The sequence below is a fragment of the Sinohyriopsis cumingii genome, chromosome 8, assembly GCF_028554795.1.
Source record: "Sinohyriopsis cumingii isolate HCF-2022 chromosome 8, ASM2855479v2, whole genome shotgun sequence".
In the NCBI taxonomy this organism is placed as follows: Eukaryota; Metazoa; Mollusca; class Bivalvia; order Unionida; family Unionidae; genus Sinohyriopsis; species Sinohyriopsis cumingii.
Window position 1 is genome coordinate 95,700,543 of NC_142968.1, and position 137,051 is coordinate 95,837,593.

Sequence of the window (137,051 nt, forward strand, 5' to 3'; positions counted from 1 at the left end):
TTGTTTATAACCGAATAGTTTTTTTTTAATCACGTACTCGCTCGTTTCGTCATTAATAACCGATCCATCTAAGACTATTCTGCCCAGCTGAGATATTTTTCTCACCCTAGATACAGCTAAATACACCAAATTGGACCATTCTACGTTATCATCCACAATCCAAACCCTAATATCAGTTATAATTAATCCCTGCGAAGAATGTATCGTCATGGCATATCCTAGATTCCACGGCGATTTTTCTGCATTTATCATATCATTGACAAAATTAATATCAACAGCGACGATATCATTCAACACCAAATTCTTTTTACCTTGTCCTGGTATATCGACGTCGATATTTTGTAATCTTGTATCGATCGGCCTATAACATAATGGAACAGGCATCAGAGGAAATTTTTCTTGATGTATCTTGAATAATTTCTGCTGAAGAACATCTCTGATTATCTTTCTACTGGCAACTATCAAATCACTCGGTGTCCACTGTGATAAGAAATCTTTCATTGATGTTTCTTGAATTACATCTCTCATTACGTCACACTGGATTTTATTTGATTTTAATCGAATTAATTTCTTAAATTCACTCAATCTGCCATCGAGAGATCTATAATCGGTATCGACCTCTTCATAATAATCAACAAAATCTTTTAGCCACTCATGAGGTGATTCTCCATCAATAGGATTAGGTTGACCGTGATCTCCGCACATAATCACTGCGGTATTTTTCGTCGATAACCACTCTAAAAACATTTTCAATGTACCGGCGAATACTGTGCAAATTTCATCCCATATGATTTTTTTGTTTATGTATTTTTCTCCCATCCTGGACGGATTCCACGTGCCGCCGTTATACTTGAAATAACTATGATATGTGCACGAATTTACTCCTCGCTGTTTCATCTCCCGCGCTAATCGATGCGTCGGCGTTAACACGATCATATCGGAATTTTTGAATAATTCTATCATTCTTGTTGTTTTCCCTGATCCACCAGGCCCATTAATATATATTATTTTATGTCTCGCAGCGGGATTATACACAGATGGTGCTATAGAAGTTTCTGATATACTATCTGAGTGATATTTTTCTTCATCAATTACATTGGCGTCTTCACAATACCATAAAATATGCTCGTCCTTCACTCGCCATGTTCCCCATGATCCATCTCCTGTCAGTTTTTCTAACCCTGGCAGGTATTTTTTATCAATATAGAATGAATCTGTAGCTACTCTAACCGCGGCATCAGGAAATTTATTTATCATCGACAAAAGATTTATACTCGCATACGCCAACATCGAGGATCTTAAATGGACGTACTGCGTTGATTCTCCATCAAGATAATTAACAACGGTACCTAATTTCGTTCCATCAGCGATATAAACATCCTCTCGTGTACAAAATATTCCTCTATCAGCGGTATCAGCAATTATAAAATCTAATTCAGTCTCGTCCATAATCAATCTACAATTACGTCGCTGATGATAGTAGTGAAAGGGGTCACCCTACGGACAATGGGAATTAGCATTACAGGGACCCCTGGGTCACTCTACGGACAAGGGAAATTTAACATGGGGAAAAATCGTGGGTCACTCTACGGACAAGGGGAATTAACATGGAGAAAAATCGTGGGTCACTCTACGGACAAGGGGAATTTAACATGGCAATAAATCGTGGGTCACTCTACGGACAAGGGGAATTTAACATGGGATTTTTTTTTTAAAAATTTTTTTAAAAAAGGGGTAGGCAATTCAAAGACTATCTCTTTTCGAGAAATATGGCTGGCCCTGAAAAGGGCCTTTGGGTTTTTTCTTCTTCTTCTTTTAACTTCTTAACTTCTTCCACCATCCTCTTATTTTGTCCATCATTCCTTTCTTCTTTTTCTTTTCTGTTTCCGGCAACCAGTCCGGGTGGCCCATGGCCCGGAACTTCTCTTGGATTTTCATCCAGTTTGTGTTCAGTTTTTCGAATTCATCCCTTTTTTTTTTTCTATTTTCTTCTTCTTGTCTTTCCTTTAACCACTTTTCTTTGATCTTCTTGACCTCTTCGGTCAGCACATTCCTCATTAGTTCTTCAGCTTTCTTAAGTTTTTCTAACCCCCACTTCGCGAAACACCAATCTGTCCATTCTACAATGTCTTCTAGAAAGCACCTTGCACTCGTCACATGATCTATCGCTTCTTTTAACTTACCCACTTTGACATACGGTGGGTTAATTAAACCTCTGATTCTCTTCTCCTCATCCTGTATCATTTCTTTTACAATATTTACGGATAAGTGGAGGCTGGTTACTTGTCTTGAGACGAAGTCTTTTGTCACTCCATACCTCCATTCCTGTTCAACCCTTTCTACTACACTCAATCCATCTACCATCCAATACCAACTTCCCATAAGATTGTTATATAAAGCTGAAGCTGCTGGCATCTTCTTGTTTGCTTATTCCGTAGAATGGGTTCCAATGGCCAACACTGTTAGTTTTATACTCAAAGCGCGAACGTGAAGGAAAACATCCCCTAAAAACATAAAATGGATCTTACCTAGATCATGACCCAACAACGCGCGTACGTGAAGGAAAACATCCCCCCTACTTTCTCATTTCATATAATGAAACCCTAACTTTACTCTTCACATACGCTAAGAAACCCATAATCTACTATTCACACAAACATACCTGAGCTCTTACAAACACAAACACACAAACGCATACCCTCGCACTATCTTAAAAAAGAGTTAGTGTTTATATACACACTACTCTACCTACACACATTGGCAAATTGATCGTTATTTCTTTTCTAGAGTATTGGGTAGCCCTTAAAAGGGCTGTTTTGTTTGGAACTTCATGGGCACCTGGTTAATGGTGGCACCTTCCAGGCCTGGCGCCACATACGCATCTTATCCCCCAGTTACTTTTTACCTTTTGGGGGGAGAGAGCAGAGGCAGGATATGTTGCTTCAGAATCCCAATTTTCGCTCTCCGGGATTTTGAAATTTCTTCTCTCCTTTTCCTCCTCCTCTTCTTTGTTTCTTCTTTCCTCTTTATATCTTCTTTCTTCTTCTTCTTTGTTTCTTCTTTCCTCCTCTCTTATCCTTCCCTCCTCGACAATGGCTTCCGCGGCCAGTTCATTTAATATGCGCCTGGCATATTCCAGATGCACATGAAGCTCCAACAGTTTCTCAAGTCTCGTGTTCATTTTTTTGGTGTTGATCAATCAACAAGGGTAGCTGGACTGCCTAACGACTTTCAATTTATACTGAAAGCGCGGACGTGAAGGAAAACATCCCCTAATAACATAAAATTGATCTTACCTAGATCATGACCAAAAAACAACAACAACGCGCCGACCTAAAAGAAACACTCGCTCACTTTTTTATGCTACCCATCACTTCAATAGACTATCCACATACGCAAAGCAATCCAATCTAACCCCAAATATACACCTCAAACAGCCCAAAAAACTAACATCATTTTAATCTACTATCCACACCAACCTACTTTATCACTTACAAACACAAACACACCAACACATACCCTCACATTTTTTATAAAAGAGTTAGTGTTTATTTTCACACTACTCTACCTACTCACATTGGCAAATTAATAGTTATTTCTTTTCTAGAGTATTGGGTAGCCCTGAAAAGGGCTGTTTTTTTTGCTATGGCATTCTTTTTAGTTTCTAAGAATGCGATGTCCTCTGAGGATAGACTTTCTGGCGATAGGTCTGCTTCTTCGGAAAGAGAAGAAGAATTCTTTGGTGTCGATACGACAATCGACAAAGCCTCTGTCAGCTTCAGGTTGCTGCTGCTGCTGTTGCTGTTGTTGCTGCTGCTGTTGCTGCTGTTGCTGCTGTCTCTGAAGTCTGTACTTCTCTGTCCATTCTTCTTTCTCCTTGTTCATTTCTTCTCTGAAGAGCTCTTCTATCAGGTCTTCAGTGATTTTTAACATTCTCACATTCTCTATTTCTTCTGGCTTCGGTATCAGACTGTGTCTGACCCTATGCAAATTCACGTAGGCTTCGTTGAGCTTAGCTAGTTTGGAGCACATCTTCTTAGGAGGATGAGTCGACAATGGATGGCTAGACTGGGAACAACCCGGTTCTTAAAGTGAAAGCGCGGACGTGAAGGAAAACATCCCCACACGGTTTTCGAGCCACAACGTTCATGAGAGGGATAGTAAGAAATGAAAGAGCATCAATCCAACATTCTTCTAGCTAAACAAAAGACAAAGGCATTTTTTTCTAAACACAACATTTTTTATTCAAAAATCACTTAACACTAAACAACAACATTTTTAACAATAATATAACACTATAACATCAAACAATTTTTTTCAAATCACAAACATTTTTTTCTCAATTCTCAATCTACTTTGAACAGGGCTGACAACGTTGTGAATGAAATTGTGATTTCCACTGTTGGAAATCATTAGGCCATTGATGGACACTACGTTTCCTAGCTTGAGACAAAAGATAAGCATAATGGTCACAAAACCATCGATCTACTTTCACATCGTTTCTAGCAGAAGAACGAGGATCGAAATGAGTCACTAAATGTTCTAAGGAATAGCCCAGGCTGCGATGATGCAGAAAATACACACAGTATTGTCCACACACCAAGGAATCTGTGCCTTGTAATTTCACATTATTGAATCGGGTGGTTTGAGCATTTCTTCTCATAAAGTCGATGATATCGTCTTCCAAAGGGGGCAATCCGTACGAATCGAAATATTCCACACATCCTTCTTGAGGAAAGTAGACGACTACCCAGTGGGTTCCTGGGAGATGACTGTCGTCCGTGTTGATCACGTAAGCTTGATGGTCTTTAGGTTTGCGATGAGGGAGTTCATCTTTAGCACAGACGACGGGATTCCAAGAAGCCGTATACGAACTGTGGTTCAAAAGGTAATAAAGTTCCCAGGTATCCATTGTTTTGTGTTTTCTTCTTCACAGGTAATAATAAGTCGTCAATTCGATCCTGACTTTTTGCTTGAAAATGTCTGACGAATAAACGGTTATTCGTTCTGTTTCCTCACTCTGATTCAGGAGAGCTTCGATACGATGGATCTCTTGAGTGGTTAATGGTGGACAAGAATGTTCACGCAAGTCTTTATACCACTGGTGCAACACGTCTTTGTTCGAGATGAGACTCCAAGCTTCGTCCAGATACTCGTCCAATTTTTCTTCTTGACTTAACATTAGGCATTTATCGTGTTGAATTTGACTGGGATGATCGTTTTGACATCCATAGCAATTTTTCTTGATCAATTCCGTCATTTTATCGACCAAGTGTTTGGCAAAACAGGAGACTAAATGGGCTTCTTGTTCTGGCCATCTCGACTTCATTATGATTACTTCTTCTTCCACAGTCTCCTCACATTTCATGTCCAAAGTTTCTCCACTAGGTAAAGAGGGATAACAGTCTTCCATGACTTCTAGTAATCTAGAATGACTTCTCTCAAACTGTTGATTTCTATGGTATTGTCAAATTCTGCATACAGGATGACGTTCACCGTTACATCAGGGGGTGGGTTTGCAAACTGAATTTCCACACGAATCTGGCCTGATTTTATAGGGTGGAAATGTCCCTCGTCGCTGCCTTGGTCTGGAGTGAAATCGAAAGCCCACAAAGCATAGCCTCCTGCATAATCCTCGTACGTAATGCCGTGACTGGTGTTGGTTCCTAACTGTCCGGTGGCTTCGTACAGGGACAAGTACGATCTCAAGTAATTCTTCTCGGGCTCAAATTTAGGCTCGAAAGGTCGGGTACACAAGGTCTTGCCATCGCGACTGACTTCGATCTTGGACACGCCAAAGTGTCGAAAGTTGAAAGGATTTTTATCGACAGTTCCGTTGAAGGCTGTATTCTCGACGATACCAAGGATCAAACGTTTGGGTAGCTGTCCTTGGAACAGATGATCTTCAATCATGGATCGCTGTCCCCTAGGAATGGTGAAGGTTTTCACTTCCACTCGTCGGATCGGATACTTGGCGGTCGTTCTGCTCAACGTCTGACTGATGTCGTTACCTACTTTAGGTAACACTTCCACACGTCGCACGTAGAGTCTGGCTTCTTGGATGACAGTTTTGTAATCGTTAGTATTAGACAACAGATGGAAAGCGGCACTGCTGCGATTCAGTCTCAAGCGGACATCCACTCCGTTCAGCAAATATTTCTCTTGCAACCACATGTCCAAATGTAAACGATCCATCAGTTCTAAACTACGACTTAGTGCAATTTTCTTTCTTCGTTCTATAAATCCCGATAAATTTTGAGCATCCCCATCAATTGTAGTGCTGTCGAACTTTGCACCTAATGCGTCAGGCTTCCATACCACGCAAGCATCCAGATGAGTGTTTTTGGCTTCTTTTCCGTACGTCAAGAGATTTTCCAGGTACGCTCGGTAAGGGTAAGTATCCATGCTGCTGCTGACAAGTTTGTTGTTCAAGTACAAGTCCACTCCACTGAACAAGGAATGCATGAAATTGTTGACGGGAGCTACTCTGGACGTATCAATGAGAGGGTCACCGTCCACTTCGGTTACTTTGACTTTCAAGTACAAATAACTGCTATTCAGATCGATGTAATCTTCGGGCTGTCCTTTGATTTCAAACTCGATGGGAGCGGAATCGGTCAATGAGGAGACGGGATGAAATTCCACCCACTGGGATTCTTGCATCGTCATCATGGTAGGGGGCATGGCAAACAGATCCAGTTCCGTCTTGGAACAAGCGCAAGACTCTCGGTGCATCATTTTTTGTTGCTGTGTTTCAATAATCGAAAACGTCTAAGTCTCGAACGGTTCTTCTTTTCTTGGCCTTTCTAGCTTGAAGTCTGGTGAAAGGGTGTTTTCTGCGTCGTCTCTTTCTGCCTTGTCCTTGCTGAATGCTTGACTCGGTAGCGTGCAGGGCATTTATAGGTGTGTCTCGTCGGCCTAAAATGTCTTTGCCTGTTTGCAGCAAGACATTTTTGCCTGCCCTCATGAAGGCTTCTTTAGGGTTTTGTTTGTCGATGATGACATTTTGGAGAAATTCTTTGCCTTGCGTCAGTGCCGCATCTTTCAAGGCGTGCAATCCGCGTGTCACCATCGGTTTCAACACCGGGGCCACCGAACGAAAGGCCGATTTTAACATGTCTCCTAAACCGTGTCCTCGCTGTCGAGCCACCCCTTGGTACACTGGATACATGACTTACTTACGAATCGTGAGAAAACCGTTTTCGAAAATGGAGTTTCACCGTGACTTTTCCTTTGGTGAATGGAATATTTTGTCCCAAATCTCCTTTTATAGCAATGTTGACCGTGTCCAAATACGACTTGCTGACGGGTAAATAATGAGGATGGACAAATTCGCGGTGGACGTGGTAAGTGTTTCCACCTTCCTGGTCACTGGTCGTGGTACTATCCACTTTGAAAGGAATGACACGCAGTAATGGCACAGAGGTGTGTCCCACTACGTTGTATTCCACCACATCGGAGTACACAAACATCAAATTCAGTCCTTGGTTCAGTTCTACCGGTTTTCCAAAAGCTCTGTAAAAATCCATATTATTGTTGATCTTGGGGCTCCAATTGTTTGCGACCATTGTTGGATGTCCACCTAAAATTTCAAACAAACTACCATTGAACCTGAAGGACAACAGTTGAGTATCCTGAAATTTCATCAGTAAGCGACGAGCCACTTTATGGTACTCCATGGTGACACTTTTTTTGACTCTGTTCAGGGCTTTGCCAAAGGCGAACTCGAACCTGTCCGCAATAGTGTCCACCAAATGTTGGCCACTAAAATAAAACTCTGCCGGAATTTTCACGGTGTAGATAATGAAGGGTGGTTTGCTGGCTGGTTTTGTGTCCCCTGAAAACCCGATGTCATTCATGTAGTTTTGTAATTGTTCGTTCAGGATTTCCACCTCAAAATAGTTTTGCTTTTCGGTGATGTTTTGGATTTGTGTAGGGTGAATCATTTCTACTAAAGCCACTTCCCAATGGGCTTCGTGATCTAAGGGGATGGCTTGAGGTAATTTGGCCGTGTAACAGCACAACGTGTTGTTGGGAAACACCTCCATGGAACTGTCACTGGGTAAGGTTAAGTAAAATTGGTTTTCGTGACTCATAATTCCAGAGTTCTGTGGCTGTCCGAGGGGTTAGTGGATGTCAGAGGCGTGTCTCCGCCCAAAATGGGGTTCTGGTTGTGGTTGTTGGAGTGGTGACTGGCACTGGCACTGGACACAACGTTCCCGTTCGAGGAGAATTTCAGGGAGGGATTGGGAAGCAGGTAACCGATGCAACTGCTCAATAAAATGGTCCACAATTGTTTGTCTCCTTGTTGCAAACTCAAATTGGCGATGGCTGCCCCGATGACACAATACACCACGAAGATTTGACAGAAAAAGACGATTTGCGTTTTAGGCACACGTTCTCCACACCACACCCACAAGGGTTGTTTTTGTAAATCTTGCACAGAAGAACTAGGGGAAGAAGGAGTGGTCGACGTAGCTGCGTCTGCTGCTGTGTGAAAGGGCATGATGGTCACTTCTTCTTTTTATAGTCGATGACTTGCGAAGCGTCGATCCAAGAATCGAAACTGGGTGGATATCCTTTCCAACGTACTTTGACTTCTTTGACACGTCGTTTGCCCACTTTACGGGTTCTGCGTTCGAGAATGCTTTCGATGTCGTACACGTCGTCTTCTTTTTTGGTGACACGTTGTAACTCGGGCAAATAAAACGTTCCTTTGAGTACTTCTCCGTTCATGTCTTCCAATTTATAGACGGCAGGATGACGGCCATGTACTCGTCCAGTGACGCGAAACAATTCGGTCGTCCAGTTAGGTAAGTAACCTTTGTCGAAAGTGCGTTTGGTTTTGCCAATGCGCACCCAATCTCCTACGGTCAACTCTCCACTTTTCTTGGGGACAGCCCTCGTCGGGGACGTACCGAACAGGCGCTCAAACACCAGCACTTCGTTGTCGGGAGTCACGTCTTGCGGGGCACGTCCGATGCTTCGATGGTAAGATTGGTTGTACGCTTGCACCAGGTGTGGTAAGATGTCGATGTACTTCAGAGTGTGGTGATGCGTAAAATATTTCCACATGCGTTCTTTCAAAGTGCGTTGAAAACGTTCCACGATGCTGGCTTTGGTTTCGGGATTCTCGGTGGTAAAAAAATGAATGTCACGTTTCTTTAATTCTTTTTGGAAAGCTTGGTTCAGAAATTCGGTGCCTTTGTCCGTTTGCCATCGAAGAGGGCGACGACCGCTTTGTTTCAACACCCGTTGCAGGGCTCGCACTAACTCGCTGCTGGATTTGGAAGTCAAGGGCACGACCCAGGCAAATTTGGAAAAGACGTCGATGACACAAAACAAATATTTGTAACCACGATTGTAGCTGGCCAAATGAGAGACATCGGCTAAATCGGCTTGCCATTGATGATCGATGCCTTCCACTCGGGTGCGACTTCTGGCAAACTTGCGTCGAATGGGTTTGTGCAAAGTGTAGGTAGCTTGTTCTTGTAACCATCGTTGCACTTGAGGTAAACGGAGACTTTTCAGTCGCGTTTTGGCAGCACGATACAATTTTTGAACTCCTGCGTAACCTGCAGGATGCGAGGGATCGTAGTAAATGCTGGCTAAGACTTTTTCCATTTTTGTGTTGGTGTGTTAATAAGTCACCCACTCTTCGGTGATGCTACTTTGGGTGGGTCGAAAGGGTGGTTTGGAAACGGATTTACGTGTCCGATGGGCTACGGGAGTAGAAGTCGAAGGTAGTGGTGGTGGTGGAGGTGGCAATGGAATGGCTTTGGTTTTCTTTTCTTTTTTCGCTTCTGGTTTCCCTTCTTTCTTTTTCACTTCTGTCGAAGAAGGCGTGGACATCATCTTTTTAACCCAAGCTTTCATTTCTTCTCGTTGGGGTGTGGGGGACGGGGTCAACAAGGATCCTGCAATCTTACTCGAAATGGGAGCTGCTGACGGTGTTTGAAACACTTCGCGCGTCTCTTCTTCCTCAGGTCTTTGTGGGGTAGCATCTCTGGTGACGGTTGGGGATGACAGTAGTGGTGGTGGTGGTAATGATGGTGCTGGACTTTTCATCAAGGTCTTAAAATCTTTTAGAGTGGGTAAAGCTGTTTCGTCTAAAGCTTTCTGGTGAAAGAGTTGCAGTCTTTGCAAGAGTTGACCATACTTTTGCGATTTTTCTGTTTCGGACAAATCTTGACGATCCATCAAGGACTGCAATTCGTGTTGTAACTGGGACATCTCGCTCAAATTGGGATTGGGAGGTAAATGCGGGGTGCGTTGTTCTTGCCACCGATGGTATTCCATCCATCGTTTGTAAGGCACTAAAGCTAGTTTTCGTCCTTCCATGGGGTTGTCAGGGGTGAATTCTGAGATCTTGGGACTTCCGAAGGCCTTTTTATCTTGCTCCCATCAGTCCTCCCAACATGGTTCCCAAGACTCCTTTTAGTATGGGGCCTAACAAGAGAGGTAAAATGCCTCCACGTTGGACCAACATCTTCTTTTTTTGACGAATGGGAATTTTCTTTTGAACCATTTTCCGAAGAACGTGACGATGTTTGCCTAAGCATTGTTTCTGGTGTTTGGACAAAGGGATCGTGCCTTTCAAAACGTTCAAACAACATTCGCACACGGTATCGATGACCTCTTTGGAGGCCGTTTGAATGAGTTTTTTTCGTAGGGGTGGAGAAGCTTTGGACAGGACAGATAACATGTCCCCATGTTTGGCTAAACGTGGTGGCAGTCCTTTCCTTTTTTTTCCTTGGGGTTTTCTGGAGGGTGACATTTTTTGCTTGTGGGTTCCGGGACATTCACCGAACAGACACTAACGTCGATGACTTAACGCACACCCTTTTATCTTTTTTTGGGACTATCGCTTTGTCATAAAGGTGACAATGTTTTTCCGAAAATCGCCAAGGAATCCTCCCCTTTGTTGGCGCCTCTTTTTCTTGGAACGACTGTGTCTTTTTTTAGGGTAACGTCGATGCTTGGCTAAGCGCTTTGTCGGATGACGCGTCTGCCTTTGTCTCTTTCTTTTGTGGCTTCTTGGAGGTGACATCTTTTTTACAAGTTCACTGATACCCCGACTTGGTCACAGGCTCTTTTTATACTGGAACGCGTCGCCACTGATTGTCTTTACGTTTTATCAGTTTGAGGACAGGCATGACACGTCGTGCAGGGGTACGTAACGGACTAAATCGAGCCAGTTCTTGTTTGGACAAATCCAGTAAACTTTGTAACATGCCCGATCTTTCTTGGACTTTGATTTTGGGAGAAGGTACTTTGTGAGCAGCAGCCACTGCCGCTAAATTGGAAGGTCCTGCCACTGGGGAAGTTCTTTTGGGGGTCATCAACGGAGAAGTTCTTGGTGTAATCAACGTCTCCAAGTACTCTTCAGTTCCTGGTGACATCAACGGAGAAGTGGACAAACGTGAGGCTGCCGGAGACGCTGTGGCAGGTCGTGGCTTGCGAGTGTAAGGTTGCGTCCTGGCCGAAGTGCCTCTCTTGCGACTAGTTTTCTTCTTCTTCTGTGGACTTTTCTTTTTCTGGGGACTTTTTCTCTGTTTCTTTTTCTGGGGGCTTCTTTTCTTTTTCCGGGGTGATGGTGGTGGTGTCTGGTAAGAGGAGGGTCCTGCCACTGGAGAAGTTCTTCTTGGGGACTTGGTCTTTTTCTTTTTCTTCTTGGGGCTTCGTTGAACTTTTGTCTTAGGGATAACTTTGGGGGCATTAGGATCCCATCTTAAGAGTGAGCGAATGATGACCCCTCCTAGAGTACCGCTCCCTCCAGGTTTCAAAATGATTTGTTTTTTGGTTTGAGTGTCGATGCGGGGATCGGCCAGTTGGACCAAAGCGACTTTGTTTCTATCGAAAAAGCGTTGGGTTTGATGAGGAATCTGAATGATTCCTTGGAGTAATTGACGTGCCGTCACCGTGAACCATCGTAAGACTTCTTTGAGACTAGCTTCTAAGACACGAGCTCGTGTTTGTGGATCTTTTTCTCGGCTGATGCCATACAAGGCACGAATCAATTTGACGGGAAGATGCGACTGAAGGGACGTCATGTTCACACTGTGTGAGACAGACGAAAAAGGGTCTGAGGTTTTTATAGATTTTTTTCATGGGAGGAGTGAAATGAAGTCGAGGACGGAGACGTGTACAGGACAGGCCCTCCGTCTTGGCACCAGTGGTGAAACAAGTGGGTACGAAATCGCAAATCCTCGGGGGTCGTAGGTTTCAAATCGACGAGTAAATAGGCGTGTGGAGTTTGAGTGGCATCGTCGTACGCCTGAGTCAGCCAAGGCGTTCCTAACTGTTTGGCTAAGACTTGCACTTGCGATTTATCTCGAGGGCTTTTAAACAAGACCACGTAATGCGCATTGAGACTGATGGTGCGATGGGCTTTACTTTGTTGAAACAAATTTTGGGTGATGTAAACGACACTGGCATTACGGTGATGCCCTTTGCGCGTGAACCACAATTTAATTTCTTCTTCGTCTTCTCCTAACATGTCGTCGAAAATGACCAAATGGGTTAGACGGGAGTCAGAGACGATGCCATCGTCTTCTTTAGGAATGCCTTCCACAAACACGATGGAATCGCCTTGACTTTCTCGCAAGAGGTTGTACGCCGATTGCCACTCTTTGTAACACCACACGATCCGTTGAGGGGGCCGATCGATCAAATGATGTTTATGTTCGATCAAACGTTTGACGAATTCGGTTTTGCCAGAACCGCTAGGTCCAGCAATGAGCATGTTAAAGGGATGGCGAAGATACAAAGCCTCCCAACTGGCACGATCTAAGTGTTCGTCGATGACTTTGACAGTAGAGGAAGAGGGAGCAGAGACAGCAGAGGTAGCCATGGTGTGAGAAATGTCACTTGTGACACGAAAAACAAACAAGACAAGAGTTTATATACTTTTTCAGAACACGTTTATTGAATGTTTCAAATATGAACACGAAAGACAAAAATACATACAACCCAAATAGTGATGTACAGGAATATAAAACACAGCAAAGCGATCAAAGTGGAATATAAACAAGTGTCTGTACAACATGTTTTGGGTAACCAAGATGTCCTAGGGACAGTGTGTAATGTTCTTACAGTCTCTACATGAGGTATTGTCACACAAGTGTCCTCCCGGAATGACCTTTCAGGCATGTCCATGACAGTCCTGTCCTGAAGCGAGTGGTTGTTCTCGGTGACGGGTTCTTCTGGCACCGTCACTAACACGGGTTGAAAAGTAACTTTTTTCCTTGAACAACTCTTGTGCATACTGGGCCACTTCTTGGGTCCAAGCCTCAAAACCCCCCTTTTTCCAATCACGAACATCTGTCCAATGAGGGTGTAAGTCACAAGCTACACACACATCGTCATACACGTCTTGGGTCGCTAAAAGTTGACGAATCTTTTTTTCCTGTTGAGGTCGAGAAGTATCCAGATGAAAACGCAAGGCTTTGAGCAAAAGGAGTTTTTCGTGACCATTTAAGGCCATGGAGGTGGTAAGTACTGATCGTAAAGAGTCCACAAGGAATCGGCTGGTAAACGAAATCCCAGAAAACAAGTCACTAAGACACACACCACTTGTCGTCCCAAATTGAATGGATATAGTTCTTGTAATAATTGATGGTAATGATCCACGGTTTGAATATGGTCATTGAGTTCCTTCCACGGAATCTGTTGAATGATATGTGACATAATCCGTGGCATGACAACTTGATTTTATAGTGTCTTTGTTTCGGAAGCAATAAAGGTAATTTCTAACCAAACACGTTCGTTCTCCAGTAGGGAATTTAAATGTTACATACTGTAACTGAAACGTCAGAGTTTGTCTAGATGTTTCGTCTTTTTCTAAGCAGATTCCATGTAACAAATGTTGGTAATCCTTTAACTCGTCTTCCTCAATACGTTGCAGTAAGTGAATCTCCAAGTAACCAAAATTACGAACGTCTAGCCCATCATCATTCATATACTGAAAGTATTCAACAAGGTCTGACCAGTGAAAAAATTTCTGACGAATCAGTCCTCTTATACCCTTCAGGTACCAGTGGTTAAAGATCTGGTGACGTAACGGATGCAATTGTTCTTTACGTTTCACTTGTATTTTCACCAGCTCTCGGTAAATCCTTTCTCTCAACTCCACAGGCAAAGCACGAATGTTCTCTTGTAAAGTATCCATGAATAGGTCATTGAGTTCCTTCCACGGAATCTGTTGGATGACATGTGATATAAACCGTGGCATGGCAGCCTCTTTTTATATTCTCTTTTTTTCGGATGCAATAGACGTACTTTCTAGCCAGAGATCTTCGTTCTCCAGTAGGGAATCTAAATCTTGCATACTGTAACCGAAACGTCAGAGTTCGTTTAGGTGTTTCCTCTTCCTCTAAGTAGATTCCACGTAAAATATGTTGGTAATCCTTTAACTTGTCTTCCTCAATGCATTGCACTAGGTGAATCTCGAAGTAACCATAATCATGAACATGTCGATCATTAGCGACCTCAAAGTTTTGAACAATGTCTGACCATTGAAAGAATTTCTGACGAATCAGTTCTCTTATACCCTTCAGGTACCAGTGGTTAAAGATCTGGTGACGTATCGGATGCAATTGTTCTTTACGTTTCACTTGTATTTTGACCAGCTCTCGGTAAATCCTTTCTCTCAACTCCACAGGCAAAGCACGAATGTTCTCTTGTAAAGTATCCATGAATAGGTCATACTAAATCCTCTTTGGTCTGACACAAGAAATGTACTCTTTGCACAAACATGGTTTCACTTCAGTGTCGAATTTAAATCGTTGAGTCACTAATCTACACATTACAATTCGTTCAGAAGTTTCCTCTTTCACCAAGTTGACATTGTGTTTAAGATGTTGGTAATTTGTTAACTCTTCCTCTGGAATTCGATGCAGTACGTTTACAATGTAGTAGATAGAATCGTCAATACCAAACCATTCCTTTTTATAACCAGGAGGTCGTTGATCAATGTCTGTCCAATGGAACACTTTCAATTGAATCAGTCCTTGTATAGCCTTCAGGTACCAGTGGTTCAAACACCGGTGACGTAACGGATGCAATTGTTCTTTACGTTTCACTTGTATTTTGACCAGCTCTCGATAAATGCGTTCTCTCAACTCCACAGGCAAAGCACGAATGTTCTCTTGTAAAGTATCCATGAACAGATGATTATGGTAAAAAGTTTCTTCAATGTCTCGGTCCCACTAAGGGTAAGTAATGACAATTCGGTGACCATCGAGCATGTTCTACATAGGCCGAATCTTGCGGTTCCCAGTGGTGAAGTGACACACCGCAACTGAAGCACTTGACTTTATCTCCTTCGCCCAAGTAGAAAAATCCGGCTCTGGCTAATTCTTCGGGGGTCGGTCCTCCCAGATACTTTGGCCATTTTCCTTTGAACGATTGAAGACGATTTTCAAAGTCGCAGTATTCCGACAAACGCACAGGAAACGAATATTCGTCTTTCACAGGTTCGTTTCGATAAGGGTTGGGTGACATGAACAGGAGTTTGCTCAGGGCTGGATGACATCCGTAGGGGGGTAGACGTGAAGGTGAACATTCCCCTTTAAACCCGGTAAAATGTCTAAGAGGACGAGCGGCATCGCTTTCGCATCCCTCAGGTTTGACACGCACAGCATCACTTTCCATGACAGGGGCAGTGAAAACAAAGTTCCCATGATGCTTTACGGCATCACTCAGGTCACAACGTGCAGCATCGGTCCCATCGCAAGGCTCACAATCGCACTCGTCTGCAAACTCCGTTACGCAATTACAATGGTAACCACATGGACAATCGCAGTTTCCTTCCGGACATTTTCCGTCGCAATGCATGGGTCTTATCCATCCAGTATTAGTCACACTAGAGGAAGATACAACTTTTTTACAATCCCCAAACTGGAACGATGTCTTTTTCAAAGTATTCATCTTGTTCGCTCGGTCTTGGTAGTCACAATGAACTATCGATCTTGCCTAGGGTTCCTTTTTTATATACAGACCAATACCGACGTGACCGTACGGTAAGGTGAAATGATTGGGAAGTCGAACTCGCTTCTGGTACACGATTTGATAGACTTTTTCCAAGGGCCGACTGACGATGTGATGAGTGGGTAAACGTACAATCTTGTTCGGTTGGTGAGTGGTCACTTTAAAGTTTCCATCCTCTCCCGATTGCAAGGCTTCTTTCATTACCCCAAAGTTGACCACTCGACTGGTACGATAATTCAGAGTCAGTCCTTTCACTTTGCACGTCGTGTGCACTTCTCCTTGTTTGTCCCGGTATTGGTAGCCGTAATTTTTGGGACCGCCACTGACAAAACTTAGAATCTTGTCGTCGGGATGCTCGTCTGTCCAGGCTCCTAAACGGTCTCCTTCGATGCTAGGGTGATGTTGAATCGGGTGATGGATGTAGATGCAACTGTCCGTGTCAAAGTACAGGACGCGTTCTTCTAACAGTTCTAAAGCTTCGTACAATTTTAAGCGAGCATGGGCTGTCACGTAAGCCGCAATGATGACATTTCCAAAAGGGTCGTCTTGTACAAAGTCCAGATCTTCTTCGTAATTGACCAAGATCAAATTCTCTCGAACGACGTCCACGTGTTTCATGTATTTGGTTTTGTCGTGAATCATCTGGAAGTAGCGGGAAGGTTCTGTCAAATATTCCGTCTTGGGTAAACACGGTCGTTGTGCCATTTTACCCCACAAGCAATTTAACATCACTTTGGCAAACGATCGCCTGCCTTCGTTTTTCTCGATGTGGTCTAAAGTGATACCTTCTTGTTCGTAATATTTCTCTTTGAATTGTATTTGGTCTTCGGGAGTGTGACACCAGGAAGGATAGCCGCTAGCTTCTTGCTTCAGTTTCAAAAAGGCATCCACGTAGTCTGCGAAAATGCCTTTCTGCGTGGGGTCACCCTTGCGATACTGTTGTGTCTTGGGAAAGTGGCAAATTTCGTACACTTCTAACAGTTGGTATCCCATGTCCAGAGCTTTGAACAATTCCACGCTGACCCAGGTTCCCGTCAAGGCCCGTTCTTCCTGGCTGTGCTGACAAGGCTGGTCTTGGTTGCACGTTTCGGCACAAGTACGGCACAAGGGAAACATCAGTTTGCCTTGACAATGGTGAGGTAAGACGGGATGGTATAGGTTCGTGGGAGGCAAAACTTTGCACTTGATCAAGCCTTCGTATTGTCGAATGTTGACCAGGTCGATGTGTTCCGTCAACAATTGCGGGTGCCCTACAGGAAAGCGAGAATATTTGCACACGTAGGGATACAGCGAACACACGTCCAAGTATTTGATTTCTTCTCCTTTCTCTTCGTCGGCTTGGTACAGCAAACAGGTGGCATTGGTCCTTCCTCCGTACAAACTATCCCTCGGGTTCAGCGGGTCCATCAGCTTGTAACTTTCCACGAGACGTTTAAACTCGGGATCGGTTTTCATACGGTGATCGTACTCGTGTTCCCACATTTCCACCACTTGGTATCCTTCCTGTTCTAACTTTAGGCGTCGCTGACAAGTGTCCTGGTACAAGTCTTCCATGGTTCGTTGCAAAAACTGATTTTTAGTACCACGGTCAGGGTAACAGACGGGACATCCGTGAAATAAGCAACCGTTAAACTCGTACACGATCTTGGGCTTTTCTAAGTCCCAGCCATCGACCGAATACGTTCCGATGGTCTTTTCGCCCCCTCCGTTGCGGGCATGCTGAATCCACTTGTCTTCCTTGTCGCACAAGTAATGTAACCAACGTAGGGCTTTGACCGAGTATTGACGTTTGACAAAGTGGGTCGTTTGAGGACTGATGACAGCCACGGTGTTTTCAGGCATGAATCGTTGTCGATACACTAAGGAACACGCTTTGGCAATGGTGCAAGCTTCTTTCAAAGGATCGACCCCTCCGTGTTCCATGAACAGTTCTCGAAATTTTCCACAGCAACGCCGTAAAATGTCCACGTCGGAACGACAATACTTTAGCATTTCTTCCTGAAAGTCGAAAGGGTCCGAGGCGTGAGCCTGGTACCAAGCGTAGAAAGCTTCTCGTTGTTCGGTACGCATGTTGTCGGGGTCGTAATAGTGAGCCTCAGGTAAATGGGGTAGAACGGCATGTTGATTGGCTTCCGTATTGAAAAAGTGTGGAAAGTACCCTTTAGCCATTTCTGTCATTCCAAACGTTTTAGGCATTCGACTCAAAGGCATGGCCAAATAGCTCATCGAATCTTTAAACTGTACTTGTCCCACTTGCATGAAAATGATTTTGGCCCCGTTCAAAGTCACTTTAGGACGCTCGGTGCCTTGTTCCGTATAGTACCTCAAAAGAAACTGTCCATCGTATCCGGAAAAATTGTGAGCCATCACCGTGGCATGACGATGACAATCTCCGTAACGTTCGATGTCCTCTTGGCTCCACGTCTTGTCGACGGGGTCTAAGACCCATTGGGCAAAATCGGCTAACGTATTTGGTCCCCGAAAGATTTTTTCACGCCCTCCAGGAATCTTGCTGCAGTGAGGGCAATGACTGAAGATAGGTTCTTGAATGCACTTCTCGCACGCTCGATGAGCCACGCAGAAATTAGGGATGTGAATGCCAGTCTCTTGCATGCATTCGAAATCGAAAAAGATGAAATTGCCTTTCTTCTTGTGACCGTCCTCTTTCTCTGGTGGGGGTTGGTATTTTTGCACGTAACATTGGTGTTCCAAGTCCACGATGTGGTGACAAATGTGACATTTTTTCTTTCCTGAACATACGTGTGCCTTGGTATTATTGGTACGTATGACTTGTTCACACGTAGAGCACAATCTCAGCAGTTGACAAGCACATTTCTTCTGTGAACCTTGCGTCTTCAAATGTTGTTGGTAACATTTAGGGCTGACAAACGTGCGCAGACAAGTGGAACAAGGCACTGGTTCTTCGCTCAGACAGGGTGGAGAGGCCAAACATCCTGAGCATTTCCATCCACAATGTTTGTGTTGCTCTCGATTATTATAACCATAGTCACATTTCTCACAATAATAAACATATCTCAGGAATCCAGTGATACTGGTAATGGTATCGAAATGGTCATCGTGATGATAAAGGTGAATGTATTTTCCGTCCTTAAAGTCTTGGCCTCGAAACAACAGAGGTCCGCGCACTTCTTGAGGGTGCACTTTCAAGGTGTATCGTGGAGCTAGGGCATCTTGCAATTTTTGCATCTCTGGAATGCCACAGGGTGTGTCTTTGGGCAATCCGGCTTGTTGTAACAGGAGTTCTGCTTCATTTCGTTGTTTGGCTCGGTCGGAACGTTGAATAGTGTCCCAGGTTCTTTTCCATTCTACCGTGTCGTTCTTGTTGGCATAGGTTCGTCCCACCACGATGGCACGGGCTAAACACATCTGGTCATGAGGGTTGTTAATTCGGACGAGACTCGTTTTGGTGTTGCGAAGGTCGTCCACCAATAACATCTTTTTGCGTCCTGTCCCTTGAGGAGGAGAGACGTGGGTCATGTCCAGTGTGGCTTTACCATCGGTGATGTCAAACTGATCATTAGATTGTTGTACGTGTTGAATCTTGTCCATGACTTTGGAAGCAGTCAATTCTGCAGGGGTGCCAAACTCGATCCAAACAGGGGATTTCAAACCGTCGTGTTGTATGGAAAGTCTCAAGCGATCGTCTTCTTTGGGTTGACATTGCTGCTTGAGTGAAGTGAGCAAAGAATCCCACACCTCGGTGATGAACACTTCTGCTTTCTCTAACGGCACTTCAGCCTTGAAATCTTTAAACTTCACCGTGTATTTGTAAGCCGTGGTTCTAAATTTTCTAGAGGAGCGCTTTTCCGTCTCTCGAATGGAATAGTACTTTTCAGGGTTGACAAAGGGTGGTGAACTTGGTTTAGAGGTTTCAAATTCTGGTTCACTCATGTCCTCTTCAAAATCACTGGCATGAATTTGTGCCAAGATTTCAGCCCTGGTACGAGGCGATAGATCACGTTTCTGCCTCTTACTTTCTTCTTCTTTCTTCTCGAATGAATGGGATCGTTTCATCTTGAAAGCAAAAAGTCAAATGACTCAAGTTCAAACACCATAAACTACTTTATAGTCATAGCAGACCAGCGTATATAAAAGGGTGTGTGTCTTGTCCTTTCACTATTCATTTCACTCTCAAGCCGAGCACAACGATGGAAGAGACTGACCAGATGGAACGTTTCGTCAGAGCTTTGCGAGGGGTCATTAGAAAATTCTCTTCAGACCAGCCTACGGACTACTCTCCTTCCTTTAGAGATAAAAGTCAAGATACTTGCTATATCTGTCAGAACAAAGGGCATTGGTCTTCAGAGTGTCCAGACCGTCAAAAAAGAAAAAAAACAGGGGATAAAAAAGACAAAAGTCAAGATACCTGTTATTATTGTAAAGAAAAAGGACATTGGTCTCCAGATTGCCCAAAAAAGAAACAAGAGGAGTCAGAAGAAAAGAGGAATTCTTCAGAAGAAGAGAGGGATTGTTCAGAGGAAGAGAGGGATTCTTCTGACGAAGAAAGAAGACAGGTGAAGAAAAAGAAACAGGAGAAAAAAAGAAGAAGGGAAGAAAGTGAGGAGGAAGAAGAGGAAAAGAGTGTGACGGTGAAGAAATTCAAAAAACAGAGAGACTAAACAAGGAGAAAAGAAGAAATCAATGAACTTTTAATTAAAGTGTTGTGTTGTGAATTGTGAATTGGATTGTAAAAAATGGAGAAAAGAATAAATGAATGATATAAGGTAAGTGTCTTTGAGTTGTGATTTTAAAATAAGAAGCTACACTCACGCACTCATAGACAGACACGTACAATAAGGGTAAAATGGGTGGGGTTTATTTTTTTTTTTGAGTTATTGGCAAATTGAAATTGTATTTCTTTTCGAGAAATGTGGGTGGCCCTGAAAAGGGCCTTTTTCTTCATGGTGAAAGGGTGAGTTTAAGCAATCAACTTTAACTGCCTTATGCCTTTGCCACGGCCAAGGCCTACTTCTGGACTGCGTAATGTTGATGATGATGATAATGATTGGGTTGAAATCACTAAGGGTGGTACGGTAGGCTTAGTCACAGGGTTGACGTGTTTAGCTCGGGAAGGTCGTATTCTCTTCGGTCGTGATAAAGAAGTCTGATACATTTGTTTCAGACTTCTTAACTCCGCTAAAATGTCCAACAGTACCGTGACCGTTTGATTTTCACCCTCTTGTTTCTTTGCTGCTACTTCTTCTTGCTGTTGTTTTTTTCTTACCTCTTCTTCTTGTTGCTGTTGCTGTAGGAGAAAAGCCTGTTCCGCTTCCTTTTGTCGTTGTATAAATTTCTCCAATTCTTCTTTCTGTCTCTGTCTAAAATTCTCCACTTGCGGTAATGAAGAAGGTAACGAAGGTTCCGGAACAAATTCTTGCGAGGAGAGAAAATCCACAAAATCCCAATTCACCTCTTCTGAAAGTAAGTCCGAGTTCCCTTGGGCAGTCTCCCCTGCTGGTGCACCCCAATGGATCGTTTTCTGAGTTTCCGTCATGTTGAATCACTGTCGCATAGATTGACTGCACACAAGCGCTAGCGAATCTAAATAGACTACGTGACGTCACAGACTGGTCTCTTCGGATTGGATGCGAGCTGACTGAATTCTGTAACGCGTGTTCGGATTGGTAAATGAACTCAATCCGTTTCAATCCTTCCTCCGCCTATAAATAAGCGCCGTTCAATGCATTGATTCACCTGTTCTCGTCGCTTCAAGATGTGGACTACAGTTGAGTCATCCACCCTTGTGTCTTCCATGATGTTTCGGACAGACTTGCTCATGTATGTCCGATCGAAGTGGACCGTTGTCCACAGGACCAACACCAGCCTGTGGATACGTAGGATCTACGTCGAAAGACAAGGATGCCTGAAAAGAGTGCTGATGTACGGACCAACAGTAAGACGCAGCCTAAGGACAAGAAGAAGACCAATGCGGTGCCATTTATGTTAATGAATACATTAACATAAAAATCAAAGGCCCTTTTCAGGGCCAGCCATATTTCTCGAAAAGAGATAGTCTTTGAATTGCCTACCCCTTTTTTTAAAAAAATTTTTAAAAAAAATCCCATGTTAAATTCCCCTTGTCCGTAGAGTGACCCACGATTTATTGCCATGTTAAATTCCCCTTGTCCGTAGAGTGACCCACGATTTTCTCCATGTTAATTCCCCTTGTCCGTAGAGTGACCCACGATTTTTCGCCATGTTAAATTTCCATTGTCCGTAGAGTGACCCAGGGGTCCCTGTAATGCTAATTCCCATTGTCCGTAGGGTGACCCCTTTCACTACTGATGATCATATGCGCCACCCTGAGTGAATTTTCCAATAATTTTCCTACCTAAATCCTTCGCGTCATCATGTTTGGTGGGTAACCAGACATCAAATTGTTTCTGATATGAAATAATTGCTTCACTGACTGTCAACGACGTCAGCATAGCAGAATCTAGCATATATCTCAATAATACTATCGGGGTCCATCTTTGTTCTGATAAATGTCTTCCAAACCAAATATAAGATATTTTATGTAATCGCGCGGCGAATTCGAATGATGTAACCTTAGCGAATCCTGTTAGGGGAAAATCGGGTAATGGACCGTTAATCGATACCCGAGTCATTTCATCACAAGGATGGCCAAACTGAGTGAAATATTCGTTACATTGCCCCATTCCAAGAAAACTACCGGGATAACATGCTATCATGTCGAACGAAATCATATCGATAAAACCATATTCGGTATTCCATAACCCACCATGGCCGTATTCAACGCAGCTATCTTGAATATCTTCGAGGAAATCTTTTCTAGTTGGCTTCCATGAATTTTTCTCTCGTGCCGCATGAACAACAACAGACGGAATTGTAAAGCAGTTAACAAGTAATTCTTCATTTACTGAATATTTTTTCGCTATTTCAGTCATAGACTCATGTAATTTTTCACTTCGATACATATCACCGTTGGGCCTGACAAACTGATCGTATTGATTATCACTGGAAAATAACCAGACAGATACAGGATCTAATTTACTTATTTTATAAATAACATAAAATATATTTTCAGAATAAAATTTAATGTTACGTTGCCGAGGAAAAACAGTTACTGCGCTACTCCATGCATGTGAATTATGATCAATTATCTCGATAGGAGCACCCTTGGATTTATACACGGACGAGTATAGTATTTCACCTGATATCGTTTTCACCGTGATAGGAAATTTTAATTTTGCTGATAACGCAGCAACGTCGTTTATTGATGCACCATCAGCAACCGATTCCGCCCAATCATTTATTTTTTCTTTTCTTAGATCGTTTAATCCGTTACCGCGTTTTATGTTAGCAAAATGTTCTATAACACGCTCAGCCACACAATTAATTTTTGCTGACATTTTCATTTTACTAAGATTCTCAACAGCGGGTTTATTTAGCTTGTAAATACCATAAACAACAGCCGTTACAGGATAGGCTCGTACATAATACGGTTTATCTATTCCTGTGAGTAATCCTGGCTTCGAATTATTACTAACCGTGACTGATTTTTTTCCGTTAATCACAGGATCACGTTTATCGCGAGTAATCCATATGTCGTTTTCGTTATTTACAATGAACTTTATTCTAAATATGTATTTATCGCTGAGTAAATTAATTATTTTTTTGGTTCGTTCATCGTTCATTGTGTTATCAATATCAGCTGCTTTCCACGTCGACCATACATGAGCTGCTCCATCATCGTAAAATTCTTTCTTAGCCTGATCCAGCTCAGGAATAACATATTCTATTTCATCGAGATCGAATATCATTTTGTTATATTTTAGACAAATATCTAAATAATAATAACGATGAATAATTGTAAATGGCTCATGGTTGGTTCATTTATTTGTTGTGATAAATTATGCAGAAAAGAGTATTGTGGAATACATTTAGCTTACATGAAACGCGGTGGAGTTGGTCCTGCGAGATGCATCAGATGCAACATTGGAATTCGGGGAAAGACTAGAATTTGCTTGGAATGTGGTGGAAAAAGATACAGAGAGTTAAAAAGACACTACGATAAAAAATCACCCAACAGTGATATCGCTATCAGGTGTGAAGAAGATTATTTGAGTAGGTTCTCAGACAAATTATCTATTAGACAAATAGATACTATATAATGACCGATATATTTGTGAAGCATCCGATTATCGATAACTACGAAGCATCAGCTGATGGCACAGTTAGAAACTGCAGATTGAAAAAAACAGTCGGTACAATCGATAAATTTGGTTATCGTCGTTTTACCATTGGTAATAATAGAAACAAAATAAATTATCTTAATCATCGATTTGTATTTGAGTGTTTTCGCGGGCCCATCGAGCACGGCATGGTAATAGATCACATCGATGGAGATATATTGAATAACTCTGCAGAAAATTTACAGGTTATTACTCAATCAGAAAATCTGAGGAAAGGGAACGTTGGTTGTGGACGAAAAGTTTCCAGGGCGGTTAAATCAGTAAATATGGAGACGGATGAAGAAATATATTTTGAGAGTATGTCATTAGCTGCGAAATGTTTCGGTATTAATTCAGCCTCAGTACGTCTTGTTGCAGAAGGAATACAAAAATCAACCTTCTCATACAAATACGGATCATGGATTAAATTTTCCTACTTTCCGCTCGTATTAGATAAATAATATATTTATAAATATATGTATCAAGAAAATATTAATGAGATAATAAAATCAATTGAGGCGTTAAAAATAAAAAAAATACAATTATCAGATGATTTGGATTCTGATAGAATTATCGCTGATTTTGATACAATATTACAAAACAAACATGAGGGTAGATATACACTATCATCCGAATACAGACTCATCAAAAAAACACAATCAGCGATGTATAAATCTCTCATCAACATCGATGGAGCTAACCTGGCAGATTTTGCTCCATTGGCGCGTATTGTTGAAAGGATTCGATCATTGTTATCTGATGAATACGAATCAAAAAAGACAATAGATACACGCGCGACGCAATTGCGAAGACTGATAGATAGTGAAGGTCAGTAAAAAAATATTTTATTTTCTTCTTTTTTTCCTGCAAAAAATTTAAGTTATTGTGATAGATTGTGCGCAGGTAGGTGGAATTGGTTTGACGGTTGAAAAAGATGCAGAGAATTAAAAAGACATTACAATAACAATATCGCTATCAGGCGCGAGGAGGATTATTTGAGTAGATTCTCGGACAAACTATCATTTAGATAAATGGTATATTGTATAATGGCCGATATATTCATGAAACATCCAATCATTGATAGCTACGAAGCATCAGCTGATGGTACAGTCAGAAAAATGCAGATTGAAAAATAATGTCGGTAGTATTATCAATTCCGGTTATTTTATGTTTAGGGCCGGCGATAGACACTATCTCAATCATCGATTTATTTATGAGTGTTTTCATGGGCCGATTGAATATGATATGGTGATAGATCATATCGATGGGGATAAACTAAATAATTCTATAGAAAATCTACAAGCAGTAACACAGAGTGAAAATACCTTGAAGGGTGATGCAGGTGGACGAAGAATCCCTAAGGCAGTAAAATCAATAAATATAGCGACAGACGAAGAGATATATTTTCAATCAATGAATTTGGCCGCAAAGTATTTCGGTATTTATTCATCCTCAGTGCGATTTGTTGCAGAGGGGATATATAAATCATCATTTTCTTACAAATACGGATCGTGGATCAAATTCTCTTACTTTCCGCTTATATTAGATGAATAATTGTTTATGAAAATATTATTTTATTTTCTGTGAATATTTTTTTTTCTGTGAATTTTGATTATTTTGGATGATAAATAATTGGGTAAGATGCCCGATTCTCTAAATGGTTTCAATTAGAGATGATACAAGATTCAATAAAAACGCTAATTTTCGATTATTTTGCTTGCTTTTTGTTTGTTTTTTGAGTTAATTTTGTTTGTTTTTGGCTGATTTTGGTTGATTTTTACCTGATTTTGACGATTCTTGTATTTCTTCTAATTGAAACCATTTAGAGAATCGACCGAGTTGGGTAATTCATCCAGGGTAAAATAATAAAAAAAAACAACCAAAACAGTCAAAAAAACGACCAAAACAGTCAAAAAAACGACCAAAACAGTCAAATTTCACTGAAAAAAATAAAAATCTACAGATGAAAATAAATATTTATAGATGAAAAATATCTACATATGAAAAATATTTTTTATTTTTTATGATTTTATTAGTAAATTTATGCTTAACGTTTCTCCACGTGTATCTAACAAATGACCCGATTGATCAGTCAGAGAGAAATTTACGCGCTGTAATAATCGATTATGACACTTAAGATAAACAGGGTTGATCGGCTCCTGCACTAACAAGAATCCTGGTGGATCTTTAGGTGAAAATGAATACAAAACAAATCCTTGTTTCGCCTGATCAGAGACAGATGCATCAGCGATGTAGCTATTTTCGACAGTATCACAATTGAGATTGACCGCGATGGTGGTTGTTATATTGACTATCTCCGGTGAGAGATGCCTGCCGGTGCCATCCTCGGCATTGTCGCGCTTGAGAATGGATGGTGGTGGTAGTTTTTTTTCTCCATGCGGCGTGTAATTGGGAAAAATTTTCATCGATGATATCAGTGAGGGATTTTTTTAATTTATCCATGTTGTTGCCGGGTAATATATAATTTTCCAAATCAGCCTCGGTCATTTTATATTGTCTTAAGAAAATATCTTTATCTGTGCTCAGTCTTATCGCTCTAATAAGTATATTATTGATTTCCTCCATGAAGGATGTAAATGAATCCGCCTCTTCTATAATCTTAATAATTTTATCACATGAACTCGATACATCAAAGATACACTCTTGAAAATAAGTTTTTAGTAATTGTATTTTTTCATTATATTTTTCTTCTAAGTCATTAAACCAGCCAGTAACGGTATCTATTGGATAAAAATTATTATCAATCAACCAGGACATATCGCTGTGAACTTCCCCAATCCTGAAGAAAAAACGCATTTCAGTAATATTTCTATAAATAAAATTCACTAGGTAATGTTTTGGAAGCAACCCGTGTTCCGGGCCAAGAATAAAATTCTCTCTTCGTGGCTCTGGTGGTGGTGGTGGTGGTGTTGGTGGTTTGATCTCGGGCCAACCTAATACGGTTCTTATCGAACTCGCGTAGATATCTACCTGATAATCAGAGCTGATTTCGATAATCGATTTTGATGTTGGTTCGTGCACGATTATTTTTATTCCAGGATCGGCTCCTGTTATATTCTTTATTCTATGCACGAGCTCATCATTGATCTGATCGATCTGGTAACTACCCGCCGGCAATCCAACCACATTCCAATCGGGAGTACCATCGGGTCTGTTTTTATAAGCGAAAACGAGGGAATTATTTGAATATAATCTACCAAATGATTTTGATCTAATATTTGGCCAGCTATATGGCCAGCTATAATAAACACGTAACTGGGCTAGTGCTATCTCGTCGATGGAGATAGGAGTAGGGAAAACGATGCTAAATTCGGGCTTAGTTGAACTAGCCGATATCATCGTTGTTTTTGTCACCGTTGTGTTCGTCGCGATCTGTTGCAGCAACTCTGTCATTATTTATATTAATATCTTTAATCGTTTGATTGTAAATCTTAGATATCAGCGCGAATTCTACGTCGGAAATAGCGCCGTCATTAAGACTCTTTGACAATAATAAAGATAATCTAGAATACGCTGCCGTTGCTGTATTTAGTTTGTCTTTGTACGAGATTAATTTTGTGTTGGTACACGAAGATATTTTTTTTGTTATAATACCGAATACACCGGCGAGTGCGGTTGTTGTTGAAACAATTATTGTGATGACAAGTGGCGCTGTCATCGTTAACGCGGATAATATTATTCCGGTGCCGGTTATTACCGCGGAGACAGAATAAACAACAACATCAATTATAACTAATCTGCGCTGATATTTCTTTATTTTTACCTGATAGACGTCGATGATACTCTTCAGCGACATCTGCCATGCACGAGCTTGATTGTATCTATATTCCATATATCTATCATTAAAAACTAAATGAAGAAGGAATCTCAGCGAGAAACTCTATTATCCACCATATGGGCATCTCTGGTGGCAGTGGTTTATTAACGTCGGCGAACTCAAATTTAATTATCTCTTCAACATCTTTATCAAATAAAATATTTAACATACCGAGGAATCTATCTGCGTGATGTCGCCATTTATATTTTTCACAGGTGATTCTAAATCTGTCCGAGGAAAAATAATTTATTCTATACGCGCCAGTGACAGGTGCTGTGTATTTGATTGTATTTAATGTGCTTGTCCATTTTAGTACTCCTGATGCAATGGTAGGAGTTAGATTGATAAATAAATCTTTCATTGCTGGTGGCATCTTGTTAAAATCAATTTTACCCTCGATTGAGGTATTAATCACAGCGAGTTTTTTATTTATTTTATCAATATCATCTACGCTGGCCATTCGAAGCACTCGACCGACAATATAATCGATATCTCCGCGATTTCTCTCAGCGAAGTTTGTATTTTTTCTGATATCTTCTTTGATGGTATTAAAATCGACAACGTGAGTGTTGTATTCCTCTCGTTTGATTATATCACCTATCTTCACGTTGCTGGTCTTTAGTTTTCCATAATCATCCTGAAAAATAGCAACCTCACCAGGATCAGCCTCCGCCAGTGATAGAATATTGTTAACATCGTCCTTTGTGGCGTATTTCGATAAATCGCCCACATCAAATTTTTCTCGCTCTAGTATCTTTCTTATTGTTCTCGTTAACAGAGATCTACCATAGATGTCAACCATTATATTGTTGTCGTTGGTTCAATTTATTTGATGTATATTCATGAACAGCCTTATGATAAGTTTTTTTTTGATTTGGATATCGCCGATAAAATATTTATTGCTTCATCACCGCATATCGGAGGATCGTCTAGTGTTTGTATCGGTAACGTAGAATACCACGCTGTAACATTTATCTGATCTACATATTTCAAGAATTCTGCGGGCGGGGCTAATCCGTATGAGTCGGCGTAAACAGCCTCGCGCGGATTAATAGCGTATGCTACCCAATGAGTACCTGGTCTGGCGTTGTTATCGAGATTTATGATTCCCGTCTCGTGCTTATTCGGACGGGGCGGTAATTGATCTCGCATAAATACACCTCGCAAGAATTTTATTTTATGTTTTTTTGCAGCAGTAATTAGATCATAATTCGACATCGGCGTTATCTTCTCCACACCGCTGGTGTCCCTGGTAGAATTGGTCCCCGTCCGTAATACCATGGAGGAGTCCCCGGTAATCTGAGTCCTCGCCCTTTTTTTTCTGTATCTTCCACCGGTGACTTTTTTCGCCACCCATTCAGCTCCTTTTTTAGCGGCAGAACCAGCAGCACCTAATCCAACAGCCTTTGCTATAGCTGGAGCAGCGGCAGCGAGTAATGCAGGTATTGCGGCTAACAGTGGGAAAAATCCACCTACCTTGACCATATCCTTTAACGCAGCAGGAGATAGTGTGACCTGTGTTCCGGTATTGGATAATTTGTCTTTATTGAAATGTTTTTGTTGTGTTTTTGTCAAGGATAGTTTATTTGGACCACCTAGAATCTGATCGTGTTTTAACGTCAATTTTGTTCCGCATTTTTTTGCTAGCTCTGATTGGAGTTTCTTCATCTGACTCTGAGTCAGAGTCACACTAACGTGATCATAAGGCATTTATAAAATTTAGATTGAATCTAAATCACATTTTTTCTACAGGGGCGTCGATGATTCTCATTCTGCCTTCAATGCCCTCGAGAATCATTGTTCTATCACTGAGTATGACAGCGACGGCTCTGTATTGAGTAACATCATTGGGAGCAGCTAGATTGAGTGGACCGACTCTGGCCTTGAAATGAATATCAACGACAGATTGTTTTATCAGATCCATGTGCTCCAATGAAAAATAATAGATCGGATAAAAGTTTCTGAAATCTAGTTGAGATATTTGTAATCCGGTATCAATATTTTGATCTCTACCCATGTAACTCCACAAACGATGATAACCACGTGCTACTGATCCTTTTGCGTAATTTAACTGAATCTCTTCAATTGGCTCTTGATGTCCATTTACCCTCAGTGATACATTGCTAACATTAAAATGATCAAATATCATACGAGTTCGAGTTTGATCACCTACTCGACCAGCTTGCTGAAGAGCAATAAAGATATGTCTTGGTGCAGATACACCCTGTTGAGAAGCTATGTGCCAGGTAAAATTACCTTTGATGTTATTCTGGATACTATCTGTGTACGTCGTCAGCCACGACATGACAAATTTACCACCTTGATTCATAAACGACAGCAAATTTCTTTCTTCTTCTATCGATGGCGTAATCGAGGGCATCCATAGTGTTAGTTTTTCTAATACAACCTTGCCGGGATCACCAGCTCCTCTCCAGATAGCATCGTTACAATCGCCTTTTCGATAAAAAACAACCGCGTGTTTGGCTCCGAATATAACCTTTCTAAAGTCTCTACAAAAACCAAATATATGGGACAGCGGGATAGCACATGAAATTTTTTTATTATTACCCTCCAACATATCTATACGAGCTTTAAAACCAAGATTGTATGTGGCATTAGAGTTCATGACAACCGGACCCATATCGGCATTAGCAGCAACATCGCTGGTCTTCTTTGGTGTTCCTATTATGAGTGGATTAGGATCAGCAGCATCTGAATTATCTTTAGTAAACATCATACTAGGACCAGCTGATCTGGTGAAATCATCTGAGTATCTCGCTAAGCCTATGATCGTGGTTGCTACATCGACGTTGTCGTTAATTGATTCGATTTCTCTACCATCGATCATATAAGCGGCGCTCTTGAATAACGCCATAATACCGTTGTTGACTAATCCAACTTTGATAGCGTAATTAGTATCATCGTTTTTCACAATCCTACCAACAACCTCAATAAATGCCTCACACAGAAGAAAATATCTTGTTGTATCTTGTACTTGTATTTCTATTCTGCTAGGGCTATTTGGTGTTATCGCATCATACGAGTAATATTGATAATCTCGCACTGAGTCGTCTCTCTCTATTGGTTCATCTAATTTGAATGCCTCATTAGATGCGCGCGAGAACATGTCTTTTATAAAATATTTTTATCGTCTAAAACGAAGACGTCCTCCAAACGCACTTGTACTAAATTGTTGTGGTTGTTGTATTTGCTCTAACGCTTGTTGTGGTTGTTCTAACACCAACGATGCTAGTTTTTTATTAGCTGCATCGTTTATAATCTTGCTGACGTCACCGGGCATCTCAGCCGTGATGGGTAATCTGTCTTTGGGTTTCGGTTTTCCTTTTACCAATCGTAGTATTCTATCTTTAATGGCGTCATATGCTCTGCTGGTAGCATCACCAACGGTACCTATGACTTTATCGCGAACAACCCCTATTGCTTTCGACGATAACTGCTTGGCCAGCGGACCAACCTTGGGAGCTATTCGAGTGAAAAATTTAATTATTGAATCACCTATCCCCGATCCGTACTTGAGTTTGTACACGGGTAATCTCGAATTCATAATACGAGCCTGTATCACTCTCTGATGGCTTTTATGAACGATCATCTTTATTTTATAATCTGATTATTCAATCACTACGATAATCATCTACGAGTTCATCGACGAGATCGCGATAGATAGATACATCAATAACCTTTCCTTGAAATAATCTTCGACAGATATCCGCCGTCTCGTTTATTATTTCACGTGAATTATTTCCAGCTCGTTTTCCACCAACAAGAACCTCCAATCGAGATACATCGTTAACGACGCTATCGGAACAGATTGTATATCCTTTACCTGTCTTCGGAGCACCGATAAGTGATTGAAGCACATCAGTCTCTTCGGGTACATCCTGGAATTCCTCCTCTCGTGATTGTGGCCGTTCAGGTTGTACCGATGAGGGTTGTCTGTATCTGTATATATTTTTTCTGAATTCGATATATTCTTCATTGGATAGATCGATTTTGGCATCTTTTCCAGCGAAAAATACAGCAGGAATCCAATCGACCTCAGTGACTTTATCCTTATATTTTTTTTTGTAAATATCTATCTTTTTCGTCATATCCAAATGCAGCAATACGATATAATTTGTTCACATCGGCAATATCTTTCAAGGCAGCAGCGAGGAAAAATCCTCTAGGATTTACTCCTTGCATTGTTGATTGATCAACCGGAATATGCGTTTGTTGTTGTGCAGGTTGAGATACTGCATCAGTGAATTTTACATAATCTGGATCATTTGGATTTATTGATGTAGTTCTCTTGGATGCGCTATACAATAATGTTGGCCATCTTTCCTTTGTAAATTTAAATTCAGCAAATTTGGGATTTATGTATTTTTCTCGATTATCGTAATCCCTAGCTATGTTGATTAATTTGTTTGGGTCTTTGATATCCTGAAGAGTATCATCAGTAAATAATTCATGTGGTCCAGGTTTACGTGGTTGCACAGGTTGAGGTGTCACAGGCTGAGGTCTTCGAGTTAGTAATTCGGTTCTCTTTGTTTTATTGATGTAATTAACGTATTCACTATCAATCCTGTTGACGTTACGATACACATAGTATAATATTTTATACCATTTATCACGACCAGGGGCGATATTGACGTATTCGGGTTTCAATATGTTTTTCCGATCGTCAAATGATCTATATGCGAATTCAGCAAGGTCGTCAAGATTCGCTATTGCTCTTATTCTTGTTACCTCATCATCCCTGAATTTACCAGCGTGAGGAGTTTTCGTAACAGTCTGTTTCTCAGTTCTTTTCAGCAAAGGTATTGTTCCTTCTTTTATTGCTTCTTTCGCTACCTCAGGGTCCTTTATATCACCTATGAACGCTTTCTCGGTTGCTTTGGTTACTGGTTTGAATAATTCCTGCGTCGTCTCGGCAAATCCTTCCTTTGCTCTTTTAATCGCTTGTATTTTCTTTTTTACTTCTTTTTGCACAGGTAGATATTCCTCTATTGCCTTTAATCGCTCTCGTGCTATTTTCGCGCTACTTGATTCTCCAACATCCATATTATTTAATTTTCATTTTGTATCTTGAAATTAAAAATTAAAATGTAATTGATACAATATTTTACTTTATTTTGACAAAATAATCCTATAAAATTCATTTAAATACGACAGCAGCAGGGAGGGCATCTCAGTATAGTCTGTCGACGATAATAACCAAAACAAAAAAACAAAAAAAAAATCATGAACGTAATTAATACGCAGCTAAATCTTCGAGCAGGTGTTGTTCATTAGATTGCGGATCAATAACGACGAAACTATCTCAGGAAGCATCTATTCGGTAAATAAAATCTTTCTCTGGGTGATATTTTTCTGGTACTGTTTTTGGGCCGTCGTTTTGTCAAGGTCTGCTCACCCTCCCTGCTGCTGTGTGTGTGTGTGTGTGTGTGCGTGTGAGAGAGAGAGAGAGTCTATATCATAAACGTTGATTTTTGGTAGCTAATTAGTTTCAAACTTGGAAAGAGTATCTACTTTAAATTGTCGAAATTAAATCACGAATATTTTAACTTGCGCTTATTATTTTTATTTTCTTCTGCCTTGGAGTAGAATCAGTGTATACTTTATATAATTCTCCTCTCAATTCGACCAAACGATAAATACATAACCAACCTCTCCCTCTACCTGTTTCACTCGTATATCGTAACGGTATATAAGTTGTGTTCAATACAACTATGCAGTATGCAGAGTAATGTGACCATAAAACGATTCCACCAAACATTTGTGAGCTTGTCATATTCCGCAGCTTTATTTTGCTGTATTATGTACACTTAAACACCTGTCTCTCTCTCTCTCTCTCTCTCGATTTGCGTATTTCTAGCATTGCGGGTACTGTTAAGTTTTGTGCTTACGTTCAGAGGGGCTCGTATCGTTGTTTACAATTGACCTGTCATACATGTACTAAATAAAAACTAGTTATTATATAGTACATGTATGACAGGTCAATTGTTAGCAAACGCTACGAGCCACTTTACTTACGTCCTGGATTAAATTTACAGGTAACAAATATTCTTTAACACCGTTTCTGCATTTGGATAATTTCCTATGTTTCCCTATTGACACTTTTGCCTTTCACTCGGTACTTTATTGCAGTCATTAAAATAAAGATACCCAGAGATCGTCTGTCATATAAACAATTGTATATATTTTTGGTATACTTCACTACATTTTTGTATTTCCTCTTTTTCATGAAGCGTTTTATACACTCAGTGTGGGATATTCCGAGTGAATCCACCGTTTGACTGGTTATGTGCTCTAATATGAACTTATTTTTGCTCTTTAGAAGGGAAAATAATGTTTGGACAAGACTATTAAGAGGACAACGTAGCCGGTGTCCAAGATAGTTTTGTATAGCCTAGGAAAGTTTTGTATAGGGTGGAAATAATCGTTACGGCACATCAACCAGTAAATATTAATATTCAGAATGGATTCCTATGATGACGTTATGGTTTAATGAAGTGAAAGAGTCATTAAGGTGAACTATGTTAGAAAGAGTCTGATTTCTGTAAATTTGTCCGTTTACCTACCCTACCCCACCCTTCTTCAAAACCTCCATTCTATTCGCTTTCCTGAAGGCCTTCTCAGTTTGGTGTTCTCGCATACCTATTTGCTATGATTTATGTGCATACTCCACCGAATCCCAACTCGTAACTTCCGCGCCGACCATTACCATTAAGGAGTTATGGGTTATATAGTGAATCCCACTCCCTGGACGAGACTATAAGCAAAAGTTATAATTCCAGTCCCTTGGCTTCAGACAAGAGTTGCAGTTAATCAGGGTTTTCCTTCTATTTTCAGCTTGATGTATGTTTTTTTTATTTATATATATAACAGTTTAAGCACAATATTGCTAAAACTTGGCAGAACATTAGCTGGGTCTGAAACCAGTTTTACACAAGCAGCATAAACAATTTTATGGGATACTAGAAATTAGGGATAACAGGCCAAATTTAAAATTTCATATCAGGTTAATAAATATGGTATTTTTGAGAAGGTCAGAACATCAGAAATAACAACTTTTATGCAAGCAGCATAAACAATTTTATGGGATACTAGAAATTAGGGATAACCGGAAAATTTTAAATTTCATATCAGGTTAATAAATATAGTATTTTTGAGAAGGTCAGAACATCAGAAATAACAAATTAGAAAATGTGATCCTTTTCATGGTTTTTGCTTAGTCCTACAATGTAAGACATAGCACATTTTTATTTTGTTTTAGTGCTATGTCTTACAGTCCAAATAACAGACTTGTATAGCGTGTTCTGATGTCGGTTGACATCGGAACGAGTAGTCAGAGTTTCAGGAATATCTCACACATTTGGCAGCCTATATCAACACTCTTCCACTAACTTATGTGTATTTAATATACTTACTGTGCTGTCTTTATCCTGGCAGAATCAAAATATGGCACTAGCAAATGGACACATTTTCATGTTCTGTTGATATACATTTGAATTTGTTGCAATGCGGTGGTAGTCGAGGTATGCTGAAGTATGTTTAAGTAGGTTTATGTGGGCGATATGTTTCTTGAACAAAACAAAACATTGCTTACAGTTCCAATTGTTATAATATTTTTGTTGTTGTTATGTTAAAGAAAAATATTTCACTTAACCCAATTTCGGCATTTCCGGCTTTCATTGCTTTCCAGCCAACTGAAATGTAGGCCAACAAAACTTGAAAACAAAGTCCATTTCTTTTGTGAGAATTTGAATTTATTAGAAAAAAGACATCAGGGTAAGTAAAGTCTGACAAAAACATTATTACTATACTTTGTGGGAATGTGTTGTTTTTGGTTCCAGTTGTGTGTGATATTTCTGAAAATTTGACTTTCACTGCACTGTTAGTGGACATCAAAACATGCTACACAGCACCATTAGTTAGGCTGTAAGACACATTACCACCTAGAACAAAAATATCAGGTGATGTATCTTACATTGTAGGACTAGGTTTTTGCTCATATAGCAAGTGCAAACAACGTATTTTATTATCTGCATAAAAAAAATTCTCCAAAAAGTGATCATTTTTTTGTACAGCATATATATTGAATATAAACCCAGTAATGGAATGCTTTTTTGGGTTAATTAATGAAATAGTCATGAGAATATAACCAGACTGTTCTTGAAGTATAATTTACAAATAGACATGGTGTATAAAGAAAATTTTGGGGAAACGTGCCTCAGGTAATACAGAATTCGGATCTTTAATTACACAGAATGATGAGTTTATGTCCATTCTAAAAGCTTGTCTTTATTTATTCATGTTTTATTCATGTGAAAGTGAAAAACAAAAGGGATTGGTAACATCCACCTCCTTACTTTTCACACAAATCTATAGTGTAATAAGACAATCCAGGTATTTATTCCAAATCAAATGCCTACCTGTATGAGACATTTTTTAGACTAATTTATCCAAAAAATATTGATTTTATGAATACATAAACTATTTATTTATCTCTAATATTTCCTATGAAAATTTACTGTATATACTTTTTATTTATATTTATTGTTTTATTTTGTTATTGCTTTATTGCACATTTGGATTGTGCAAGTATTTTTTGTCATAACAATATGAGCTTCTTTCTAAAACACTATAAAATAATGATAAAATCACAGGCAAATGAACATGTTTATGCAGGGGGTATGGATGCTGTTACAGCCTGAGCTGCAAGTAGCCTTAAAAACTTTAGAATTTTGTTTTAATTATAGGGGAGGGGTCTTGTTCTTCTAACAGAAAACAATCGCATCTCGTGTGGAGACATAAGTATAAATTTGTATTAATCTTGACAACTACATTAATTTTATATTAAAAGGTATCAAGCAGGTCTGATGTTGTTTTGTGGCAGTAATAATAAAAACAATCTGCTTGGCTATGGGTAGCAGTAGCAATGATATTTATATTCAGCGAGTATATAGATGCTACCAAAGAAGTCTGACGTTTTATAAGTAAAGTACTTTACATTAAATCACCTTTTATATACTATAAATATACACCACTCCCTCGATAACTCGCACCCAGATAACTTGCAAACCCACTTATAACACATGGTCAGGCGTGGCTCCTATTTTTTTAAACCAGAAAATACCATAAAAATTTATCCCTATATGTTGAACTTGAAGAAAATCGCGATCAAAATTGGTAACGAAAACTTTGTTGTATCACTTGTTTTATCATCGAAAATGATAGGATATGGAAATTTTAATCAGCACTTTGAAATATCAAATTTAAAAGTAGGTCATAACATTGTTTACAGTTTCTTTCCAATCGACATTCCTAGTACACTGCAATTAATGATATTTAAGGAAATCTCATCAGTGAAAATGTCACTTATGCCAAGTGGAGGCAGTACTTTAATAATAAATGCAAATAAATAATTTTTTATCAATTGAAATTTGTGTTCTAGTTCTATCTTTTAGTTCTCTTTAAGTATAATCGTCATAAATGCAATGTGTCCTGTTGTAATTAGACGTAAAATGCATAAATCTACCATAATAGCTAAGTCCATGAGCATTTCTCTGAAAACTTAATTAAGTGCCGACCATGTTTTGATAAATGACTTCCGGAAGTATTTGTTGTATTATGGCACTGAATTAAAAGTTCAGAGGTCTCGCTCGGATTTTAAAACTAGGAGTCCTGGACTCCCATTTTGGTAGAAATAGGAGTCCCACCATCAAAAGTTGCAGTCCCTTCTTTCCTATGGAATCAACACGGACATGAGTGCATCTATTTTTAGATGGAGAGGTTTTCATAATGTAATCACTCACTTTAATATAGCTTCATTACAACAGTCCATTGACAGGATTTCAAATTTATGGTTTATTTATTTGTCAATGTCCTTGTAGTAATTTTAGGCAATGGTTAAATAGTATGTTTTTTCCTCGTATGTTTGCAAATACATGTCAAGTCAGAAAACAGCTTAGACCATAAAGCGCTTCTCGCTAATTCCACAATATAGCATTGTCCCATACATTTCTGACCTCCATAATTTGCATTTTAAAGTTAAATCTTTAATAAAATAATACCTTGGCTTTGCTTTCAATGATTTGTAAATTGTTCTGAAAATATTTGCCTGATGATTTATGAAAACAAACAATCTAATGAACTGGTACATCCCAGACTTAGCGAAGTCCACCATTATTTCCCGTTAGGTCTACTGGTTAACTTACAGTTTCAAACTAATTTTATGACTAAATAGTGTTCAAGAGGCAGTTAATATATATCCAGGTCACTGATTCTGGTCTTAAAACACATGCTTGTATGTTTTATCATCAAAGGATATCATGCAGGAAATTGATAGTTGCTACCTTACTCTGAAAAGGGTTAATGGTCAATCAGCTATCAAAACATACGCTTGTGAATGGGCAAGAGTTTGTTTGTCAATGTAGTTGATATCAAAACTAGGCCTAGCTACCGGTACTGTTGTATTGATGAATACATTTCGCTACAGTGCTAGAACTAACCAGGCTAAGGTGAGGGGCATTTAAAAAAAAGTATGGTAAGTCAATGTACCTCTTAAATAGCTCTTGTTCGTCCATCAGAGTGATACTGAATTTTGTCAATCCAAGTAAGGACTTACTCCAAACACTAAGCTAGGCATCACACACTTTCTTACACTTAGCTTCTCTCCCATCCGAACTGTCAATTCTGGCAGCTTTGGCACTCTTCTGAATCTCATTACAATCTACGTAAGTTTGCCATTTAACCCCAAAATACTTATCCAAATTTACAAATTGCATTTTGTCTAAGTCTCAACATGTCTTGATTCTCATGCACTACTCATCCCAATACATTCGGAAATGAACACAAAAACAAAAGCTAAAGTTGTTTATTTGATGTACTTTTACAAATGACCTCATGTACATCTCTGGGTCTTTCTGACTCTGAATTCAATCACTGTAAATATCAGTATATTTTCCATCCCGGCCGCCAGTCAAAGCCTTTGAACTTGCCGCCCAGCTATTGCATCATGTTCTTTTTGATGTACTCTTATAATGGCAACATGTATGTACATCAAGGGGTCTTTCAGTCACTGAATTCTGTCATTGTAAATATCAGCACAAAGCAGGTGGCTGAAGCAGGACTACTGGCAAGTCTTTGAATTTTGCCGCACACCTATTACATGCATATGGAGGACTCCCGCCTCAGTGAATTTCTGCGTCCCAGATCAAAAATTGGCTTCCAAATATGCGTAATTAAGCATTTCCGAGATCTCTGAAAGTTGGCCTCCTTTGTATTACCATGTTAATTATGTCTTTTGAATCAAATAAAGGAGGTGGAATAAAAGAAAAGTTAAAAGGCATGAAAATCCTGCAAACTTAAGATCTAGTGGCCCTGGTCATATGTCCGGTGAACTCACTTCATTTGATCAGTCAAACACTTATAAATGTTATTGTGTATGTAACATAAACTAACTTAAATTAACCAACTCTTTCATAACTGTGATCAAAGACAACAAGGCAGCCAAGCGAAATGAATATTTCATAAAATAAAGAGCCTGATTTCACAGATATGGATCATTGTGGGCAAGTGGGGTTCCAGAGAATTCTTGAACTGGCACCTAGAGATATATTCAAGGATGATAAGAAGTTTGATTATTACATGAAATCACGATATCAGTATTGTACTCACTGAAAAATACAAAAATTGAGTTTCGATGTAGACGATTGTCTCACGAAATAAATGCCATGTGTTTTTGAAAAAAGGAATCTTGTTTGGTAGTGTATCAACAGTTAGTCTAGTTCCCAACTCTGGGGACTCCCGATTTGGCAGGATAATATTAAACACCACTATGAGAACCAGACTCATCAAGAAAACGAAAAGCAGTGATGTAATACACAGATTTTTTCTCGTATACATGATGGTTGTTAAAACCAGTTGGAATGATCTTTCATATGTTGGACATTTTGAAAATGAATTTTTTTTAAACAGAATAATGAACAACTTCGTTAGAAAAAGCACGTTATTAAAAATTATTATGAATGTGATTGTAAAATGAGGATTCATTCAATAAACAGCCCAGTTCTCTATGCTGCTTCCATCCCCAGTTTTCTCGATGTTAAAGCAATTTTTTTTTCTTCAATTTTTGCAGGTCCCTCGGTAACTCGCACCTCGCTTATAGTGCGGTCTGTGCTTGTGAACCCCGTTGTGCGTGAATTATCGAGTGAGAGGTGTATGTATATTTAATGTATTGATAATGTGATTTCGTGTTGTCACAGATTTTGTTGTACTTTATTGATAAAACATCAGACTTCTGTGGTTGCTAACTCTACCAGCTGCTCAAGGGAGAGAACTGACATGCATTTCTATTTAAAGATGAGTAAGAGAGTATTTATAATACAGCTGTATTCCTATGAAATGAAGATAAGTACCCTAAAGTTCTTGACTCATTCTGTATTTGGATATATAAATGAAACCTTTCCCGCATGAAACCCTCCCTGATTCACATTTTGTTGGTTTTTCAGGAAAATTATCTCTGAGCCGTATCAAATTCTTACGAATAAATTATAGTTTCAAACAAAAGCCAAACAGTTTCCTTTGTGTAGATTATGACGTAATATTTTCCTGCTTTTCATGAAATTATCCAATCAAAGTTAAAGGAATGGGAGCTCCGGAATGAGGGGTACCCTCTCTGTACAAAAATAGTAAGATGGTGGCACTTGGCCTGACTCAAGTGCCACCTAGCTATGTTGTTATTTCTAAGAAATACTGAAATATACTCAAAAACTGAAATAAACAAATATTTCATTTTTTCAGTGTATATATCAGTATAGACACAGAAATTCTCATATGTATTTGTTTATTAATAATAAAAAGTAAAAGAAAAACTGATTTAAGTGATTTTGGTACAGATTGTTTACATTTTAGCTATTTGCAGCAAAATTCATGTAATGACATCACTTGATGGTACGTGATTGGACATGTATGCTAAACAGTGAATTGTTCCAAGATTAAAATATTAGATAGTATATGCAAGAGTGAGACTATGAGCAAGAATATAACAAGCAGTAATATGTAATCATAGTTTTCAGTATATCTCTTTATCTCTATCATATATATACCAAAACTTCCAAGCATGTATGCAGTGGATCAACACTTCCAACTTGTACACGGTTTACCAAAACTTCCAACATGTATGCAGTGTTTCAACACTTCCAACTTGTACACGGTTTACCAAAACTTCCAAACTTGTATACGGTTTACCAAAACTTCCAAACATGTATGCAGTGTGTCAACATTTCCAACTTGTACATGATTAACCAAAACTTCCAAACTTGTACATGATTAACCAAAACTTCCAAACTTGTACATGATCAACCAAAACTTCCAAACTTGTACATGATTAACCAAAACTTCCAAACTTGTACATGATCAACCAAAACTTCCAAACTTGTACATGATTAACCAAAACTTCCAAACTTGTACACAGTTTACAGTAACTCAAATGATACCATCTAAAAGGTATGATTTGAAACTCCATCATTTCCCATATCTACCCATCAGGCTTGTTGCTGACGGCTGTTATAAAATAATGCCATACTTCACTCGACTTTCATTTGTTTCATTTGTTTTATGTCTTATTATAACATGATTCTGTTTGTAAAATGTGTCTTGGTTGATTATAATGGAGTTTTAGTAAAACATCAGTTGCATGTCACTGTATGCATTTAGTAACTCAGATTCCCTGCCGTGATTCTTATTTACAGCTCTTTGACAACCTACAAGACAGTAGAACCCATTGTTGACCTACAAGACAGTAGAACCCATTGTTGATTGTCCATGGAAGCACATTATTTACTGAAATCTACATCACATCCCTGCATAACTGCTAACCCTATGCATGCTGCTATTTCATTTTGTTTGCAGTGCCATTAAATTCCTGCATTGTTTCTGTTCCATTATGCTCTGGCATCTTTTAGGATGGAAGATCATGTGCTGCAATCTACCTATTATCTCTGCAGAACCACTTACACTCTGCATGTTACATTATGGCATTATTGCCTGAGTTTCCTATGTTTGCTGCATTAGTGAGGATGGTCAAGTCCTATGTTGGTTATTAAAATCAGCAATTATTTCCAGGGATACTGGTAATACAATGCCGTTCTTGATACCATGTAATATGAGGATAATGGTGGCTAGTGCAGGTTCATGCACTGCTTACCAGATTACAAAAATTGTCAGAGATACATGGTCAACTGACAACATAGGGAGTCTGCACTATCATGATGTAGTAGCAGGGAGGGCATAAGTGACAATACTAATTTTTGGCATTATGGTTAGCTTAACATGATTATGGGATGGCATAAGTGACAATAATAATTTTTGGCATTATGGTGAGCTTAACATGGTTATGGGATGGCATAAGTGACAATACTAATATTTGGCAGTATGGTGAGCTTAACAGGGTTATGGGATGGCATAAGTGACAATACTAATTTTTGGCATTATGGTTAGCTTAACATGGTTATGGGAGGGCATAAGTGACAATACTAATTTTTGGCATTATGGTTAGCTTAACATGGTTATGGGAGGGCATAAGTGACAATACTAATATTTGGCATTATGGTGACCTTAACATAGTTATGGGAGGGCATAAGTGACAATAATAATTTTTGGCATTATGGTGAGCTTAACATGGTTATGGGATGGCATAAGTGACAATACTAATATTTGGCACTATGGTTAGCTTAACATGGTTATGGGATGGCATAAGTGACAATACTAATATTTGGCATTATGGTTAGCTTAACATGGTTATGGGATGGCATAAGTGATAATACTAATATTTGGCATTATGGTTAGCTTAACAGGGTTATGGGAGGGCATAAGTGACAATACTAATTTTTGGCATTATGGTGAGCTTAACATGGTTATGGGAGGGCATAAGTGACAGTACTAATTTTTTTCATTATGGTTAGCTTTAACATGGTTATGGGATGGTGTAAGTAACAGTACTAATATTTGGCAGTATGGTGAGCTTAACAGGGTTATGGTAGGGCATAAGTGACAATACTAATTTTTTTCATTATGGTTAGCTTTAACATGGTTATGGGATGGTGTAAGTAACAGTACTAATATTTGGCAGTATGGTGAGCTTAACAGGGTTATGGTAGGGCATAAGTGACAATACTAATTTTTGGCAGTATGGTGAGCTTAACATGGTTATGGGATGGCATAAGATATAGTACTAATTTTTGGCATTATGGTTAGCTTAACATGGTTATGGGATGGCATAAGTGACTACTAATTTTTGACAATATGGTGAGCTTAACATGGTTATGGGATGGCATAAGATATAGTACTAATTTTTGGCATTATGGTTAGCTTAACATGGTTATGTGATGGCATAAGTGACTAGTAATTTTTGGCAGTATGGTGAGCTTAACATGGTTATGGGATGGCATAAGATATAGTACTAATTTTTGACAATATGGTGAGCTTAACATGGTTATGGGATGGCATAAGATGCTGTCATAATTTTGGCAGTGCAGTCAGCTTGAAATGGTCATTGGATGGCATAAATCACTAAGTCACAAGCAGGAATAAATATTTTCAGATTTTTTTTTATCAGTTAATAACTTATTCCTGTAATGAGTTAATCTCTTTTATAATGCTCTCAATGGGTGTCATACAAGTGTACCATATTATAGGTGAGGTTCTCAATGGGGGTCATATAAGTGTACCATATTATAGGTGAGGCTCTAAATAGGATCATATAATAGTACCATAGTGTAGGTGAGGCTTTCAATCGGGGTCATACAAGTGTACCATATTATAGGTGAGGCTCTCAATGGGGGTCATACAAGTGTACCATATTATAGGTGAGGCTCTCAATGGGGTCATACAAATGTACCATATTATAGGTGAGGCTCTGAATGGGGACATACAGATATACTATATTATAGGTGAGGCTTAGATGGACACGTATGGCTGTTAAAAATAATCTATGTAGCATACAAAACCAGGTGATTTTAGTGGATTACTTTATGTGAAATAACATAATTATAATGGGTTATTGTCTCTAATAAGCTTAGACAGATGAACCTATACAGTAGCAGTAATTTAAAAACTAAACTCTTGAAAAATAATGAGATCCATTAGGATACATTACTCTATCTAATAAGCAACTCCCTTTTAAGTCCACCTTTTCAGACACAAAAGAAGTATATTTCGGCTATTTTGTCCCCCTTGCAAGAGGGAGACCCTGTACTTGTTTATAAGAGGGGCAGTGCTATGCTACTTACAGCGAGGGACCACTATATGTAACTTTATGTTTCAGATATCTTGCTAGTATGTGTCACCGAAGATGATGGGTATCAGATGAAAGAATGAAAAGAAAGCATCTAGTCACCATCGTGGTTGTAGTGTTCCTGTCATGGAATGCCATCATGTATTACACCTTAGTTAACAGAACCTCAGGAAAGGTACAATAGCTAACTCTTGACAAAAGCAATGAATATTTGGTGAAAATTTAAATGTGGAATTAATCTATCAATGAAGGTGGATAAACTGTATAGTAATCATGTCTGCAGTTTAGTTTTTGCAAGATAACTTGATGGAATCGTTATGGTTTGTAGCTTAATGAGGCATTAGAATGGTTTGGGTTTTAGCATTTGCAGTGATCATTTATTTAAGTTATGACCCTTGATTATGTATTTCCTTGCCATTTGAGTGCCTTTACCTTCTGAAGGATTGTTGGTTTCAACCAAATTAGTCATTCAGCTTTATATCGACAAGACCTTCATTAAATGATTTCACATGTTTCATAAGATCATTTACATAGTTATGCCAGCACCCACCGTAAAGTGGAACATGTTATATGATAATGTCATTTGGTCCATCTGTGTTACTAGTTTCATTTCTACACATGGACTCAACTTGTCCACCATCTGTTGTACCAAACTTTGTGCATGGTTTACACTAGGAGTAAGGAAGAATCCTGTTGATTTCAGGGTCAAAAGGTCAATGGTCATGGTCACTGCAATGGAAAGATGAAAAATGGTTTCTCACTCATCTACAATTAGCAAACTTTTTTGATGGCTTGTGCTTGGAGTATGGAAGAGCTTTATCAGCTTAGTGCTGAAAAGGTCAGGGGTTATGGTGTTGTGGATGGCATGCTTTTGGATTAAAGATGAGGCTTATTTAATTCAGGGTCAAAATGTCAATGGACAAGGTCACCATGACATACAGAATTAAAATGGTGTCTGGACAATAATATAGTTGTACATATTATACCTGGATGAAACTTTGTGGATGGCTTGCACTTGGGGTAATCAAGAAACTTGTTGATTTTTAGGGGTCAAAGGTCAGTGTCACAGTGACTGACAAAATAGAACTTCATCAATGGTTTGCACTAGGGGAAAGGAATCTTTTGATTTTCAGGTCAGCACCTTGAAGCAAGTAATTAGTTTGTGGATGACTCAGATATTAGATACGAACATATATTAATTTTGAGATCGAAAGGTCAAGACCATTGGCAGACAAGTAAAATGGGGTTTGCATAATGACATAGTTCAAGACCAAGCATGTGGACCAGAGTTTGTGGATTGTTTATATTTAAGGTATGGAAGTGTCCTATGTTGATTGTGAGGTTAAAATATAAAATGGCGCATTCATCCAGGCTCAGAATAATTAGTTTTGCAGAATAACTTGTTCAAGATTAGGCAAATGCAAATTCCTCCAGGGCATGGGCTAGATAAGCAATTTGTAAAGCCATACCCTATGATGTATCCAAGCAGATCAAGCCAAGATCGTGGGCAAGATCTGCCTTATGGGCCATAGGTTGCACATGCCTGTTCATCTAGATGTTCCTATATGTTCCTTGACTAAATGTTTTGATGGTAAGCAATTTGACTGGAAAAAAGAAACCTATAGTGTCAGGAGTCAAATGGTCAGAGTTCTTGGTCATGGTAACTCTGATAAGTAATTACTGTATTTGTGCACATTAAAACAAATTTAAGAAGACATACTTTGAACAAAAGTCAAGGTCATTGATACTTTTTGGTCAATAATTTCCAGATTCAGTTATATCCAACAGGGTCTGCATAGAGGACTATTAAACACAAGGTGGACTTATAATGTATTGTTCACAGTACCCTTTTATTTCATTAGCTCATCTGGCTGAGTGAGCTTATGGTATGCTCCAACATGTATGGTGTCTTGTGCATTGTCTGTTGTCTGTTTAATATTGTTATTTACATCTACACCTCATAAACTGCTCAAACTATTTGACTAAAATGTTTTGAAGAAATCATCCTGGCTCAAAGTTCAGATTTGTTCAGATGGTACTGGTCAGCCAGCAAGTATGGCCATCAATACTAAGAATTTTAAATAAAATCAAAATAACCTCTCTTCACAAACTGTTTATCAGAATTTGACCCAGTCTTTACAGAAAACATCCTGGCAGGAAGGTCTTTCAAATTGTTTAAATTGATGCCTTCCCACCATCAAATATGGGGCCTTGAGTGGCCGAGTGGTCTAAAGTACTCTCCGTTACGGATCACTGCCATCTCACCCCTGCCTGCGTGGGTTTGAGTCAAGGATTCAGCCAGTGTCGGTATGTGAGAAAGCTTGCCAGTAGCTTCTTGTGGGTCTTTGGTTCTTTCCGGGGTTTTTCCGGGTTCTTCTCCACCATTAATACTGGCTGCCATGTATAGCCTATTGTGTGCTGAAAAATGGCATTAAACACTACAACAACAACAACAACAACTATCAAATATGGCTGCCATTGCTAAAAGAAAGAAAGCCTTTTAAATGGCTTCTCATAAACCACTAAACAGAATTTGACTATATTTGATAGGAAGTATTCTGGCATGAAAGTCTTTGAAATTTGTTGAAATGATGCCAATCTAAATCTGAAATGGCAACCATTACTGATAATGTATGACATTTAAATGACTTCTTTTCAGAAACTATTTATAACCATTCATAATGAAAAGCATTCTGTCGTAAAGGGCTTTCATGTTTCTTACTTGATGCCAATCCACCTTCAGTTATGGCCACCAGAATCAAATGAAGAAAATTCTTAAAAACAGCTTTTCAAAAATTGCTGAACAGAATTTGAGCAGATTAACAGTAAATTTACTGGCATGAATATGTCTCTGTTTTATACACACTGCTCCAATGGCCAAGTGGTTAGACTATCTGCCTCGGATGCATAAGGTCATGGGTTCGATCTCCGAACAGTTCATACCAAAGACTTACAAAAATGGTAATAACAGCTGCCTTGCTTAGCATTCAGCATTAAGAGTTTAGTGTTAGGACTGGTCGGCCTGGTGTCAGGATAATGTGACTGGGTGAGACATCATGCTGCATGTCTGCAGCATGATGCCCCAGTACTAGACATCTCTATCAACTGCCACACTGCAGACATCATAGTGATATGACAGAAAAATTGTTAAAGCTACGTTAAAAATCCAAATCACATACACAGAGTTTTATATACACGATGTCAGTCAGTTACCAAGTATGGTCAGAATTACTAAAAGACACAAAATTTATAAGTTCTCTAATGGAAATCATCCTGAAATTAAATTGTTGTTGTCCTTCCATCATTAAGGATAAAGAATGAATTCTTGTGTAAAGGACTTTTTTTTATATGTTCATATAAACCAATCCACTATCGAATATGGCCACTAATACTGTTAATAAAAATATATTAATTACTTTTTTTTCTCTTCTACAATTGCAAAAGAGATTTAGACTGGATTTGACAAGATATCATGTTAGCATAGATGGCTTTCAAAAATGTACATATAATGCCAATCTGCCATTAACTATGAATGCTGTTACTAAAAGGAGAAAAACGTCTCAATATCTTGTTCAAAACAGCTCTCAGAATTGATCAGAACAAATTAACCAAACTTTTTCAGAAATCATTCTGGTAATATATGCTTCCAAATTTGTACAAATGGTGCCAGTTTGCCATGAAATATGGCCACAATTATTAAAATGGAAACTCCTATGATCAAATTTGTATAGAAAGCATTAATATGAAGTACTTTTAAGTTTACACAAATGATGCCAGTCTGTCTTCAAATATAGCAATTGTTACTAAAAATATAAAATCTTTTAAGAACTTCGTACAAAACTCCACCTCATAGACTTTGGCTAAATTTGACTGGCTTTCAGATTTATACAAAATAAGTTCTTCTGCCATTAGATACAGCTGCCATTAGTAAAAGTAGAAGAATGTAGAACGGACCATCAGGTACATTATGCAGCTGTAAATCAACATCCCTCTGCAACAGGTGTGTTTTGGCTACATAAACTGCTAGAAAGACGTAGGTATCTCCTTTGTGGGTGCTGGTGGTGGGTCTTTGGTGATGTTGTCATGTTCAGCATTACAACATTAGAGTTTGTGTTTTGTGTTTTATTTTATCTTTTAAAGTGGTATACATCCATGAATTTAATATACACTATAAAGCCCCTCAGTATACTGCAGCCATTCTTATACACTGTAAAGCCCCTAAGTATAATGCAGTCCTCATACACTATTATGTCCCTCATTGTACTATACACTATTAGGCCCTCAGTATACTGCAGCCCTTATACATTATTAGGCCCTTAGTATACTGCAGCTCTCATACACTATTAGGCCCTTATTATACTGCAGCACTTATCCACTATTAGGTCTTCAGTATACTGCAGCCTTTATACACTATTAGGCTCTTAGTATACTGCAGCCCTTATACACTATTAGGCCCTCAGTATACTGCAGCCCTTATGCACTATTAGGCCCTCATTGTACTACAGCCTTTTATATACACTATTAGGCCCTCAGTATACTGCATCCCTTATACATTATTAGGCCCTTATTCTACTGCAGCCCTTATATGCTATTAGGCACTTAGTATAATGCTGCCCTTATACACTATTAGGCCTTAGTGTACTGCAGCCCTTATTCACTATTAGGCCCTTATTATACTGCAGCCCTTCTTATACACTACAAAAACCCTCAGTGTACTGCAGCCCTTCTTATACACTACAAAAGCCCCTCAGTGTACTGCAGCCCATCTTATAATGTGGATATGACCATGGATCCTGTTGAATTTGGTTTTATCCATTTAATTTATTTCACTTAAGTCTGTATTTGGTTCATGTGAACCAGCTTTAATGTGATTTTAAGTTATTGAATATTAATTTGATATTGTGTATCACTATCAAGACAATCTTATAATAGAACATCCCTCGAAGTAAGACTCTCATTTATAATGTAGGTCTATTTTGTGGCATTATAAAGCATTGGCATTGTATCAAGACATGTAGTGAAAATAGGTACATTTGCGTTGGTGCAGCTTTCAGTCACATGACATGGCATTGCCATTGAGTAATGTTAATTCCTTAACATTATGTGAGAAATATAAGCTCCAGATTTGTGTTTATTTTAGGAATGTGTAACATGCTGCAATCAGTTTGTGATCTATAGCATTTCATATCAACTGAACACTTGTATAAATTTCTCAATTTACAGCTTGGTAGTGGAATGGATGTAAAAGTGAAACTGAATGAACTTCAAGAGGTGATACAGACCCAACTTCAGGAAAATGATTATATCCTCAAAAACCTTCAGAAACTCAAGGATCAGGCTGGTAATAATCCATGAATCCTGTTTTTTTGTCTCAGGCTGGTAAATAATCCATAAATCCTGTTTTTGTCTCAGGCTGGTAAATAATCCATGAATCCTGTTTTTTGTCTCAGGCTGGTAAATAATCCATGAATCCTGTTTTTTGTCTCAGGCTGGTACATAATCCTTGAATCCTTTTTGTGTGCCTCAGGCTGGTAAATAATCCATGAATCCTGTTTTTTGTCTCAGGCTGGTAAATAATCCATGAATCCTGTTTTTTGTCTCAGGCTTGTAAATAATCCATGAATCCTGTTTTTTGTCTCAGGCTAGTAAATAATCCATGAATCCTGTTTTTTTTTGTCTCAGGCTGGTAAATAATCCATGAATCCTGTTTTTTGTCTCAGGCTGGTAAATAATCCATGAATCCTTTTTTTGTCTCAGGCTGGTAAATAATCAGTGAATCCTGTTTTTGTCTCAGGCTGGTAAATAATCCATGAATCCTGTTTTTTGTCTCAGGCTGGTACATAATCCATGAATCCTGTTTTTTGTCTCAGGCTGGTAAATAATCCATGAATCCTGTGTTTTGTCTCAGGCTGGTAAAAAATCCATGAATCCTGTTTTTTGTCTCAAGCTGGTAAATAATCCATGAATCCTGTTGTTTGTCTCCTCGTGCATCAGGACATAATGAGATACATGTATCAGTTTTCGACAGTGTTAACACCAGCTTAATTGTCATTAGTGTTGATTCTTTATGTTATAGTTACCTTGAATGTATATTTGATAAATTCATGAGTCAGCTTATTTACAGTTACACTTGACATTACTGTTTAAATTATTATTTCCTGCCTTTTTTCTTAAAGCTGGTGACATGGAATATGCTTTTCTTGCTGTCCCTTGCTTCTTCATTTTCATAACTTTCAAACCATTTGTCAGGAATCTTCCTGGCATGAAGCCTTTTAAATTGATATAAATGATGCCAGTCTGCCTTCAAACATATTCACCTTTTTAAAATTAGATAAAAACTTGATTTCATGTTAGATTTTGCTTGGCAGAATTTTGATGATATTTTCTGGCATTAAAGAATTTCAGATTTATTCAGATGATGTTAATTTGCCATTATAATATGGCTGCAATTTCTAAAGAATTAGAAAATCTTTTGAGTGACTGAACCACTGAACAGATTTTGAAAACTTTGACAGAAAGCATTGTTGCATGTATGGCATGTAAGTTTGTACAGATTATACAATTTGCTATCAGATAGGCTTTTGCTACTAATACTAAAACAATCTTTTAATAACATCTTCTAAAACACTGCTTGACATAATATGATGAAATGGGATGGAAAACATCATAGCTTGAAGGTGATTCATACTTACAGAAATAATGAAGTCCATACCAAGTTCGATTTTAATATTGTTTATTTGTGCTTCAAGCATAGATTTAGGAACTTGTTAACTGTATAATCTTCAGTCACTTGAAATATATTCTTCTATGGAACCTATATTTTTGCAGTTAGAGGGCCACATTTTCCCCATTGAATTTAGAATTTTTTCACTTTTGGAAAAGGGATGAAGTTGGTTCTATTTGGAAAAATCATAGAAGCAACACTATATTAGACAAATGATTATGTAGATAATGATAAATGTATATAAACTAGAGAAAGCTTGAAATGACTGCTTTTATGACATATACAATTAACAAAATTGGAGGAAATTTGTGCAGTAAGCATCCTACTAGTCCCGATTTTTTGGCCAACTGCTCTTGCAATTAGGGAGGTGAGCAATCTCAGGCTCACTTGGTTCTCTTGCATTTGGCAAGTAGATGTCATGGAACTTCTTTAATATATCATTACATTTGCTTTATCTCACTTCATTAATGATAGAAGCATTATGTTTGGTCAAGAAATATGTTAGGTTGCCTTTGAGCTTAATGATCATGTTTCTTATACTGGATTAGGCTGTAAGCCTTTCAAAGCTTCAGTTTCTAATGGAAAAAATGTATAGCTTTATTTTAAGGTTTTTGCAATGATCTCGTCTTTTCAGAGAAAAGTAAAGAAGTTGTAGCCCAGATTAAAGCTGACTCCAGCCCAGTCCATGGTGAGATTGGAAATCTTAGCAAAACCCATTTGCAAGGGACCCAAGGAGATATAGATGGTGTTGTCATTCCTATTTTAATGATTGCATGTGATAGAACAGAAGTTAGTCGTAGCTTGGATCAAGTCCTGAAGTAAATATTTTGAATATTGTTACCTATATAATAATATCTTAGTCACTGACAATTTGCTGAAGAGACTTTTTGCTGAAATTCAGTCAGACCTTTGGTATACACTTTGTTGTATAACTACATCCAACATTGACACATTTTCAGCAAAGATTTGAGCAAAAGTTATCTTTCACACGTCAGCAAATGTTATCTTTCACACATCAGCAAATGTTCAGATTTGGTTCAGCAACAGTGCAGTAATTGTTAGAATAAATAAGATGCAGACAATTTTCAGAAATATTCAGTACATGCTGATTAGTAAGTCCTAATTATTCAGTTCATGTAGGACTGTGGAGATCTGGTTTTAATCAGATTGGCATTTTACAGATCTTGAAAAGGGTAACTGTCTTACCAAATCTTCATTCTATTTGCATTCCATACACATTCTATTTGCATTCCATGTACATTCTATTTGCATTCCATGTAAATTCTATTTGCATTCCATGTAAATTCTACTTGCATTCCTTATACATTCTATTTGCATTCCATACACATTCTGTTTGCATTTCATGTACATTCTATTTGCATTTCATATATATCCTGTTTGCATTCCATATACATTCTATTTGCATTCCATACACATTCTATTTGCATTCCATATATATCCTGTTTGCATTCCATACACATTCTATTTGCATTCCATACACATTCTATTTGCATTGCATATACATTCTATTTGCATTCCATATATATCCTGTTTGCATTCCATACACATTCTATTTGCATTCCATACACATTCTATTTGCATTGCATCTACATTCTATTTGCATTCCATATACATTCTGTTTGCATTCTATATATATCCTGTTTGCATTTCCTATACATTCTATTTGCATTCCATATACATTCTATTTGCATTCCATACACATTTTATTTGCATTCCATATACATTCTGTTTGCATTCCATATATATCCTGTTTGCATTCCCTATACATTCTATTTGCATTCCATATATATCCTGTTTGCATTCCCTATACATTTTATTTGCATTCCTTATACATTCTATTTGCATTCCATACACATTTTATTTGCATTCCATATACATTCTATTTGCATTCCTTATACATTCTGTTTGCATTCCATATACATTTTATTTGCATTCTATATACATTCTATTTGCATTCCATATACATTTTATTTGCATTCCTTATACATTCTATTTGCATTCCATATACATTCTATTTGCATTCCATATACATTTTATTTGCATTCCATATACATTCTATTTGCATTCCATATACATTTTATTTGCATTCCTTATACGTTCTATTTGCATTCCATATATATCCTGTTTGCATTCCGTACACATTCTATTTGCATTCCATACACATTCTATTTGCATTGCATATACATTCTATTTGCATTCCATATACATTCTGTTTGCATTCCATATATATCCTATTTGCATTCCCTATACATTCTATTTGTATTCCCCTCCACCATTAATACTGGCCGCCATGTATAGCCTATCTTGTGCTGAAAAATGGCGTTAAGCCCTACAACAACAACAACAACAACTATTTGCATTCCATATACATTCTATTTGCATTCCATATACATTCTATTTGCATTCCTTATACATTCTGTTTGCATTCCATATACATTTTATTTGCATTCCATATACATTCTATTTGCATTCCATATACATTTTATTTGCATTCCATATACATTCTATTTGCATTCCATATACATTCTATTTGCATTCCATATACATTCTATTTGCATTCCATATACATTTTATTTGCATTCCATATACATTCTGTTTGCATTCCATATACATTTTATTTGCATTCCTTATACATTCTATTTGCATTCCATATACATTTTATTTGCATTCCATATACATTTTATTTGCATTCCATATACATTCTATTTGCATTCCATATACATTTTATTTGCATTCCTTATACATTCTATTTGCATTCCATATACATTCTATTTGCATTCCATATTCCATATACATTCTATTTGCATTCCATATACATTTTATTTGCATTCCATATACATTCTATTTGCATTCCTTATACATTCTATTTGCATTCCATATACATTCTATTTGCATTCCATATACATTCTATTTGCATTCCATACACATTCTATTTGCATTCCATATACATTCTATTTGCATTCCATATACATTTTATTTGCATTCCTTATACATTCTATTTGCATTCCATATACATATTATTTGCATTCCATATACATTCTATTTGCATTCCATATACATTTTATTTGCATTCCATATACATTTTATTTGCATTCCTTATACATTCTATTTGCATTCCATATACATTTTATTTGCATTCCATATACATTCTATTTGCATTCCATATACATTTTATTTGCATTCCTTATACATTCTATTTGCATTCCATATATATCCTGTTTGCATTCCATACACATTCTATTTGCATTCCATATATATCCTGTTTGCATTCCATAAAAAATTCTATTTGCATTCCATACACATTCTTTTTGCATTCCATATACATTCTGTTTGCATTCCATATATACCCTGTTTGCATTTCATATACATTCTATTTGTATTCCATATACATTCTATTTGCATTCCATATACATTCTGCTTGCATTCCTGTGCTGCTCCTGTGACCTTGCGGTTAGAGTGTCCACCTCGGATGCGAGAGGTCATGGGTTCAATCCCCGGCCGAGTCATACCAAAGACTTATAAAAATGGTACTATAACAGCTGCCTTGATTGCTGCTCAGCATTAAGAGGTTAGTGTTAGGACTTGTTGGCCTGGTGTTAGGATAATCTGACTAGGTGGGAAATCATGTTACATGTCTGCGGCATGATGCCCTAGTGCTAGACATCACTATAAACTGCCACACTACAGACATCATAGCGATATGACTGAAAAATTGTTAAAGCTATGTTAAAAATTCAAATCACATACACACACACTATTTGCATTCCATATACATTCAGTTTGCATTCCATGTAAATTCTATTTGGGGGCCCCGAGTGGCTGAGTGGTCTAAAGCACTCTTCGTTATGGATCACTGTCATTTCACCTCTGTCTGCGGCAGTTCGAGTCTAGGATCCAGCCAATGTGGGTATGTGAGAAAGCTTGCCAGTAGCTTCTCATGGGTCGTTGGTTCTTTCCGGGGTTTTTCCAGGTTCTTACTCCACCATTAATACTGGCCGCCATGTATTGCCTATCGTGTGCTGAAAAATGGCGTTAAACCCCACAACAACAACAACAACAACAATAAATTCTATTTGCATTCCTTATATATCTTACTTGCATTCCATATACTTTCTGTTTGCATTCCATATATATCTTACTTGCATTCCATGCACATTCTATTTGCATTCCATTTACTTTCTATTTGCATGCCATAAACATTCTGTTGCATTCCATTTGCATTCCCTATACATTCTGTTTGAATTCCCTATACATTCCATTTGCATTCCTATACATTCTGTTTGAATTCCCTATACATTCCATTTGCATTCCCTATACATTCTGTTTGAATTCCCTATACATTCCATTTGCATTCCCTATACATTCTGTTTGAATTCCCTGTACATTCTATTTGCATTCCATATACATTCTGTTTGCATTCCATATGCATTCTGTTTGCATTCCATACACATTCTATTTGCATTCCATTTACTTTCTATTTGCATGCCATAAACATTCTGTTGCATTCCATTTGAATTCCCTATACATTCTATTTGCATTCCCTATACATTCTGTTTGCATGCCATAAACATTCTGTTGCATTCCATATACATTCTGTTTGCATTCCGTACACATTCTATTTGCATTCCATTTACTCTCTATTTGTAATCCCTATACATTCTGTTTGAATTCTCTATGCATTCTATTTGCATTCCATATACATTCTATTTGCATTCCATATATATGAGCATTTGATGTGTCTTAAAGTATGACACTCTACTCCAATTGTCCTGGTACTAAACAAACTTGTTGTATTGCAGTATTGTATAATATCAGACCAAACCAAAACCAATCATGTATCCTTATCCCATCATCATTGCAGTGCTGTATAATACCACAACAAACTAAAACCAGTCGTGTATCCTGTTATCATTGCAGTGCTATATAATATGACACTGGGCTAATCCAATAATGTATCCTTTCATCGTTGCAATGCACTTAAAACCAAGACCAATAGTGTATCATTTCATCTATGCAGTGTTGTATAACACCATGCCAAACCAAGACCAATTGTATATCATTTTAACACTGCAGTGTTATATAACACCACACCAAACCAGGACCAATTGTATATCATTTTATCACTACAGTGTTGTTTAACACCACACCGAACCAAGACCAATTGTATATCATTTCATCACTGCAGTATTGTATAACTCCACACCAAACCAAAACCAGTTGTGCATCATCTCATCTCTACAATGCTGTATAATTTCACATAAAACCAAGAACAATTGTATATCATTTCATCACTGCAGTGTTGTAAAACATTACACCAAACCAAGACCAATTGTATATCATTTTATCACTGCAGTATTGTATAACACCACACCAAACCAAGACCAGTTGTATATCATTTCATCACTGCAGTGTTGATTAACACCACATCAACTAAGACCAATTGAGTATCATCTCATCACTACGATGCTGTATAATTTCACATAAAACCAAGACCAATTGTATATCATTTCATCACTGCAGTGTTGTAAAACATTACACCAAACCAAGACCAATTTTATATCATTTTATCACTGCATTATTGTATAACACCACACCAAACCAAAACCAATTGTGTATCATCTCATCACTACAATGCTGTATAATATCACACCAAACCAAGACCAGTTGTGTATCGTCTCATCACTGCAGTATTGTATAACATTACACCAAAACCAAGACCAATTGTGTGTCATCTCATCACTGCAGTGTTGTATAACACCACACCAAACCAAGACCAATTGTATATCATTTCATCACTGCAGTGTTGTATAACATTACACCAAACCAAGACCACTTATGTGTCATCTCATCACTGCAGTGTTGTGTAACACCACACCAAACCAAGACCACTTGTGTGTCATCTCATCACTGCAATGCAGTATAATATCTCACGAAACCAAGACCACTTATGTGTCATCTCATCACTGCAGTGTTGTATAACACCACACCAAACCAAGACCAATTGTATATCATTTCATCACTGCAGTGTTGTATAATATCACACCAAACCGAGACCGCTTATGTGTCATCTAATCACTGCAGTGTTGTATAACACCACACCAAACCAAGACCAATTGTGTATCATCTCATCACTGCAGTGTTGTATAACACCACATCAACTAAGACCAATTGAGACCATCACTACAATGCTGTATAATTTCACATATAAAACCAAGACCAATTGTATATCATTTCATCACTGCAGTGTTGTATTACACCACACCAAACCAAGACCAATTGTGTATCATCTCATCACAGCAGTGTTGTATAACACCACACTAAACCAAGACCAATTGTGTATCATCTCATTGCACTATTGTATAGCACCACACTAACCAACACAAATTGTGTATCATCTCATCACTGCAGTGTTGTATAACACCACACCTGATCAAATCAATCATATATCATCTCATTGTTTTTCATTTATATTCTGGGATATGTATTCAGATTTTGCATTTTGCTTTCATCCATCATTTTTATTTCTTTTCACTTGAATAGGGAATGCTTTTGTGGACATTAGGTCTTAAGTGTTAGATATTCTTATTGTGAAGAACTATAGCTTTTTATATCTTGTCTTATTAAAAGCATGCTTTAATGTCATGTATTTCATTAAAAGGCAATCATACTCAAGGGTCATATACAACATGATTGTCATGGACTGTCCAATAATGAGGGTTTTCTGTATCATGTAATTCATTGTAAGACAGTCTCATTATATGGTGATATACTTAGTAACTCACATGGTCAGTATTATAATTGTGGAGTACTTTATCATTTATTTCATGATTTTCACAGACTTCTATAGTGGGGGAGTTCTGTATGACATACTTCATTGTAAGGCAGTCGGACTATATGGATCATGTGATAATGAAGGAGTACTGTGTCATCTATTGCATTTTAAATGTGTTGCTGTAAGGCAGTATGATGCATGGGTGCCATAAACAGTATTATAATCTAGGAGTACTCTATAAAACAATTATATTAAGTGTACAAATATAAAGGTAGAGTATATGTCAGCAGTGTTGATTATTTTTTCATTACATCAGTGGCTGTTGTTTTTTATGTCTGGTTTAACATGAACAGTGTCATGGCTTGCAAAGGATGAAAACTCATAAGACTGTAAGGAATGTAATCCTGGAATATCTGACATATGAAAGGGCTTCAGACTGTGGAGATTTAGTGGTAGCCTGAAAATAATCTTTTTTCAAATCCATGAATGAAATACATTTGTGTTTCATTCCGTTTTTGAATATCATTCTGTTTCTTGCATTTGCGTTCTCCATTTTCTCATAAATGCACTTATCAGTTTGTTTGTTTCTTATTCTCTTTTTCATTTCTTTCATTCGCATTGATTCTGCACTCTGTTGGCAACCATTTGGCATTCCATTTCATTTCACTGGTAAAATTACCCATGTCAGGGTCTATGTTTCCTCTTTTTAATAATATTCATTTAAGTTTTGCTACATCTAATCAATTTTTAATTATTCTTTTAAATTCTGTGACACATGTTTTACATGCATCTGAAGTGCATGACTATCAGAATTAATCTCAGGTAAATTGCAATGAAATCGGTAGTTTTAAGAAATGAACATGAAATTGTTAAACGTTGTCTTATAGATAGGTAAGTTAGAATGCCAGTGGACTAACTGAAATTATGTACACCATGGATTTGAGTTTTGTGATTACAGAATGCAGGTTGCCATGTGCTTTTGAAATGTTGCACAGTTATTCCTAGATCAGTTTTGGCTAAACCTAAAAAAAACTTTCATATATATGTTGGGGTTATTGAAATAAGTCTCAGAAATGTTGTCTATGATCGTGAGTTCTGAAGAATGCTAAAAAAAATGAGCACATCATTATAATTTGCTCTGGGGTGTGTGATTATTTATATTGGAGGTATTTAGTCCATGGGATGAAAGGGACTAGAGAAACAAATTAGCTAATGGAGATTTGATGCCTAGCAAAACTTTAAACCAACACTAAAATACCTTTTTATTTCAAATGTTCCTAGATACCGGCCTGATCCAAAGCATTTTCCAGTCATTGTTAGTCAAGACTGTGGCCATAAGGAGACAGCCCAGACCATTAAAACTTATGTTGATAAATACAAAATCGAGCACATACAGGTAACAGGAGTCAAAGCATTTGACATTATTTAAATAATTACGATTTTCTAAAAATTGTATTTATTGTATATGTAAAACAGTATGCAAGATTAAGATGATGTTGTTTTGTCATCTGGCAGCCATCATAAACATAATATATTTTTGTATTATATGAGTGTTGTTAAGTATTAAGGTTTACATTTTATATGGTTCCTGCCCGTAACAAATAGAAATACGAACAATGTAGGTTTCATTTTTTACTGGCAGAAACTGGAGTAATCCTTTTTGTATCAGCATTAACCTTTTGTGTTATAGTTCTTGCAAGTCTCATGCAGAAATGGAAAATAAAGATAGCATTGTGTCAAATCTTTATCATCATACCACCATTAGCAGTGTGAGATTGTGACATTTTCACCAGTGGCAATAGCGTACAAATGTTAAAGGCTTTCACAAGTCAGATACAGTGTGATATGTCATCACGTGGAAAACATATTAAACCTGCTTTGAAGAAACTCAAGACAAGTTGGATATCTTGATAAAGATGAGCAATTAGGTCGCCATTGCAGGGGGGGTCAAATCCTTGACTAAAGAATAATTCCATTATCCTGGCTAGACTGTTGTGCCGCTCCAGTGACCTAGTGGTTAAAGTGTCTGCTTCGGATGTGGGAGGTCGTAGGTTCAATCCCAGGCCGAGTCATACCAAAGACTTACAAAAATGGTACTAACAGCTGCCTCGCTTGGCGCTCATTGTTAAGAGGTTAGTGGTAGGACTGATCGGCCTGGCATCAGGATAATGTGACTGGGTGGGAAATCATGCTACATGTCTGTGGCATGATGCCCATGTGCTAGACATCAGTATAAACTATCACACTGCTGACATCTTAGCGATATAAATGAAAAATTGTTAAAGCTATGTTAAAAATCCAAATCACACACTCACAGACTGTCATGTCCCATGTTGGCAAAAAACGTAGAGAAACCTGAAAGATTACAAGTAGGTAATTCGTCATGGTTTCAGATATGAAATGTTTATGGAGTAGAGGCCATTTTGCAAGGGAAACTGAAATAAAATAACTTCTGTTCTTTATAAACAAAGGAAACTATGAAATACAATAATTTCTTTTGTGTTCTTTATGAAAGAAAGCATGTCATGGCAGTTGCTTAGTTGGTTTTGTGGTTTGCTTAGCACTAGCAGCTTAATGTTTTCATTAACCTTCTAGTGCAATATTTCTGTAAGGATTCCAAGACTTTGTTCAGGGGGACCCTAAGTGGCCGAATGGTCTAAAGCGCTCTCCATTACGGATCACTGCCATCTCACCTCTGTCTGCGTGGGTTCAAGTCTCGGATTCAGCCAATGTGGGTATGTTAGAAAGCTTGGCAGTAGCTTCTCGTGGGTCGGTGGTTCTTTCCAGGGTTTTCCTGGGTTCTTCCTCCACCATTAATACTGGCCGCCATGTATAGCTTATTGTATGCTGAAAAATGGCGTTAAACCCTACAACAACAGCATAGTCTATCATGTGCTGAAAAATGGCATTAAACCCAACAACAACAACAACAACTTTGTATGTATTTGCAAATCACTTGTTGCTGTAAATGACATATCATGCAAACTGCTAGTGTAAATTCATGATTGTTGAATGCATGATTTAAATATTCACCATTCTTTCCTTGATCCATCCTTTCCTCGTTGCATTCTTCACTCGACTGTAAATTATAAATATTCATTCAGTGTCCTTTTGTTTCAGTCATTGATTGGTCCATTTACAATGAACCAGGGAGCCCCGAGTGTCCGAGTGGTCTAAAGCGCTCTCCGTCATGGATCACTGCCATCTCACCTCTGTCTGCATGGGTTCGAGTCTCGGACTCGGCCAGTGTGGATATGTGAGAAGCTTGCCAGTAGCTTCTCGTGGGTTGGTGGTTCTTTCCAGGGTTCTTCCTCCACCATTAATACTGGCTGCCATGTATAGCCTATCTTGTGCTGAAAAATGGCGTTAAACCCTATAACAACAACAACTACAATGAACCAAAATAGAAGTGTCTGGTCATTACTACATTGAAATCAATTTAGAGTTAATTTTGACCTGGATAGCTTACAGACTCAACTATTGTTTACAATCTCCTCTATCAAAAACACAAATAATTTAGTACTGATGTCATGGACTCTGGCAAATGAAAAAAAAGTTGGTATGAAAGATGCTATGTTTAAAATATCCTTCCATTATTTTTATTTTTTTTAAATGAGACAAGAGACAGTGTTTCTAGCATGTTAAATCTATGGAGTCAGCCTGATAATTTTTGTTTCAAAAAGTAAGGGGTGGTCATATTATCTCACAGAAGATATCCATAGTCAGTATTGCCAAAAATTTTAAAAGTGGACATACAACTTTAATACATTATAAAATCACTTTTTGCAACTACCCCTGAAATATATTTTGGCAATAATGTTATTTATTTTATAATACAGTAATAGTACTCTCCGATACTTATTTGAAAGTCCAAGTGTTGATCGTTACTGGAAGGTTTTGCCTTTAAAAAATGCTGGTAATAAATCTGAAAAATGTTATCTACCATACTAAATGCATTTAAAATTCTGTGAAATTTATTAACTGGATTCAAAATCATAAGCCATACAGAGAAAAGGGGATTTTATCCTTCAGCAGTGAGAGAGGTTCTTGTAAATATGTTAACTGGGAATCTTGTTTTTATGGTGAGATATCTTTATATGCACCTACATATATATGTCTGCAATATACTGGCTTAAGGTCATTCATGATGCTTTAGACCATTCCTCCCATTTAAAATGTATTAACTTAAGGTTGTTTATGACATTGTAGATCTTGCCTCCCATCAGAAATGTATTGTCTTGAGGTCATTCATGATAATTTACATCTTGCCTTCCATTTAAAATGTATTACCTTAAGCTTGTTCATGACATTTTACATCTTGCCTCCAATCTAAAATGTTTTGTCTTGAAGTCATTCGTGACAATTCTGAACCTGCCTCCCAACTGGCCCCGAGTGGCCGAGTGGTCTAAAGCGCTCTCTGTTACGGATCACTGCCATCTCACCTCTGTCTGCGGTGGTTCGAGTCTAGGATTCAGCCAATGTGGGTATGTGAGAAAGCTTGCCAGTAGCTTCTCGAGGGTCAGTGGTTCTTTCCGGGGTTTTCCCGTGTTCTTCTCCACCATTAATACTGGCCGCCATGTATAGCCTGTCGTGTGCTGAAGAATGGCGTTAAGCCCCAAAACAACAACAACAACAAAGCCTCCCAACTGAAATGTATTTTCTTGAGGTCATTCATGACATTATTTTAGATCTTGCCTCCCATTTGAAATGGATTTCCTTGAAGTCATTAATAACATTTTACATCTTGCCTTCCATCTAAAGTATGCATGAAAAATGACCAGGATTGAATAAATCATTCATCCAGCAACATGAGACAAGTTTTTAAGTTTTACTGGGTAACTAAAATTTTTATTCATTTTAAACTGTATTTTATGATACTAACATGCAAGCTTTAAAATTTTTGCATATTCATGAATACCTCATTTTGAAGCCAGTAAAAGATTTTACATTTTCCCTGCTCCTAAATGTAGTTAGAAATTTATATTCTTGTGCTTCAAAAGTAACTTAAGTTTACATATTTTATCTTTTTCAGCAACCAGATCTCTCTGATTTAAAATTGCCCTGGCCTCAGAAGAAGTTTATGGGCTATTATAAAATTGCTCGCCATTATAAATGGGCACTAAACCAAGTCTTCCATACCCTTAATTACTCAGCTGTGATAATTGTTGAAGGTATGTAACATGAAAGTTATAAATGTATAACACGTTTAGAATTTTTTTTTTTAAAAAAAGATTTTTGCTGAAGCATTTATAATCAAAAGAGGACCAAAGTTTCATGTTGATAAAGTTACTTCCCTAGAAATTTCAATTTGACTGAATCTGTTTATTTCATAAATGCATTCAGTTTTACATCTTGCTAATTTTGCTGCATATAACCAGTTTACATTCAATAAGTAGTGCCAAATTTGCTAAATTACCTTACTTGGTTCAAGATTGGCTAAATTATCTTACTTGGTGCAAGATTGGCTAAATTACCTTACTTGGTACTGAACTTGCTAAACTATCTTACTTGGTGCCATATTGGCTAAATTACCTTACTTGGTGCCAAACTTGCTAAACTGTCTTGCTTGGTGCCAAACTTGTTACATTACCTTACATGGTACCAAATTTGCTAAGTTACCTTAGTGCCAAACTTGCCAAATTACCTTACATGGTGCCAAACTTGCTAAACTATCTTGCTTGGTGCCAAACTTGTTAAATTACTGTACATGGTGTCAAACTTGCTAAATTACTTTAATTGGTACCAAACTTGCTAAGTTATCTTACTTGATACCAAGCTTGCTAAATTACCCTACTCTGCACCAGTTGCTGATAGTCAATGTATAGTTATATACATTTGGGGAAACAGGACACAAAATATTTAATGTATGTTTTTGAGGAGATATGCACATAAAAACCATCACAACCAGGCATGGGGTCGATTACAGGTACTCGGTTACAATTATGATTACAGGTTTGGCACTGATTATGATAATGGTTGCACTTTATTTGGAAACCATGATTACGGTTACAGGAAGATGATTATGATTGCTTTGTATTTGCTTGTTATCATTTTTTGTTCTGCGCACGTCATATATTGTATAACTGAAAAATAAACAATTTTAATTCGGTGTAAATGTTTATTGACAGTTATTTGTATACATATTAACATGTTAAATCAACACTGTTTACATTTAGTGACTTTTTGTCCATTGTAATCATTTGTAATAGTGATTACACTGCCAATGAAGGACAATTACAATTAGAGAGTTTCTGAAATCAATGGCTGTGATTACAGCTCGTACTGTAATCAGTTAGATTTGATTACTATTACATTTGTAATCAACCCATTACCTGATGATAACTGTTTACAGGTTTGACTGTAATTGAGTAGATCATACATTCGTACATACATACACTGAAGGGCAAAGAGAGCCACTTTATTGTTGAACCCCTTTTCTATTCACTACAGTACTACAAATTCAGTCAAGGTAAAAAAAATTATTATGAACAGTCTTTTGAATTTAGATGAGTTAGATATTTCTGCAGATTTGTTTCAATATTTGCTGCTACTTTCAGGGTTTTGAGTTCAGTGTTTTAATGGTCTCTGCATGTACTCCCACATTATATGATAATGCATTGGTATTAATGAAGAATTATAGATTTACAGGTATAGTTCATTTTTGCAAACAACCAGATGAAATACTTGTTTGAACTGTTTGAACTTTATGCCGTAGTGCCAGAGAAGTATACATTCATGACTCAAAAGGATGTTCGGAGCACACATAGTTAAGTTTTAAAAAAATTATTTTCATTTTGCGATAAGAACACACACTGTTCAATTCATTAAGAAGTTCTGATTCAGGTGTTTTGATATTGGTATATTATCATTGCTTACTGTATAGGTCGAGTTCAACTACAAACTTTACTGAGCATTGCATAATGCACTGGTAGATCTTGGTCTTTGCAGTTTGCTGGAAGTAATCAGTAAAACAAACACTATCGATCCTGATTTCCTGGTGCATTATGGGATATTACGGTCAGTTTTGTTTGCATTTGGACTCAACTTATAATCAAGTGTAAATGGTACATGCAAATGAAGATGTTTACCTGTTTCTGTCTTTCTTTCAGATGATTTAGATATTTCTCCAGATTTTTACGAGTATTTTGCTGCTACATTCAGGATTTTGAATTCCGACCCATCTTTATGGTGTGTCTCAGCCTGGAATGATAATGGCAAGAAAGGCAGTGTCAAGGAAGATCCAGGTTTGTTTTGCACTGTACAAATTGCTTGTATATGGTTTAAATGCTGGGCTGGAAAAATATTAAAGTTGTCCATTTGTCTAAAATATCTTAAACTTGTCATTGTGCCCAAAATCTATTTGTATGGTTCATACAACGTAAAACTATTCTTGATTTTATGGCGCTGTCTTGAAAAGATCCTTCCTTTTTTTGCAAAACTCCTTTAATTTTTCTAAGAGAATACAAAACTGCTTAAACTGAATAAACTATTTTCATTTTGTAAAAAAATAATATATTAATAAAAGAAAAATAGGTTAAAGGTGGATGGATCAAAATGGGACACTATGTAGGTAGCTTACTAGATGGAGTAGCATCCCTGTGCTATATTGGTGCACAAATTGTTTTTTTTCTTCTTCTTCTTATGTATATATTTATGCAAAGTAACTTAATGGGGAAAGTTCAGCTATCAAAAGAAAATGTATTCCTTGAAAGTTTTAGATGCCCTTGAAAAGTCCTTGACGAAAATATCACCAGAGTTATATGAACCATGCTTCATGTGATTGCACTTATATATATTTTGTCTTTATCTTAGAAAGACTTCTTGGTAAGGTTTAAAAAACAATTTACTTTTCCCACCAAAATATTCAGCTTGTCCTTAAGTGAGAAAAAAGATTTTTCCAGCCTTGAATACAGTCATATATTTATATTAGTTTTGAGCAGTTGATATTAGAAATTCATCTCTTGTTGCCAAGTAACAAAGTTGATGATTTAGTAACCAGATGGTAACAAATATACAACACTGGTGATTGATAGTCTTTGATTCTTTCAGAGATATGGATTATATGTTTTATTCTTACACAGGCAGAATAAGACGTGGAGATGAGATCTCTGTAAGAAATCATATTGCCGACATGTCACCTATGGCAGATTTTCTTTGCTAAATAAAGTTAGCAGAGGGTACAATTTTGTTCATTGCTACAGCTTGAGATTGTGAGCTGAATTCAAGAGAGATGTTAAAAGAATTTTACATGAAATTTATAGATATTTTGCATTGACAAGAAAAAATAATTGGATCCTTTCAGACTGTTTAGGTAAACGTGTTTTATGAGTTCTACAGTTACAGTTCTGTTTTGCATTACTTTTTTTCTCTCTCAGTTCCAAGATTTCAGATAAAGAGCAGATTTGAATGGAACACAAAACCACAATAAAATTCCCATCCATTCCAGGAACTTGACATTCCTACACTGGAAAAATCTCTACGGACCATCTTTAAAGAACATAACGTTCTTATGCAGACTTAGAATCTCTTCTGTTTAGCTTATAAAAAGGAATAATTTAGCTTATAAAAAAGGAATAGTTTAGCTTATAAAAAGGAATAATTTAGCTTATAAAAAGGAATAATTTAGCTTATAAAAAAGGAATAGTTTAGCTTATAAAAAGGAATAATTTAGCTTATGAAAAGGAATAATTTAGCTTTTAAAAAAGGAATAGTTTAGCTTATAAAAAGGAATAATTTAGCTTATAAAAAGGAATAATTTAGCTTATAAAAAGGAATAAAAAGGAATAATTTAGCTTATAAAAAGGAATAATTTAGCTTATAAAAAGGAATAATTTAGCTTAAAAAAACGGAATAATTTCATGGAATGCTTTATCTCACCTGCTGCACTGAGTCATATTCAAAATATCCAGCAAAGTCAATGAAGCATGAAAAGTAGTTCACTGTGATCTCCTTTTGCATGTGATGAGTGTCTTCACTGATTACAGACTCATCAAGTTGTATGACTGTCAGTGTTGTCTCAATCCTGTTTTAGGAGGGTGCTGCATCTTAGTTGCTAGGTGACACCTTGCTGTCATGAGGGATTACCCTATCTTAAACCACCTGAGGTTTATTAAAATGCATAAGATAATATTTTGCAAGTGCATCTCAAGTATCATCTGGGCACCATTTACTTGCTATTTTCACATGTAGTGTCATTATTGTCTTTAATGCATGATCAGATTGCATAAAAATGTCCACTCTTGTAAATGGAGTGCCCACAGGAAAAAGACGAGACCATGCTTCAAAATGCCTGATATGCATCCTGTGTTCTGCCTAGACTAGTGATCTGGGAGCAACACATAATTGTATAAATGCTTTAGTGTCATAGAAACTAAGCTAAATGCATAAACTTGATACTTCCACCAGCAATACTAGTAACATTTTAAGAAAAGTGATCTTGAATATTTGTTGCAGGCGAGATAGAAATATTATAACATCATCACAAAGTAAAAGACAACAAATTATTACAGTTGTTGAACTGATTTGTTGCACATGATGACTGCCAGTTTTCATGATCTAAAATTGAACATAGAAAACATCAGAGGTGCAAAAAACTAATGTCACCTTGTTTTCTCCATGTTTCATGGTTTTGCACATAATCTGCATTATGATGAATTCCTGGACTGACTGAAGACCACATTTGATCTGTTGACATACATTAAGATTGAATACCAAGATTTTTTTAAGCATCTATTTACAGTGTAATGAACCTCAATTACTTTGTTGCATACACCAAAAACGATATTGTACATACTTTGCATCCTCATGTATGGGGATTTTCTTAGTGTTAACCAGAAATTTGTTGTATTTGTGAAACCTGTGTCAAAGGTTAGACTAGTTAAATTCTACAACTTTGATGAAAACAATATTTGATATCTTTAAACCTTGACAACACAAAAGTACAAATAAATGAACTTCAGATTTGGTTAGAAGTATGATTTATAGCTGGTAGAAGTATGATTTATAGCTGGTAGAAGTATGATTTATAGTTGGTAGAAGTATGATTTATAGTTGGTTGAGGCAAATATAGATATTCACATACAGATTAATAATTTTTGCAATAATAATAAGATATTTGAAACCTATATTTAAAGACCTCCCCTTGGTCCAACAAAAAGTGTTTTCTCAAGACAGGTGGTCTCTCATAACGGGTCTGGGCAAAAAAAGCCAGTTTTCAAAGTCAACATTCAGCTCGTTTCAGAAGAAAAAAACTCATAATTTCTGCACTATTCAAATACTGTACATTTTATAATTTATTCATATTTTTTGCTAAATATTACATGCATTCAGTTCAGAGTTTTTTAAATAGAAATAAAATACATCAGTCATAAACATCATTCATTTGGGCAATCACACTAATTTAGAGTCAAAACACGAAACCTAAGCCATTTTTTATAGATAATAAATTGGTCATCACAAATAAACAAAATGATGCAACAGATGCACTTAGAGGATCATGATGGAGACCTGTGACCATTGCAGTTTCGGTAATGTGTGCAGTGTGAGGGAGTGAGGTGACAGTGATATAATCTCCCACCTCTATGGTCCCTTGGTTATCATTATCTAGGAGATGCTCGACCATGGTCTAATTACCTGGATTGAGCAAACAATAAAATAAAATATGAAATCAACTGAGTAACAGAGATCTGAGCAAAGATTTAGAATAGAACAACATGAGCCCCTGTATATGTAAAATATAGCAGTTTAATCAATTACAAAAACATATTGAAATTGATCATGACGTTTGATTGATACACTTTCTCTTAGATGGAGAATTAAAAAACGTATGTGAAATGCAACTTGCCATTCTGTTTTACCAATAAAAACAATGTCATCATAGAAATGAGTGAATGATCAAACTCAGATTACCGGCATGTCAGCATAACTTGTTTGTTACCAGTCCTTTCCAAATCACTTTCTCTCTCTCTCTGCCCAACCATTTTGTGTCCTCATCCTCAACTGTAACTTGGCTGTCTGCTGTCTTTTTCCACTATGTGGTGTACATATGGATATTTGTCAGGTTTTTCTTTTCTGGTGTCAAATAATATGCTCACTCTTGTTATGTCAGATACCGTCTTAACCTAACTCTACATAACTAAACTAATTGTATCAGTTTGCAACCTGATAGATACATAAAATCCTGTTATCTTACATTATAGTCTTTCTAGTGACTACTCACATTCCTAAATGGAACTATGATATAACTAGACCTATTTGGTAACTATTACATCCCACTGTGAGCTGTAAATTAGAAGCTCAACATTGTCAACAAACATTGATTTTCTTCAGTTAAGAGAATTCACAACTTAACTAGACCTGCCAACCCTTACAGTTTTGCTGTAAGTCTTACGAAAATGACCCGTAAATTACATATTTATGAAATAAAAGCCAAAACTATAGAAAAATGATTGTTGCTGAAAAATCCAGATAGTTCACCCGTGTTTGATTTTTGGATCCAGGTTTTATATTAGATATAGTGGAATTAGGGAACGAGACTAAGCTTACAGCAGTACCTCAGATGCTTTAAACTGCACATATTTTATTTCATGCCAAGCATCTGCATGATCAAACTGTTCGTTATAGTATTTTTTTAAATGGCATTCAGCAAGAGATGCATGTTGAAGACGAACAGGAAAATAAGCCTCAAAAGTGCTAATAGTCAACACAAAAGAATAAAAAGGAATATTCAGATTCTTACAAATAAAATCAGGAAGGGACACAATTATGTTATTGGACATCACATTGAGTATGTTTCATGACAGGAGATATGATTGCTGTCTTCATGTGAAATGGAAAAAAATTCCAAGAATTATGTCAAGTTGAGAGAAACAATAAGTCATTGAGTTGCATTGGGTTTTGAATGGAAGTTTATACAATTGTACCAGTGGTAAATAAGGTATATGTGTACTTTACAAACTTTTCAGTTGAACATAATGTTTACCATCGCTGCATGTTTCAATTGCTGAACTTTCAAATATGTTTTCCAGTTTTACAATAGAAGTTTATGATATTTTGTTACCTCTTACTGAAAACTAGTCAAAGTTATGGGAAAAATCAACTGCCTTGCTGAGGCAGTCTCATTAGGGTTAGCAGGTCTGTTTTACAGATGAAGTTGTGGACTTCATGTCTTTTTTTGACTACATTACTTGCTGAGTAACGATTCATCAACATAGACTAAAATTAATTCCATACATGCTACTTATCATTTAAGACAGAGAAATTATTCCCACAATTCATATCAGAGTAATGCATGAATTTCCTTTAATACATAATTTCTATTACTTATGAATGAAGTAATTTGAACAAATTCATATCAGTTCAAATTAATTCATATAATACATTATTTATATAACATTCAAAACAAATACATGCAAACCCTTATCTTCCAGACTCATGGAAAAATTTATGTCTGAATTTAAAACAAATTCAACAAATAATTACAGACTTATCTCAATTCACATATTGTATGCAATTGAGACATCTGAGCTTATACCAAATGCAATGTATTTTATGAAAGAAATGTGGAAAAATGAAAGGAATATATTAGAAGCTTCTCAATTTACAGAACTCCTGCACAGAACTGACTTTTTCCCTGGTCTGGGCTGGATGCTGAGGAGGGAACTGTGGTTAGAGTTGGGACCTAAATGGCCAGAAACGTAGGTTTTTGGCAACAGCTTATTTTTTAATTATTACTGCGATTCCTGATGCAAAGTAGCAAAAAATGATCAGGGAGGTGATGATTATTGCCCCCACTGATGGTAGCTAGGGTATCTTTATATGATCCTGAATATGTCTGTCTGTCCATCCCTGAAAGATCATTAGCACTGTTGTGTGAAAACTACTTAATGTAGACTAATACAATTTTGCAGGAATATTTATAAGCATATCTGATTATATTTTTATGCCATCAAAGCAGTTTTTCTGTTTCTCACAAACTATCTAACATTCTGACTGAGTTGTGAAAACCTTTGGATGAAAACATCCTTTCATCATAAATATCCTAAAGTTGAGTCAGATATCTTCATCCAATAAATTGTACTAAATTACATTTTGTAAAGGAAAAGTAATTTTAGTTTATCAGTCTGTTAAGAAAATTAAACAGTTTTGTACAGATATATGTGCATTACCATTGCAGCTCGCTATGGGTGTTGTAAAATCCATTAACAGACCAGGTCAGGACCAGACTGCCTTGTGTCTGTGCAAAACATAACAAAGTGTAATACCTTTTCAGTGGAGATTAGACTGGTTTGCATCGACATCACATTCACATGTGGAGATTAGACTGGTTTGGATTGACATCATCACGTTCACTGGGAGTCTGCTGCTCCTTGTTACTTCAAGAGTAAAAGTAATTTGGACAAGTTCTTACCTAATGAGTCACTTTTTTGGGAAGAATTAACTTCAACTAAATTAGTAGGAATCCGTCTTGCTTTCAGAGCTCAGATGCATTTTGCCATGATATAAAGACAGACACATACATAAATAAGAATATATATAAATGATTATAAACATGTTGCTGGAATCAACTAACCTTTTTGTATGGATCATTTTCAGATTTTGGGATGACTGGTTGAGACATCCGGATCAGAGGAAAGGCAGATCCTGTATACGACCAGAGATCTGTAGAACCAGCACATTTGGGAAACAGGGTGTTAGCAAGTAAGACTTCAACCCAAAAGGCACCAAAAACATTGTTGTATTGTTTCACTAGTATCATAAGTCAGAGATAAATAGGTGTCACTTCATGGTGGCCATGTAATAATTGTTTCTTAAAAGATACACATCATGTGATGATTTATAGGTGAGACATAGTTCCCAATATGGTCATATAGTGTTTTCTCACAGGACTAGGACTAATGACTGTTGAAGAATTATGCACTTGTACCAAGTAAAAATCTCCTCCCACTGAAGTGTACTTATGTAATGTAAAAAGTTTGTTGGGTTTTTATATATACCAAACTGATTCAGTTTCAAAATTAATAAGCTTTTATGTCACATGAACCTGGCAAAATAAAGAAAATACTCTGACCTGCATAATGGTGCCTTTGTTAAAAGCAGCTTGTCATTCCTGTTTCTGCACACACAAAAATGCTGTAGGTTTATAGCTGGTATCTTTCAATGTAATTGGCAAATTATTTTTTAAAAAGTCTGTATGTCAGAAATATTCTAAAAATGTCTCAGGTCCAAAATACCAGTGATTTCTTTGTGAATTTGGATTTGGAGTGACATACTACATTATTTCCTGTAATGACAAAATCTGAACTAGTTTGGTACTAACAATCACCATTACCATCACACCCTAGTTTGGTACTAACAATCACCATTACCATCACACCATACACAACTCACTTCCCCACCGACAGGGGCCTGTGTGGTCCAAAGTGCTCACCATCATGGATCACTGCCATCTCACCTCTGTTTATGTGGGTTCAAGTCTCGGATTCAGACAATGTAGGTATGTGAGAAAGCTTGCCAGTAGTCTCATGGGTCAGTGGTTCTTTTCGGGATATTCATGGGTTCTTCCTCCACCATTTATACTGGAAGCCATGTATAGCCTATATTGTGCTAATAAATGGTGTTAAACCCTACAACAGTCCCCACCAACATTACACCTTGTACACCTTCTCTCCCCCCAATTTTACTATGGTTTAATCCTAAACCTGTTATAATTGAACAATTTCTAGATGTTAATGATTTGAGTATTCTGTCTAAATTTAAAATCTTGGTTCAGAAAATGTTTTCTTGTCTGCTAGACCTGGTGACTGGCAGTTGGGTAAGTTCATGCAGTTTCTGTCTGTACAGACAATAAACAAGCATTAGTCTCTTTATTTTAACTTTACAGCAAACTGAACAACAAAATTTAGAGATATTTCAAGCCCAGAAAATAATATATTGCATGCACCATAAAAAGGTCTTAAAAAAAAAAAATTACCTCTCACATTTAGACCATTTTTGTTTCTCCAACACTTCAACATGAGTGTAATCAGACACATCAGTTTTACAGTGGCATTGGTGGAAGTTGTATTGACAACATTAAGTTTTTTTTGTTCAAGTTAGATTTTATGTTTTGTGTTGATGTTGTGTGTTCAAGCTTAGTGTTGAAATATTGTGTTGATCTCATGTGTTCAAGCTTAATGTTGATATTTGTTTGTTCAAACTTAGTGTTGAAGTTTTGTGTTGATTTTGTGTGTTCAAGCTTAGTGTTTAAGATTTGTGTTGATATATGTTTAATCAAGCTTTGTATTTAAGTTTTGTGTCAAAGTTTGTGTTGAAGTTTGTGCTGAAGTTTATTTTAGCTTGTGTTGAAGTTTGTGCCAGTGTTTGTGTTTTAGCTTGTGTTGAAGTTTGTGTTGAATTTGTGCCAGTGTTTGTGTTTTAGCTTGTGTTGAAGTTTTTGCAGGTCAGATACAGGAGAGGTACATAATTACACAATCATACACAGTAATTGCTAGTTTCTTGAAACACTTGGTCATGTTATGTTTTAGTTTTAATATTATTATCATTATTGTTTAGGGACCCCGAGTGGTCAAGTGGTCTAATGCACTCACTGTTACGGATCACTGCCATCTCACCTCTGTCATTATGGGTTTGAGTCTCAGATTCGGCCAATGTGGTTATGTTAGAAAGCTTCCCAGTAGCTTCTTGTGGGTCAGTGGTTCTTTCTGGGGGTTTTCTGGGTTCTTTCTCCACCATTTATACTGGCCATCGTTTATAGCCTATCTTGTGCTGAAAAATGGCATTAAACCTTACAACTACAACAACAATAAGAGCAGAAATTATTTATTTCATTTGGCCTTAACATCAATAGTGATCATGTTATTTCTGTAGATTAAGTATATATTTGTTTGTTATGCACAACAATTAGTTCATATTTCACATGTATGCAGAAATTCTTACTAATATCATTCCATCTTTCAGGGGTCTTTTCTATGAGAAGCATTTAAAATTTATCCAACTGAATGAAAAACCAGTGCCTTTTACTAAAATGGATTTATCCTATCTTAAAAAGGTGAGATATTTGTTTTGACCATTACATAGACGTGCTATCACTTATGTGAATCAGTTTGAAATCCAGAGCATGATTTAGAATAATAATGAAATGTACCGACTCTACATCGACTTTCAATTTCTGGTATTATTAAACTGTGTTTGTTTGCAGCTTTCCTTATGTCACTATTATGTGACATTTATTAGTGATATCTGATTTTGCCGATAGAATTGATGTTTCGTCTGTTTCGTCTGACCCAAATAGACATAGATACAACCTTTCCTGCCAGTAGCAGAGTGAATGACAATATTAAAGATTTTTTATTATCTTTTTTTTTATATTCGAGTTTTGTTTTGTAGTTTGTAACATACAGGGGCAGGTGCATCATTGCACATACAGTGGGTTCAATGGAACAATTGTTGTTATATTCATGGACATTCCTCTGATGGCAGTCCTGTTGTTTTGACAAATAGATAATTGTTCCTTTAGCAACCATGCATAGCACATACCTCCAGTATCAATGATGCAACCTTTGAAGGTGATCCCTTATGCTAGACAAATACCATTCTTATTCAATAGAAAGTTAGTTGATGACAAATTAGAACATTTCAAATGGGAACATAATATATTTGTGTGTTATATTTACAGGCAAATTTATCACCATCGTTTCTAATAACTGAAATTGTACTTGTGGTTTATCAATCTCTTGAATGCAATCAGAACTAATTTGATAAGATTAGGAAACTATTTGAATGGAAGAGGAACATACATACACACTTCCTTGCTGTTGATACATCAGTTTTTATCATACAATGTCGTAACATGTACACTATTATGTTGATGAAATATGAAGGCTAGGTTAGTTCATATTTACTGTATATGGTTGGACACTGTCCATTTCATTGTGAGAAAAATCGTTTCACAGTTATTAATTTTCTCATCAGTAAAGCTGAAAATTGCTAATATATATTTCTCTTTTGAAATAGTTTTGTGTCTGTGTGTCTATATATATATATATATATATATAGTCATATTTTAAAATTTCAAAATGATGCATTCGTATGATATATATACACATGCACATTCAGAATTTTGAAAACATGATTTCGTAATTTTTTAATCATATTGAAGCAATTAGAAAATTTTTCTTACAATGTTTTTTTTTTTATATAATCATACAATTTCAGTATATATCACTGATAATGTCTTCATTTTGTTCTTTTGTTTCTATTATTTTTTTAATTTTATTTGATTTAGATCTCTTAAGTATTTTGGATAGCTTTCCATCACTTTACACTCATTTTAAGCCTATATTTTAAGGATTTTGTAATTTTTCTTTGATCTTTTATTTCTGATGCATTTTGCAGAATTTTTAATTTTTTTTAATTATTTACAAGGTTTTTCTTCTTAAAGCATTTTTGTATAATTTTTTTTATATTCACAGTTTTAGAATTTGGTATGATTTAGCCTTTATTTTGCATGTGTGTGTTGTGTTTGCATGTTTGTCTGTTATTTATTGTTCCCTGAGAAAAACCTAGCTCTACCTCAAAACATTGGAAACTTTTGTTATCTTCCGTAGATGATTCTAAATTAATGTGTACACTAGCATGCCCATCTTATTCCATTGTTGTTATCTTCTGTACATGATTCCTATTGGTGTTATCTTCATACTTGCTTCTAAATTATTGATGTACACTAGTATGCCCATCTTATCCTGTTGTTGTTATCTTCTGTTCATGATTCCTGTTGGTGTTATCTTCATACTTGGTTCTAAATTATTGATGTACACTAGCATGCCCATCTTACCCTGTTGTTGTTATCTTCTGTACATGATTCTAAATTAATGATGGACACTAGCATGCCCATCTTATCCCATTGTTGTTATTTTCTGTACATGATTCTAAATTAATGTTGTACACTATCATGCCCATCTTATCCCATTGTTGCATTCCAGGATGTATATGATCCAATATTTACTAAGAAGATATATGAATTGCCAGATGTTACTGTCGATGATGTAGTTAGCAAGTCCAAGTTAAATCTGCCTGAGGTCAGAATCACCTATCAGACAAAAGATGAATTCATCAATATTGCCAGAAGGTTGGGAATCATGGACGATCTAAAGGTAAGCTTTTCACTTAGGTTTGAAAATGTTGCCATCTTATTATACAGATGACCATGGAAACTTGTACGTGACTTTTGTATTTAAGTCATTTATTTGAGCTGTTTTTATTAAAACTTCAGTCATTATATCCAGTATCATCCTTTCATGATGTGATGAATTCATCTCTTGCACTGGAAAAAATTGGACAAACAAAAGTAAACTACTGACAAGGGAATCACCATAGCCGGGCATCCAGTCCCAGGTATTCTCATCTGTAGCACCTGGTTGCCAACAATTCGTTGACTTTTATTCAAGGGTTCATAACCCTGAATCTCACTGCAAGCACCTGCTCTCAGAACCCCAGAAAAGATTGTGCCTTGTGGATCCGAGTTGGCACTTTAAGCTGATTCCAGTACAAACAAAGTAAGAAAAGCAGGCAAAAATATTGCACTAGATCTTTCATCAGTGGAGACAGTAAAGCTATGGTCGCTTTCTTGGCCATACTGAAGACAGTGCAGTGAGCTAAGGTACGAGACCAGAATGCACTAGTATCATTCACAAGTCTTACTTTCACTGGTGTAGGGATAACTGAATAATCTTGCTTTGTATGAATGTATCTAGAAAAGTAGATCACTGTGACCTACTTTTATCAAGATGAATATAATTGCTAAAAATGAAGACACTGTTGGAGTGTACAAGCAAAAGGGTCAGAAAAATTTGTGATGTACCATTAAAAACTCCACATAGAGACTGAAACATGAAAGGAAGCATGCTGACTTGCTTTTGCCAGCAAGGAGTATTTATCCTCTAGTTGATTGACTGTACAGTAAGTATTACATGCTTTCATTTTAATGATGGAAATAATGGTTAAAATTTTTTTATTTCATTTTTAATCACATGAGTAATGGCTTCAGTTTTCTGATATCAGTTTTAATTTAATTGCAGTAACAGTGGATGGTTTATTTTCTTCTTTACATATGCTATTTAAAGATTTAGGGATCAAGTTCTGTAAACTCATGAAATAATGCATTTAATAGTTTAAGTCTTTATTTGGGGGGGAGATTTAGCAGCATATACAGAATATTAGTCATGTTATATGGTAATTAAAATATTTAGAATTGTTAGAACATATTCAGAATTATGGATTTATAGATCTGCATCATAGCTATCAAAGAGTATTGTTGTAAGAGTAATTTCCTTTACCATTTCCAGTCTGCCTTTGTAGAGTAAGAGAACCTTGTATTTATAACTACAAGAGCTCAAATAAATATTCTATAATGTGTTTAAAATTGATGTCTGACATAGCACATATAAGATATATACCAATGCAAGGTCATGTTCTGAACATTTTTGAAAATCATTTTCCATTTATTTATATGCAGTAATCAGATTACTTCTTGCATTAGGAAGTTAATGATGGATTTCAGTGTTGTTGTGTTGAAGGGCATCAGATGATTTATTTCTCTTTGAAATATGACAGCAGTAATTTGTTAAAGTAATGAAACGGTCAGGAGAACATATTTTCACATTCTTATGTGTGCATGATCACGCTTCACATTTGAGTACATTCTCTGATCACAATAATGTTATGATGATCCTCCGCTACCATATGAATACAGCAATCACAAAAGGACCTATCTATATTTCATGTAAGGCTAAGGGGAGAAACTCTTCCCAACTCTTCTTTTTACGTCCCTTCATCACATTTAGGTGGCTGTGGTTGTTTACCAGCTTTTAGATTTTGCTCAGTATGGCATAGCCATATCTCATACCTCTGACACACTCTAAGTCATTATTAAGCATACAGTATCATTGTCATTATACTAGTAAGTGGAAAGGTATTTAATACATGTTGCAAACATTATTTTGTGAATCAAAAGAAATGCATCCAGTGCTGACAGTGACCATTAAATCAAGTCAGCTACTGTTGGAAGAAACATGTTTGCAAAGTTCCCACTTATGCTTTCTCCATGGACATTGTAAGAGTCACAGTTGCAGTGACTAATACAAGAAGTGATGACACAGTCACTGTCTTGTGTGAACTTCTTCCGCACATTTCTCTTATTTCTCCAGTGACGATTTGGAGCTTATGCGAGACAGTAGGCTGCCCAATGGGCATAAGTACCCCCATGTCTTGGTTTTAGGGCTTATATGTCCAGGTGCATGGGTTATTAATACATGCCAATTATTATACTTTTTGATGTAATCTTTACGCTTTTTTTCATCTAATTATGTCTTATACTGACCTGTATATAGATAATGGCTGTTTTGATACATGAAAAAAAAATTAAAAAATTAAAGTAATAAAATGTGTTTTTCATTTTATTTATTATCTCTTTAACAAAACTCATAAATTTGACAATAGTCTAGAAAAAAGACAATTACATAAGAATAGCATAATAGTTAATTTGTCCCTCCTAGACCTGCATGGAGTTTATTTTCTACTCTTACCAACAATATATGGCCTATTACCAAGAAACAGACCGGTTTCTTTAATTTGACACTTTGCCTCATAGATTCATTATTTTGATATGTATTAAACATTGATGATCCATTTTGCCACCAGGTTGAATAGTGACGTTCCACCTGCCAACAAATCAGTCCTGGCAGTTACTGAACTAGCCATCAATCCAACAACTGGGCTGACCATTCAGCTGAAAGCCAGGCTGTATGTCCAGATGAAAGCCAAGCTGACCAGTCAACACACCAGCATTTCATACTTGATGCTAGATTTGGCTTTGCTAGCAATTGTTGAACTGGCTCAAAAAGTAGATAGCAAAACTTGCATGGGGATCTGTAGCCCACATCGCCAAGGCAAATTAACTGGGTCATACATCACATGATTGGAAATGTCTTGACAGCTTTGGCTAACATGAATTTCATGAGACAATATGCCTGCTTTGTCACCCTAAAAACTGCATCATGCCTTGGCCCTTCAGTCATCCCCTTTTGGCATGCCATTGCTGTTTGGCAGAAAAGTTTAGGAAGTACATAAGCCGATATTACAAGAAAGTACCTCACTGCTTGGAAAGAGTTCGTCAATTGATATAGGCTGAATTATATCTACATCCAACTTAGGTATCAGTTTGCTCAGCAAATACCTAACCATGTCAGGGTTCAGAATGGAGACAACAAGATCAGTCAGATATTCACTAAAATTTTAAACACAACCAACACTTACATCAACATTCCTATACACACATCCTCACACAAGTTTCTTTCCTTTGGTGTCTGAAGAACTATTTACCAAATTGGCACTTTCCAATTTAGTCTTAATATCAGCCAACTGTCTTTCACCAAGATCATAAGCTGTGTTGTCTCTTCCGGTCATCCTCTTCAGCAGCAATGATGGTCAGTTGCAGAAATGAATTTTCTTCCCTTTGAGTAATTTAGGGTTTCTGATCAATTGAGACAAGTCACCGATAAATACAGCAGCTCAGATCAGACATGTTCCTAGCAGGCCCTTGGTATGGCTTTGTCATCTGTTAGGGTCAGACCCATCACACCAAGAGATCTGTCTACCCATTGATCTTATAGACGATTTGGGGCCACCCAGTGATAGATATGTTTTGACACGGTTGAATGACAAACTGTCCACCTTGATCAAGAGACAAGGACCATGGATGCACTCTCAGTCTGTTGAGATGGATTTGGGTTCTATGCCTACACCCAACCTGCTCAAACAGTCACAGTTACAGATGTTTCATCCATACCCAGAAAGGCTATTCCTTCACACCTGGTTCTTGTCAGGAGAGCCTTGTGAAGACAAACCTCTGCCATATTGAGACTCTCACAAGCTAGGAGGCCCTCCACTTTGAAGGTGTTTGGGAGGAAGTGCTATGTTTTCAGGGACTAATGAAGAAACAACAGTTTAACACCTTAGCCAGCACTGAAGCTACTATCATCCAAAATTGGTCCTTGATAGCTTTAGTTTCAGCTTGCAGGATGAGCAAGTTACATGCCCATTCATTGGACCATAGCTTTCTACAGCTCAGATCAGATGATTCCATGGTGATGATGTAACCAAGAACAGGCCACCATTAATTGGCAGTCAAAGAGTGATCATCTGTTCCCTCTCCTCCACTGATCAGTCAAGGGAGGCAGCAATGTAAGACACAGTCCATGCACTAAGCACTATGTAAAATACCTGGAAAGGTGCTGTTTGAATCTGGTTTATAAGGTGGTTGTATCTTGGACTATCACTAGACCAGTTTGAAGTCTGCACATCCTAATTGCTGGCATATGACAGCCCTTTCGTTGGCTTCTCTTGGTGACTTGGTAAGAAAAACTAATTTGCTTCTCTTACCTAGGTACTGTTGTCATGGCTTATGTCACTTTCAGTTGTGCTGATCTGAAATTAGGAGTGTGCTTTACCATCATACAGGGGAGAATCCTTACTCTTTTGAGGGTGACCATATCATACATTACTGTGATCAGGGACTGTATTCAAAGGAGGATGCAAATATTTTAGTAAATTATTTTTCTCCAAGAATATTTACTTGATCACATTACAAATGAATCCTCCCAAACTTTCCCACAAAGATAAGCATATTCATTTTGGTATTACTTAAGACAAAGCTAGTAAGCAATGATAGCCACCTAGCAGTGGTGAGCTGAGCTAGGGGGAAGGGTTGGGAAGAGTTTCTTCTCATTTCCCTTTTGGAATACCAATGGGCAAGGCAAAGGTTTTTGTCTTTCTGTGATTGCTAAAGGTATCAAAACTTCTTTCTAACGTTAATGTGATTGGGTACTGAAGAATATCTCTGTTATATCACGTGACTACAATCTCTCATACATGACCTTCTTTTGCATTCAGTGCACATAATTCCTTGATTTACATAATCACTTGAGCATTCTTTCACAATATTATAAAATGAGCATTAAATTTCAATTAATTACATCCTTAAATGGATACCACCAATGGGACAATGTTCACTGATTGGCTTAGCACAGGTACAGATTGTACAGTCTGGTTTTTATATCAAGCAAGGTGTTAACATAACTTTTTTAAATTTAAATTCATCATCATTCTACATCAATGAAAATTGCTTTTAGATCTAAGTTAAATCAAGGACTATGTTGTTAACTTGCTATCATTTCATTTAATCATGGTAGCAAGGTTGGACTTTTATTTTTTGACTTGTTCACATTTGTATCATTTTACAAGCTGTCTTCAGTACATAATTTGTATGCCTTGAATGGCCATTATTTTGACAGTCTCAACAACAATTATTTAAAAGCGAATTTGTGTTTAATTGTCACTGGTGTTTTCAGTGTAAAGTTGACATCATATGCTTAAGGTGAGAAAATTGTCATTGGGTGTTTTGCTGTTTTAATGTTGCATTAGTATTCACAGCATACAATGTTGACACATGCATCCTTACTTATTGTTTAGGAATGGGCTAAAATGAATCATTCAATATGCATTAGAGTTGGATAAGACAAGTCCACCTTTGGGTTGTGTATGATCCCAGATTCTGATCTTCAGGTGTAATTTTCCTATCCTACACTGATGCATATGAAGGACTGTGTTAAACTTGAATGTACTGGTGCCTTAGCATATCTTGTTTGTTTTTTTTAAATAATAAATATACTTTGGTATTAAAAGTTCAAATCACAGGTAAATATTCACATTTCTGGTAGTCCAATGCATATTATGGGATAAATCTGAAAAAGTTTCCTATTGGATACTCTGGTAATTCCCATATTGGATATTCTGGTAATCCTTACATTGGATATTCTAGTAATCCTTATCATTAAATTGGATATTCTAGTAATCCTCATATTGGATATTCTAGTAATCCTTATCATCAAATTGGATATTCTAGTAATCCTCATATTGGATATTCTAGTAATCCTTATATTGGATATTCTAGTCATCTTCATATTGGATATTCTAGTAATCCTTATATTGGATAGTCTAGTAATCCTCATATTGGATATTCTAGTAATCCTCATATTGGATATTCTAGTAATGCTTACAGTGGATATTCTAGTAATCCTTACATTGGATATTCTAGTAATCCTCATATTGGATATTCTAGTAATCTTCGTATTGGATATTCTAGTAATCCTTACATTGGATATTCTAGTAATCCTTATCATCAAATTGGATATTCTAGTCATCTTCATATTGGATAGTCTAGTAATCCTCATATTGGATATTCTAGTAATCCTCATATTGGATGTTCTGGTAATCCCCTTTTGGATATTTTAGTAATCCTCATATTGGATACTCTGGTTGTTGTTGTTGTTGTAGGGTTTAATACCATTTTTCAGCACGCGATAGGCTATACATGGCGGCCAGTATTAATGGTGGAGGAAGAAACCGGAAAATCCCCGGAAAGAACCACTGACCCTCGAGAAGCTACTGGCAAGCTTTCTCACATATCCACATTGGCTGAATCCGAGACTTGAACCCACGCAGACAGAGGTGGATACTCTGGTAATCCTCATATTGAATATTCTAGTAATCCTTACATTGGGTATTCTAGTAATCCTTATCATCAAATTGGATATTCTAGTAATCCTCATATTGGATATTTAGTCATCTTCATATTGGATATTCTAGTAATCCTCATTGGATATTCTTTTCATCTTCATTTTGGATATTCTAGTAATCAGTATATTGGATATTCTAGTAATCCTCATATTAGATATTCTAGTAATCCTTATATTGGATTTTCTAGCGATCTTTATATTGGATATTCTAGTGATCCTTACATTGGATATTCTAGTAATCCTTACATTGGATATACTAGTAATCCTTACATTGGATATTCTAGTAATCCTTACATTGGATATTCTAGTAATCCTTATCAAATTGGCTATTCTAGTCATCCTCATATTGGATATTCTAGTAATCCTTACATTGGATATTCTAGTAATCCTTATCAAATTGACTATTCTAGTCATCTTCATATTGGATATTCTAGTAATCCTCATATTGGATATTCTGGTAATCCTCCTGTTGGATATTCTGGAAATCCTCATATTGAATATTCTGGTAATCCTCATATTGGATAACTAAGGGGGGGCCCCAATAGGCCTAAAGCGCTTACCGTTACGGATCACTGCCATCTCACCTCTGTCTGCGTGGGTTCGAGTCCAAGGCTCGGATAGCATGGGTACATGGGAAAGCCTGCCAGTAGCTTCTTGTGGGCCGGTGGTTCTTCCCTGGGTTTTCCAGGGTTCTTCCTCCACCAGTTATACTGGCCGCCATGTATAGCCTATCTTGTGCTGAAAAATGGCGTTAAACCATAGAACAGTAACAGTAACAGGATAACTAAGTTAATGATTAAATCAAAAGCAAATTTCATGTAGAGAGGCTCTAATAGCTGTTTATTTTGCCTTATCATAATCTACTTACTATACTATGACATGACTCTTGGTCTTGCTTGCATTAGCAAATACTGAAACAGTGGTATCATATTTCTCAGCAGTGACAGCATTATAGCCATCAACAACTTTATGATAGCATTTTATGTTAATTGATATTCAGTGGGTTACCTTGTAAAGTTTGTATGCGAGTGATAGTCATTTACCTCATAAGGTTTGCATATGAGTGATATACAGTGGGTTACCTCATAAGGTTTGCATATGAGTGATATCCAGTGGGTTACCTCATAAGGTTTACATATGAGAAATATACAGTGGTTTACTTCATTGGGTTTGTATTTAAGCTGATGCTGCATTCTGCAGAAACCTATTTTTTTGAACATAACATTCTCTTTTTCAGGCTGGAGTACCCAGTTTTTTGAACACAACATTCTCTTTTTTAGGCTGGGGTAACCCAGTTTTTTGAACATAACTTTCTCTTTTTAGGTTGAGGTACCCAGTTTTTTTAACATAACATTGTCTTTTTCAGGCTGGGGTACCCAGAGCAGCATATAGAGGTGTTGTTAGTTTTATGTTCAATGGACAACGAGTACATGTCGCACCACCTGTATCATGGAAGGAGTATGATCCAACATGGAATTGATGAAAGCAACTTTAGTCATCTTCCAGATTTTGCATTCTTTAAAACATTACAGGAGTCTATTTTAAGATAACAAGACACTTTTGTATTTAATTTTACTGAAGTTTTTATTGCATCTTTTATTGTTGACAAATGTACATATTTAAATTTGAAATGAACTAGAATGACAAAGCAGGTCATAGATGAAAGTAAAAGGTACATGCATTGTAACTTTAGTATGTAGGTACAGTATGTGTCATGGTCTGTTACTATGAGAAATTCCCTTGGTAGAGGGGTACCTGTGATGCTGAAATTTCAGTCATGTGGTTAATTTGGGTCCACAGAGTCATATATAAAGTAAACACATTTTTTTAGGAATTGTATACAGCTGTAGATTATTATGATGTATGGTCCTGTGCGATATGATACACAATGCAATCTCTTTTAAGCAGCATCCCCCCTACACGCACACAGAATGGATCAATTTTTAAATTGGTTATTGACAGGTTATAGTTGTAAGAGGAGGTAAAAAATTATTGATAACTGGAAATAGAGTTGCAAATCAGTGGATGTGAGAGGTTACTCTTTATGGGAGGTGATAATATTCGAGATGCCATGGTATACATCAGCTGTTGAAATTATTGATGGGCATAATTATATAATTTTGGGGTCTCTTTGATACCTTGAAATCTGGATTGATTGCCTTGTCTAAAAGTAACATTATGTATGTAAAAAAAACTATTGCTTGTTTTCAATTTATATGACAGATTGTCCAACAGTAGCTACTGTATCTTGGATAACATGACATAAACCTTGGGTGGTTAATTTATCTTTTAATGTCAGACAAGGCCAATAATTTTTACTTTGCTAAAGAAAATTTAAGCAAGATAAAAATAGTGGGCATTATATTGAGAAGTAAAATATTTTTTTATTTTTATTCAAGCACAATTTGTTATATTTTAAGGATACATATGTGTATTGATGGATGGATGAATAGTAAGTACATATGTATGCATGCATTGCACATCAGCAAAGATAATAGCTATATGGTACCAATTAAAAGTAATGTTAAAAGAACATAAAAAATATATTTAAAAAATGCAAAAATATTTTTATGAGAAAAATGATAGGAGTACTTTAAGCCCAAACACTTTAGGAAATACAGGGTAATATGATGGTCGCTTGAGGGTAATATGACATGATAGGACAAGGATGTCTGAGGAAACTGAATTGTTTTCGAAATAGTACATGTTTGAAGGTCATTTATTTAAATTTCAGCTAATTTTACATGTGATTATAAATCAATGGTATAATAAAAGGAATTATTTGCATGGGCACTGAGTCATTTCCAATAGCCAGGGATATCTGTACCACAAGACTTGACATAATATGTAGGCAACATGTTTTTCTGCATCACAACCCCAATGTAAACTTTTATCCAGAGTAGTACAGAAATTATTTCCAACCATTGTGTACATTTATGTGGCCACAAAAGATTTGGCACATAATAGGAAAGCAGTTTATTGTATTCTCCAAGCTCTGTCTGAATTGGCAACAGCTTTACCTTGAAACAGTGTTTACAGAGTGAAACATTTTCTTGGGAAATTCCTGTTTCATTCAATTTAATAGTTAACAGTTTCCAAGTATTTTATACAGTTTAAATAATACATTAATTTTTATCAACTGTATTTTGTAAATATGTTTAATTTAATATATATTTTAATGAGGAAAGAGATGAAATTGTAGAGAAGGAATTACATTTATAGCTTTTCAATCCTATTGCTGAAAGCCATTAAATAAAGATATTCATTTTTCTGTGTATGTTATGAAATGAAGTTTTGAGTGCAAGTAATTAAACTTTCTTAGGCAAGTCAGTACAACCTAATTCCTTGGCTCATCTCCATGAAGTAGAAGAGTGCTATTGTCCAAGCATCAACGATGGTGTCAGGGTCCACACACATAAAAAGATATACATATGTACAGCTTCATCACTGCTTCTTAGCTATTCTTTCTTCATAGGTCCAGGATTTGAAGTAGGTCTCTGTGACACATATTTCATGCCTCACTGACTTGGTTTCAGTCTCAAGTACTGTTTTGACCAGAATCATCAAACTAGTTGTGTGCATCACTATTAATACCACACCCGTACAACAAAAGGTCACTGTGACCTACATTTCTTATTTTCCTTGCTTATTTTAAGTTTTTTAATTTAACTTTTGACCATGTGGGGTTTTATGTCTATAATTATTGTTATACCTAGAATCATGAAATTGATGAGGGAATGTGTCCTGCATGCTTATCAAACAGATAGTTCAGTTGTGACTCTTATTGTTTGCTTCTCTGATTTGGGTTTAGTTTTGTGTTTTATTTTTTAAGGTGCTCTATGCTTAAATCATCAAAATACATGATAGTATGTATCTCTGTTAGTACCATACCTTTTGAACAATGTATAAAATACTGGTATACCTAAAGTCAGGAAAACATGATGAGGATATACAGCTTGATGGGTACTACACCCTCATCACAAAAGTCATTTTGATTTATTGGACACTGTTGTTGTTTTTGAATTATGAAACATATAGATGGATTCATCATAGTTAGTAATACACCCTTACAACCAAAGAAGATCACTGTGACCTAATTTTGTTTTACTAATACTATATGTATTTTGCTCCTGACATTTAGACTGTTCCATGCTCTATTCATCCTAGCTCCCTTTCCAGCCATTGCAGGTAGAAGTAGGAGTAAATTCTTTTATTCAGTGGTAAACTTTTTCATATTTCATTGCTGTTCATTGTATATTGTGATAGATTGTCCTGAATAGGTTAACAGTATTTTGTACATGTGAATGAGAGTTGGAACTAGATTAGTGGACTGCATGAGGTTTCACTTGTAGTAGTTGATGAAGGTTACTACAGAGCATGAACTATGCTTATAATACTGTTCAAGCCTGCGACATTCAACCAGTAAAATCTGGATTTTTGGGTAATAGCTCCTGAAACAGACTTTAAGAATGATGATCTTTAAAAATAAATAATCTCTGGGTTTGTATCAACTCAATTTAGAACGTTGTCCTTTGAGATATAAAAGAATTTGTTCAGTGTCTTTTATGCCCTGTCATAGTGTGTGTGTGTGTTTGGTTTTGTAAAGATATATATATGAATAGTCAGTACAATAACAGCAATATAGTACCAATTTAAAAGTTCTAAAAATATTAAGTTGTAAAATTATAAAAATGTTAGAAAAGGGGTCAGCTTTTTTTGCATGATAAATAATGTTTACCATTTCTACTGAAGACTATTAAAAGCCATTATAAGGTTAGCTATAGGAGAATTTAACATGTTATGTTGAGGGATGATACAGTATCAATTATTTCCTGAGTACTTAAAAAAATGACAGTTTTGCAGCATTTCTTTTGAGTGTGAGTTTATTTTGTTAGCTGACAATTTTAGTTATTTAGATCTATGATGGAAAAATGTAAATTAATTACATTAAGTTTTCTATTTTCACAATATTACAGACATTTATTTGCACGTGTGTATATGTATTCCGGATGCATTTTTAAGTGTAAAGTGTTTATTTCATACATCTTTTATGGAAAATTTGTCGAGCCTGTAGGCAATTGAAATAATAACTTTTACTGATTGTGGAAGGTAGTGGCATGTTATATGTGCCCAAGAATTAATGACATGTTCTGTTTATAAAATACATTCATGTATCACTGCTTTACAATTATTTACGATGATATTTATATTATAAAAGTTAAAGTAATTCTGATGTTTGTGTGTTGCATATGTTCCATCATGAATTAAATCCTGATCTTAACCAGTACTCCTGAAAAAATTTTCTTATAAAACCAAGGCAGTAGCTTTTAAACAACGACTTGCCCCATGTATACATTTTCTCTAACAGCTTATTGATGGATAAAACTTGAATTGATAGTGATAGCTTTACCTGATGTGCAGCTACACTAGGTCAGAAGAGATGGGTTAAAGTAGGGTTGTTTTATTCTGAAACAAAGAAAATCTGAACATGATATGCATTGCCAGTGACATGGAAGGATGTTAGAATAAAATTTGGACAGTACCTCAGACACCAAGGAAATCTGAACGTACATATATCTACTGACATTGAGGGGCCCCGAGTGGCCGAGTGGTCTAAAGCACTCTCAGTTACGGATCACTGCGATCTCACCTCTGTCTGCGTGGGTTCGAGTCTAGGATTTGGCCAATGTGGGTATGTGAGAAAGCTTGCCAGTTGGGTTGGTGGTTCTTCCCTGGGGTTTTCTGGGTTCTTCCTCCACCATTAATACTGGCCACCATACATAGCCTATCGTGTGCTGAAAAATGGCATTAAACCCCACAACAACAACAACAACAACTGAGATTGAAGGATGTTAGGAATACAATTTTAAACAGAACCTCAGACACCTTAGGAAATCTGAACACTGACATTGAAGGATATTAGAATAAAATTTTAAAAAGAACCTCAGTCAGTATATTTCTTTAAAGAAACATAAACCAGTCCAACTGTTCCTTCATTGGTATTGCATCCTTAGAATAAGATAGGACATATACAATTTTGATTATTTTTAATATAACTTGGTTAACTATCCATTTCATTTACATACTTTAATGTTAGCAATCATAACATTTAATGAAACTTGTTGGGTTGAATTCACTAAAACTGATTTAAAGTGTATAAAAAATATTATTTTGGCTATGAGAGTGTAGCCACAGTTCTGTCCATTCAAAATGTAAATCATTTAGTTCCATATGTTTGCCTTAATGATTTTAGATTCTAGTCTCCAAACACAAGTGTTGCTCAGGAAAATTCCAAGTTAGATAAAAGTGTCTGTAGATTAATATTCTTATTACTGTTTTAATTTATGTTATAAAAGTAATGAAAGATGAAAGCAATGTAAATATAGTTGTGTGATATTGGTTGAGTAGAAGTGTGAATTAGTATTTAATCCATATATATATATATATATATATATATATATATATATATATATATATATATATATATATATATATATATATATATATTGAAACAAATCTGTCTAAGCATAGTGCAGCAAGTCATTGAAATTGACCAAGCATTTTCAGGATCTAGTGTTTATACGGTAAGAAGTAACGGGAAAAGAAGTAATACTCTTCAGTCATTCAGTTTAACTAGGTTCCATTTATTTTTGTCCATTCATGCAATAAATTGTTGGGATGATTTTCTTGGTAAAGGAAAAGCAGGTGAAATATTAAGAATGGACTACTACACTTTACGTGAATGATTACACATCTTGAATTGGAGGGGTAAGAAGGCTCAAATTCAAAGTTGCAATGAAATTAGTACCAGTCTGATATTTAAAGCACCCATGCTTAATCCAGTTGTAAAGCATGACTGATTTGTGGGATCTTTTTAATACCAGCAACATTTATAATGCTGAGAAATATGTATTTCATACATTTAGAAAAAAACTTATTAACAATGGAAATATATTTAAATACCATTTATTTGTATGAAAAATGTCATAAACTTGAAATAATGCATTGACACTGTTGCTGTAGCAATAGATTGCTTATGGTTTTTGTTCGTCTTTACTTCCCAAAGAACATATTATATCCATTTATTACTCGCTTAAACGTTATACAGTTTATTGAATTTAGGAAATGTCTGAAAAATGTGACATTGTTGAAGTTTAAGAAAATTTAGGGTCTGTGAACATTATTTATTCCATTATCTATATATGAGCAATCTCCATTTCTGAATCAAATATCTGATATTTCATAAATAAACAAAAATGTGTTCACTGCATTTTTAATTCTGTTATATTCACTGATATGTTGAGCAAACAGAACACAAGAATAAATATTTTTTGACTCAGCATTTTTAATAAATATAACTAGCTACTGAATAAAGAATGAGCAATTCAGTTTCGCTTTCTGAATGTCAATTGTATTGACAGCCATCTGAGGTGACAATTTTCTTGAATCATCTCAGGGTATATGTCATCAGGTCAGTCAGGACCATGTTTATAAGGACATTTAACTGAGCATTAACGTGAGTCATTTCATAAAAATGAGGTAGTGCATGAATCTGGTGCAAACGGTGATGTGATGCCATTTTCCCTAATGGTGCAAACGTTGATGTGATGCCATAATCCTTAAATGGTTCAAAGAGTGATGTGATGCCATAATCCTTATTTAAATGGTTCAAAGAGTAATGTGATGCCATTTTCCCTAATGGTGCAACATTGATGTGATGCCATAATCCTTAAACGGTGAAAAGAGTAATGTGATGCCGTATTTCTTAAATGGTGCAAACGTTGATGTGATGCCATGATCCTTAAATGGTGGAGAGAGTGATGTGATGCGATTTTCCTTAAATGGTACAAAGAGTAATGTGATGCTGTATTCCTTAAATGGTGCAAACGTTGATGTGATGCCATGATCTTTAAATGGTGGAGAGAGTGATGTGATGCCATTTTCCTTAAATGGTGCAGACATTGATGTGATGCCATAATCCTTAAATGGTGCAAACTGTGATGTGATGCAATTTTCTTTAAATGGTGCAAAAAGTGGTGTGATGCAATTTTCCTTAAATGAGACAGCACCTTCTACATACTATGTGCTTTGAGAACATGAAAGAGCCTTTCAAGTTTCCCATTTTTTTACCACCTTCTCAGTGGTATTGTGGTAGTTTAGAGAGTGAAACAAGAGTTGGACAGAACTGTTATAATTGAAAAGATGGGCTTGGTTTGCTGTCATCAGCTTTGTTTTGGTGCCTTAACTGTTAAGAGGTTTTGTTTGTTAATGGGCTTTAAGAAAACTGATAAAAACTAAAATAGTCTTAATACGTGTAGTGGAACTAAGCTTGCACATGCATGCAAAAGGTTGTCAGCATCTTGCTTAATATAGATCTTGGAATTCATACTAAGTGTTAGCAGTTAATAACTTTTGTAATCAACCTTACTACCACAGTAGACCTTAAGCCTGTTTGCTCAGAATTACATGTATTGTATATTAAAGAGATGTATACATTGTTCCTCAATATCTGACATGTTCTTTTGGTTTGTTTTTTTCTCAAATGATAAAATAGAAATTAAGTACCCAGAAATATACATTTGCTTCCAAAAACTTTGAAACCTACAAAATCTGGGTTATTCACAGTGTACAAGTCATAATATACCAGTAGTTTGTACATCGGAGTTAATTTGAGACATGTTGACCATTACCTTCAAGTTGCCATTCCTTTGCTTGAAATATTTGCCATGAACATGAGAGATTTAAGATAATTAGCTTATTTTGAATAACCTTTCATTTTTTTTAAGTAAAACAAAATATAGGTTTGGCAATTGATTTATAATGTTTGACTTTTCAGGTTACGAAATTTAATGTTTATTACCAGGAACTATATCCTCATGGAAGGAAGTGTACGGTCACTGGAGGCGGGGGTGGGGTGGGGCCTTAGGATTGTCAACAATGATTCTGTTTTATGTCCTGATTTTTGTGTTACATGTACTGTCAGTGAGAGGAGTTTGAGAGTGTCAAAAACGGTACTGTTTTATGTCACAACTCTTGAGTTATTGTCCATGGGGAGGAGGGAGAATTTGGGATTGTCAAAAATGATAATATTCTGATTAGAGTATATAAAAAAAAACATTAAAAAAAACAGGTGTTGGGATTTGCAATGTTGCTACATATAACTTGCTCTCGTTAAAATTTAGGGTTTTATTAATCTTTAAATACCTGTGATTTGATGATAAGTGTACAGATTGCAATATTGGTGATGCTGTAAATTGGAATATTATGATGTTATTAAATTTTCACATATTTTGTCATTACATTTTTAACATTAAATGTTCATGTTTTTTTCACTGCTGTCACATAGGGTATGAAAAGTTGCAGTTGAATTGTATTATGTGTTTATTCAGCTTTCATGTTAAATTTGCAACATCTTTGTGGTTAAATATTATTTTTTCACTTTCATTTCCTATATTATGAACTGTAATGAAGGAAAAAATGCCATATATGTTGAAATTTCAGCTGCTGTAGTTGTATAACTTTTGCAGTCAATTAAGAAGTCCCAAAAATTTAAAAGTTTTAAAAAATATCATGCTGGAGAAGATTTTTCAGATGTTCTTCAGGAAAACTTCTCCATTCATGAAAATTAGACTATTATACATTCATTTTTTTTTAAAGTACAGAAGTTTGAATGTGCTGATGTTTTTCCAAGTACAGTACAGAGGCAAGTTTATTCATGATTGTAGTCATTAGTGGTGGTTTGATGCCATTGATGACTGTAATCATTAGCAGTGGTTTGATACCATTGATGATTGTAGTCATTAGTGGTGGTTTGATACCATTGATGGTTGTAATCATTAGTGGTGGTTTGATATCATTGATGATTGGAATCATTAGTGGTGGTTTGATACCATTGATGATTGTAATCATTAGTGGTGGTTTGATATCATTGATGATTGTAATCATTAGTGGTGGTTTGATATCATGATGATTGTAATCATTAGTGGTGGTTTGATATCATTGATGATTGTAATCATTAGTGATGGTTTGATACCATTGATGATTGTAGTCATTAGTGGTGGTTTGATATCATTGTTGATTGTAATCAATGTAAGTGCATTGATACCATTCATTATTGTAATCAATAGTAGTGATTTAATAACAATGTTTTGGTATGACCCTCTGGTCTTAAACCAAGGAACAGAAAAGAGTAAAAAGCAACAAATTTGGTAAAATTCAACAAATAATTTGTTTCCCATGAATACAAAGTGAAAATGTAAAAGGAATTTATAGTAATGCAAATTAATTCCCAAATAGTCCTTAAAGATTTATCACAAGTCCAAATGTGTAAAGTTCCAACTGAATTCCAGTGGTATTCCAAATAAGTTTCAATATTGAATGTGTTGTTATGCCTGTAATCTTGAATATTCTAATATTCCAGTGGCCTGTAGTGTGGCCATGTGCTAACAGTTGTTTGATGTATCACAGTAATAATATAATCCAAAAATATTCCTATCTGAAATCATTAAAATTCGAAATTAATGTTCCAGTCCAAGAATATTGTAGATGAGCACTTTGTATTTCCATTGAATAATCATTCAAATAATTCCACCTAAATGAAATACTGAATACAACAACAAGATAACACTGATGATTGTAGTCATAAGTGGTGGTTTGATACCATTAATGATTATAATCATAGCAGTGGTTTGATACCAATGATTATAATCATTAGCAGTGGTTTTATACCATTGATGATTGTAATCATTAGTGGTAGTTTTATACCATTGATGGATTACAATTTTTATTCAGGCATTAGTACATCATAATACAGACTCGGTGTAAATGCAGGACAATAGTGGAATGAACCATAAACAAGATATAAACTGTCCAAAAACTGAAACTTTTCTTGTTGCCTCCCTGTATCTTTAAGACAACTTACAACATGGATACAAACTGTTTCCTAGTATGTGCTTATCTAATTTACTGCTACACGTCTTTTGAATTCAAATAAATTTAGTCTACAATGAGATAGTAACAAATCCTCCTTGAAAGGTTTATTCAAGTAATACTTTTTTTGTAGGTTTTGATTTATTCTGTTAATTATTTGTTCCATTATTGTCTCCATTAATGGTGCACATCATCATATCATCAGCTTAAATAAATGCACCCCTCCTGTTATATATATATATATATATATATATATATATATATATATATATATATATATATATATATATATATATATATATATATATACACACACACACATACACATACATAGAGAGAGAGAGAGGCAAGTTATGTTGATTGACTTAAATATATCTATAAATCCAGTAAAAAAAAGTTAAAACAGCACAGTTTTCGTCCTTTAACTGTATACCTTTACACAAGTAGATATCCAAGGATGGACTAATTCCAATATGAAAATAATTACATTGCAGGTGTCATGCAAACTTGGCCCCTTTTCAGTTCTATCACATATTGTGGTGGGGGAAATGACATCAGGATATTTAGTTTTGTTTAGTTGCCAGACGTTTCTATTTTGGCCTTGAGTGGTACTCATCAGCAACTAGGAGCTAATGTACATGTACCTAAATGAGCCCCCAGAGAGAATGAGATACTTTGTTTGCTGGGGTCTTAAATAGTCATCTTTCTTCCTTATTGTCATGTGCTGGGTGTGTTTAGTCAGCAGACTATCATACCAAACATGTTAGACATGATGTAGAAAACCATCACAATTACTGTTACTAATTACAATTTCTCAATAAACTTTCCACATAAATGGCAACATGCTTTCCTATAGATTGTTCTGATAGAGTGAAATGTTTTTACTTTGTAAAGACATTTTCTCAGTAGTAAATATGTTACTGTTTATTCAGAAAGTTTTTTTCCAAATAAAAGTTTTAAAAGATTTGAAACTTCATTCCATTTCTTGATAAACTCTTCATTCTGAAATGTTCTATTTTAAAACAAAATTAGGGTTTATTTACAGTGATATTTACATGATATCAGTTTGAAATGATCAATGTTGAACTTTATTTGTACAGTCAACCCTCTCAGTAGCAGTCAGTCAAGGAAAAAGGCAAAACTGGCCGTTGTACTCCAGTGACTGCCATACACAGATTCACCATATAAAATGTATTGTTGAACAAATGCCATGCACTGAATATCATTGTTATTATTATTATTATTATTAAACTTAAAAACATGGCTGATTGGATCATCCTTAGAGTTTTGAGAACTGAGTACACTTACCCCTTGCTCTGTAACCTTGACTGGCTCTAGTCAAATGTACCTATCTGAACTCACCCATGTGCACACCCCATTTGCAAACTTAAACTCCTCATCTGACACATGTACATGTATTCTCATTGTTCCCACTATTAAAATGAAGTCATACAGACATTCTTTTCCATACCAGGGCCAAGCTTTGTGGAACAGAGTGCTCATAAATCTTAGGCACAAGGACACTGTGATCTCACTTCATAGTGCTCTTAAAACTTGCCTATTTCAGCTACAAGAACATAGTATTATTATCATTTATGTTTTGTATGTACATTTTTGAAGGTTGTATAGCAACATCAAAGCAGGCAAGGCAGAGTGCTCAACAAAAATGTACAGACCTTCCCATAATAGTTTTTAGACTTTAAAATAAAGCATAGTCAGGAGTTATCTCCACTTGAATAGAAGCATTTGTGCTGAATCCCATCTATATCTCAGGTACTACAATAAGGAAAATGCATTCTCTGTCAGTTTGGTGTAACTGGGGCGAAGTTGGGAGGTTTTAACCATATTATGATTGGGTAGGTATTATTGAAGAAACTTTACATTGCTTGCTTTCTTCAGATGCACTACCTGATCATAATACCTAGGTAGAAAGGTAAGGAGGCCTCATTTCTAATCCTTTCAGCTGCATGAACCAACTTCAAATCTTGCAAAAATACATGGGTTCAATTAATGACAAAATAATGCCCAGATAATGGTTAATTATTAGGGAAAAATCCTACTGTGCCCTCCCACCCAAGCAAATTAAGCAAAAGTCGAGTGGCTGCATCAGTTTATAGGTGTGGAACCTGGAAAGATAGCCTGTTGTACTGCTGTTATATGTCCCACCCAATAAGACAGCCTTTTGTGATGCTGTTGTTATTGCCCTCCAACCGACTGATTGACCAATTTGCTTAGGGGACTTTCTCTTGAAACTGTTAATTTCTACTGCCCTTACCTCGTAAGTCATATGTGCAAGAAATTCATTTGATCCTGCGTTAGCTCTCTTCACATAGAGCAAATAATACATAAAAAAAAGTCTGAGCTGAAATATCTACCTTTCCTTCCTTTTATGGTAGAAATAAGCAAGATAAGAGAACTCACACTGGCTCAGTTCAGTTTATGTACCAAAAGACAAAAATGGTACTAGCAGCTGCCTCGCTTGGCACTCAGCATTAAGAGGGTAGTGTTAGGACTGGAGGCCTGGTGCCAGGATAATGTGACCAGGTGGGACATGATGCTACATGTCTGCAGTATGATGCCCAAGTGCTAGACATCACTATAAACTGCCACACTGCAGACATAAATATATGACTGCATGGAGAATTGTTAAAGCTGCATTAAAAATCCATATCACACTTGCATTTTAGGTACCACTTCGAAGCCCTTACAGAGTCTCATAGATATCCTAGTGGTGAAGAGTCTAATGATGGAAGAGGTTTCACAAGAATGGACCCCTTAAATGGGACCATGTTCTTAGCAATGAAAGTACAGGTTGTGATGATTGAAATTGAACTATCAAGATGAAACTGCACATAGGTTAGATCGACTATATCTTACCGATTCTGCCTGCTGTAGCTAGAATGACTAGGAAGCAGGTTTTATAAGAGAGGTTACAGGCTCAAATAGTGCTTTTTTATTCAGCTGCTTTTGAACTCATGGTAGATTCAATTTTGGACACAGGTCAGTCATGATAAGTTGAGGTTTGCCAGAAGGTGGAAGAGGTCTTTATTTTGACCTGTACCCATCCATGGTGATTAAAGGTTTTTGAGATTGTGGAACAGTGAGCTTTTGTGGTGATGGGTGCTACCCAGAGTATGGTAGATTTTAACATGGACTTGCCATGACATCTGAGAAAATCCCAAACAATGAGGCAGAGATCTGGGGATTTGGTCTCGTCTTGTTTTCTGATATAATTTACCCAAAATGCTCTTTCCATGTTTACAAGTTTCAGTTTTAGTCTTTAAGCATGTATAGGTAAAACCTATTATAACACAATTCATTATAATGCAATTCTGCTTATAATGTAATGGCAGCATGGCTCCCATTTTTTAATTTAAGGTGACCTATCTTTTTAGCATCCTAAATACATGGTCTCAGAAAAGCCAATTATTTGTATCCCTAGCAGATTTACTTAAAATTGATGGCACTGGGGGGGGGGGGTGTTTAAAAAAAGTTGTTAACACAATCTGCTTATATCATGATGTTATTCTTGGGGGCCTGAGCATCACGTTATAACGAGTTTTTACCTGTACATGTACGTAGTAATATTCTATCAAGTTTCCTGTTGAATACAACTTCATCACTGCACCTTAATAGTGTACATACCACATTTTGGTCACAGTAGAAGTGATACCATGTATTGCCATTCATTCATTAGACAAAACATCCTAACGTGTTATAAAAAGTCCAGAATGAATCTATGTTTAAAATCAAAATTGTCTTGTCTATGCTAGTTATTCCACCTTCAATAGGACTAATAACTGACTTACATGGTATATTGGTAATCAACTAGAATTGGGGTCTGAATGTAAAAACAAGGTGAGAATGTTATTCCTAGCAAGATAGGTACAAATACTATAGTCTGCATATTGTTTTCTAATGTATTATGTAATATCAGAATGCGTAAGTCTGATAAATGTATCACTGGAAGAAAATATTTTTAAATTAGCCCTATTAGCCCTATTTTTGATCATATAATGCAAAGAAATTAAATATAATTTTAATATTTTTATAATATCACACCAGATCTTGAATTATACCATAATAGCATGTTTTTATGGCCTGCCACAAATGTACAAGGGGCATATGGTATTATCCTGTTAAAATCCAACCAAACAGCCAAGCCAGCATCAACATTGGTTATTTTGTATTGTAATCAGTTTCTCTTGTGCTTTTGACTGTGTTCAGCTGACTCTTGGTAAAAGTTGGTAAATATCAACTATATTGAACACTTCAGTGACTTGGGCCATTTGGTTAAAATGAAGGAAGAGGTGGTGTGACGAGAAAATAATATGTGATGTCTCTTTAATAATCGTTATTGGAAATATTGCAATCAGATAATAAATACAAGGGCTAGATTCTACTTTACTTTATATTAATATGCGAAAGGAAGGATAATTACTGTATTGTCTCGGATATCCTTCTTCGATTTTTGTGACCTGGTCATAATTTGCCAAATGTCACAAACTTTTTGTGAAATTATCCTCCTTTATCCAAAACTCTGGTTACTCTAGTGTGTCCAAAATGCATGGATTCTATCCAATACCCACAACTACATGCTTTTATTTCCACACACTAATGACCTGTAATAGTCAGAGGTAAACATCTCAGATTAAAAGGAATTAAGTGAAGTAAGCAGAATTCTGTTTTGTTACAGTTTATTTTATAGCACACTCAGGCCAAACTTTTGTAGATTTTGTGTTTATATGATGCTTATGATAAACTTCTTTTTTCATAACTGAAGAAGCAAAACTGTTTTCCCTGATTGACATCTAATGATTTACAAAAGGGACATAACTTGCATCCCATCTGAAACTAGTTTCCTGCTATAAATAAATCTAAACTTGAGGGCAAGCTGACTAGAATGAGGTAGGGTTTAAGAAAAAGAGGTGAAACAAACTAATTAAGCACCATTATGTTTTTTAAAAATTATTTAATAATTCTGAATCTTTTAAAATAGAACACAATTCCTGATATGGCATGATTTGAAGACAAATGAAATAGATTTAAAATTTACCATATCTATTGTATACATATCACTATAGATATTACATTATTCTGAGCCCTGTTTATATTACAAAGGTAACCTTGATATGTACAACATTCATATAAAATAACAGAACATGAATGGACTAAAACTGGTTGATTTATGCTTGCTAACAACTCCATCCAGATATATACTGGAGATGCAGAATAAATTTCTTCACACTTACATGTCAATAGGTGAGAAGATGTTGGCAAGTTCCACATGTATGCACTGTACTTGCTCATAAGTAGTGTCAAACAACATAGACCCTTATCTGCAGTAGTATAAAAATCTGGCAGATCAGGGTCTATATTGCTGTTCTACTGCTTACTCATAACAAGCCAAATAAACCCAGATCTGCCAGTGCAGTATGCAGTGGCAGATCTGGTTCTATGCACTTTGCAGTTGAAATGGTACACAGCCTGGAATGCTGTGGTTTTTCATGTGTGTGTGGTCCATATATAAGGCACTGAGCATCATTTTGATAGTGAAACGCATATTGGTATAAATTTTCTGAGTTGAAAGTTTGCTTGGAAATCAATAATGAGATCTTTACGAGGGGAAATAAAACTTAAATTATTTCAATTTAAAAGCAATTTCAAATATCTGTTTTTCTTAAATACATTTAATTGATATTCCCAAAACCAAAACAGTAATATAAACAATGTGTTATGCTATATCAAAGACTACAGCATATGGTACTTACCAAACAGCCTTATTCAATTTTCAGACAGAAACATATCATGCTAGTTACAATAACATCTACTCTAACTGACACATGATTAGGACAATCAGCCATGACATAATTTCACTATACAATTTACAGTGAACAAAATTTATCTTGTGAATCAAAGGACATCAGCTGATACTGGACAGAAAAAGCTAGTCTCTTGACTGTCTGCTATATACAGGTTTCATCCCTGAGTGTCTGCAATATACAGGTTTCATCCTTGCCTGTCTGCTATATACAGGTTTCATTCTTTCCTTTTCATGTAACTCTCCACAGTCAGATATGTTCCCCCAGTGAAAAGAAAATATTCAAAATTTAAAATTACCCTGCAAATAGAGACAACTCCTTACCATCAGCAATCTACTGCATCTTGTATCTTACTGGTCTTACTATCATCTGACTAGTGGTTTTACCAGAATACCACAGTATTTTTTTCTTCTGATGGTATGTATTACTGCACTTTATCACTGTACCAGTACTTAAGTAGTTCCATCAGTAAGGAATCCATAGTAACCTTGTTACGAATTTAATATTAAGAGCATGTTTTCAATTTGTATCACAATATAATTAAAAAACTTGTTATTTATTTAAAAACAGTTGCCTCTGTCACAAGTTGATTCTGAATATCACAAATACAACTGCATTTATGATCCTTCAATCACATGTTTAACACTTGTCACCAATGCCAACTGGGATGTTGTTAAAGATATTTGGGCCCAACTTTACGAAAAGTATCAGATTTTCTTTTTACAATTATTTACATGCATATGTTAGTGTGTCAACTATATTTATTCCTTTGTATGACTGCAAATCATCCTAAGGTTTACAGGAGAGAAGTTCTTTTCTGTTTGAATTTTATGTAATTTCTTAATTCCACTTAACATTTTCTCATTTGTTGAGTATGTTTATTTTATGTTTACTGGCCCACTGATAAATATCTTCCCAGAGTGCTGGCACCTGACTCAAAGTTTATCTGCCTATTATATCAATAATGTAGGCAGTAAATTGTAGGCTTCAATGTAAACACTTCCAATTTGTATCAACACACTCTCCGCTGTCAGCACAATGTTTTTAATAGGTTTTCAGCTATAGTTTAAGCCTAATCATCCTATTTTAGTTGTTCGATCTCGACATATACAACAATTAATATATACTTAGCAAATTAGCCTACAGTAAGGTACGGACCATTTAACTTTCAGGGGTTGGTGGGTGGGTGTGCATTATTTTCTTTTGCAAAAGCATCAGGCCCCTGCCACAGAACATTAAAATGTTGGTCCTTAATAAAATTGCAATATACTATGGTAAGTATTGTGGTACATTCATAATAACCATGGTAGAAAATTTTTCATGGTACACAGCTCCACTTGATGGATGCTTTTTATATATTGGAATTTTGACAGATTTTTACTGAAATAATTTGTTTTAGTTACTGTAGGTTTTCTTGCAATCAAAAAGTTCAAACATACTAAAAATGACAACTTTTCAAAGTAGTGCAAAATTTGCAAAACAAAGTTTGACCATAAAAGTACCAACAGAGATGTTAAAATCTAAAAAGTTACATTCCAGTCACAAGTTTTAAATTACTTGTAGACTGTTTTGGAAAATAAACAGTAAAATAGAATAAAATAATGAATGGTCACCGGGTGTTGGTCCCACAAAGTAAATATGAAAAAAAATTATACTACAATAACTCTGTTTTTGGATTAAGTCATTATGCTTTTAAGTTACATCACAGATCTTATGTTCACCGCAAATTTAGCCCTGCTAATCTATGTGTTTAATGTTCTGCTTGAAACCCCTTAGGTTATCATTGACACATAGTTAGTAGGGCCAAAATTATCTTGAAATACATGTGGTTAATATTTATATTCTTACAAGAATTCCTGTGCTAGGCTAATGATGTTTGGTTGGGTGTGTGGGTTTTATGCCATTATCAGCACATACAGGCCACACTATCTGGTAATGGAAAAATCTGGGTAGACCCCAGTAAGAAACTAATACTTGGGAAGCTACTGGCAAGCTTTCTCACATACACTGGCCAATCCAAGAGTTGTTGGCATGCAGACATAGGTGCAATCTGTAATGGTGATCCTAGATCACTTGACTATCCAGGGCCCCTTTGACCAATGAAGCTGTCTCCATTTTGTTACCTGTTTTCTCTTTTGAACAATGAAAACAAATTTCATGACTAGATTGTTCAAATATCTGTAACCTGACCAAGAGACAAACATGGAATTACTGTCAGGGTTCCTGAAAATGGTGTCTGAGCTATTAGTGCAGGACACACATTTGTGTTATTGACAATCATACTTTTTAGGAGTCAGTTCCAAAATTTGTGTATTCTAAATGATTTATGAAAGACCTTATTAGGGGTTAGAGTCTATTTCCAACAGGACTAGGATCAATATTTGATCCTTAAGGCCACCTAAAATAAAACCCTTTTTCAATGGCAAATGTTAAACTGCTAAGTGAAACTTGTATCATTTGATAAAGTGGTTAATTGGAAAAATAATGCAAATAATATCCAAAAAAACAAACAACAACATGAACTGCATACCTAACTATGAGGCATAAAATAAGTCAAGAACACCTGCTTTCTGCTCCGATGCTATTCTTCCAAACACATTCACCCTTCCATTTCCCTTGTATGGCATCAGGCGATAAGACACAAAATTAAATTAACCCATTTAAAAAAAATGAAAATTAAGAACAAAAACCTGGGGCAAAGTCACATATTCAACAGACTGTATTTGGTAGATCTGTTGATTTAAGATTGACCTTAAATTTACCTTTGTATGTTAAAGTCACACAGTTTTTAAAAAAAAACAATTTACAGCAGCAGCAATGTTAATGCTTATGACTAATATTTATAGTCAGCTACAAGTACATCCCATTAACTTATAAAAAATACCATGTTCCCTTTGACAATTTGGTGGGAGATTAATACTACAAATCCAATTCTTACGGACATCAATTACGACAAATTTAAATTATTTTTTAACATAAATGCATATGCACCATGTACCATTACAAGCAAAAATTTTACTGTCAAAATTATAGATCCTGATCTGCAATCTCATATGTATGCTTTTTGTTCTCCTGAATGATCCCAATAAACTACATAGTCCAAAATCTGCCATCACTTAATGTATGCTTTTAATTTTCCTGAATATTCCCAACAAACTCAATAGACCAAAATCTGCCATCATATAATAGCCAGGACAACAAACCTTTGTACATGTATTTTTCAGTTTGATCTCACTTGTACACAAGTACATGTGGTAGCTAGAAATGTGTTCATTGAAATATGAATGCCCCACCAGTGCCTGCAGACTAGCCTAAACACAACATATAATCAGACAGAATGGATGGATCAACAATGGTAAAATCAGCCAAATAACACTTGTAGTGCTGAAGATAATGATTTCATATATTTAATACTGATTATCATTACTATATTTCACTAATATGGACAGTAAAACAAATAGACAAGTTACTGAAGTGATATGGAGCATTTAATCAATTTAAGTCTAAGAAAGTTAAACAACTAAAAATAATAATGTACCTACTGCTTCAGATACAGAAATGAAAAACAACAGTACAAACGTAACTGAATATAATAGAAACATGTGCGGGACACACGGAATGTACCTTCCTATATTAGTAATGATTAATAGAATTTAGTATTAAAAAAAACTAGATGAAATTTAAGCCTACAATTACTGCATGATTTGCCAAAAACCAGACACCCATTACTCAAATTTCTCTTCATAGTGCAAGTCCTAGGATTAAATTTGGAAAAAAAAAATCTTGCTGGTGTTTTTTTTAAGGGACCTAGAATGATGGTTCCAGGACCCTCATTACAATTCTGGTCACAAATCATCTTGTGGATATAATTGCTGAAGGAAATTTCTTATTTCAGACTGATCTACTAAATCTGCAGAAGAAAATCCAACCTAAAGCATGTTACTTCTTTGTGATAATATGCACGTGATAACTGCTTTTTCTTCCATTTTGTTAGACTGGTCACACCAAACAGTCTGGAGCTAACATATTAACAGCTAGTAACCAGTCAGCTTACTAGAATAACAATGGTGACATTTTACATGTTGGATTTTCTTCTGCTAAAATCAACAATTAAGTAATACATTTGAAATTTTCCTCAATAAACATATTCAAAACCTCATCTCTTTAAGATAGGTAATGACTATTTTTTAATCAGTTCAATTTTATAGAATTGATGAAACTTTGCTGGCAAAACATGTGGTCTTTCATGATAGTTTTACTATACTACACTGACCTAAATAAAAAAAAACAGATTTTACAGATATCTGGTCACGCCAATGTTTCTATTTAATTATTTACTTAATATTTAATTACCAGATTATTTAAATTTCTGTATTTTTGTTTGTATTGTTATCCAAACCTTTAAGAAAACTTCAATAAAATTGGAAATCATCTCTCGTGTGTTGATCATGCCTATCTTGTTCTCTATCCATACACAATGAATTAAAAATATACCAATCCAAGAATGGAAATACTACAAATTGTATATAGTGTTCTGTTGGAAATATTTTCCCTGAGTGTACTCGGTTAACTTAAGGAAAAGCGTTAAGAGTTCAAAAGTTATATTTGGAGTCTGTGATAGAGTACAATGAGAAAGTAGCCAGCACACAGAACACATGTGGGCAGTACAATGAGAAAGTAGCCAGCACACAGAACACACGTGGGGAGTACAATGAGAAAGTAGCCAGCACACAGAACACACGTGGGGAGTACAATGAGAAAGTAGCCAGCACACAGAACACACGTGGGGAGTAAAATGAGAAAGTAGCCAGCACAGAACACAGGTGGGGAGTACAATGAGAAAGTAGCCAGCACACAGAACACACGTGGGGAGTACAATAAGAAAGTAGCCAGCACACAGAACACACGTGGGGAGTACAATGAGAAAGTAGCCACCACACAGAACACATGTGGGAAGTACAATGAGAAAGTAGCCAGCACACAGAACACACGTGGGGCAGAGATTGGTCCATGAAGATGTGGCACTGATCTCCATGAACTGCAGTCAGATGTTTCCAACTGAGAAGTGCTGATGCCTGCAAGGAAAAACTACAAAACTGATGGGTTCAGCATCATCGTAAAGGAAGTCATATTTGAACGGATCCTACAAACTGCACTACAGTCAAAAACACTGAATTATTATTTCAAACATACATGATATAAATGGCTTCACATTTTGAACTTTTTGATTATATTACAAGTGTACACTTTTTCTGGCTTATAATATAATGCTCTGGAATGAAAAGCTAGGGAAAACATAATTGTAATGGCTATTCCACTAAAACATAATAGGTGCCACTGGAAGGCACTTATATCATCGGAGTAGTTGCCACTAGGTTCAATTCAGAATTTTGTAAGACTGGTCACAATCATTCGAGCAGCCCAAATACCATGGTAGGTATTTTTCAAAGGTGGCTTTCCTGGATACCTTGTATGTTTATATGGAACAACTCTGAATATATTAATGTATTGACAATTAAAAAGTTTTAGCAATCTCGAACTTTACCAGATTTAGTGAGTACACTGATTTAGTTAATATATTTGTTATGACTGAGGCAAGAAAGTGTGCATTAATGCACAGATATTGTGAATGCCATTGAACAACCAACAATGGTGCAATACAAATCTTCTTGATATAGGAACTGTTTAAAATACATCAATAAAATGAACTTAATTTACGAAATAAATATGTAACATATAACTTATGGAATGTTATGAATCACAATGGAAGGATAATTTTAAAAAATAGATTTGTTTATAAACATATCTCTCTGTACTGCAGACTAATTAAGTCCAAAACATTGAAAAATGTAGAAAGTACAAAAATTGATATAATGACATGAAACTAAAATCAACTTATCTACATACACATAGTCATGCATATTATATTTAAGTCATCTATCCCAAACTGATTTTTTTTCTAAATTGTGCAAACAATGCTTTTTGTCAAGACAGGTCTTTAAAAAAAAAAGAATCCCTTGAAGCGACTGATGCTCTATTGGGCAAAAAGAATTCTCTAGGAATTCGAGACAAGACCATTTCTTACTTTTAACTGGTGAGTGTTGACGTTATCCCTGATATTCTTTAGTGGGAGTAGTGATAACAAAATTTGTACGCTGTACAACTAGCACAATTTTCATTTAGAACTTGGTGAAAAGCCCATTTCATAGTCATCATACAGTAATAGTAGTAACAACAAGAATTTAAAGACAGTCATGCCAGCCATACTAGATGTATGACTATACCCATTTTAGTTTAGGACCAACTAGATATCGTAAGAAGTATATTGGTGAAAACTCCATATTGATATAGCCATCCATTTAGATGTAGAGATAACAATATTTTAAAAACGAAACCTTTGATTCAGCTTTCATTCAGGAAGAGTAGCAATACAAAGATTTTCAAGATGGCTGCTGTACTGGCCATAATTTGAGATCAACTGAACATCATGAAAAGTATTCCAGTGAAAACCTCATGTCAATATTGTTTTCTCCCTCAAGATGAGCTGTGATGATAAGATTTTTAAAATGGTTGCCATGGAGGCCAAATTGGGTATCAGGTCATTACCATTTTTATTCAGGACCAGCTAGACATCATAAAAAGTCTTTATGTGAAATGTTGATATGGCCATCCATTCAGAAGGAGTAGTGAAAATAAAATTTTCAAGATGGCTAATATAGTGGCCATACTGGACATCAGATTGGCACCATTTTCATTGAAGACGAGCATCATAATTAGTCTTTTAGTGAAATCCCGATGTGGATATGACCATCCATTCATAGCTGTTCCAATTAAACATACATGGGACCCAGGGAAGGCACTTTTAAAGTGGGTACTCACCCATAGATGCAGTTAAGAATTTTCTTATCATTTTAATAAGAACTCTGTGAAATCAATGTACACTGGCATATATTTATTTTTAAAACTACCTTCCCTGGGTACCATGTATGATTATGTGGAACAGCTCTCGGGAGAAGTAGTGATATGATTTTCAAGATGCCCACTGTAGCAGCCATATTGGATGTCTGAGTCATTTAGGACTAACTAGACCATTGGATAAATGTGTGTGTGAAGTTCCAAGGCAATCCTGCAAGTAGTTTATGAGGAATAGTGATAACAAATTTGTGCTAATGGAAAGACAGATGAGAGTTAAGAGACCATTCCATAAGCTCTTCTGGTCTATGACCAATGGAACTGAAAATTCAAAGCTGTGTAAAATGTCGCTTTGTGTGTAAATATAGTGGTTTTTGCTTATCTGTGCTAATGAAGATTTAAGGCTTTTAAGTTTAAATCCAACAATTTCAAAATTGTTTATAATAAAAAAATTATGGTAATGGTCTAAAAATTCATCTATTAATACAAATATGCTTTCCAAATTTTAATTTTCCTAAATCCTACTGAATGTTGAAGACTTTGAAGCTAAAAGATTAGTAGATCAATTGCCGAAATTGTCTGAAAATTTAATTTTTTATCTACTTAATACCATAATAAAATGCATAAAATTTTTACTAAGTTGAGTTGGTTTTGCACTACCATACTAAACAGATTTAGGAAATGCAGCTAGAATCATTAATATATGTACAGCAGCTAAAACAGATACCCCATTCTCTCACCAATCACTGCAGAAAAAGAATGATTCATACAAGTTGTGTTTTAGAAATAATATGATATGATATGGAATTGCTGATAAAAATATAAAATTACACTTTAAGATTCTTTCATATTAAACACAAACTTAGGAATTATAAACTGTAAACAGATTAGGAATAAAATATAACTATAATAAGTGATATTCCATTTAAACATACCCATGGAAGGCACTTTTTAAAAACTATATGCCGGGTACTCAGATTACACATAGAGTTCATCTGAAAACAATACAAAATTCTAAATTGCATCCATTGGTGATTATTCTACATTAAAAGTGCCTTCTTTGGGTCCATGTATATTATACTGGAACAGCCCTAATCCATAACAGATGAAAATTTTAAAAAACAATTTTTAAAAACCTAACCCCCCCAAAACCCTAGCAGGAAGATATATTTCCCCCCTACATAAAAGTGACTTTTCTATCTATACCTTCAAAATGTTCTTCCTTTATAAAATCCAAATTTACATAATGCAACTCATAACAAGAACATCTCACCCTCTTGGTTATATTTGACAAATAATCACAAAAAAGATTTTTCCTGTAATTAAATTTTTTGAAATTTAAAGACTCTAGCCAGGACAAGAGTTTGTACATTCTTAAAAAATCTTTCTTTGATGTAAAGAATTCGGTTGATGGTAAATCAGGATTAATAGCTCTGAGAGACTCTTTAGAGTGAATTTCAAATACCACTTGTTTCACATTTTTCAGGATTCTGTCAGATAGCATGGATTCCAAGGCATTCCATTCTGAATACTCTACATCAAACTTCAAGTAGTCTATTATGGCCTGTAAGAGAGTGAATAGCCACCTAAATTTGCAGATATAAAAACTGAACCATCAATGAAAAATAAAATTTCTTAAAAGGAATTGATGCTCTCCAAAGAGAATTTCCAGGAATCCGTAAGTCCATTTCATCTGTTCTTTTATTCTTCTGAACTGCTGAGCACTTATATCATCTCAGATATTCTTGAAATAATCCAAATGATTAAATTTGTAATACAGATATCTCCTGAATATATGTCTCTCTCTCTCTCTCTCTCTCTCTCTCTCTCTCTCTCTCTCTCTCTCTCTCTATATATATATATATATATATTCACATGGTATATGTAAGAGCAGTAGGAAATTCTATTTGTCATGGCTTTTTTACCTTGAACCTGATATGACAGATAGAAAGTCGCAGAACTTGTCTTAGACATTGCTATGAAGAAAAAAAATTATTAAGTTTGGTTCAGGATCCTCCATTGATTGACAGACTAGATCTCATAAAAAATCTTAATGAAACCCCATGTCTTTACTCCCATCTAATCAACCAAAGTAGCAATATCAAGATTTTCATGAAGTATAACAAGGCGAACATGTTGATGTCAGACTAGCACCATTTTCATACATAACCAACTACATATTAAAAGAAATACATGCAGTGAAATACACATTGACACGGTGACTCTCCATTCTGAATTAGTAGTAAAAACATGATTTTCAAGATGGCCACCATAACAGCCATATTAAAGGTCTATTTTTCACAATCTTAGGTTCAGATGGTTTTAACAGTAAATTTTTGGCCATATCATGATTTTCATAAAGACATCAAGGCAGCTGATGTGGGCTGGCCTGGGCAGGTATTGAACCTGTGACCCTTGGATTATGTGTCCAACACTCTACCAACTAAGCTACTGCAATACTTCACCTAGTGTCAACTAGATATCATAAGTAGTCTCATAAGAACCCCATGCTGATATGACTAATCTGTTCAACTGAAGTAATTAAATCAAGATTTTCAAGATCGCCACCATGGCAGTTGCATTGGAGGCCTCATTGTCATCATGTTCCTTGCACAGAAAGCCATTTTCAGAGGGGCACCACAATGGCAAAGAAACAGGGTGCAAGAATCAGACATGGGACCTAAAACAAAACCTGTCTTTTCTTTACATATGAAAATATTTTTATTTCATCGTAACTAACATCAATTTCTTATGAGCTTTCTAATCAGCTAAAACTTTAATGATCAGGGGGTGCACCAAATGTATGTTTTGCAGAGATTTTCAATGATGGCAATGGTTGAGGTCTGATCACAATGTTTATTAGGATTAACTACACATCACAAAAAAGTCATTAATAAGGAACCCCATGTTGATATTACCATTTGTTCAGAGGAAGCAAAACTAAGGACATTTTTAATATAGCTAACATGGTGACTATCTTGGCTGTCATATCAGTATCATTGTCATTAAGACAAACTAGACAACATGAGAAATCTTAAAGTGAAAACTCCATGTTGATATGGCCATCTTTCTGGAGATAGTGATAACAAGACTTCACATTGAGCAAAATACTCCAAATCCATCATAATTAGCAGAAGTATGACATTAACAGCATCATTCTCATCGGATATGTATAACTCTAACACTACACTTCCATTGTGTTTGAAACAATTTCTAGCATAAATGGTGATGATGTCAAAAGCTTGAAAATCTTGAGAGAATTCGTTCACCATCAAGTCAGTGAAGCCGCATGACCAACCGTAGCTGCCATTTCTCATACTCAAAATTTGTAAGTTCTTTGCGTTTACCTCACTATCAGAGCTTTTATCTAAGTTATTGAAGCTTTTATAGTTGTGATTCCTATCGTGCAAACTCGAGTAAGTACTGAACGAAATCTGCAACCTCAGTTTTGGAGTGAAGAATATGACCCAGTTACTTTAACAGCAGTTTATGACCAGAGCATAAACAGTGATCACGTGATCTGATGTAATGTTCATTCACACCAATGAATGTAATAGGGGGTTTTCCCCAAAGGTGGCACTATGAAAACCCGCTCAGAATGGCTGATGTTTACAGCTGGCACTGAAAGGCACTTTCAGGTGAATAGTGTAGAGGCGTCAAAAGGTGCTTCCATGCAAACTGGGTAGAGGCGTCCAATGGTGCTTCATTGAAAATGGAGTAGAGGCATCCAAAGGGGCCTGCATGAGGTAAAGAGTTGAATGATTGTGCAAATTGTTTTGCAACAATATACATCTATAACTTGGATTAAACAAAACACAAAGTGAAAAACACAAACAATAGTTTCTAAGTATTTATGGTAGCAAAGAAAATATAGACTGAAGAGTACAAACCTCTAGGTGACCTTCTGCCATAATGTGTGTCAGCAGTGATTTCAACTTCCATCCTTTACTGTTCACTTCTGACTTCCCTCCAAGACCCAATGGCTTAAACCGAATCAGCTTGGATCTGTTGTGTTCTTTAAGCTGAAGACTGCAGACAAAACATTTCAAGTAAATGTTATACATTCCATTGTGTAATTAATAGGTGTTATAACTGATACTACCATAATTAACCCAAATAATTGGACCCTCCTATTTTCTGGACAGTTTCCAAATTTGAAATAAATTGAAACAGTAAACAAAACATTCTAGACATCAGGCAATTTTTTTTTTAAGTTGATGAAAAAAAATTAAATTAAGAATGTTACCTACAGCATCTGTACTAAAAAATATCGTGATTGAGAAGTCAACTGTCAGGCTGTGAAAATGCTTTAATTACTGTAATTATCAAGAAAATACTTTAATTACTATAACTATAATGACAATACTTTAATTACTGTAATTATCATGAAAATACTTTAATTACTGTAATTATCATGAAAATACTGTAATAACTGTAATTATCATGAAAATGCTTTAATTATCATGAAAATGCTTTAATGACTGTAATTATCATGAAAAAAATACTTTAATTACTGTAAGTATCATGCAGATTACATGAAGGTATTGTCGACGGTCAGCAATAAAAAGTTGACATGCTTCATATCAAGCAGCTCACAAAACAAAGTGAGCCACAAGCTTGTTAAAGATAACAATAAAATACAAAATACCTTTTATGTCCAGACAGCGGGTGGGATTAATTAAGAAGTCAGTTTTAGAACCAATGGTCATAAGCATCACACTAAGCAAATATGGCTTATTTTAGTGTTACTTTTGGAAATTGTACAGATGGGAGGAAATACAACCATGCACATCAAGTCTGGAAAAACGTTTTCAGTACTGTAAATGTAAAGCATTAACATGATTTCTATTTACTGTAAAAAGAACCAGATTTACATTTATTTGTGATACAGTGGTCAACGTCTATTACATTGACGGGGGGGGGGAAGTCGAGTAAAAATCTCATGACCTGCCTGGCATGTTATAATCCTGGAACACAAAGAAAACAACATCAATTTTTATATACATTGTAAAAGAACAGTTGAGATAATATCTGTTACGGTGTCTCTGAAACTACCTTGGGTCAAAGGCCAGTACTGAACACTTGTAAACTGTAGACACTTCATCTTCAAACCTCCAATCATTTCCAATCCTGTTAAACAAGAAAATTTGAAAATATAAGAAAAGAAGAAAACACTTCTATCTTTTTAAGACACTAACCAAGTTAAAACTCATCATTTCCATGCAGTCCTCCAAAATTTAAATTGCATGTTGTTTGTTCTATGATTACTCCTAACAAGCTGCATAGACCAAATTCTGCCATTTCATAATGCATTTGCAGTACAAGTCTATGCAGTTTGCAGTTAGATCTAAAATTACACATGAGTACATATGCTGCATTTTGTGGATATCACTTTTCACAGATTTTTGTAGATTTCATGGTTGTAACAAATCACATATTTTAAATGATCTTACTTTGGAACAATAAAGTCCTTTCCCCAACTCATAAATTTAATTACAAGCAAATATAATTATTCCTGAAAACTACTCAAACTGATGCCCATAAAAGTAAATGAATTAACTATATTCATTATGCAAGGCCAAACAGGGGCCATAACTCTGAGAAATTTTAAGGGAAAAGGAAATAACAAAAAAAATGATCCAATTCTTTTTAACAGTAAGACTCAATACAAATTTTATTTAAATTCAGAAAGTCATTCCAAAGTAACTGTGACAAAATTAAGTTTATAAAGAACAGGATATATGGATAGACTCTGGCTCAATTAACCAATGCAGTTCAAAAACTTGAAGTGGTCTCATGTATTTTTGTAGCAAAAGCAAATAACAAAAATAAAGATTTAATAACAATATTAACAGCATCATCATCATCCACTGTTACATACAAACCCAAACCAGTTCCAGCATGAACAACTTTTATTTCAACCGTAACTTTAATGATCCTTAAAGGAATGACATCATTGGGTGTAGCCATAATGAGTACTTTCCCACAAGAAGCTGCTTATCTTCAATAAATTGGCTTTTGCTTTCACAATCTGGGTCAAACTAAGCAAAATTGTATTCCCTATTGTTTGTAATTTACAAAGAATGTTCATTGCATGCCCTCCTGGGACTGATATTGTCTCCGATAACACAATTCTAGTGCACACAATCAAATCTGATTTAATCATATCATATAACAAAGTGGTATCCCCAATAGTTAAAAACTGATTCACAAAATCAATTTTTCTTCCTATTTGTTTTATAGGAAATCCAATCCTAACACTCCTTCTGCTGTCAAGTCCATTGTTGCAATGATAACACAATGCTCATGACACTCTACCCTGAATAACAAGGTCAATTTTCCTTTAACCACTACTTCTAGTGGGTTTCCATCTGCATACAGACAACTTCAAATAACCTCAAGTAACTTTAGGTTGATATTCCTGTGCTATCTCTCACTGACACCCTTTGCTATCACTGTAACTGTAGCACTAGTGTCAATTAAAAACTTTACATCCACTTGTGTACAGATCCCCAAATGTGCAACCCACATTTTTCATTGCTGCCAGGCCAAGTTATATTCCAGGACCTGGAATCATGGTCCCATCCCTGGCCCTTTGGGGTGGGCTGCACCTAGTTTTCTGACTGTGAATGTTTGGACTTAATTTTATGGGCAGTCCCTTTTGAAATGCCTTATTTCTTCACACTAGTAACAAGAATTTTCCTTCTTTCCACTTATCCCTCCAAATGTTGCCTTCATATCCTTTAGTAAAGTCACAAGTTCCATAAAATTCTTAATTTCCTGGATCTCACTTGGGCCTGTATCAGATTTCATCATGTTTCATACATCCTGTCCCAAATCCTCTCAGCTTTATTAAAAGCTTTGAGTTTCAAACCAACTGAACTGCTTCATCAAGGGTTTTAGAAATACAATATACCTGTGAAGCAAGCTGGTATATTGCTTGTCCCAATTCTGGGAGTATTTCATGTTCCCTTCTAAGGTGGCCTTTTAGTTGTAAAATTTTGTTTGTTTTTTCCTTTCTTGTGAGTCCATGAGCCTGTTGTAATCTGGAGTTCCAAATCCCAGCATCTGTTGGGCCTTACCCCTGAGACTCAATGCCAAATAAAACTTATTCTTTTCTTTAGTCCATTTGCTTATCCCATTACATGTATTAAGATGCACTTGAAAGTTCAATGGTTGTGTGGTACCGTCATATGACTGGCATTACTAGTGGCCGTTTCATTTTAATTTGTTCCAAAAATTTACGAGAACATTTGAATTCAGAGGCACTATACCAACAATAACAAGGACAATGAATGAATGAAATATATCCAGATGTAAAAACTATTCCTTAATTACGGTTAATATTACTCATTCATTCACTTCCAATCAAACTAAAACATCTCTTTGTAACCTAAAACTCAAACACATACATTCGCACTAAGCAGCAACATAATACCAACGAAGGTTTACAAATGAACATCACACAAATGAGTGCAGGGCTGAGCAAATCCCATAGCCCGATGTCCGGGACTAGTCATTTTTGAAGTCCGACAAGTAAAATTTTCCAAGTCGCTAGTCCGGGACAAGTACTTTTTAAAAAAGTCGGGCTAGTCCTTATTTTCGTGCTTTAATCATTATATCTACCTTTATTTGGCCAATCATGCCCTCTGGGCATACTGAATACTTGATTCTACCCCTCTTCATGTATACATTTACATCCTGTTACCACTTGACTGCATATTGGGTTAAGCGACCAAATTATTGGCAAATCAAACACACGTCAAACAAAAGAAAGCCAGTATGATCAATTAGCAGTGTTGTAAGCGGTTTTGTTGCAATTAGTTTACTCAATCTAGAGCATAACGAGCAGCTCACTATGATTTTAATACAGCGAGTCAGTGTAATTAAATTAATGAAAGGTACTTTACCAACATCAGTGTTGGTTTCCTTTATGAACTGATTAAATGACAGTAATGATTCTTTAATTTATAACTGATTATACAGATGATTTACTTCCATGTGTGATATTGTGTTTGAAGCGAAACAATCATGCTAATTAATGAGCTGTTTCAGTTCGTATTTAAAAGAGAAAATTGATGTTGTGATCACTTTAGAAGTAGTTGTCAAGCAAGCTGATAGATATTCTGTGGATAAAATGACTTTGCTAAATTATTTTTGCAAGGAAGGTAATAACGGCGATTCGGTGAAGGTAAATTTATTTGAAAATGGAAGGATAAAACGTAAGATATATACTGAGTGCGCGGTATCTATTTCTGAGTGTGAACAAGGATTTAGTTCAATGAATTTAATCAAGACTTCTTTAAAGAATTCCTTAAACCAAAAGAGTTTACAAATGTTAATGAACATTTGTGCAAATGGACCAGAGCTTGAGAACTTTAACCCAGACACAGCTATCAACTGCTGGCTTAGCGCTGGTGCAGGTGGCAGACATATACATGGACATATTTTTAAATCCATCAGCTAAAACATATATACATGAACCTGAAGAAGCCAAATGTATAACAACCAATGTTTTTGAAAAATTAAATTCTTTTAAGAAATAATTATGTTGTATATTATTTTGTGTTTTTTTTCTATGGATTAAGTACATACGTCTCATCAAATCTCGGCAAGTGATTACCATTTTGGGACCAGTGAAAAGTAAGGTGGGACTAGTGAAGAGTAAGATGGGACTAGTGAAGAGAACGGTGGGACTAGTGAATTTTCTGAAACCACTTGTCCTGGACTAGTGGTTAAAAAAAAAAATTTGCTCAGCCCTGGAGTGAGAAGATTTGTTGATCCAAAATTGATAAAGATTTTAACATCATCTACTTTATAAAACAGTAGCAGAATATGACATGTACTTGTAATGGTACATCAATATGACATGTACAAGTAATGGTACATCAATATGGCATGTACAAGTAATGGTACATCAATATGGCATGTACAAGTAATGGTACATCAATATGGCATGTACAAGTAATGGTACATCAATATGACATGTACAAGTAATGGTACATCAATATGACATGTACAAGTAATGGTACATCAATATGACATGTACAAGTAATGGTACATCAATATGACATGTATAAGTAATGGTACATTAATATGACATGTATAAGTAATGTTACATCAATATGGCATGTACAAGTAATGGTACATCAATATGGCATGTACAAGTAATGGTACATCAATATGACATGTATAAGTAATGGTACATCAATATGACATGTACAAGTAATGGTACATCAATATGACATGTACAAGTAATGGTACATCAATATGACATGTACAAGTAATGGTACATCAATAAGACATGTACAAGTAATGGTACATCAATATGGCATGTACAAGTAATGGTACATCAATATGACATGTACAAGTAATGGTACATCAATATGACATGTATAAGTAATGGTACATCAATATGGCATGTACAAGTAATGGTACATCAATATGGCATGTACAAGTAATGTTACATCAATATGGCATGTACAAGTACATCAACCTGACATATACAATAGTACATCAATATGACATGTATAAGTAATGGTACATCAATATGGCATGTACAAGTAATGGTACATCAATATGACATGTACAAGTAATGGTACATCAATATGACATGTACAAGTAATGGTACATCAATATGACATGTACAAGTAATGGTACATCAATATGGCATGTACAAGTAATGGTACATCAATATGACATGTACAAGTAATGGTACATCAATATGACATGTATAAGTAATGGTACATCAATATGACATGTACAAGTAATGGTACATCAATATGACATGTACAAGTAATGGTACATCAATATGACATGTACAAGTAATGGTACATCAATATGACATGTACAAGTAATGGTACATCAATATGGCATGTACAAGTAATGTTACATCAATATGGCATGTACAAGTAATGGTACATCAATATGGCATGTACAAGTAATGGTACATCAATATGACATGTACAAGTAATGGTACATCAATATGGCATGTACAAGTAATGGTACATCAATATGACATGTACAAGTAATGGTACATCAATATGACATGTATAAGTAATGGTACATTAATATGACATGTATAAGTAATGTTACATCAATATGGCATGTACAAGTAATGGTACATCAATATGGCATGTACAAGTAATGTTACATCAATATGGCATGTACAAGTAATGTTACATCAATATGGCATGTACAAGTACATCAACCTGACATATACAATAGTACATCAACATGACAATCATAATGAAAATCAAAACATGTCAATATGATAAACTTAATGTAAATGAAAAAAATATAAGGCTCTAATTTGATAACAGCAAAATAAAAATAGCTGGAAAACATTAGGTATGCACACTCTAGTGAAGGACTGGGTTATCACATGCATGTAACTGAATGGTTATAAACCCAGTTTTTCAATGACTAGACTGAACAACAGAATTACAAAATTTGTCTTTTGTGTTCTGGACCATGGATGATTTAAGCACCTTTTTGGGTGGCTGGCTTGTTGATAAATGGTGACTTTCCCAAAATTGCACAATTTGGGCTAGGCATTTACCACCCTTTAGTCATTAGTTAGAATATCATGACTCCATATGATTATGGATGCAGCACATACAGTTCTGTTCTCTATATATCACCATAATGCTAGCAAAGTGGCATGTAAAGAACTATTAAGCCATGTACTACTGGCAACCATAATAATCACAATGAAATGGTTAACAATCCATATTTTTTCACAGTGGGAAAAATCAATGAGGGCTAACCTTTTTTTACATATGAGTTATGTTATTCACTTATGGATACAGTACTTTACGCATTATTGAGTTTTCAACACAATTGTAAGTTGTCAATACACATGCGTATTTCAGGTTACCATAATTACCGCAAATATTGAACACTGTATTTGTTGGGACACCATATATGAATTATTTTTAAAAAACTATGTGCAGTGTATGTTCTGGGACACATTGTTTTTTTCGAGTCATAAGTTGTGGGACATCTTTTAAATTATTAGAAAATTAAATGTTGGAAAATGTACTCCAACTGAAATTTTATTTTAAAAAAATACAAAATGTCTACTTGAAATAAATCTCTTTAATCCACTGCAGCAGCATCTCATCAAAACAACCCTTCTCCTGTACACATATGATCCATTCTTTCAGTGCAAAAATCTTTTTTTATTTAGCTTTCTTATATTGTGATTTTTTCATATAGAGGCAGCACATCGCTTGAAGCGGAAACTGCAATGAGTAAAGTTTTCAAATCTGCACCAGCCTAATTCTCACACATTTGGCCCCCATCTTATCATCAGCCCGTCCAAGAATGAGATCAAAGTACACCAGAATTTCATCCAAGTTAATGATCATATTGTTGGTGAAATCATTCACTTCTCTTCTAGCCTTCATGAATTCATCACATGATTTTTTCTCCTAATCTATTGGGCAATGCTGGGTTATTGATGTCCGTGCACTATATTGTGTCACTTTAAAATTTGTTCCATTATTTCAATTTATTTTCAAAATTTCCATGAATACCAGTGAAAAGGAACCAAAGTTTGTTTCACTATCTCATCCGTCTTTATATACCCAAAAAAAAATAAAAATGGGCACACTTAGAAGAATCCATAGTTGGCTTGCTTTGCAATAAAAATAACCTTTGTCTTTGATGTCCTGTTGGTAAGTTCAAAGAAGGAGTTTACAGCTCGCTGCCAGTTGTGCTTATTCACCACCTGGGGATCTATGTGCTTGTCATCTGTAGTAATAATTAATACAAAGGAGCAATGAAGTCTGCGGGTTAATAGTAATGACACTTTTGCAACCCATGCTGGCGAAAAGATTGTCACTTACACTCAAGTGAATGTGTTTTCAAATAATCATTTTTATTTGCGAGATACTGTCATAAAGTAGAAATGGATACAATTCAATCTTGATTATTTTGCACCTAACACTGTCATGCATGAATGACAGTTGTCTTCAAGATATCAGTTGATTATTTCCCTCTTGTTTGCGATTTTGTTGGATCCAGTTTTCAGTTGATAACAAACATATTCAAACCTTTGAGCACAACCAAACACAATTTGTTTATCAATGCTCATCAATGAACAACGTGACATGTGTTATCAGACATAAGCAATACACGCTACAGTATGGAAGCCGACGCTACACATACAAATTTTGTGGATATATTTTATTCTTCAGTGCTCATGTTGAAAAAAAAGGAATAAATGATAACAATACAAGGTTAGTGTCTTTTTTTTTATTATCAAATAAGTGTTTTGTTTATCTATTTTATTGCAATGTGCATGGGGGGAGCACAAATTTATTTCGTTTCTTAAGTCTTGGGACATATGACCTAGGTGAAAAAAGTTTCACCATAAATTCTGGGACAACAAAAAAAATTATTTTATCATATCCCAAAATATACAGCAAATATGGTAGTTTTGTCTTCAATTAATCAAAATATCAAATGTTTATTTTCTCTCAGTGTCAATCATACTCACTGACATCAGGTCACCTCTTACAAATTTCCCTTGTGTGTGAAATCAAATCTGTGTAGCCCTCCAACACCTATCTCTACATTCACTTAAGTCGACAATATTACCTTGGTAACAGGGATAACAAGATAAATGAGTAGTACTGTATAATGAAAATTATGACATTTTTTAAAAATTGGCGACAAAATATTAAGGTTGGCAATTTTGGGTTGACAACTTTATTAATGCCAGTGCCATCCCTGAAACTTCTTACTCTTCCCAAGCTACACCTATACTTAACACTAAGGTAGTAAAATGGACAAAAAATATTTCCGTAAAAAAATAACAGGAGTCGCTGTCCCATGTGACGCATACACTGTTCCTTATCACAGATTTAGTTTCTATGACATAGTACACCATTCTTTACGAGATTAGGTGTCTGCAACATAGGTGGTGCTCTAATGTTTCATATTTTGCATAGGACTAGAATTTTAAAGAAAATGAATTTCCCTGGTTATGCTGGCTATTTAAAAAAGACATTGTATATCTTAGATATTGTCCAAAGAACCTTTAATTCTCTTCATTCTGGTGTATGATTGATGGGTGTAACAGGGATTATATAGTATACAGCTTGGCCTTATTCCAGATGTGTACCTTTCAAAAAAGTGCTAGCTCCACTTAGTCATTTTCACTTCCAAACTTCAAAGGTAATTGTAAAATAAAAAGAGCCGATAACGTTTTTACATTTTATATATTTCGTAATTCATTAACTGCACTTTCAGATGCTAGTATTGTCTAGTCTGGCATAATTCATTTTCCCTTTTTTAATAGTTGCTAAGGATAGTGTACTTTAGACAAATTCATGCTGAGTTTTGGAGCACAAGGGAGCAGTCATTTTAGTTAGCAGTGTGCTTAGATCATTTACAATTATTTCCAAATCAAAATATCCAAAGAAATGTCAGCCACATTACATGAAAGCAGCATAGAGGTATGCCAACATTCTCTCCACTGTGCATGTTTTAAATGCAAACAACTTCACCTTATATATGTCACTCTCTCAAATGTACATAACAACTGGTGAGCACCCCCGTATTATACCATAAGAGTTTCCACACTGTGTTTGACTGTTGACAGTTACTGTGTTAACATCAATATAGATATGTTTTCCATTGCTTTCCATTATGACATAGTCTCGCTATAAAATGACACACTGTTGCTACAAAAAGACATGCTGTATCCCTTCCAAACCATAAGACACACTACTGATATCAAATTCCAGCCTGCGCCACTACCATATTTATTACACATCCATTTAAACTTACATGCTTGATTTGGCATCTCTATACAGTTGTTAAATCCATATTGTATCACACACCTGGAATAGAACTACTTAGCTGTCTTCTTTGATGTATGTACATATATATTTTTTAATCCATGAACTGAACTTTCATAAATCTCAATTTCTTACCTAATTTCATTCATACAATAAAGCTAAATATTTGGAAAGGGTAAAAGGGGAGGTATGTAATAAATACAAAACCACATTTGTGTTTTGATTTGTGTCAGTGAAAGAACATGATTTCTTTGACTTACGAATACAGTACTACACTTCATTTGCAAATACAAATGATCAAGATGGGTGTGTCAAAAGAAAATTGAGGCATGTTACAGGGATGTGCCAATCACAAGAAAAGAGTGTCTTCTTAAAATGTACCCTGATCTCATTTCTTTTACAGCCCTGACACCTCATAGAAACTAAACTGTATGGAAAAAATGTTAAAAGTAAGATAATAACTGTAAGGAAATTTAATGACCATACCCAAAAGAGTAGATTAAACATGGCTGTTTTAGTGCAAAGGGAGGTGAGAAGCACACATTCCATCCTCCATCATTCAAGCTTCCCAATCGACGATCATCTCGACAATGTACATCTTTGATTTCAAGGTAACTGAAAAATTCAGACATATAATTATCATTATTATTATTATTTTTCAGATATAATGCTACTTGACAGTAACACACTTTAATAACATTCACTCTTTAATATCATATATTGCTTGTTCCTTATGATCTATAGTAGAACAACACAAAATATCATTTTGTGCAATGTAACTGTAAACAAGAAATTTCCTAATTGTGCTAAATGGAATCAACAATCTTGTATGTATGAATGTGGGAACTGTTCTTGTGCTTCATATGATAAATGCCTGTCATAACTGAAACCTGCAAATGGGATAAAACAACAGTTAACATACCAAGTCCTACAATTCAACAAAATTACCCCTACTAATAATCATTACAAAGCCATTTGATCTTTGATTGATGATGTTGCTTTTGACACAAATATTGTTTTTGTGTCACACTTCCAGATTATAGCTATTTGCCATATATACTCACTCAGGTCAAGTCCAACTTTGAACACAACACAAACACGGATTTGTCAGTGTATGATCAGCAGATCAGGGTCTATGTCGTTTGTTCTACTTAACAAAATGTACCAACCCAGACCAGTGGTATATTATGCAATGGCCAATATGGATTTGTGCAGTTTTCATTTTGACTCATAAGCAAGTATTTACAGTATGTGTTTTCACTGATATTAGAGCACTGATATTCTTACATACACCAAAATCAGATATTTATAAATCCAGAAGTTCTGAACTCCATTTTACACTGTGCAGCTAAAAATATTTGGAAAGTGTAAAACGGGAGGTATGTAATAAATTCAAACTCACACTCAAGTTTTGTTCCAAGTCAGTGAAACGTGTGTGTGTGTGATTTGGATTTTTAACGCAGCTTTAACAATTTTTCAGTCATATTGCTACGCTGTCTGCAGTGTGACAGTTTATAGTGATCTCTAGCACTCAGGCATTATGCCACAGACGTGTAGCATGATGTTCCACCCAGTCACATTATCCTGACACCATGCCAACCAGTCCTAACACTAACCTCGTAATGCTGAGCACCAATCAAGGCAGCTATTAGTACCATTTTTGTAAGTCTTTGGTATCACTCAGCTGGGGCTCAAACCCACAACCTTCCACATCCGAGGCATACACTCAAACCACTATGATACCGGAGTGGTTCCATGTCAGTGAAAGAACAGGTCTCATACACAGTAGAAACTTACATCATGACCAATGGTCTTGACATATCCCAGTGTCTTACCAAACTGTCATTATGCAAAACATACTGCATGTAATTTTCTGCAGACTTCAATAAGAGACGGTGTATACACTATAATATTAACTAATAAATTTAAGTCTCATATATCCAGCAAACTTGTCAGCAAGATCTCCCTGACTTTAGGCTGGTGAAAACAATGCAATGTACAGATTACATTTAAGTTTCATGATTCCAGGTTTAACATTTTTCTTTTATAAAAAAGACACAAATCCTATGAACTAAATACAAAAGCTGAAGATAAGCCAGTAAAATGTCAAATGTATGTTACATTTACTTTCTTTTGTTGCATGTGTGTGGTACTACTTCAGCACCTGATAGTCTTATGCATGTACCAATTATACAGCCCTCCTTTGATAATTCACACACGATGTGGTCCAAAAACACAGACCTTGACATAAGCAAGAGCATGAGTTGTGCTAGGAAAGTTTTATGAAAAATGTAGAAGTTCAAAACTTCAAAATTGGGTTTAAAAAAGACTGACATGCTGCTGTAATGACCAATAAGGTCATCTACATACAAATACAAATGTGCCTACCAATTTCATTTCTCTACCTCAAAAGGTGTTTGCAAAATAGTGATAACTAGTTTTTTTTGTAAAACAAATTCAAAAAGTTGAAAAGTGTGTAAGAAGCAGAAAAATTGCTAAAATGACGTAAAATTCTAATCTGTCACTTGCATATGAATACCAAATTTCATCTACTGTATATACTGACATATAAGTCGGATCCAATGGCAAACTGCATACACTCAGATCTGCCAGTGTATAATCCACCATCAGACCCTGATCTATGTAATTTGTTAGGTGTAATTAGAAGAACAACAATATAGACCCTAATAAGCTAGTGTATTATATGACAGATCAGGGTCTATGCCATTTGCAGTAGTCCCTGACTTATAAGCAAGTATTTATTGTAACTGAAGTTGATTTTGTTTAATTGTAATTAAGTATTTGTTTTAAAAAAAAATCTTTTCAACAAAATGGAATCTTTTCATACATTTGCTAAAAAGTCTAATCAAGACATCCACTTATGAAAATGATAATGTATGTAAAATGGCTCTAAGTTTTAATAGTTTTTATGCTACTTTGCTAAAGTTGATTTGGGACAGATGTACGAATGGATAGCAGGAAAAGATTATGTCTGTTTGTTATCACAGTGAGAACACAATAATACAATTTTGTCTAATATGCATAGAATATGAGTCCTTGGGGTGACATAGTTATATGCCAATTATACAAATGTGGCATTTTATTTTAAACACAATAATATACCACATTCAGAATTTTTCAATTTTATCTTTTAAATAATTAACCGAAGTTTCCAGGAAATTTACTGAAAACTATAGGAGGGTCTGATTTCAAAATAAAGGTACCCTAAGATGCAATGGGTAGACTGGGAGAGGCAGATGGAGATATGGACAAGTACAAATCAGTATGTCCCATGCTATTGTTTTCTATAGGGGTATGTATATGTCTGGACTTGACAACTAGAATCCAGCTATATGGTTTAATGAAATTTAAGTTCACTTGATTTTGAACAAATTAATATATATATATATATATCTTAAGACTTAATCCTTAAAACCCAATGCTGAAAAATGCACTATTGGTTATTGAGGAACAGTATATATTCTTTTTTAAATTATGCAAGCTTTAATCAAATCTGGAAATCTTAATATCATTTTATTCTAGAAATATGATCAAATGATGCATTAATATACAAACCCTACTACACAATAAAAGATATCACCCTAATCATTCTTTACCTGAAGAAATTTTCCTCTATTTCTTCTGCAGTTTGCTCTGCTGTGAGGAAAACCGTCTGAACATAATTTATTGTTATGCCTGGAAGTTCTCTTTTCAATTTTGTTCCCTGAAAAAGAACCAAAGTTGGGTCTGCTATAGATTCTTAAATTTTAATTCCAAGGTATCACAATTTCCAGACATGAACCTCTGAATGTAACTTGCCTTTACTGTTTTAATAATGCCCCCAATACTAAATTAAATCAAAAGGCCCAAGTGAGCCTGACAATGCTCACCTGATTGTCATCTGCTTAATAGCAAAATGCATAAGAATTTGGCTAAATAAACTGTCATTAAAGTGCTTTCAGTACACATTTCTTCCAATGTAGTTGACTGCATGTTTTGAAATCAACTGTTTCAGGACTTCTTTTTCATATTTTCATCCATATATGATGGCACACCAACATCATTTATTCACTGTTTGAAGGTGTTATGCCAGGATGCATTATGTCAAAGTTAGTCAAATTCTACTGAATAGATTCACAGATATGTTATATTTATAGTAAGTGGCTATATTTGATGTCAGAACAGCATCATCTATATAAATTTGAAATGCAGGGATTTACAAATCAACTTTTTTTACTTAAAGGACAAGCTCAAATTTGGTTCTGGCAAGCTCAAGTCTCAAAGGTAATTGCCTTTGGGCAAGTCCAAAAAAATGAAAAAGAGAGAGAAAGGGGGAGCAGGAGAAAGAAGTCTTGTTCCATTTGTAATGCCTAATGTTCTACATGTTTTATACCCTGTGATCCTGCCACAGTACATATATCAGCAGCTTTACTTACAATTTACATGCACCACATCATTCTGCTACACGACTGGCCAGTTTTATTTTCCTTTATCATATGTGATTTCCATTTTGTTGTCAATGTCAAGGTCAGTCATGCATTTTCTCAAGCAAACATGATACTGTGAATATTTACTGTTTAAAGCAAGTTCTGACAAATAATGACCAAATGTTTATGTTTGAACTAATTTGTAACATTTTACTTGCAATATCCAGTGTTTTCATTTACCCTCATTTGTGCTTCAGAGATCCCCGAAGATCTCCAGTTTTAATACCAAAGATTTTTTAATACTCAATATGACTCCCAGTTTTGACAACAAGGAGATATTTGACTCAGTCTTGCAACCATAAGGGATACACTGATATTTGTACACATTTCAGGTCCAAACATAGCCTGAGGCAGTTTTTTAGCTCGCTGACTCTAAACAATTGGCTTGTCAAAGATTGTTTTGATGCTTGTTGCCAATTTCAAGGTGAGTATGTGTTACCAGTTAAAAATATAACTCCCAAGATTTCTCTGTCTGGTCAAAATGGAAATCAAAGGCACTTATTTCCAACAATTAACCATCTGGAGGATTTATTTCAAAGTATGACTGGTGTACCAAAAATGTAACAAACCATGCTTATGATCTGTTCATGTGACAATTACAGAAGACTGATACATAATTACTGCTTGGCAAACAATAAAAAAGATTCTCAATCACAGGAGTCAGCCTGTCAAATATTTTAATGTATGTAACTGATTTCAAGGTGTTTTTGATGATAATACAATAAGCTTGTTTACTGATTTGAGATTTTACTCTCACAATAAAAATTAAATGAACACAGTATAAAATATGTTTTAATATTGTGTTACACATCAGTAACTCTGCACACAATATACACTTGGTAAATATTATGCAAATAAAACATGATTTGCATGAGAAACCAATAAAAGTCATGGGTCAATTTACTCACATAACTGTTTTAAAGTGTTGAAAATGGGCCACACTGGCCTGATTTATGAATAGTTTCAAAATGTTTGTAAAGATATTAATTCAATGAAAAACTTTGTATCCTTTATTGTAAACATTTAAAATTTAGTTTGCTTCATAAGAGAAAAACAGATGAGATAGCTCATATCTAGTAAATATTTTGGCTACAAATTGATGAGGAACTAAACTTAAGAAGAGAAAATCAGTTGAAAATGAACAGCCTTTTACATTGTCTGCTATGTTTGCAAAAGTTAACAACTATTCAAATTTATTTCAATCAGTTCATTGTTTTTTTTTTTAAAAGCATTTCACATGGCCAAAATCAGCCTGGTGTCAGCACATATTTTGGCCCAAATAAGTTATGATCTGAATAAGCCAGGTTTTGCACCTTAGATGCCATCTCCAGACTTTGAGGCAAAAATAATTTATTGGTATAGAGTTTTAAAATGGAAGGCTGACACTATACTGGGTCAAGATTTTGGGTCTAATTATCATGAGTGCTGGAGGTAGTCTAGTCTTTTTTCAATATGTACTTCTCTCAAAGTGACATTATAAGTCATTCCCCAAAAAATGGTTAGAACTAAGATTTAAAAAATTATTAAAATATAAGATAATCATTTATTCTTAATCATAAGCTCATTTTCCTTCAAAATTTCAATTTTGACACATGAACTATATTTGCTTATTGAGTTAAGCTATCTTTAATATAATATGTATGTTGCATTAAGGAGGTTATGTCCTTGGTAATAATTTCTTAAACAGTTCATGTGATTGATTACATGTAGTAACTTATAACAGATTTCAATATTCCTAAGGCATCCATTATTGTGCATCTAACAGATTTCATCAAAAAGTGTTGGGGGCCCCCGAGTGGCCAAGTGGTCTAAAGCGTTCTCCGTTACGGATCACTGCCATCTCACCTCTGTCTGTGCTGGTTCGAGTCTCGGATTCAGCCAATGTGGTTATGTGAGAAAGCTTGCTAGTAGCTTCTCGAGGGTCAGTGGTTCTTTCTGGGGTTTTCCCAGGTTCTTCCTCTACCATTAATACTGGTCGCCATGTATAGCCTATTGTGTGCTGAAAAATGGCGTTAAACCCCACAACAACAAAAAAAATCAAAAAGTGTTGATATACTGTAGGAAAATGCATGTAAGTACCTAACGGGCATTGAGTATGACATTTTTGGGCATTATAGAGGTTTAAGGGGGGTGTGTGTGTGTGTGATTTGGATTTTTAACATAGCTTTAACAATTTTTCAGTCATATCACTATGATGTCTGCAGTGTGACAGTTTATAGTGATGTCTATACAAAAGAAGCAACAGCTATGAAAATTTACAGGAATTTGTTCCTAGAATAGGACAAAATTAACTTGTCCAGTGTTTGAGTAAATTATATTCCTAAGGCATTCATTATTATGTGTCTGGAGACAATATTACGCTGGTTAGATTCTTAAATGCAACATCGGAAAATCTGCATGAAGTACTGAATTGATATGCAGGTTTTGACTGTCATGAATTTTTGCTTAAATTAATCAATCTACACTATGTAAGTGTTGTAATGAAATTATTTTCCTTGTCTTTATTTGATATATGCCTTATTTTGAGCAAGTGTAAATATTCGTTATGTAGGTTAGATATTATTTGGCCACATATTTAATACTTGCATTTCTCTTTAAAAATATTCAGACTTATCCTGACTCTTAAGACAACTTTCGTTTCCATCAAGATTTGAAGTCAAACATTTTGTAATCTTTCAGAAAGTCTGTCTGACAACTTGCAATTATCGTCAAATCTGGGTCACATTCAGAATTGTAAAACAAACAGAAAAAAATTCAAATCATGTTTGATATGTCTGGTACACTGAAAAAATGTCACTTTGGAAAACAAGAGTATTTGACGCTATTATAGGAATTTAATTTTAGCAACCTAGGTGATACTTTGCATCTCTAATTGTATCTGTTTTCCCGGAATCACTGTATAAATCCCCAAATGACATCACCAGCTGCCATATTTGTGGTCTGCTGACAGATTTACTGTTGAGTTTATATGGTGTTTCAAAGTTGAAATAAATTTATTGAATCTCTAGATACTTTTACAAAAATTACATACATAAACTGAACGCAAATCAGGCTTTCTGTTAGTATCTGTATTTGTAATTTATAAGTTGAGTTTGCTTCAGTGTGACTTGTTAAAAATAGTAACTTTGGTGATCGCATTTAGGATAAACTGCCAGGTTCCCCATCGTCCAGGTATATCGTCTGCTAGTGAATCGGGAAGCATCTACAGAGCGTGACGCCTGGTCAAAATGTCGACGTACTTTAACACTGATTTTGTCAAATATATTTCTCGAGCCGTTTAAATAATGATCTTCCAAGAAATATTTATCACTGTAGAGCGAAATAATGTGAATAATCGCCAATTAAAGGTATGTGTAATCAAATAATCAGATGTGACACATACAGCTGAAACAGCCGGCACCAAATGCATATATGACCTGTATAACTTGTACACTACTTACTGGTGGACCACCTCGAAAACTCAATACAAAAATTATGGCCACACAACTTATGATTCCGATGAAATAAACCAATCTCCTTCGTCTTTGCCGGATGTAGCAAAAGTACATATTGAATTAATCATAACACCAGTTTGATGACATTACTGTTTCATTCTAGTGTAATTAATTAAATGCGTAAACAAAACTCTAAAGTTGTGCCCCAGCTAAAGCGGAAATAGATCCAACTAGTATAAAAAAACTCTAACTGCGAAACCGCTAGTCAATTTTGACTTGTGGGTCGCGATATCAAGTTATTTTAACTGGTCAAGAGTGACAATATAGTTGTATTTAAATGTATGCATTAATGAACTAATACATAAATACATGTACTCACTTTTAACGCGATAGCTATATTAACCCAGACCAGGCAATTTTGTTTTGTTGAAATTATTATTTTAGCCCAATAAAATGTGTAGATAGTGTTTAGGCCAAGGAGAGGTGATTATTATATAAATTTTGGATAATAGAGTACTGTAGAAGTTATGCGCAACGTACTTAATCATATATACGTATAAATTAAAGTATCTTTTAAGTTCATGTTCATCATTTTACCCTTATGTTATTACGGGTATTCAACGAGCCATAAACTGCTAGTGTTACTTTGATTCGCCTTATTATTAGAAGTAACTGACTCGGCTTTTATCCCTAGAACCCTTTCATTTTCAATGTTGAAAGACTAAATGTTTATTCCAAATAGCATATTAGAATTGTTGTAAGACTTTCCAATGTTTAATTATGAGCAATCTGCGATTGTTGCATATGAAAATTTTAGGAATGATGCATGATATGATCTTTAGTAAACCGAATGCTCTTAGCTGCCACTAACATGATACGAATGTTACACTCATGGAACATGAACTGTTTTCAGCTACATGTAACAGGACACGTACATTCATTCATGGAATGTTTTAACTACCAGTAACAGGACATATGTTACAAACATGAAATGTTTTCAACTACCTGCAACAGGGCACGTATGTTACAATTATTGAATGTTTTCAACTACCTGTAACAGGGCACGTACACTCATGGAAATTTATTTTTATATATGACATTTGCTACATGTAGCTTACACTACCAGAAATCTCCATCTAAATGTAAAGGATTGTTTCATATTTTATGCAAACGAACGAAACTAAGTCTCTTATCTTGCCACTCGGGTCATAAGGTCCAGACATCTGATATACTTCAGATACAATAACTACAGAGTGCATTCATCCTAGAATAAAATTACACCTACCGATGTGTAACACAAGGTTAGAAAATTGTACCCAAACAAGCGGCATAATCCGCAATCTGGAGAGGAGGCGAGGTTTGGGGTGAGAACGAGGAGTCGAATGTAAAATCATTACAATCAGTTGATCATCAAATTAATTGTGCAATAATTATCAGTTGTCGATCAACAAAACTTGCGGTCACTTAATGTATACTCACAAAATGTAAAGACAGACAACAAAATTAAAACGTTGTCATTTTTAAATTTGCTTTAACAGAAGCTAAAATTACAACTAAAAAAATCAGAAAATACAATATTTGTTATCTCATTATTTTCAAATTTTAGTATAAATTTAAAAAAACGATTTAATGAATGTTATTATGTATATTTAATTTGTGTCATTTTTCTTTTAAAATAAAAAAAAATATTTCATTAGATGCTATTGATAATTTAACATTGTATGTTGGACTTTACCTTGTCCAAAATCAATTTCATTTTCTACTCGTCCTGAATCACTGATTTATTTGTTATTTTTTATTCTGTAAAACAAAAATAATACATAGGTAAAATATTTTATGCGAGTATGGGTTAACTATTAGGATTATTATCTTTGCCTGACTCAAGGACATTTTGTTTCCCATGTTCTTTATTATTATTATTATTATTATTATTATTATCATTTTATCAAGTCAACATGAAGAATCTCGTGAAACGTTATTTTCCATTAGCTAATAGATTTTTTTTATATAGAAAATATTAATTGTGACCCGAGGTCAAGTAGAGGACTATATAATCTTGTTTTTCTAGAAATTAGTCATTCGCACTATAAGATCGTAAGGCAGAATCATTGATGTGTCCAGTATTTCATTTGGGCTGGAATTTATTTATTCAAAGTATTTTTTTCACTTGAAATGTAAAATAAATAAAAAATATCGTGCTTTAAAATAAAGAATTTAATTTATCGTGAAATCGCAAATAAGGGTATAATCTTGAATTGCATTAGTGTAATTCAACAAAGACTGTTGGCAAATCACCACTACCTGGGCCATCACTGGCACATCAACGCTTTTTAGCGTTGGGCTTAATTTGGATTTCCACTAAAATTGGTTCAGAATTTTAATCATTATGACATCTGTGTGTAATTCTAGGGTTATTTGGTATTTTATTCGCAATATCGTAAGTTCCATTATTTTTTTTTACATTTTCACTTTGTATCCTGGGAAATAAATTGTTTGTTGAATTTTACAAATTCTTGTTGTTTCTCACTCTTTTCTATTACTTATTTTAAGACCTCAGAGTCATAATAATTGCCATAATTGCCATAATTGCCATGTTTCCCCTTCATCGACCGTTACAAAAATCTTTTTGAGATGAACGGCCGAACTGTATCTTGCAGTTACAACAGACTTTTGATATTAATGAACAATTCAGGAACCAAATACATAAATAGTGTAGTTGCCTAATAACCAGTGGGCGTGGTTTAGCCATGCGTTAACATCGAGATTCTCATAATGCATAAAACAGAACACACACACACACACACACACACACACACACACACACACCACTTTTTTGCGATAACTGAATAAAATCAAAGAAAGAAATAATACATGATACAAATAAAATAACGAAATAAAAACTTCAAATACATTGCTATAGCCGTTTTTCCTTTTATGCTAATTTGATATAATTTAAACCCTAAACATAAAACGAAAGAAAACTCCATGTACTGAATGTTATAGGCCTCAGATAAATAGTTGCTAACTGCTATTCTACTACTAATACTACAGGGTGAACTCACAAAGTTTGCAGTAATTCTTTATTCTAGTTTTCAATTAGAAAAAATATTCAGCATTTTCAGAGCACTGACACTGAAATCTGTAGAAACTGCTGAAATAATGTAACTACAATTATCATGGTATTTGCCTTATATTTATTTCCCTGCAAGTAATTGTTCAATTATCCGACGATTTCTGGGATAAAATTTCATCTTCAGATAAGGGATTTTGAAAGAAACAGCGAGTTTAACAATGTTTTTGGAATTATAGAGAAGAAAATTCGCAATCCTGGACAGTAGTGAAGGGGGGCACCCTACGGACAATGGGAATTAGCATTACAGGGACCCCTGGGTCACTCTACGGACAAGGGAAATTTAACATGGAGAAAAATCGTGGGTCACTCTACGGACAAGGGGAATTAACATGGAGAAAATCGTGGGTCACTCTACGGACAAGGGGAATTTAACATGGCAATAAATCGTGGGTCACTCTACGGACAAGGGGAATTTAACATGGGATTTTTTTTTTAAAATTTTTTTAAAAAAGGGGTAGGCAATTCAAAGACTATCTCTTTTCGAGAAATATGGCTGGCCCTGAAAAGGGCCTTTGGGTTTTCTTCTTCTTCTAATTTCTTCTTTTCCTCCACCAACTTCTTATTTTATCTCCAACACTCTTTCTCTTCTTTTTTTTCTCCTTCTCTTCCTCTTCTTCTTCTTTCTTCCTCTTCTCATTTTCCTCTTCTTTTTCAATTTTTTCGTTCCATGTTCTTATTCTTATCTTTTCCTCTTCATCCTCCTTCTCCTCCTTGATCTCTTTCATGACACCACTAATCTTGTCCTTTGCTTTCCTTAAATTGTTAATTTCCATCTTTACACGATGGGGACTATAGGAATAATGGTCTTCAACCAGTCTTAATAGCATCTGTTCCATTATTCCTAAATTGTCTAAAACGTCTTGCAAGGTTTGTAATTTGTCTATTTGGTTTGACGCCATCTTCTTTGTATTCTTTGCAGAATGGTTTGAACGACGAATACTGTGGGTTCTTATACGAAAAGCGCGTACGTGAAGGAAAACATCCCCTAAAACATAAAATGGATCTTACCTAGATGATGACCGAACATCGCGCGTACGTGAAGGAAAACATCCCCCTACTTTCTCATTTCATATAATATAACCCTAACTATACTCTCCACATTTGCTAAGAAACCCATAATCTACTATTCACACCAACCTACTTCATCATTTACAAACACAAACTCACAAACACATACACTTCCACTATTAATAAAGAGTTAGTGTTTATTTTCACACTACTCTACCTACATACATTGGCAAATTAATAGTTATTTCTTTTCTAGAGTATTGGGTAGCCCTGAAAAGGGCTGTTTTGTTTGGAACTTCATGGGCACCTGGTTAATGGTGGCACCTTCCAGGCCTGGCGCCACATACACATCTTATCCCCCAGTTACTTTTTACCTTTTGGGGGGAGAGAGCAGAGGCAGGATATGTTGCTTCAGAATCCCAATTTTCACTCTCTGGGATTTTGAAATTTCTTCTCTCCTTTTCCTCCTCCTCTTCTTTGTTTCTTCTTTCCTCTTTATATCTTCTTTCTTCTTCTTCTTTGTTTCTTCTTTCCTCCTCTCTTATCCTTCCCTCCTCGACAATGGCTTCCGCGGCCAGTTCATTTAATATGCGCCTGGCATATTCCAGATGCACATGAAGCTCCAACAGTTTCTCAAGTCTCGTGTTCATTTTTGGTGTTGATCAATCAACAAGGGTAGCTGGACTGCCTAACGACTTTCAATTTATACTGAAAGCTCGGACGTGAAGGAAAACATCCCCCTAATAACATAAAATTCATCTTACCTAGATCATGAACCAAAAAACAACAACAACAACGCGCGGACCTAAAAGAAACACTCACTCACTTTTTATGCTACCCATTACTATTGTAAAATTTTTATAAATCACTTCAATAGACTATCCACATACGCAAAGCAATTCAATCTAACCCAAAATATATACCTCTAACAGCCAAAAAAACTAACATCATTTTAATCTACTATCCACACCAACCTATTTTACCACTTACAAACACAAACACACCAACACATACCCTCAAAATTTTTAAGAAAGAGTTAGTGTTTATTTTCACACTACTCTACCTACTCACATTGGCAAATTAATAGTTATTTCTTTTCTAGAGTATTGGGTAGCCCTGAAAAGGGCTGTTTTTTTGTTTTTGCTATGACATTCTTTTTTAGTTTCTAAGAATGCGATGTCCTCTGAGGATAGACTTTCTGGCGATAGGTCTGCTTCTTCGGAAAGAGAAGAAGAACTCTTTGGTGTCGATACGGCAATCGACAAAGCCTCTGTCAGCTTCAGGTTGCTGTTGCTGTTGCTGTTGTTGCTGCTGTTGCTGCTGTTTCTGAAGTCTGTACTTCTCTGTCCATTCTTCTTTCTCCCTGTTCATTTCTTCTCTGAAGAGCTCTTCTATCAGGTCTTCAGTGATTTTTAACATTCTCACATTCTCTATTTCTTCTGGCTTCGGTATCAGACTGTGTCTGACCCTATGCAAATTCACGTAGGCTTCGTTGAGCTTAGCTAGTTTGGAGCACATCTTCTTAGGAGGATGAGTCGACAATGGATGGCTAGACTGGGAACAACCCGGTTCTTAAAGTTAAAGCGCGGACGTGAAGGAAAACATCCCCCACACGGTTTTCGAGCCGCAACGTTCATGAGAGGGATAGTAAGAAATGAAAGAGCATCAATTCAACATTCTTATAGCTAAACAAACCACAAAGGCATTTTTTTCTAAACACAACATTTTTTATTCAAAAAATCACTTAACACTTAACATCAACAATTTTAACAATTATCCAACATGATAACATGAAACAATTTTTTTCTAATCACAATCATTTTTTTCTTCAAATACAATCTACTTTAAACAAGGCTGACAACGTTGTGAATGAAATTGTGATTTCCACTGTTGGAAATCATTAGGCCATTGATGGACACTACGTTTCCTAGCTTGAGACAAAAGATAAGCATAATGGTCACAAAACCATCGATCTACTTTCACATCGTTTCTAGCAGAAGAACGAGGATCAAAATGAGTCACTAAATGTTCTAAGGAATAGCCCAGGCTGCGATGATGCAGAAAATACACACAGTACTGTCCACACACCAAGGAATCTGTGCCTTGTAATTTCACATTATTGAATCGGGTGGTTTGAGCATTTCTTCTCATAAAGTCGATGATATCGTCTTCCAAAGGGGGCAATCCGTACGAATCGAAATATTCCACACATCCTTCTTGAGGAAAGTAGACGGCTACCCAGTGGGTTCCTGGGAGATGACTGTCGTCCGTGTTGATCACGTAAGCTTGATGGTCTTTAGGTTTGCGATGAGGGAGTTCATCTTTAGCACAGACGACGGGATTCCAAGAAGCCGTATACGAACTGTGGTTCAAAAGGTAATAAAGTTCCCAGGTATCCATTGTTTTGTGTTTTCTTCTTCACAGGTAATAATAAGTCGTCAATTCGATCCTGACTTTTTGCTTGAAAATGTCTGACGAATAAACGGTTATTCGTTCTGTTTCCTCACTCTGATTCAGGAGAGCTTCGATACGATGGATCTCTTGAGTGGTTAATGGTGGACAAGAATGTTCACGCAAGTCTTTATACCACTGGTGCAACACGTCTTTGTTCGAGATGAGACTCCAAGCTTCGTCCAGATACTCGTCCAATTTTTCTTCTTGACTTAACATTAGGCATTTATCGTGTTGAATTTGACTGGGATGATCGTTTTGACATCCATAGCAATTTTTCTTGATCAATTCCGTCATTTTATCGACCAAGTGTTTGGCAAAACAGGAGACTAAATGGGCTTCTTGTTCTGGCCATCTCGACTTCATCATGACAATTTCTTCGTCTTGGGATTCTCCTTCCACGGTCTCCTCACATTTCATGTCCAAAGTTTCTTCACTTTGTAAAGAGGGATAACAGTCTTCCATGACTTCTAGTAATCTAGAATGACTTCTCTCAAACTGTTGATTTCTATGGTATTGTCAAATTCTGCATACAGGATGACGTTCACTGTGTGTTCTGGAGCTGGATGTGCAAACTGAAGTTCCACACGAATCTGGCCGGATTTTATAGGGTGGAAATGTCCCTCGTCGCTGCCTTGGTCTGGAGTGAAATCGAAAGCCCACAAAGCGTAGCCTCCTGCATAATCTTCGTACGTAATGCCGTGACTGGTGTTGGTTCCTAACTGTCCGGTAGCTTCGTACAGGGACAAGTACGACCTCAAATAATTCCCGTCACCAAATTTAGGTTCTAAAGGCCGGGTACACAAGGTCTTGCCGTCGTGACTGACTTCAATCTTGGTCACATTGTAATGTTGAAACTCAAAAGGATTTTGGTCGTAGGCTCCGTTGAAGGCTGAATTCTTCACTAAACCAACAATCAAACGTTTGGGTAACTGTCCTTGGAACAGATGATCTTGGATCATGGATCGATGTCCAGCAGGAATGGTGAACGTTTTCACTTCCACGCGTCGGATCGGATACTTGGCCGTCGTTCTGCTCAACGTCTGACTGATGTCGTTACCTACTTTAGGCAGCACTTCCACACGTCGCACGTAGAGTCTGGCTTCTAGGATTTTGGTTTTGTAAGTGGCATCAGCAGCAGCCATCAAATGGAAAGCGGCACTGCTGCGATTCAGTCTCAAGCGGACATCCACCCCGTTCAGCAAATACTTTTCTTGTAACCACATGTCCAAATGCAAGCGATCCATCAGTTCTAAACTACGACTTGTAGTAATTTTCGCTCGTCGGTCTACAAATCCCTTTGAATGTGCAGCATCCGTAGCAAGTACAATAGCGTTGAACTTAGTTGCTGGGTCAGGTTTCCATACCACGCAAGCATCTAGATGAGTATTCTTGGCGTTTATTCCATACGTCAAGAGATTTTCCAGGTACGCTCGGTAAGGGTAAGTATCCATGCTGCTGCTGACCAGTTTGTTATTCAAGTACAAGTCCACTTCGCTAAACAAGGAATGCATGAAATTGTTGACGGGAGCTACTACATCAGCATTGTCTAGGGCATCGTTGTTCGCTTCGGTTACTTTGACTTTCAAGTACAGGTAACTGCTATTTAGATCGATGTAATCTTCGGGTTGTCCTTTGATTTCAAACTCGATGGGAGCGGAATCGGTCAAAGAGGAGATAGGAAGAAATTCCACCCATTGGGATTCTTGCATGGTCATCATGGTGGGGGGCATGGCAAACAGATCCAGTTCCGTCTTGGAACAAGCACAAGACTCTCGGTGCATCATTTTTTGTTGTTGCTGTGTTTCAATAATCGAAAACGTCTAAGTCTCGAACGGTTCTTCTTTTCTTGGCCTTTCTAGCTTGAAGTCTGGTGAAAGGGTGTTTTCTTCTTCGTCGTCTCTTTCTGCCTTGTCCTTGCTGAATGCCTGACTCGGTAGCGTGCAGGGCATTTATAGGTGTGTCTCGTCGACCTAAAATGTCTTTGCCTGTTTGCAGCAAGACATTTTTGCCTGCCCTCATGAAGGCTTCTTTAGGGTTTTGTTTGTCGATGATGACATTTTGGAGAAATTCTTTGCCTTGCGTCAGTGCCGCATCTTTCAGGGCGTGCAATCCTCGTGTCACCATCGGTTTCAAGACTGGAGCCACCGAACGAAAGGCCGATTTTAACATGTCTCCTAAACCGTGTCCTCGCTGTCGAGCCACCCCTCGGTACACTGGATACATGACTTACTTACTTACGAATCGTGAGAGAACCGTTTTCGAAAATGGAGTTTCACCGTGACTTTTCCTTTGGTGAATGGAATATTTTGTCCCAAATCTCCTTTTATAGTAATGTTGACCGTGTCCAAATACGACTTGCCGACCGGCAAATAGTGAGGATGGACAAATTCGCGGTGGACGTGGTAAGTGTTTCCACCTTCCTCGTCAGCGATTGTGGCAGAGTCCACTTTGAAAGGAATGACACGCAGTAACGGCACGGAGGTGTGTCCCACCACGTTGTATTCCACCACATCGGAATACACAAAGATCAAATTCAGTCCTTGGTTCAGTTCTACCGGGGCACGA

The 137,051-nt window shown here is 36.1% G+C and overlaps 2 protein-coding genes across 2 annotated transcripts; one reads left to right on the forward strand and one right to left on the reverse strand.

Annotated features, from left to right (window-relative positions):
- Window positions 1-34,424: 34,424 nt before the first annotated feature.
- LOC149794180 (alpha-1,3-mannosyl-glycoprotein 2-beta-N-acetylglucosaminyltransferase-like) lies at window positions 34,425-94,389 on the forward strand. Its single transcript, XM_089968282.1, has 12 exons — window positions 34,425-34,576; window positions 44,378-44,522; window positions 49,571-49,688; window positions 51,706-51,889; window positions 59,146-59,260; window positions 62,897-63,035; window positions 64,974-65,108; window positions 70,469-70,559; window positions 71,458-71,562; window positions 73,822-73,912; window positions 75,846-76,016; window positions 83,863-94,389. Exons 2-12 carry the CDS (start codon window positions 44,427-44,429, stop codon window positions 83,974-83,976), a joined length of 1,359 nt encoding a protein of 452 aa, XP_089824408.1. The 5' UTR covers window positions 34,425-34,576; window positions 44,378-44,426; the 3' UTR covers window positions 83,977-94,389.
- A 3,988-nt stretch (window positions 94,390-98,377) lies between these two features.
- Window positions 98,378-128,111, reverse strand: LOC149794181 (putative methyltransferase-like protein 24). Its single transcript, XM_089968283.1, has 6 exons — window positions 127,898-128,111; window positions 123,588-123,694; window positions 120,457-120,585; window positions 111,215-111,289; window positions 110,050-110,188; window positions 98,378-107,723 (listed from the first exon to the last, which is right to left on the reverse strand). Exons 1-6 carry the CDS (start codon window positions 128,003-128,005, stop codon window positions 107,337-107,339), a joined length of 945 nt encoding a protein of 314 aa, XP_089824409.1. The 5' UTR covers window positions 128,006-128,111; the 3' UTR covers window positions 98,378-107,336.
- Between the last annotated feature and the right edge of the window lie 8,940 nt (window positions 128,112-137,051).

Coding starts and splice junctions, on each gene's coding strand:
- LOC149794180 (XM_089968282.1), top strand. CDS start 44,427: ATGAAAAGAAAGCATCTAGTCACCATCGTGGTTGTAGTGTTCCTGTCA. Junction 51,890..59,145: donor AGCTTGGATCAAGTCCTGAA/GTAAATATTTTG, acceptor AAATGTTCCTAG/ATACCGGCCTGATCCAAAGC. Junction 65,109..70,468: donor CAGTGTCAAGGAAGATCCAG/GTTTGTTTTGCA, acceptor CTCAATTTACAG/AACTCCTGCACAGAACTGAC.
- LOC149794181 (XM_089968283.1), bottom strand. CDS start 128,005: ATGTACTTTTGCTACATCCGGCAAAGACGAAGGAGATTGGTTTATTTC. Junction 110,189..111,214: donor GTACTGGCCTTTGACCCAAG/GTAGTTTCAGAG, acceptor TTTTGTCTGCAG/TCTTCAGCTTAAAGAACACA. Junction 107,724..110,049: donor TGGCAGAAGGTCACCTAGAG/GTTTGTACTCTT, acceptor ACTCTCTTACAG/GCCATAATAGACTACTTGAA.